The sequence below is a fragment of the Dermacentor albipictus genome, chromosome 1, assembly GCF_038994185.2.
Source record: "Dermacentor albipictus isolate Rhodes 1998 colony chromosome 1, USDA_Dalb.pri_finalv2, whole genome shotgun sequence".
In the NCBI taxonomy this organism is placed as follows: domain Eukaryota; kingdom Metazoa; phylum Arthropoda; class Arachnida; order Ixodida; family Ixodidae; genus Dermacentor; species Dermacentor albipictus.
This window is the reverse complement of record NC_091821.1, coordinates 365,131,617-365,253,803: the sequence shown is the minus strand read 5'-3', so window position 1 is coordinate 365,253,803 and position 122,187 is coordinate 365,131,617. Positions and strand designations below refer to the sequence as shown.

At 46.0% G+C, this 122,187-nt stretch overlaps 3 protein-coding genes across 9 annotated transcripts; all 3 read left to right on the top strand.

The window, feature by feature from the left end:
- Positions 1-7,745: 7,745 nt before the first annotated feature.
- On the top strand, positions 7,746-32,878 carry LOC135906972 (arylsulfatase B-like). 6 transcript variants are annotated; one of them, XM_065438621.1, is made up of 11 exons: positions 7,746-8,018; positions 8,197-8,298; positions 10,257-10,360; positions 13,555-13,714; positions 14,330-14,442; positions 18,937-19,047; positions 19,785-19,910; positions 20,789-20,915; positions 26,952-27,245; positions 31,337-31,773; positions 32,453-32,878. In XM_065438621.1, the coding sequence occupies exons 3-11, from the start codon at positions 10,259-10,261 to the stop codon at positions 32,588-32,590; spliced, it is 1,608 nt and encodes a 535-aa protein (XP_065294693.1). In that variant the 5' UTR covers positions 7,746-8,018; positions 8,197-8,298; positions 10,257-10,258; the 3' UTR covers positions 32,591-32,878. The 6 variants fall into 6 exon arrangements, with proteins under 6 accessions (XP_065294693.1, XP_065294688.1, XP_065294692.1 ...); XM_065438616.1 differs by having other exon boundaries at positions 10,252-10,360; XM_065438620.1 differs by having other exon boundaries at positions 7,746-8,021.
- Positions 32,879-38,326: 5,448 nt separating this feature from the next.
- LOC135906984 (arylsulfatase B-like) lies at positions 38,327-64,317 on the top strand. Of its 2 annotated transcripts, none has more exons than XM_070531858.1 (10): positions 38,327-38,529; positions 45,347-45,455; positions 47,960-48,119; positions 49,762-49,874; positions 50,707-50,817; positions 56,853-56,978; positions 57,141-57,267; positions 61,235-61,528; positions 62,505-62,941; positions 64,064-64,317. In XM_070531858.1, the coding sequence occupies exons 1-10, from the start codon at positions 38,495-38,497 to the stop codon at positions 64,190-64,192; spliced, it is 1,641 nt and encodes a 546-aa protein (XP_070387959.1). In that variant the 5' UTR covers positions 38,327-38,494; the 3' UTR covers positions 64,193-64,317. The 2 variants fall into 2 exon arrangements, with proteins under 2 accessions (XP_070387959.1, XP_070387960.1); XM_070531859.1 differs by lacking the exon at positions 38,327-38,529 and adding an exon at positions 38,802-39,007.
- A 17,329-nt stretch (positions 64,318-81,646) lies between these two features.
- On the top strand, positions 81,647-115,971 carry LOC135906974 (arylsulfatase B-like). The gene is made up of 10 exons (XM_065438622.2): positions 81,647-81,928; positions 88,127-88,286; positions 89,768-89,880; positions 93,635-93,745; positions 94,473-94,595; positions 101,017-101,143; positions 106,192-106,485; positions 107,488-107,737; positions 109,523-109,709; positions 112,920-115,971. The coding sequence occupies exons 1-10, from the start codon at positions 81,779-81,781 to the stop codon at positions 113,046-113,048; spliced, it is 1,644 nt and encodes a 547-aa protein (XP_065294694.1). The 5' UTR covers positions 81,647-81,778; the 3' UTR covers positions 113,049-115,971.
- Positions 115,972-122,187: the final 6,216 nt, after the last annotated feature.

Sequence of the window (122,187 nt, the reverse complement as noted above, 5' to 3'; positions counted from 1 at the left end):
GCAATAGCTGTGGTAGCATCCCCCAGCCCCTGCTTTAAACCGACGTGATCGTATTCTCGAGTCTTACGGCTGACGACGTCGTCAAGGCCACCAAGGCAATAATTTTCGTCAGCTCTAGTGTGTGTTTTAAAAGAAACGAGACTCGTTGAAAAACTATAGATTGCGTGAACTGATCCATTCTTCTTGTTGCTTCTCTAGTTTTTTTTTTATCTTTTCTGCCTTTACTCCATCCCCCTGTGCAGAGTTGCCAGCCGGGCAATTCATCTGGTTGACCTCTCTGCCTTTCACCTCCTGTTTCCTTTCCTTCCTCCAGTGGTGCGAACGACGTTGCACCCCTGTCATCACCGGCATCGGTTAGTTATGATAATAAGGAAAAAATGTAGAGAAAATGCGTAACTGTAGCATACTGGCCCTGGACTTCTACGTATCTCGGAAAGTAGGCAGCGTGATATAGAAGTCACGAACTAACCTCACGTGAGTGAAGACGGTGAAACACGGCTGGGGATTCAGGATGAGTGGCTGAGTGGTAGCCATTGGCAGCAAAAATTTATTCTTTGCAGGTGGGCAACGAATAAATATGTATAGAAGAAATATATTTGTATCCCTAACTTATACACATGGTGTGGGTGTTAAAACGTACCAGCAGAGGTGCGTATATTAAAAGAGTAGTAGAGTGAAAGAGAACAGAGGTTATCAAAACACATGCCCGGGTTTCAGGAGAAGAAAAAGAAAAAAAATTGTATGTTTCCAATTAGGCGAATGCAGCCCTTGCACATGTACTTTACAGCGTACCTTATTGCACGTCCCGCATTATTATCTTGCTTACGACTGCTTCATAGGCTCTGTCATACGTAATAAAGAAACAAATATAACACGAGGTACAGCCATCATATAATACTGCATGGCACAACAGTATACTATTCCGTGGCACGACAGCGTAACCATTTGGAGATCGAATATCATTTCTGAATAAGCCGCATCCTTTTATTTACATTTACTCTCACGAACATAAGTATACGTCTTTGACACCTCACTGAATCTGTGGCAGAGAATATAATGCACCTTCCCAAAGTACTTTCAACACACAAATCCGAAACCACATAGCAGATCGTGCGACGTACTTCTGCGAAGCTTAGCAGATCCTTCCTACATATCTGTCAGCAAACACCATAACGAGAATCAATCCCAAGATGCTTGGCTGAGTTGAATCAAATATATCCATCACTGCAAAAGCAGGTTTCATGATTCATATGGTAAGAATTATTATCGGACACCTGAGACAGCTATCGGGCCCAAAAGCAATTTTAAGGAAAGCGAACGTACGCGTCCTTCTTGTAACTTATACGAATGCAGATCCCCAATAATGCGAACTTCAATGGCTCATACCTACTACGTGCAAATAGGAGCGCAGCCAGGTGGGTGCACAGGATGCTGCAATGATGGTTGCAAAAGCTAAGATGTAAAAGTTGCCGCTGTTAATGGTCGCAGTGACGTTCTCCTGCGGTGGCCTGTGTAGATTGTTTTCGCATTTTAAATTATGTTGTGGGTATTTTCCTCAACAAATGCGAAATATGTGATTATCTACATGTCAACCACTATGATGTTTGCAGACGGAGCGAATAAAATTAGAAAAGATCAGCACGGTGACCCCTGTCGCTGGCAGCTGTTAGGTTCGGCGTATTCGTCCTTGCTGTGATCAGCCGTTTATTCTGCGAAACCATTCGCTCATGGAGGACGCGACAATGGTGAACGAGCCGATGACCTCGTCAAAGCCATCTCCAACTGCGGTGATTCGTGGTAAACAGTTTGACTAAGCCAGGAAAGGTTCGGGCAATTGGCAAAGGGACATTCCTTCACGTCACCTGACATCAGCCGAGAATGAATCCCATCCTGCCACGTCCGTGCGGCAGACCGGTCATTGTGCGTTCCTCTATCGCTGTTGTACACAGTGATGCGTGTTTTTTGGGGGGGTGAAGCTGTTGTCAGAGAAAAAGGACTACTAACCTCCGTATTGGGGGGGTTTATGTCTGTCCTCCATCTCCTGACGGCGGACTTGAGGAAGGCGACGGGAGCAAGACGACGGAGCGGTGAAAAGAGAAGACGGACGCTTGGTGAAGGAATCTCCAGCACTAACTTGAACGTAATCACGTTACCTTCAGTATTCATCATCATTCCTCTTCATCCTCGATGTAACGCACAGCCCCAGATTCCCTCACTCCTCCACGGTGAACGAACATCTCACATCTTCAGAACCCCAGGTCGCAGCACAGTAGAGCGGTGGCCGGGGTCATTGCGGTACCGACGTGAAACACCATTGCACCGTCTCAACTTTGACATTGAAATGCTAAATGATTCCGCATTCCTACCAGAAGGCGCGCCTTTCAGTGACGGTAAATTGTTAGACTTCGGCTTGTCAACAAGACAGCGAAGGGTTTCCCAGGACTTAAGCGAGAGACGCCAGGATTTGGAGTGGCTTTAGCTTCTGGAGTGCTTGGGCCATTGACCTCTCCCCGGTCGTCAGTGAAACACTGGGTCTGGTATGCTTGATTCCTCCTTTCCAGGATCATCTTAGGGGCGGCGCGTGGGCTCTATGTATTTCTCCTTCGCGGAAGTGGTGCGCTGCATCGATGAGAAACCCAGGACTGGTTGAGTGGGGCATTACCCTTTTCTCTAGCGAGTGATCTCGGGAAGGTGGAGTGGCTTTAAGAGAGATATTCATGGTGTGGAGGCTTCTCGCTCAGAACGATGCAGTAGCTCTGACATGTAGCTTCTGCGTGTTATGGTGTACTCTGCTCCTGCCAGTACGAGTATTGCCTTTCTCTGTAGACAGGCTTGCCTCTCCTTTGTAAATAAACCCCCTGTTTTGTGCCTTCAACCTCTTGACCTCATACTCAACAGAAAGAAGCAACCTTTGTCGAGAAGGTATGGACGACGGCGTAGGACCGCCAAGCTTCCATGGCAGGCACCGGTATCGTAGGTCAGCTACCCGTTTCGAGACGCTCCGGCGGCGTAAGCTAGAGTGTGAACCTCAGTGCCCAGGGGTCCAAGGGTCAGGGTTCACCGGTGCTCTGGTCCTCTCGCTGTTATGCATTTTTTACGTTTTTGACATTTTCGCGAGAGTCGTTTCATCAAGGATGAGCAAGAAGACACTCCCGCTCCCAAAACGTCAGTCGTCTGCTTCATCGCTCATTTTTGGACGACGTGCCTTTGGAAGCTCCGCCCAGCGCTATTTTTCGGAGATCTCAGTGCTGAAAGTCGTGGACTCTGACAGCAAGTTGACCCTAACCATGGGCCGCCGTGTGAAGAAGATGCGCCTTATGTCGACTGAGACGACTTCATGAAATCAGAGTGGGGAGGAATCATTCATGGTACCTTATGTGCCGCTCTCGACGTCAGACAGCATGAAGTCCCTCAGCAGGGAATTTCCAACCAAATAATTTGAAAGTGGGGCCGCTCAGAAAATCAACGAGATCAGGATCAACGCTCACAAGAACATCCTGACGAGAGATGCGTAAAATTCAGCAATACTGGAGCAGTTAAAGAACATTCCGCAGTTAAGCTCAATCCCCTTCCGCTCCTTTATTACTTACGGAAAGAAGACAGCGACTGGCGCGATTTCCGATGTGGACCTTGAACTCAAATAGGCAGACCTCAACAGACTTTTGAGGCCATCGGTGCGCATTCTTGAGATTCACCGTTTGGGGAACTCTCGATGCATCAACTTAATATTTGCTTATTCGACATTACCAGCGTCTGTCAAAGCGGACTACGTGATACACCGTGTAGGACCGTTCTTTCCGAGGCCTCTTCATTGCCGGAAATGTCTAAGGATAGTACAGGGAGCACTGTTTGTAGAAGTGAAGTAACGTGCTCCCGTAGCGGCGGAGAGCACAATACCGCCGAATTTGACGCGTCTTCATTTAAATGTCCCAACTATACTGGCTCTCACCAAACTACTTCGAAGGAATGCCCGAAGATGGAACAATAAGCACATTTAGCGCCAGCGAACAAGGACACGAGGAAGACGACACCACAATCCTGTCCTTGTTCGCTGGCGCTAAATATTCTTTCCAAGTCAGTTTACCAACACGCCCAACAAATGACAATGGAACAAGAAGCTCGTATTCTTCAAAAAATCGCAATATTCACGTAATTACCTATCTTCACGTAAATATGCTGCTCAATCGGGTTGCCAAAGTCGCCAACGCTCGCGAAAGAAGCGCCACAAAGCCATTTCAGAAGAACTGCATAGTGGGGCGCAGGCTCCACGACCACCTCTGCCTCGGCGTGCATCGAGGACAGTAACCGCGCCTACAGCGAATTCAAGGTCAGTGTGAGCGCGCGGCGAATATTTGCCTCCACCGGCTGATACAGACACTGAATGGCCTTTGCTGCCCTCTAGACCTGGGGCCATGACAGCGGGACCTAGTGGTCCTTCGCGTTTTAAAGTCAAGAATGATAGGGCCTACGAAACCGGACACACAGCGGGAAAACAAGGAGATGGACAGAAATGAGAAGGAACACATTCAGAAAATGCTTAAGCACCTGGCAGAGTCAATGCACGCGATTCTCTGTGGTCTCCAGAATCTGGCCCCTAAAAGCGATCTGCAGGTGCTTGCCGTACTGGAGCCGCTTATAGCAGCTCTTTACATGCTGAAAGGGTTTTGCTTGGCACCTTTGCTGCTCACGCAGGGGAGGCACTTCCCATACAAGCCATTCGAATCTTGGGCCGCTTACTAGAATGAACCCACGGTGTCGTCTGGTGCCCCGGGCACGAAGTCCTGTGGGGCAACCAAGAGGCGGACTGCGCAGCTCGAGGTCTCACTAGCCAGCGGCAGACCGCACCGTCCTTCAGCCTCGGACAGACCGACTAGCGACCCACAAGTTATTCACCACAAGTCAACAAAATACTGCAGGACTAACGTCTCGAAAGAACACAATGCGCTCCCACACACAAAGCTCTCAATTAACTCCAGGCTAGGGACTGGCGCCGCCTGCATACAAACACATACTCATACTTGTCCCGCCTACACGCCATCTCCCCAGACATACGTCCCGGACATGTACCTTCTGTTGCAACCATACAGCGACACCCATGAACATAACACACGAATGCACCAACCGTCCGGGCGACACAGTCTTGCCACGAGTCACAGCACACACACTCACTATGTGGTCTTGCGAGGCAAGACTCCCTGAACTTGATCTGGGAAGTCAACTGGTGGCCCTCGACCAGGCCAGGCGAGCAGCGATCACCAGTGGAGCCCTGTCAGAGGGAACCAACCAGGAATAAACCGCGCAAAGATTTCTCTAATATTAATGTTTCACGAACACTACCACCACCACCAACACCCCAGCTTCGTCCGAGCGCGCTTATCTGAAGGTTTATTTTAACTATTGACTACAGACAAGATATTGAACCCCGCAGTGGTTTTCTCGCATGACATTTCTGTAAGTTTATCATCAGAATGTTGAACTTGCTCTCACCATTGTAGATCCCTCTTTCTACGTCATCATCATCCCCTATCACACTTTTATATCGTCGTTCACCCTCCCCTTGGGCAGAGTAGGAGGCTAGAGCGCGCTAGCTCAGGCCGACCTCTCTGCCTTCTTTCAAATAGATTCCTCTCCCTCTCTCTCTACCTCTCTCTCTGCGCGACGCCAGACTCTAAGATCACGACTCGAAAATCCAATGCAGCTTAAACAGGACGTTAAATGTTTTGCAACTAAGTTTACGCTACACTACCAGCGCTTGTTATTTCATTTCTCCAAGTGAGCTCTGGACAGATGTGACACGCGTTGGCGGCGGTATGGCGCAAACATTCCGGAAGATTACGTGTACAATCGTGTTTACCAAATTCCAGTGTCATAGTTTTGGTATAAAAACTATTTAAAAACATGACAATGCCTGCGAATTATGCCCAGCCATCCTGAACTAAGAGAGAGAGGGAGTGGGTCATAATGCATTAGTAGCAAAAGGTTATGCGTAACTTGCAGTAAATGTAAACAGCCAGTGCCTCGCAAAAGAAAGCACAAAAGAATATTGACGAACTAGTTCTGCGGAAACCCGCAAGGAGGAAAGAAGTAATTATTAAAGGAATATCGGACATCCACCCGTTCGTAGCAATGACAACAAAGGAAATCCGTACGGGTTCCTCGAAAGAAAGCCTTGCAGTTCAAGAAAAATTCATCCTGGTCCAGGACTCGAACACGGGACCATCACCTTTCCGAGGTGGCCACTTGCTACGAACGGGTCAATGTCCGAGTTCCTCTTTATTAAAAGAAGATTATGATATAGACGGCGCATTCCTTGGGGCCCTCACCGCATCAGACTTGATCATACGGCAGCGCGAGGACGCCGAAATACGCCCTCCCATCGATCGCCTAGAAGGCAAGAATGCTACAATCCCACGACATATTTCTCGCAGTCTCTCGACCTTCTGCCTGCGAAAGGGTGTTCTCTACAAGAAAAACTCGAGTGCCAGCGACAAAGAGTATCTATTGGTAATACTTGCCGCCCTTCGTGATGACATTCTCCTAGCCTGTCATGATGAGCCCACGTCTGGACACTTGGGATTTTCACGCACTCTTGCACGAGTACGCCAGACGTACTACTGGCCCAGACTTTCTACCACGGTGAAGCGTTACGTGCAAAGCTGCCGTGAGTGTCAGCGCAGGAAGTCGCCGTCTTTGAAGCCCGGGGGGTTACTCGAACCCATCGCACCACCTAGCGCGCCGTTTGATCAAATCGGCATGGATCTTCTGGTACCCTTTCCCTTGTCAGCCAGCGGAAACAAGTGGATTATAGTCGCCACGGACTATCTAACACGCTACGCCGAGACGAAAGCTGTACAACGTGCCACGGCCTACGAAGTTGCCCAGTTCTTTATCGAGCACATAGTCTTCAGACATGGTGCCCCCTCACATGTCATCACCGACAGAGGCACTGCCTTTACAGCCCAACTTATAGAGGACATATTCGAGCTGAGCTGCACGCAGCATCGCAAGGCGACTGCCTATCATCCACAGACCAACGGACTGACGGAACGGCTAAACAAAACCATTGCTGACATGCTGTCTATGTATGTGGACGTCCAGCATAAGAGATGGGATCAAGTCCTGCCGTACGTTACATTCGCGTACAACACCGCCATTCAGGAAGCCGCACACTTCACACCGTTCCGTCTTGTCTACGGGCGCGAGGTCCAGACCACGCTAGACGCTATGCTCCCGCACGACACCGACGCATCACTTACTGCCGACGCCGAGCAACTTACTCAACACGCAGAGGAAGCACGTCAACTCGCGCGCATACACATCGCGAAGCAGCAGAGTACAGACGCACGACGCTACAACCTTCGACATCGGCACGTCGAGTACCAGCCAGGTGACCAAGTCTGGGTGTGGACTCCAGTCCGTCGCCAGGGGTTGTCTGAGAAGCTCCTTAGTAGATACTTTGGACCCTACAAAGTGATACGCCGCGTTAGTGAAGTGAACAATGAAGTCATTCCCCATGGTTCCGCGTCGCCTCGGCGTCGACAGCACCGCTCAGAGATAGTGCATGTTATTCGCCTCAAGCCGTATTTCGCGCGTTAAGGCGACGCCAATTCAATATCATACAAATTCCACACTTCCTCCTTTTAGTTTAGTAAGCATCGGGTCGATGCCTTTCTTTTGGCGGGGGAGTAATGTCGCTAGGTGTCACGAGCCAGCATTGAAAGAAAGAAGTTGGGACTGGAACACGCGCTCAGCAAGAGACGGGCGCTGAAGTAGAAGAGGTAGAAGCTGAGGACGCCGGCTTAAATTAGAAGTTAAACTAAAACTAAATTAAACTAAATTAAATTAAATTAAGCTAGAAGTTGCCGCTGCCTCACCTCTTGTGTGTTCCACTCGGAGCTCGGGCGGAGTGCTTCTCGTTGTCCTTCAAGGTCGCAACGCAGCTGCGAACGCGCCCTGGGACAAGCCCCGTGGACTCGTTCGGTTCTCCGGCCCGGTGTGCCCAAGCTGGATCCTGCTTGGTGGTTTGGCTGAGTTTTGGGTGGATTAGACCTAGTTATCTCACTTATCTAATTTTTGTAAGACTTATTTCGTGATTGAATCAGCACTGATGTCTAAATACTCTCCTGGGCGAGGGACCAGCCCTTGGTCAGCCTCCCTTTCTCCTGACGATTTGCCTTTGCAATCTTTCTTCCGCAGCGGTGTTAGCAGCATCCCTGTCGCGCTGGTGCCCTCGAACGGAGGATTCATCCGGCTGAACAACCCACAAGCTGTTCAGGCCGAATCGCAATCGAAGAACAGGTATGCGCAGAAAATCCCTCTTGATGGTATATAAAATGTACGTTCGTCCGGTGTTAGAATTTGGGTGTGTTTTATTCTCAGGTGTTCCATCATACAAGCTTCGGCCGCTAGTTTTGTTAGAACGAGAGGCACTACGTCTGTGCTTAGGCCTTCCAAAATACGTTGCAAATGCCGTATTATACATGGAAGCAAGAATCCCACCCATATCATGCCGATTTCACCTTCTGACCGTTCAGACCTTCTTAAGGCTATATGAATCACCATTAAACCGTCCTCAAATTATTTTCATCTCCGATCCAGAATTATTTTTTCCTGTTCATTGGCCCAGGTTTCATAGACCACAGATTATATTTGTGCAAACATTACTAGACCCACTAAATGTACAAATTCGTGATGTGCTTCCTAATAATACGCATTCAAATTACCCAGAGATCAGGTTCGACGACATTTTCCTGAACCACGCGAAACTACTCCCTTACGGCATCTTAAATGCCATGTTGCAAGACCACCTAAGCACCCTAGCAACAAACATCATCATTGCAACAGATGCCTCACAGTGCGAGGAAAAAGCTGGCATTGGAATATTTTGTCCTGCGCTCGACTGGTCTTTTTCTTTAAGATTGCCTGATTTTGTGCCTATTTTTCTGGTCGAGTTGTTAGCAGTAATCCTAGCTTTACGTAAATTAGACCCAATGATTACAACGGCTGCTATTCTTACTGACTCCCTTTCTGTATGCTCTTGCCTTACCGCTACTAATGAGTTACCCATGCTAAAACTCTTCCACTTACTAGTTCCTGCCCATGTGCTATGTATTCATTTGATTTGGGTGCCTGGTCATAAAGGTTTGTTTTTTAATGAAACTGCCGATTCACTGGCACATGCATCACTAGCCGGCCCTGTTCTTCCTATTCTACCAGTGACAGCACGGATCACGGCGGCAAGATTTCGGATGAGATCAATTAGATCAGCCTTATCAAACCCACATTTGACAGCTTCTCCAGAGTATAAACACCTGGCATTTCCCTGGCATAGCGATTCTTGTTATACAAAGATGCTTGAGGTCTGCCTCACCAAATTACGCTTGCCGCATTCCCTCCCTAAATTTCTATTTACACAGGTCGGGTTTGGTTCCCTCTCCCCTTTGTTCTTTTTGTGAGGAGGAGGAGACGATACAGCACTTTCTTCTATCTTGTCGCCACTTTGCTGCGTTAAGAAAAAGATTGTTGGAGATGCCGTTTAGAAGAATTGGCCTGGACTTGACAGAACCTGCACTTCTTTCGTTCGGGGCGTCCACTTTGGGTTTCAGCCACAGGGATGCATGCTTCGATGTCCAAACATTCCTTACAAAATCTAAACGAATGCCCTGCTAAATTCTATTTTTTATTATTACTTTTAAATGAATTATTTCTCATTCAACATGACCTTTCTGATTTTATTTTAGCCGGTTATTCAACCCTATTCAATGCTATTCCCATAGATATTAGGAAATTTATGCTATATATTATTTTGGAATAATCCATCCATTTCTTGGCCAATCCCCCATCGTGGGTAGGAGCCACACGTGCCACAGGCTACAACAACAACAACAACAACAACATAAATTATTGCACGCCATCTTGTACAACCGTCTCCCTCGCCGACGCCGGGTACATCGTCCATTGTCTTTTCGTGACAATATAATGAAATTCCGCGTAACGTTAGCGCGCTCTTCATCTGTGGCAGCTCTGCTTACCTTGACAGTTATGCATATTTTGAAGCCAGCGGGAGTCTCTTTCAGGCTGCATGCATGCTCGCCATTCCAATCCAGATCGCCTCTTCGGGGCACCGCGAATACTTTAGAGATCAGAAACTCGCCGATTGCATGACTGAATGAGCGAAAACAATTTAGATCAACTTGAATAATCCACGGGCAAAGGCGTGCGTACTAACGTAATCCTTTTTCTTTTTTCCAGCGTAGCAATGGCCGGCATTCCTTGCTTAGCACTGCTGCTCTTACTAATGCCAGTGGCGCGATGCGCCAAACGACCACCTCACGTCGTGTTCATTTTAGCAGACGACCTGGTAAGTTGACTGTTTTAAATTGTGTTGCATGTTACTTGTGTCTGGGGCGTCGAAAGCCCACTATGTTCAGACGTCGCGCATAGAGAATCAGTGTCATTTCTTTACACCTAAAGCTACAGGAATGAGAGATAGACACGCACACGCACATGCACTCAACCTTTAATTATATGCTGGAGATGTTAGCCTGGCTGTTCGCCTGACATGCTACTCCTACTACCTTGCGGGAACGAGTGGTACGCGTGCACCAAATATTATGACACGGTTCAAATGTTTTTCTTCAAGAAACACGGAAAGTGACGTGGACACATGCTACAAAGCCTTTTTTGTTTGCTGTCGAGATGCTCTAAAGAAAAACTATTTCACCTGCAAATCGAAACAAGAAAAGCGTTACTGCGCTATGTGCTTATTTGAGATGCTTTATTTTAGAGCCTAGATAATGGAGGACTATTTCTCAGATTCAGACTGCTTGATAGCCTTCTTTTCTTAGTATAATTTTTCACTTTTTCGGGTAAGCATTAGCTATGTTTAAACGAACTAAGTGTCTATAAAGAAAGCCTGGCAAGTATTGAACTTTCTCTTTCAGAAATAAACAGCATTGCTTGCAGTCACCGCCCCGATTATTATAGCTAATAATGCTGACTCGATTATTATAGCTAATAATGCTAACTGTAAGCAACAACATATGTACCCGGAAAAACGAGAAAAGAACCCACGGTACTTAATGCATAAGAGTAAAAAGTTGGGGTAGTTGGTTATTCCGAGAAAGAACAGCGCCACGACAAGACCAAAGAAAGAGAGAAAGAAAACAGCACGCCTGTATTCTTTTAACTATCTTCGGTCCTATTGATGCGCTCTTTGTTTTTTTAATTTAGTCTAATGCTTTATTTAAGGACAATTAGTTCATGTAAACACAGCTAATGCCCACAGATGTGACACCAATGTGGAACGAGCCCACCCTTCGGCAGTGCACCATTGCTCGCAAAGTAAGGCGGCTCGGGTTGTTATCAGTGCATTCGTTGGCTTGTTTCAAATCCCCGTTTAAGTCACTGACATACACTTCGCTTCGCCTTGTCCTAGAAACCAAACTTTTTCGTTCAGAGGTTTTCTCGCACTTCGATTTGCATCTTTTCTGCAGTCAGGTATGACATAGGCACCTAGCTATGTAAATCCAGTCAATCCAACGCACATGTTGGAATCCATGTGAAGAAAAGCTTGAGCTAAGTGGTTAAATAAGGGCTTTACAACTAACCACGATTTATACACTTTTAGGAACTATTACGTGTAATGTAATAGAATGTTTGTGCTTATCTATCACCAAGGTCGTAATTTATTGTCATGTGCTTTCTGTGTTTATGCACTAAGTCGCGCACAAGTTTACAGAAATACAAACTCCAAGTCATGCAGATGCAGAGTGTGAGAAGTATACTCAGCGTTGTCTCAATTACGAAGGCAATGTATGATGCTTGTCGAGGGAAGAATGGTGATGACAGGTGCATGCAGAGAAAGGAACGGCACTTATCACGCAAAATTTGGGGATTCTGTAACTTTTGTGCCACAGGGGGATGTACTGAACATGGAGAAGTGGCCAAAAACATGCACACCTAGCTTGTACAAACCGAATGGCCGAATTACTTAAGATAGAGTAAACAAAAATCACTGTATGTCTAATTCAGCATACCATGATCAGTGCGATACAAAGATGCCTGCGAGATTCATGTTCCTTGTTTTATGTAGGAAGTCATTTTTTTTCTTGTTGCGCGGAATAGAGTACCGCGTACTTGGTCAGCGTACGAGTGTTATATCAGCCTGTTCACGGGTACATTCATTTGCAATCGACGAATGTCCACCTTCTATATATATATATATATATATATATATATATATATATATATATATATATATATATATATATATATATATATATATATATATATATATATTCTGACGTAGCAACCGTCCCAATAACACCTAGCAGACAGGCAGCCACGCCAAGCACGACAAAGTAGGCAAAGAAAGCTCTGCTTTAAGCCGGAATAGTAGAACAGACTGCGTTAGTGCCTAATCTATTGGCGGCTAAACATCGCTGCGAGGTTCAGAGGGAACATGCACTGAGCGGTGGCTAAATGGTAATCTCGAATAGGCCTAGAATAAAATTCGAGGTAACTTCAATATCTAACCCTTGCAGTTCGTGAATTCTGTAACTTTCGAAGAAAACAATCAGACAGGAATTGATGTTCGACCTTGCTGGTAGCATCGTAACATGTATAAAGCGGGTGAAAAGACTGGGACGAAGAAGGAAACAACTGAAGCACTATAATAATCAGCCTTTGAATGTATTCCACTGCAGGCATTTTTCTCAATGTTATTCCTAATTCTGGGTTCTAACGCTTTGGCGAGATTCCTATAATTAGTTTGTTCAAGCGGCCTTTTCATATGTAATTTGTTATATTGGAATGGATAGTCTTATTCAACCTATAAGTGCTACCATTCTCTGTGGTTTTAGACATTAGAAAAACAGAGGATCTGTAATGAAAGCTCACTTGCCTACGGTGGCCGTTACTCGCTCAATGTTTCACAGAGTAGCATTGCTCACTTCGTTGAATCAATGAGCCCGACTAGAGTTTAGAAGGCTTTGAAACTGTAGTATTGATATACAGGGCACCTAAATTGAGTACTTCATTCAATGTGATACATGTTACAGGTGCCATTCAGATGTTAAGATTCATCTCGCTATAGTGACTTCCTGTTTAGAATAATCATCATTGCGTCATTCCAATGACAAAGTGAAACAGTTGACTGCAGGGGTAATCCTCGACGCGGATTGTGAAGAGGAGCAAGGCTCTGCGGGATTCACATCTGTTTACGAAGCAGCCATGAACCAACGCCAAACTCCAACTGGATGTGGCGTGCGTGCACGTTGACTAACGGGGCTGGCTATTCGGGCTTTTATTTAACGTTTCTTGCGCCATACAGGAGAAGCTTCATTTAAGAGCCCTTTTATTTCCTGAACTAGATATTATTTGCTACGGCGTCATTGCTGTAGATCTTACTCCAGAGATTCCATAAATATCGGAAGACACATAATAAGGGCCTCTACGTAGCCAGGAATATATTGCGAACGGTTATATCGCGCCCTTCAGAATATGAGCAGCCCTTATCTTCTGACTCCTAAATGACATCGGTGCTGATCGCAGGGATGGGACGACGTCAGTTTTCATGGGTCCTCTCAGATCCCCACGCCAAACCTGGATGCCTTGGCTGCAGACGGCATCATACTCAACAACTACTACGCACAGCCATCCTGCACGCCGTCGAGGTCGGCCCTGCTCACTGGACTTTATGCCATACGAACAGGTGACGTTACTATAGTAAAAGAAAATGCAAGGAAACGTACATGTATACATGTACACGCATGCTTGTTTGTACATGTACATGCGCTTAGCTATGCGTGAGGGCGGGACAAGTGACATTGAGATTTCATAGAGGATTATTATGGAGCAATCATTCGCCACAGCCGGTTTTTGCCTGTCATGATAACCAAGGAAAAGGCATTGCTCTACGTGGATAGGGTTTCTCGCGCTGCGATAGCGTTGTTATCGCTTGACATGTAACGGTCGGACTCAGAGAGGGTCCAAATTATTTTGTGGATGCGAAACGCATGCACACATTCTTACGCTGCTAGGTGCCTAAATGATGACTGGAAAAAAATAAACATGCTTTTCATCCTTGATTACTGGACCGGGGACGCGAGGGACGCATATATTATCGAGTTCTGAACATTCATATTATCGTATTCTGAACACAATACAATTGTCAACGTCACGATGTGTTCATTTTTTCTGTTTATCCGCTTGCGGTCCAACTGACTAACCGGAATTAAAGAGTGTGAAGTAAAACGTTCAGTAAACTTCTCAAAACTAACATGCTGAGTAGTCATTCATTCATGATCAGTTTACCCGTACCATGCAGGGTTGCAAGGACTCGCGATTGGCGTAGCCGATCCATGGGGTTTACCTTTGGACGTGCGCCTAATGCCCCAGTATCTCAGAGACATCGAATACGAAACCCACCTCGTTGGAAAGGTAGGTTTCTTTAAAAAAAGGGATAAGTAACACTCTTTCTCGACGACACCATTTTATTGCTTCTTGTATGCTGCATCTACATTTGATCATGCCTTACTCAAACACAAACTCGCAATTCTCTGCCCGCCATGCGAACTCAACCAGGAGCATTCTCTGTGTATTTTAGCCTATAATCTCTAAAAATAAATAAATAAATAAGTAAGTTACATGCAGGTGTGTTTGTGTCACCTCGACGGGGTCTACAGTTTAGCGAAAACTACAGTTTCTAGCAAGCTACGATTCAAGTCTAAGGTTTCCGTCGCCAGGTGACTTATTCGTTACGCCATCATTCATCTGATATTGTTGATTGCGATGTAGCACTGACTCATTATGCTCCTACAATGCCAATTTAAAAGGTTCGCGCTGCAATATTCTCCTTATTTTCAGACATAATCGATAATTTGCGTAGGTGTAGTCACCGCTGTCAGTTCCGGTGTTGTCCCATTCATTGAACCTGAGGCAAGGCAGTCAGCGTAGGTGTAAGCTGCAGCCAGGTGCGAACGAAGGGAATCCATACGAAATCCTTTCGCGATAGCAATGAGAAATAGCACATCTCAATTTTCCTCAACCATATTTGTTCTATGGAAGTTGGAAGTGCGGTGAAAATAATGAAAGGGGGAAAGTGGGGCATCTCCCTTAAGGCAGCACGAAGCTAGTAAGGAAATCCCGTACGGATACCAAGTACAGGAACATTCAAGCTCTATAAAACTGCCTTGCGATGTATGGTTTCAGACCGCCATCTGCGCCGTTCCGGGAAGTTCATTCAACTAAATGAGCTAAACAGGAAGCTATCACAAATGACTACGTTTTCAAGCTACTTTAAACCAAAATCAAATGTTTATCTCAATCATGTGACCGGTATTGATGCCAAGTGAAATGCCAGCTGGTCAAGATAAATGACCGCCTCAGTGTGGCCTGGTTCGCCACTGATGTAACACGGCATCACCTCAGACGCGGAAACAGAGTTTCAGTGTCAGTAGCAATTTAATAGCTAGCTGTGTATGGAGTACAGATTGCGCTCTTAATATGTGCGTCGTCAGAAGTGCGAGGGTTCAACACATCTGCCACTGTTACGACAAGCTGAAGGCGAGGTGGATCAGAAGTGCATCCCAGGGGGTACGTGGAGATGATGCCAATGGTCTGTTGCTAGCTCAGACTTGGGCGCAACTTGTAGGTTCTGTTTCCATTATCTTAATATGTATATGCCTTCCTTATTGAAATAGACGACGCGAGCTTCGACTGGCCAGCAGGCTAGCTAGCGCCTTCTAACGGCGCGAAGCGACCAGAACACCTAGAGCAGCGCGTGCACACCAAGTTCACTCGAAGTGCAAGTTTCGTCTGCTAGGTTCTTCCTACACACAGGACGCAGCCCTTGGCGCGATTGATTTGGCGCACGCACAGCAGGAGCTTGTGGCACCGGCTTGTGTCCTTTCTTTTGCTTTTTTTAACGTGTGCTCTTGCAGTGCACATGTACAGGGGAAAAACACGGCCCAAGCACTCCATACAGATGGTTAGCCAGCGAAGCTGAAACGTGCGGCCCCGGTGTTTATCACTGGGCAATGCCTCCTTTACTAGATGCCTGCCGCGTGACCCGAGAAGCTGGTTCCTGCCCCTCTCCTCTTTACTCTTCCCCACCCGGGTTAACCCGGGTTAACCCGGGTCGGCTGCGAGCGCTAGCTGCGGTGGCCGCTGAAAACCTAAATCATGTAGCCCAGCCTCCGAGATTTTAGCGGCGTCTGTTGCAATCCCGGAGGCAGAACCCACAATCTCTCGTCAAGCGATTGGTCGAGCGCGCGCCAGCCTAGTAATCGTCATTTCCTCCGCAACAGGAAGTGGGTCGGCTGCGAGCGCCGTCTCTCTGCGACTACCCTGAACTACGGGAACCTCCGCTTCAATGGGAAGACTAGCGACGCGGCAGGCATCTAATAAAGGAGGCATTGCACTGGGTTAATCCTGATGGTTCAATAAACGACGGCTTGTTAGGCTGCCGGATCCTCGGTATGCAGTTGGCGCTTGCGCTCGGCTGCACGAACCTGCTCTTGTGGCCGGGTTGCAGCATCGGCACGGCGTAGACGACCTTGTTCCCGGTTCTGCCCGCGGCGTAGCTTATCGAAAGTTGCCTGCTCCACAGGTACATATGACGTGTGGCCTACTGGTGTAGCCAATCGGCACCACTCTTTCTTTTTTTCGCGCAGGCACATGGCTATGGGCAGGAGTAGTTTTTGGCGTAGAAGCGACAGACGGACGGACGAATCGGCTAGCCATATAAAGCTTCGCTCTAATAAGAAACGTTTAAAGCTGAAAGGTAACTGTATCATAGGCAAGAAATAACAACGCAAGAGTGCATTATCAAAAGGAGATCTAGCTTCAAACGTGGCGCAAGCTTCCACTGTGTTAATCGTGACAGGGGTGGTGTCATCCTTGTAGGATGAGCGAAGCAGACGAACATGAGCTAACCGGCCGGCCAATCGACGCTCGTGCAGTACTGTTAAAAAATCGGTTGACTGTACCTTCAACCAGAAGCAATCTTCCACACCCTATATGTGTCGAACCGATATGCGCTGTCATTGAGAGACTACACAATCGCCCTTTATGAGAACGAAAAGATCGCTACCATTTGCCTCAAAATAACTCCTCACAGAACACTACATTTGCGGTGCTAAATTTTCTAACATCTACAGGTCAATATAATAGACCTTAAGAACGCCGCCTAGCGCTGTAGAGAGAAAGAGAAAAACGAAGAGGGAGGGGAAAGGGGAAGAATATGTAAGGATCGAAAAGAAAATAGAGTACCTCATTCACAGTCGCAGACGAAGCACCGCTGTTACAAGCGTTGGTACGATCCAGTATTCTTAACAAAGTGCAGTAGGGCCATTGTGGCCTTTTGGCACGCAAGAATGCATAGGCCATGATCCAAGAATATTTTCTTCCGAGAGCGCTCTATTATCTTACAGGCTAAGTTTAACTTGCAGAGTACGTCGTTGGGTCAAGCGCTGTAGAATGTACACATTCTACTTTGAGCTCCTTTCTCTTTCTCTCCTCTTGTTCCCTTTATCTTCTATTGCGATAGCAATTATATGGACACTCAAGGCGCATCTCCGTCATCACTGTCGTCACCGCTGAGATGTTCTGTATGTATTCCAAGTGCGATAACATCGTGGCCGTGCGCCGTACGCTGTGGGTGCCACTGCAAGGTTGCGAGAGCGAGCCGACAATGATGGCTGAATCTCGCAAGCGCATGGGAGGAAGTGGGGAGGAAACGCGCACTCTTCCATCGCGTGCAAGGAACCAGGGTTTGGAGGGGAGCGTTCTACACCTGCAGTGGCTACGTGTCGCGGCTGAGCGCAGCTCCATGGGCCCTTTCTTGAAAGCTATCTGCACTGGGTACAGAGTCTATAGGCACGCCGAAGGTTCATAGCTTAGTGTGCGCTGTGTTCTTCCCGCTTCGTTCGCGTCGAAACGACAGGAAGCACGAAATTGAATTTGCTCGCCGCTGCATCCGCTTTTCCTAACGCCAGCCTTTTGACACTGACTGTCCGCAGTCATCGAGTGAGATGTGTTCATGCTTGCGTGCGAGCGTGAGTGCATGTTTGTTAAGTTACCTAGTGAGCGAATGTTTACACGTTTATATGGCTGATAAAACTACTATCGTTACTTTGTACAGCTCTGTAATAATACGCTATCGTAATCGGTGCTTCGCCTTTCGGGCGAAACTGCAACTCCTTTTCTGTAAGTCATATCGTCCCCCGTCAGTCCAGGTACATTAATTTATCGAGGAGAAAGGTCGTTAACCGAGGGACCCGTTTTTATTAGTCATATCATAAGAAGCCAACAAACACTGACACCAAGGACAACATAAGGGAATTTACTTGTGCTTAATATTAAAATGAAATAAAGAAACGATAAATTAATCGAAATGAAAGTGGATGAAGAAACAACTTGCCGCATGTGGGGAACGATTCCATGCCAAAATTGTGGCATCGTTCCCCACCTGCGGCAAGTTGTTTATTCATCCACTTTCATTTCCATTAATTCATCGTTTCTTTATTTCATTTATTAAGCACATGTAATTTCCCCTATGTTGTCCTTGGGGTCAGTGTTTCTTGGCTTCTTATGATATATAGGTACATTACTGGTAACATGATGTACTGTACATGTACTCGGGCAGTGGACAGGTGCCGCCTGTGCATCCAGCTCTACGAAAGCACTTTTAACTTTTCTGCGAGACACTTGTCTCAGCGAGACATTTCATTTCCGTATGTTGGATGCTGCGCGTTTTGTGTGTGACATCTACCTGTCCAATTTCCTGCGTGCATCATATCATGTATCATTGCATGCACCTGCAGCAACAGGTTAGACGTGCCGCCAAGCAAGCATCTCTAGTTTCTATCAAAGAGAGCTCTCCCCCATCCCCCACCCCCTTTTGTTCTCTACATATACACTTTATTTACGTAGTGGGACGTCGGCTACTACAAGACAAGTCTTACTCCGACATGCCGGGGCTTCGACAGTTTTTACGGCTATTACAATGGAGAAGAGGACTACTACAGGCACAGCACAACCTATGTACGTGGACTTTTGCACGTGATACGTGTTCTACGACAGAGCATTTTCACTTCTAGTTAAAATAATATGGACACTTCTGTTGTCGCAGCGCATGTACTGATACGCATCTAATAATTTCGAACTCAAAAGAAAGGAAAATTGCATCAAATAATATTCGAAACTCAGTCGAAGACGGTACATAGAGTGCCACCGATTCTTTATTTGTAAAATTTGTCCTAAGGTTAACTATATCAAGACAATGTCCTGCGTCCGAAATGCTCCCCACTCTTGCGTCTGCAGCTGATGTTGGCCATCAACTTTAGACAAGCCCTGTGGCAAAGCCAGTTCGCGGAAGTGAACATAAAAGACTGAAGTTACGAAGTGGCTAAACGTTGAAGGCTGTGAATGATGGACTTGTGGAATGTATTTCATGAGCCGATTTTGAAGTATCAGCATGAAGTCAGCCAGAATAGTTGTGTGTAGTTTCATTTTCCCCTTGCAAGGTAGCAACCCAGACGTGCGTCTATTACCCTCCCTGCCTTTCTTTCTTTTCTGTCTCATTCCGTCATTATGTCTCATGACAACCCAGAAAAATAAGAAAGAACACAGGCAAAATGTTGTACATTTTCTCCCCTTCGGTGCATAGCACGCTAGAGCATGTTTATTATATTTTGCCAAGCGTCATGGAGGATGCTTCTTTCTAATAGGTTAAGCTGTGTAATATATGCAAGTTGCAGCGGTCTCTGCATTTATTCCAGGAAAACCACACGGGTCTCGACTTCTGGCTCAACATGGAACCATTGTTCTCTGAAAATGGTTCATATTCCACGACATTGTACACGAAAAGAGCGCAGTACCTCATCAGCAACAGGAATAAGTCAAAGGTGGGCAGATGTGACCTCATGGCCGTATCGCAGAACAAAGGTAATTAAGGACAGGAAAAACTAAGAATGCTATGTCGCATAGCTCGGAACTTCTAGTGGCGGCTGTATATGATACGATGATACGCCCTTAAATTGTTATTGTTAGTCCGTATACATCTTTTCTGCCTGCTTCAACCCATTTATATATGCCTCTCTACCGTCATATCTCTTTACCTCCCCATTCCCCCAGTGTAGGTTAGCAAACCGGTTTTTCCCTTTTCGCTAACCTCCCGACCTTTCCCCCTTCTCTCTCTCTCTCTCTCTCTAAGGCATTTATCATCAAACGAGATACAATTTCCGCCCTTGGGCGTAACGATGCGGGTAGACAGTCATTTAGCGGTTACATAAAGACGGTCTACCAGAACAAGAAGGAAGATAATTTAAAAGGTATTTGTTACGTTGTATTTCTCCTGAGTTACTATTGTATAAGCGTGTTTTGATATCGAATAATATAATGACGAAATTATGCATGTATAATTTCGTTGAAGGATGCGACCCCATCATTTGAGTGGCTCTCGTATATATTCAATTCTAATAGGTTGCATTTATGCATGAGCGTATTAAAATTAAGCTTCACTTAATGCTTCACCTCTATAGCCCTTCTTTTTCTTGTTCCCCCGTTCGCTCGCTCTTTATGAGCGTGATGAGTTACCAGTTAGCTCAAGGAAAATATTTTGCAGCATTTAAACATATAACGTAGCACTAATTATTCTGTCTGTGCCGCTAATCAATGACCACTCATTAAAAAAACGAGTCTTCAAGAACAGTCGACTTGCAACCACTGACTTATCGAATGCGCCTTCAAAAACTTCACGCAGTTATTGTTCTTCTTTCCGCAGCCGTTCTTTCTCCTGCTGAGTCACCAGTCACCGCACGGCGCCGGAGAGCCTGAACCGCTTCAGGCACCGCAGGAGAACGTGGACAAGTTTCCCTACATTGGAGAAAAGAACAGAACAATCTACGCAGGTGAGAGTGCACCGTTCAGTTCGAAATTATTTCGTCCACAACCTAAACCCTGCCATCGTACATGTTGGCTTTGGTCAGACGCCGTCAAGCCTCATCGATTCATGCAAGGTTCACGGTCAAACACCTCTGTTAAATTCGTTCTTGTTTCATAATGTTTCGTACGCGTTTGTCAAGTCCCCCGCCAGGACAGAGGACAGTCGCGGTACGCGTTCTTCGCCCCCGCTGTGTGGGACATGACGAAAGACCACGCCGCGTCTCGTACAGTTATGAGTTCCTTGTCCGCTCAAAACGTGCACTCTATAGGACTCTACCCGCCGCGGTGGCTCGGTGGCAACAACTTTGAGCAGCTCAGCGTGATGTCCCGGCTTCGCTCCCCAGTTGGAGGCGATGGAGGCGAAATGGAGGCGAAATGCACCAGATATAGGCGAAATGCAAGAGGCTTTCGCAGTCATTTAATTACAGGTTAAAGATTCTCACGTAGTAAAAAGCAACAATACGGAGGCCTCCAACACGCTATTCCTCAAAGCCGCTGTGTTGCTTTGGGACATTAAACCTTGCAGTGAATCGGTACGTGTATAATATCGGGAAATGGCTAATTAGACCCACCTTAACCATTGGTACCACAATCTACAAATATTACTTCCTACTTTTACGTTCCAATTCACGTAGCCTGCCTTTGAGTGGTCGAATATTCAGCTAGCTCTCACTGCAACATCCTTTCAGACCCCTAACACTCGTCGGGACGAGAAAGAACTATGATTGTTATATGAGTAAGACAGCATTCTAATCAACAATTACGATAGTTATCGCTCTTTACCAGCGCTGTAAATAAATAAAGCCGTGCCTCCCAAGAAGCGTCTTAAATAGGGTTTTCTTCTTTTACTGTATTTTATCGTATTACCAAGTGAATGTAACACAGGCACTTCTCATCCGCCGTGGTGGCTTAGTGACTAAGGTGTTGCGCTGTTAGACCCGAGAGCGCGGGTGAGAATCCCAGCCGCGGCGGCCGCATTTCGATGGGCGCGAAATGCAATAACGCCAACGTACCATGCATTGGTTGCACGTTGAATAACCTTTCAGTAGATGTTGTACACTGTTTCGAAATTGTTCACTGCATCGTGCCTCAAAATCAAGTGGTGGTTTTCGCTCGTAAAACCCGGCCCAGAAATAAACTCCAGACACTTTAATAGAAATATTGTACTTGCATTCACTACTTACGGATTAGCTGTACCAATGTCTTGGGCACTTTTCGAAAATGTTCTTCATATGTTGGCAAATTCGTCGCACCACTTTAGTGTAACAGAAAGTACAGCACAGCAAACTCAAATGCATCTAATGCGATAGGCATTCTTTGAGAACTTCCCGCACTTATAAGGGTCTATGTTTCTGCATATCTTTCTGTCATGCTGGGTCTCTAACCGTTTTCCCGTCAAGTTGGGTGGCTGGTTAGTCCGTGATCTACTAGTATACCATTGTGCTACTGTGCTGTGGGCAATTGGTTCTAAACTAACTGTCGTATAACAACTTGAGTCACTGTGAAATGTGCCGCTCACCAGTGAACCTCCCTGACGCTAACTCGGGTCTCCGGTGCCGGGCAGAATCAAATCCATCATATATATATATATATATATTACCACAAACCCCACGCAGGCACTTCGTGGCAGCGGCCACTAGCTGCTGCAGCGTGTCCTGAGGGAAACGCGAGAGAATAGTCCTGCTGCATGCACGCCTCATACATGACGCTTCTCTGTGGTGGCAATATGGTGTGTTGATACAGTGTTTCAATTCTAGTCGCATTAACGTCCACAGTCATCGTGAGATGAATGTCGATGAGGTTCTGCCGATGATTTATTTCCAGAGCCGCCATGGTGGCTTAGCGGCTATGGTGTTGCGCTGCTAAGCACGAGGCCGCAAGAACAAATGCCGGCCGTGGCGGCCGCATTTCGGTGGGGGCGAAATGCAAAAAAAAAAAAAAAATCGCCCGTGTCTCGTGCATTGGGGGCACATTAAACATCCCCTGGTGGCCAGAATTATTCTGGAGCTTCCCACCATGGAGTGCCTGTGCCTTACAATGAATTCGTGGTTTTGGCACGTGAAACGGCAGGAATCAAATAAATTTCTTTTCAAGCTGCAGAGCAGAATAAACAAGGGCACAAGATTACAACAACGCACTCCTCAGGCGCAGACTAAGTAACAATCACAGGTGAAGGAGATTGCCCTCCTGTTTCAGGCAACAAGACGCTAATGTTGTACAAGAACGTTTAAATGAAACCAATAAAGTAGGGTGGAGTCGGCACGTGAGGCCGAAATTCGGTCCTCGGATTCATGTACACACTGGAGTATCAGCCAGAGTGAGCGTCGTCGCGAGCTCAATTAACACGTGTTCACTCGCCGAACGCGTTTTCAAGATGCATGTAAATGTAGTCAGGTCGGGCCGGGTCAGCTCGACGTCTTACCCAATCCGCTCACCTCTAGTTCATGTAAACAAAACTTATGAGGCGTAAATGTAAATGAGAGAGAGATAACGAGATGTGAGTATATGCTTCAATGGCCTGCACTGAGGGATGTGAAATGGCGAATAGAATACAGAGAAAGGACCACATGACCTTCTGAGGTACAGCATGTGCCTGATAATATCAAGGAAAAGAACACACGTAAGTGTAGGTAGAGATGTGCAGAGGCCAGCGCTTCAAACGCTTGTCAGCAGAGAAATGCCGCAAGACCTATAGCCATGCGGTACTATTGTAAGTGAGGACTCGTTAGTCTGGTATTCTAATAACTGCTACAAATGATCCGCGATTGTTATTCACACTGCCGAACAAAACAGGTGCTGCTACACATCGAAGAAAACCTGAGGACTATGCACAGTAAGCGAGCAATTGCCCTTCGTAAAGTTGTGACTGGAGTTGTGACTCCGACCACAACTTTGTAGCTCGAGTAATAAAAATTGTTGAAGGTTCTAAAGCGCGCAGTCCGAAAAAGCAGACACAAGTCAAATATGCCCAAGCTTTCATGCTGTTGCATATACCGGAATTAGATAGAAGTTTTAGGACACCGTAAACACTAAAATATAAAGAAATCTAATATACCATGTGTCCCAACCAATATTAGCTAAGCTCTTGAATGAAGAAAAGAATTGAAAAAAGGAACACGTTGCTAGGTACAGTTATAAAACCTACAATGTTCGGCCATGGCCTGGCGGTCTATCGACCCATCCCCGTAGGTCTTAAGATTGGCTGTTGCACCGTATTGTTTTTTTTTTTCAGTCCTAGTTTCTTGTTGAACATCTTGGCTACCGTTAGCTGGGACATCCTATGAAGCACGGCGTTTACTATAGCACTTACTTTTTGTCTTCTTTTTTTTTGAACAAGTTTTGTTCCTAAGACCTTTGACAGGTAATGCTATTCGGCCTTCTCAGGCGACTTCTTCAATAGGTGGCAAAAGCCTGCATGATAAATCGTAATATTCAGGACGCTAAATAAATATTCACTCATTAAATTTTTATTCACCTTCTGGAATATGTTGTGATTGCGAAATTGTCAAGTTTGTTTATCAGGAATCATAAGGCGAGCACCACCTTCAAGATATCTTTCCTTAAAATTCGCTACATTCACGTTCCAGTTGACAATTTCACAAATGTGCCCATCAGAAGTTTGGGACATTCTTAATTGTAACGTCAATGTATCTTAAGTAGACTTCGAAGAAAGATGTATTGGTAAGTTGTAAGACCCTATGATCTCTGACCAGAAGACATGGGTTTATTGCTCTTCTGCTTCAATTTCTCGATTGTAACATACGACGTCAAGTGAATAGGCAAATAACTAAGAAATGTTTTAAATAGGCTAACAGCTAGGACGTAGCAACTTGTAACAGAAGCACTGCCCGCCTCTTGAGCCGATCCAGCTGAGCAAGTGCAATTATGCTATATGTTACAATACGATTTTAAAAGCTGTTCAAATGACAAAAAGAATAATAAAGCAAGCACTCCGCACATGCGATATTGGAACGCACGCATTATTCTGGTGCTTTCTCTGCGAGTAATTTGATATGGAAAGTATTTTGTATCTTACTAACAATCTGTTGTGTTCATGCTAAACCACTACATGCAGCTAAATTCGTTATTACCACAGATAAACTTCTTGTGGCACTAGTACAGGGGAAAGAAGGCAAGCAACGTGTAATACAGAAATTGGTAGTCCCAAGTTGGACCCATGTTACGTATCTTAACTTTAATTCCACCCCATAGAAGATGTAGGGGAGCATGCCCTGCTGGTGAGCAGCACCATCCGTGTAAACCAATTGGCCACTCCAGAATCCGTTATTTGTGCTGGCAACAGTGTTCAAATAAACAAAGAAGGCTACGTCATCTAGGTTGACGGTTGCTCTTTCGCTTGGTGTTATGCTCAAGTTTCTCTTTTGTAGTTTAGAACGCAGGTGTTTCGTCGAAGCCGAAAAAGTTATTGCATGCCTACAGTCTTAGTGTCTTCTTTTGATTCACCTCAAGGATTTCAGTGACAAAACAGTGGAAATCATGACGCTGCGTGCGCAAACGTACGGCATGCCTACAGTCTTTTTTAATCACAAGGACCCTTTCAAAGGAGCCGGAGGTTAAAAAAAGTCACAGTTTCGCCCGAAAAGCGAAGTATTAATGCGAGAGCAAACTAGTAGACAGCCATAATAAGCATGGATAGTAGTTCTATTAGCCGCACCAGCTTGTAAACACTCGATTATTAACTAAATTTAACAAGCATGGTGCCATCACGCACAGGCAAACATATACACATCACATCTGATGACGGCGAACATTCGATGTCAAAACGCTGACGTGAGGAAGCGTGGCAGCAGCAGCGAGCGAAGTGACTTTTGGGCTGCCTATCACTTCAGCGCAAACTGAGCGGCAAGAACAGCGCACACACAAAGCTATGAGCCGTCGGCCCACCTAAACTCTACCCCCAAAGCAGATCGCTTTCAACATAAAGCCCGCGCATATTGGCTTATATTATTGGCTTTACATTAAAAAGAGGCGCGCGATTAGCCAACAACACTTAGATAGTAGGAGGCCTGATTACTCCAATCCATGACGTCATGCTACCTGCCCCAAAATTTCCATTGACAAGGCTGGCGTGATGAAATCGGTGACGTCAAAATCATTGTTGCCTACTCGAGTGGATCCCCATTAGATTCTATGGCAGTCGGGCCAGGTAACATGATGCCATTGATCCTAGTGAAAAGGCCTTGTGCTATCTAGGTAGTGCTGGATTAGCTGCGCCAGTAGTGACATCGTTGCTCTACGTCACAGGGGAAACGCGAAACAGCCACATCAAGAAGCTGCGTCGATTCATCGTCTGCTCCAAGCAATCGAAAGCAGTGTAAAACGCTGCCTGACTACTTGGCGCGGTAACACATGTACAGCAGCCACGCTCCCGTGGCTTTCCCTTCACAGCCACAGAAAGTTGTCAGCGAGTATAGCGTGCCTATGTTTACAAGTTCATACGGTCGATAGAACTACTATCCTTACTACGTATAACTGTGCACTAATTTCCTATCAAAATCGACGCTACGCCTTTCGGACGAAACTGCGGCTTTTCTTCTTATGAGCAATGCCACTTGAATTAATGCAAATGCATGACTTTAACAGTTGTAGCTGAATTTAGCTGTATAGCCAGTGTCTGAAATCAAACTAATGGCGCTGTGTTCAGGCTGCATGTTCCAAATCTGGAATGAGTGCCATTGGCAGTCGCTTCTAAACTTGTTGCTATACATACCAAACAAACTGTGAACTACCCGCGCTAAATGGTCATGGCGCGACCAGAAGGAGCACGTAGGGTGAAACCCTCAAGAATGTCATTGCTAGGTGCCACCGCGGAGTTAACTGATTGACAATGATGACATTGTTAATTGACAAGAGGTTTGCATGATGGATGTTCGGGACTTAACGTTTTACGGAAGGCCAAATTTTCAAGCTGCCTTCACTGATCGTAGACGATATATTGTCATTACCGCCAACGCGGTGATGTGTTCCTTATATCTGTGCAGGAATGGTGGACGCGCTGGACCAGTCTGTAGGCGAAGTGTTCAAAGCTCTCAGTGATGCTGACATGCTGGACAACACCATCCTGATCTTCTCCAGCGACAACGGCGGACAACCTTGGGGTATCCACACGACCCGTAGCTTCAACTGGCCCCTGCGCGGATCCAAGGGCACGGTCTGGGAAGGAGGAACCAGAGTCCCTGCTTTCGTCTGGAGTCCCCTCCTGGTGAACACTCGGAGGGTGTCCGACCAACTCATGCACATCACGGACTGGGTACCCACGCTGTACTCAATCGGAGGTTGGTTCAATACTCACTATAGTTCATATTCCTCAGAAGAATAACAGAAAGCGCAACAGAATATGAGAATCTGTAATTGCGTGGAACAGCAATTATTTAGATTGAACTTGTGTGAAAGTAGAAGAGGCTGCATGATAGCGCTGGTAATATAGCGGTCAATCTGCAAACGATGATGCTATGGCTGCGCTCGGCAAAATAGTTTCGTGCACACAACAGACGGCGGGAAATTAACAGGGACGCAGCCAATTTCACGCTGCCTGTTACTGTGGAATCGTACTAATTTATAGTTTGGTCAAACTACTCGTATCTTACTCCGATAGCAGCAGGCCCTCAGCGGAAACCGCAATCTAATCAATAATAGATTCTTCTTCTCGATGCCGCCGTACAGCGCCATCTTCATCCACTATATTCACCTGCGTGTTCACTCAACGTCCCTACTGTGACCCCAGAAATACATCCACAGATGCCACAAGCCTGAAATGCTAAGTGGCGCACAAAGCCACAAACCGATAAGCGTGGATGTTGCGCAGCAGCTGAGTGGTTAATACCTCAATCACCACACTGCACATCACCGCAAGACATGGCATGAGTTGATCCTCAGCAGTGGTGGTACAGGAAGTTTCAGTTTTTCTTGACCGTTGGCTGAAGGCTTAAGCTGAGCATGGTGAAGAGGCCAGGACTGATCGTGCAGCGGGAAAGAGCAGCGCAATAGGCACCAAGCTGTCAGATGCACAAGTAACGGTAGCCTGTTACGCTGGCAACGCCTTCAAGAAGCAATGTACAGCTGCCACGCTAATCAAGCTCTGCATCCCACGCCGAAGCAGCTATTTCATTCTACTGAGCGAGAAACAATTATGAGCCATCTTTGTGCCCCAGATTCCTGCTTTCTTTTCTTTTCTGCTTTCATTCGGGAGGATTTGTCGCAAAGCATAACGAATAAAATAAAGTTGAATAAAAGCTTCTAACTCTGCATCGTCTAAGAACTGCATCAGAGTGTTCGTGAAATTATTGGCCAACCAATGGTCGCAGTTTTCAGGCAGGTCTTCCTTTAGTCCAGCCTTTCATTAAATTCATAATTCTGCTCGCCCGCGTCCCAACACACATCCAAAAACTAGGTGTCGAGCATCTGGCATTATCACAGGAGCCGAGCACTTGGAGCACTTTCCTTGGTCGCCTTTTGTCGATCCCCTAGCGCAGCTGATCGATGGTTTAAGGGCCACTCCAGCCCGAGGCCTCCGAAGAGATACTTCCTGCTCTCTGGTAAGGTGATGGAGGGTAAACAGAGAAACCGGGAAATAAAGGCGCGTATGTCCTGTCCAAAGCCAGATTTCAATGCTTTGTGGAGAGCGGGGAACCGATGGAAGGGACAGAGTTGTCTCAGATGAAGTATTTGATCGAGCTAGTTTACCTAACTATTCCTGCTTTCGATTTGTATAGTTGATATCCCCCCCTGCAGGTAGTTGGATGATTACACATAGTTTTAACCAACTACACTATTTATTGTCTAACTACGTACCTTGTGAGCATAATTAGCATTCTCGTTGCAGCTAAATAAAATGTTTCTACGCAGCACTGCATGGTCGGCGTATGTAGCCGTGCATGTTTAAAGAACCAATTGTCACTACATGATGTGGCGGCTCTCAAACTTTAAACAGGGTACACAGAGGCTGTATACATGCTTTATTACATGGTATTGGTATGAAATGACACAACTCCATTGTATGGACAGCGAGTTTCCTCGGTCATCGAGTGAGGTGTGTTCATCTTGCTTCTGCGCGCGTGAGACCACTCTTGTTCATTTACGTAGTATGCGTATGATTACAAGTTTATACCGCCCTTAAGACTTCTATCCTTACTTCGTATAGCTAGCTGTCCACTAATTTGCTATCGTAGTCGATTCTTCGCCTTTCGCGTTGGTCTGCGGCGTTTTTTAGATGTCTCACAGTTGTAAGAAAAAACTGTCAGATTTTCGTGTGAAAATTGTGGCGTTTGTCTCCAGTTAACCATCCTGCCTATCGCATTTCTCTTCTCTTTTTGTATGTTGCATGGACACCTTAATGTTAGCTGTGTTATTTCTATTTTGCAAGATGCCCATATTTACAGTGACGCTTCTTTCTGCATAGATATTGCCTGTAAAAGCAGCTATATGTGTAAAAATGTGTTCGTACGCGATTACTACTGCATTCAAGCCCGCCAAGGGCCCCACCTCAGAAGCATTTTTGTGATTACTCGTGATTACGTTTTGCTCAAAGATAATGAATTCAATTTCATAAATTAGAAACACTAAACAATTGCAGCTGATCCAGTTTCACAATGATCATTGTCGGTGATGCGATGAGCATACAATCAATGTTGCTACACACCGTACTGCTAGCCACGTTTGCTTAAATCTGGAGTGGTCATTCTAAGACTTCTGCTGCTTCGCCTATATGCGATGTACACTGTCCCCGGTATCAGTCTACGTTGGTATGGCACCCGCTTGCCGAGGTTGCCCATGAGCATGACGACAAACGACGACTGTGTGATTATGACACAGTGACAACGATGGAATGACCAAGAAATGACATCAAATAAAGTGCAAAGGCTTTTTTAGGAGCTTTCCATGCCAAAATTACCATTTCATTATGAAGAACGCCATAGTGGAGCACTCTGGACTGATTTTGACCACAGGGCGATCTTAAACGTGCCCCAATGCACGGGACACCAGCGTCTTTGGATTTAGTGCCCACGGAAGTGCGGCCGCCAAGGCAGGGATTTGATCCCGGGGCATCGTGCTTAGTGGCGCAACACCACAGCCGCTAAGCCACTGAGGCAGGGTTGAAAGACAAAGTTGCATGACGACGGTGGCATGATGTCACTGACAGAGGGATTCTGAAATGATGACGATGGTATAACTATGAATGCGTCACAAAGATGGCGCGAGCACACTGGAACGGTGACGAGTGTATGAAGATAACCAGAGGACGAAGCTGGACTGACAGCGATGGCATGGTGCCGAGGACGTGACGATTATGGCATGATCACAGATGCGTGACATTGACTGTCTGACAACGATGCAACGACGGCTATGGTATGACAACGGTGAGGTAATCACGACTGAATGACCGCAGCAAGATTACGCTTGAATGAAGGAGTCGGAAGACGTCGATGGAACGACGAAGGCAATATGACGACGATGACTTGACAACGATGGGCTTATTTTTACGAAGTGATGACGATGATGAACCGACAGCCTGACGACGGCCGCACGTAGACGATGGTATGATGTGTCGGCCTGACAACAATGGCGTGAAGACAACGGCATGACATGAGTGGGATGACAAAGTTGGAATAATGGCGATCGAATGACCCCGGCGGCATTATAACCACGGTATGACAACTGCATGGCGAGACAGTATGACCACAATACAATGACCACGATGGCACCACAGTGGTATGAAGACAATGACTACGAATGTGTGTCGACGATGGCGTAATGACCACTGTGCCTCAAAGACCGCATGACGACGATGATGTGGCGATGACGGCATGACGAGAGTCGAGTGACAATGATGCAATGATCACTACGCGATCCTGACCGGGCACGAGGTCCTATCGTCCCAAGCTATTAGAGAACATGTGCCACTGAGTTGGCGTAGAAGCTGTGATGATTATGTTATGACGATAGAAAATAAAACTGCCATGAAGACGATAGAACGACCACGACAGCATCACGGCTACGAACGCGTACCTAGTGCCCCAAGTTGTTTTAAGCTTGGCCCACGGACGGACGGACGGACGGACGGACGGACGGACGGACGGACGGACGGACGGACGGACGGACGGACGGACAGACGGACAGACGGCAGACAGACAGACAGACAGACAGACAGACAGACAGACAGACAGACAGACAGACAGACAGACAGACAGACAGACAGACAGACAGACAGACAGACAGACAGACAGACAGAAAACGGCCGAAGTAGGCAAAGAATGCTAATCACATTAAAAAATAAAATGGAAGTAAAATCTTGGTTCAGCTAAGTTTATATTTGTCATCTTTATGTGGCGTGCTAATCTAGCTTTCATTCGGCGCGTGCTTTTTTCAGGAGGCGACGTGGCCGCACTAGGAGAACTGGACGGATTTGATATGTGGCGGTACCTGTCTCAAGGAATAGGCTCGCCTCGAGTCGAAATGCTCTACAACATCGACGACCGCTTTTTGAACAACTCAGCTCTGCGAGTGGGCCGTTACAAGTTGGTGCTTGATGGCACCGGGTTCATGAACGAAAGGTACGCTCGACCAGGCGGCGGCCGTCCGTACGACGACCTCGATAAGTTGCTGACTCAGTCGACAGCTGCCAAAGTGCTCAGAGGCTTCTACAAAAGGGACCGGCTGAAGTTTCCTAAGGATTGGAGAGAAAGAGCAACGTTGAAATGTGGTAATCCAGGCAACGGACAGTTTCACCCGAACGACGCGGTCCACCTCTTCGACATAATCGAAGATCCATGCGAACTGAACAATGTGGCCAGCTCACATCCAGAGGTAAGAACTGATCGCAATTATGCTCGGGTTGGCGAAAAAACTATTGTTTGATAATTGTATATGGCTGCTACATAATAAGATATCTAATGCATAGTTAATATGACTTTATTAAAGTAAGCAAACCAAAAATCAACCAAGCAGCGAACGAACAAACAAGCAGCCAAGAAAGCAAAAAACAAACACGTGTGTCTGATGTATACTAGCCTACTACTGCCATAAATAAATTGCGTCAGTGAGAAAGCAGTGCAAAGACGCAATACGAATAGCCACATCACACCAGTTATTCGTGTTAATGCCACTGGACTTGTAATGGCGTATAATTTCAGTAGAAAGAGCTAAAGCACATTCCATAGCACTCGAATGGCTATTCTAGCACATCAAACGTGTTGGTAAAGCACCAGCTTAAATGGTATAAAATTACAAACAGTGATAAGGTGCCTGACAAAGGGTGACAAGTTATCCCTGTTGGTAACTTCTATACCAGAGTGTGATACTCTATCTGTCGGCCCCTTCCTGATTTCAGCTTAATGGGTGTCACTGGTGACGGTAGGATTTGGTATTAAAGATGACGAACAAGGCTTGTCGTGATGGGCAGTCGGTTGTGTTATTCAGCGACGGCATGGCTGTGTCTGGATATTTGAGCAGATGCAAACAATACATTTTTTTGCCGTTTAAACAGGTTGTGGAATTCCTCAGGACGCGCATCGCCGCCTACCAAGCCGAGGCAATGCCAGTGCAGTACGAGCCCAAGGATCCCGCTGGCTTTCCGGAGAACCACAATGGAACGTGGGCGCCGTGGGTGCATACATCGTGCTGATAGCATCGATTGTGTTGTCTTTGCACGCAGCGACGATTAGCATAGATTGAAACGTATCTCACGGCGTTCTAACGTGCCCGGGACATTATTGGAAGAATTTGCGGACACAAAACATATTTCAAACAATTAACAAATAACGCCTGTAAATAACGCTTAGCTTTTGACAGACAGCGTGTGCTCCTAGGAGTTTGTTACAAAAAGCCTGCGACGAAATCAGCCTTCCCTATGGTTCTGAGGCGATCTCTAAATTATACGTGAACAAATCGTGAAAACACGTTTCTTTTCCAATGCGAAAATTCGTACAACTTGTATATAGTGGCACTCGCGCTACACCTACCTGTTCTTATATGTAATATTTTAACACCGATGTTTAGCCCTGTTTATGCAATGATAAGGTGAGTATACGATGCCGACAAATGTGGTATACGAAAGAAAACGTATCTTTTTGGGGAAAACCGCAGATAAAGAAGGCAAGAATAAACGATGATTAAATCTCCCTTTGCAGCGTTTGTATGTGTTCCACCTTGCCCAGCGCATCCTGCAAAGGCCGGAGCACTGTGACAGGGAACAGAGAGAGAGAGAGAGAGAAAGAAACGTTTATTATACGAAACAGTGTCCCGGGCGAGGCTCAGTATCCCCCTAAGCTGGGAAGGCTCCTTAGTCCAGGAACCCTCTGGCTTCGACTCCCCTCTTGGCCCTGGTGACGGGTTGTCGCTGGTCTTTCAGGTCCTCGAGGGTGAGCTTGGCCTCCCACGTTTCGCATAGGTGGTTTGCCTCTTGTGCTCGTTTTGCGTCCGTTTCTGGTTGCATTTCGCTGCCTTCTTGCCACGGGCATTCCAGGACACAAAATTTATTTTTAGGTAACGATTACTATACTGTACACACGGGTATTTTTCTGGGTGAATATTTAACCCATGTGGAACACCGTTATGTTTCTCCTTTGTGTCAAGTTGTTATCCTTGTGGAATAAAAATACTTATGCTGTTGAATGTATCGCTTACTGATGTAGCGTGGACCATGAACAGCTCCATAGAAGACAAAGATGCGGGAACTAATTTTGAGGGGGGTTTTCGAGCACGCCCCAAACTGCACCGTTGCGCCTCTGACGAACACGCGCCTCCATTTGCCTATCGGCCTTTAGAGGAGCATGAAAGGGCACGCATGCGCACTGCTATATCTCGACATAAGGTGCTTACGTCGTGAGAGGGAGCAAGAATGCGATTTAGTACAACTTTGCAGGAACTTAAACATTTTGCCCCGCTTCTTAATTTACTGATCTGCAGGTATGTGCGGCATTTCTTTTCATTGTGTGCATATGTATGCGAGTGAGTGGGTGTTACGCATTAGAGCCAGAACCTTCCATGTTGTAGAACACCTCCCTAGTTTCACCTGTGACGGCATGCGCCGGACGCACTCCCCGTGCGCGTGATGCTTGGCGCTGTAAAAGCAGGAAAATGCAATGTCTTTTGAAATACTAAATATGTCGACGCGTGCTTGTACCGCAACCAAGGAGGCGAACGTCAGCCCAGTGTGTGATGTTATTACAGTAACTTTTAAGTGACAAGCAGCTGAACACGACATTTTAGCGACAAGTGACGCGACGACTGGGGAACGACGTTCTAGTCAAGCTATGCGGCATCCATATGGCGGCGACATCGCGAAAAAAAGTAGTGATAAATTTTCAGTACTACTCGAGCAATAGAATCCTGTTCCCTTAACAATAAAGTGCAAACCTGCCACTGCGGAAATGTTTTAACCAGTGTGCTTCATCTGGGGCGGCTGGCAGGAACGTATAAATAAAAAAACCACCGTCCATGCAGTCCATCTAAATGGTTAACGTGCGAACCTGAAACGAGTGGCCCCGGTGTTTATCACTTGGTTAATCCCGATGGTTCATTAAACGACGGCATGGTAGGCTGCCCTATCCTCGATACGCAGTTGCTGCTTGCGCATGGCTGCACGAGCCTGTCCTTGTGCCCCGGCTGCAGCATCGGCATGGCGTTGACGAGCTTGTTCCCGGTTCTGCTCGCGGTGTTGCTGATCGAAAGCTGCCTGCTCCTATGGAATACGTATGACGCGTGGGTTACCCATTTCGAGCCGGAGAGAAATTGTGGCGCACGCGCTCGGCTGCGACGGAAAGCAACGACGCCACTACTGGCTCCGCTAATCCCACACCACCTAGATAACACGAGGCCTTTTCGCTCCGATTCACGACATCATGTTACCTGGCCCGACTGCCATAGAATCTAAAGGGGATGCTCCCGATTACGCAACAGTGATTTTGACCTCACCGCTTTAATCTGGCCAGCCTTGTCAATGGAAATTTCGGTCCAGGTACTGTGACGTCGTGGATCGGAATAAACAAGCCTTGCGCTATCTAGTTGGTGTTGGCTAATCGCGCGCTGGTGAGGCCGTCGTTTTTCGCAGGCGTGCATGATGTCCTTCCTCGGTGCGCACAGTACGCGGCCTACCCATTGCTCGGCCTGAACGCAACTGAGAAAGCGTGCTTATGCAGTGCGCGTCGCCACAGCCAAAGAAACACACCCATTGGCTATATTCAGTGAGCCGTCGTAGTTTTATTTCACTTATCATTATTTAGTTTGTGGGTACAGGTATAGAGAAAGACATTCAACAAGAGCGGACACTCCCATAGAGCCCAGCGGCCGAACTGACTCTAGCGCACCGAGCGGATGTGATTGGCTCCTTCCGGTTTCGGTTCTCGCGCACGCGTTTTGAATGCTAGCTGGCACGTGCTACGCCAGCTGCGCTATATGGCGCGATTTTCTTTATTATTTTTTTTGCTTCTCCTGCTCAATATCGCACTGTCTTAGTGCGGAATCGTTTTAGTTAAAATGATCGCGAACTATCTTTACAAGCCTCCATAGAATCTGTGCCACGTGCAATTTCATAAGGTAGAGGCAAAACGCCTTCTAAATGAGGAATTTTTATTTCGCTCTATATAAATGCTCGTTCCGTGCTTTTTGTGCATTCATCCAACGTCGTGCCACCAGGTAAGCAGCAGTATAGTTCCCGTACGAAGCTCCGCCAGATGGCATCAGCTGAAAAAAAGTAAATTACAACCATGTGTCATTTTGGCATTTAGATCTTATAGCAACACTGCGTGTAGAGGGGAAAGGTGCGAAAGTGGTAAATGGGCGACATTACAAACAAAAGCAATTTGTCTTTACACAGCATGGCGTCTGAAATACCCGACTCATTCCAAGCCGTACTATAAATTATAAAGAAAACATCTGATTTCCAAGCATTCCTTCACTCTCGGGCATTATTCCCTGCACTGTAAACGTACAAATGCAAGGGCCACTGCGCGTGTCCAAAACTTGGCCTCAGCCGACGCGATAGTACACTATATGCATAGAGATGGCCACTGTACAGGCTCTCAGCCAAACCATGCTAGAGGCTCGTAGAATGCCTTCTACTCGCACTCAAGAGAAATGCGTTGGTGCAAAGCTAGTTTTCAGTCGTTCGGAAGACGGAATTTTTGGGGCTCTTGGTTTTTGAGCTCCACGGGCCCTATCTCTTGCGCGTTCGTGTCGACGCAAGAAACACACTGCAGTGTTATCACTCTTGGCAATAACTCGTCGTGTCTTCGTCAAACGCGAGTGCCGAAAGAAGGTATATGTTGCGGGGCCATAGAAAGCGTCACAAACTTGACTCACTAAGGTTCAGTACACGCTGAACTAACTGTAGCAACGGCCGGCTTGCTCTTTTGCTAACTGCGTCACAACCCGAGGCGCGGCGAGCGTGCGTCAAAAGCGTTCAAAAGAGTAACGAAATTACAATAATTTTGAGGGTCAGAGAATGCAAGACGCACTTTTGTCCCAGAAAGCTTCAGTACACCCTAAACTAACTGCGGCACATGGCCGAGCTGCTTTTCGATAACTGGGTCACCACACAGGGCGCGGCCACTGTGCTTGAAAAGTACCCCACAAAGTAACGAAATTAGTCACAATAACGTTTGGGGTCAGAGAAAACGCCAAAACTTTCCCCGTTAAGATTCAGTACACGCGAAACTGCGTCACAAAGCCGGGTGCTGCAAGCGTGCCCAAAAACTACCGAAATAAGTTATAATAATGTTGGGGCTCATAGAAAGCGTCGCAAACATCTCTCAGTACCAGTCACTAACTCAAATTAATTACGCCAGGATCGCCGAACTGTTTTTCCCTAACTGCGTCACAAGTTTTGGTTCCATGCCATAAAAGCAAAAATTGCTTGACAGGCGTCGCAGACTGTCAAACAAAATTTCTCACCTTGCCGTAGTCCAGTAGTGCAGTGGTAGCGTGTCGAAGTGCAGAAGGAACGCAAGAATTCGCTGGGAGCCCAACAAACACGCTACATCCAAAAGAGACGGGTTGTCGAACAGGCGAACTTCGCATGCGCAACCGGCGTCGCTGGCTTCGGTGGCCTGTCTGGCGCATGACGCATGCATCTGTCGCGCCTGGCGTGCCGTTAGCTTGTTGCTAGGTAACGCAAGACAAATTAATCGCAAAGTATAAGTTCATTTGTGCAGATTCTTTTTTTTTTTAGTTTTAGGGGAATGGATGCATGAATTACTTTTTTTAATCAGTCGGTGCACGTGATTAGTGGGCAGCGGGCCGCATCACGTCGGGACAGAGAGGCCATGCCCATCCGCCGCCTCGCGTGCCCGATGGACAGCCCAGAGCTGTGCTTCAAAGTCCGAGCTGCGTAGAGCTCGGTCCCACTCTTCCTTGGTGGTCCTTGCCCCCGGTCCCAGCGGGCAACCCCAGAGCATGTGAGCAAAGCTAGCTATATCCGTACAGTAGCGACACGCACCGTGAGGATGCGCGTCCGGAAAGATTTTGTGCAGGAAGGCCGGATATGGATAGGTGTCCGTCTGAAGCCGCCTGTACGGGACTTCTTGTGCTTTATTGAGTGCTTTGTGCGCTGGCGGTAAAATTCTCTTGACTAACTTATAATGCTGGGTGATATCGTTGTAAGTGACGAGGGGGTCACGCTCGCTCCCCCATCCTGCCGAGAAAGAGTAAGAAATAAAACTAAAACGTTCTCTCTAAGTTAATTTCACATTCTTTTTTTTTTCATGACCAACGGATGGGATTAACAAGCCGTGACCTGTTTCCTGTTGCCAGTTTTCGCCGAGCGTCCCCTATTGTTGAATGTCTTTCTCTGTGTGCATAGAGTTCATTATAGCGCATTCTACGGACGAAGCACAGGGGGTGAGTGGCGAGGGTGCGCTGCAGCTCTGAGGCGAGCGCCGATGACGTACAGGTGGTGAGAGAGAGGGTACACAGGCGATATGCTTTTGCTTTGTATCGAGGCTACGGCATTTTGGGTCAACGTGCACGGCATACGCACTCGGCGATCCGCTGGAAACTAGCGTACCACAGCTCCGCTGTAGAAACGCCGTCATGAATTCCAGCACTGTCAGAATTCAATCATTCATGTGTCTCTTCCTCGCCGCGGTCGCTTAGCAGCTATCGTGTTGCGCTGTCAAGCACGAGGTTGCAAAATAATTCCCGGCTGCGGCGGCCACATATAGGATAGGGGCAAAATGCAAAAACGCTCGTGGCCCTTGCATAGGGGGCGCGTTAAAGACCCCTTGGTGTTCAGAATTAATCCGTAGTCCCCCACTACTGCGTGCCTCATAATCAAATTGCGGTTATGGCACGTAAAACCACAGGATTGAATTCAGCGTGTCTCGTCTATACCAGATTCCTGGCGTTTGACAGACATTCTATACGTACATGACGTGCAGAAGCATTTTTACCTTTGCAGTTGTGTTGCGGCCTCGCTCGGGGCGCCAGAAACTTGCAGGCTTGTCAAATTTCAAGGTTCCACATGGCTTTCGCAGCAACTGTATCATTATTCTATATCGCGACGTAGGGGCCGAAGGTTGGCCTGCTGATTATGAAACACAACAGAATGACTGGCGCTTATAAACGGTGAGTGACCGAAATTATTCTGTGAATTTACTGAAGCTTCAATAGAACAAAAGAAAAAGAAGAAACGCACCTGCTCATACTTATGATGCACCCGTGTCTATGAATTAGGCCATGGAGCATTGTACCAATTTATGTGGGGATGCTCGCACCTGCTTCCATGTGTTGGTTGCCTCTATTGCACACTTGCCTTGCCGACACCACTCATTTCACCTGCCCGTCGGATAGGCGACGGTAAAGTGCCCATCTGTTTGTTTTCCACGTCGCACATGCAAGGAGTTTATGATCCAGCTACGGTGGCGATGCCAGTACACGCTGGTCCACACCAACCATTCAGGTGAAGACAAGCCTACAAATTATACTCGTGTGCGGTAGATATAGCGAGGAGCACGATTCCATTCTTTGTCACGTTTACTTGCGGCTAAGCGTGAGGAAACACTAGGCTGCATTCTCTGGCATAAAACATGCCTTGCTGCAGAAGGTAAGCTGGTGCATATTTCTTACTTTCCTCAGCCTAACCTACCTATTTAGCACACTTTTTGAGATTCTTCAACCAGATGTACAAGGACGCTCACTTTTATGCCGAACGCCTCATTTAAAGAAAGCACTCATAGAAGATCTAGTTTTGAACTATGTGATGAAAATTTCTCTTTAAATAGGCAATATCTCTTTAAAGGGTCATGTCATTAACTGTTTTTCTATAAATAAGAAGTGTCAAATCAATACGGTGAGAATCCTCACGGGAGTGCATCACTCTATTCACAGCACTGATAGTATAAGCAGAGCGTCAGATAATTTTATCGTTGTGTCATAGTGGTATTAGCTGAACTAGATTCGGGATGTTTTCGTCCGCTTTCGTGTCTTTAACTAACTGTAAAGTGACAATAATCATTTCTGGCTCGAACGTGTGAAACCAAGAGTGTTTACTATTCATACAAAGGATATATTGTAAAAAAGAGCGTGAGTCATGATCTTGAGTAAGCAGTGAACTGTGGTTACAGGAAAATATAGAAGGCGTTTCTCTGAAGAATTTAAGCAATATTTAAAAACTACTCCTCCGTACTGCTCGCTTCACGTTAGGAACTATACTACAGCCCCATGGTTCAAGCAATGGTATCTACTAAAGGTTATCTTGTTTCGCTGTTGCCGCGCATGTGTTTGGTGCGTTTTGTGCGCTGTGACAACGCGTCTCTTTCGGTGAGCAGTCGTTTCTCATGTGGGCTGCATGAACATGAAGCATAATCGAAATAAAGAACAGCATCCATTCATCCATCCTTGAGCGTTTATTGTCCATAGGCGTTCATTGCCAGTCAGCATAGCACTGAACCGTTTATTGTGAACGTGAATATTGGGTTCCCAGGCTACACAAGGCATCCTCAGAATATCCTCAAATGGTCTAAGCGTCCTCGTGCGTGACAGGGTATTTTGGCAGAAAAGAGTTTAATGGAGCCGACGAGCCATGGTGCCGATGGTCACGGAGAGCAGCCGGTGGATGCAACTGCTTAGGACGAGCGCGTTAGCGTGATCTATCTCGGCGCTCTTCTTTCTCAGCGGCGCTGGGGCCGACTGTAGCGCCGCTATATACATATATATACGTGATGCAGTGGTGGGGTACATGTAGAGCATCCACCTCACATGCAAAAGGACCGTGGTTCAAATCCCGGTGCCGGGTCATTTTCCACCAGATTAAACAAAATTCCGCGTGTTGATAGAATTGCCTAAACAGGCCTCGAGTGCGGCCTCATCCCGGTGACCAGACCCGGGAACGCACTCCCTCACCAGAGCCGGTTTGGCCACACCCTGGTGCAGTACTTGGCCACAACCTCCTCTATGAATACAACAATCAAACCATAGCCCTCAGTCCCGAGCAGCTGCAAAGCAACTGACCACGGCGGCGGTCAGAACTGTTACGCTGCAGAGGGTGCTAAGAATCTCTGGATCCGGACAGGCCGCCATTGTAATCTGAACCTGGCAACGTTTAACGCTAGAACGTTATCTAGTGAGACGAGTCTAGCAGTCCTATTGGAGGTATTAGCTGGCATAAAATGGGTTATAATAGGGCTCAGTGAGGTTAAGAGGACAAAAGAAGCATATACAGTGCTAAAAAGTAGGCACGTCCTGTGCTACTGTGCTACCAGGGCTTAGCGGAGAGACGAGAAGTAGGAGTGGATTCCTGGTTAATAAAAATATAGCTGATAACATACAGGAATTCTATAGCATTAACTATAGGGTGGCAGGTCTTGTGAAACTTAATAAGAGGTACACATTGAAGGTCGTATAGGTCTACGCGCCGCCTACATCCAGTCAGGATTACCAGCAAGTCGAAAGCTTCTATGAAGACGTGGAATCAGTGATGGGTAAAGTCAAAACAAAATCCACTATACTGATGGGCGACTTCACTGCCAAGGTAGGCAAGAAGCGGGCTGGAGACAAGTCTGTGGGGGAATATGGCATAGGTTCTAGGAATAGCAGGGGAGAGCTATTAGTAGAGTGTGCAGAACGGAATAATTAGCGGATAATGAATAACTTTTTCCACAAGCGGGATAACCGAAAGTGGACGTGGAGGAGCCCGAATGGCGAGACTAGAAATGAAATAGACTTCATACTCTGCGCTAACCCTGCATCATACAAGATGTGGACGTGCTCAGCAAGGTGCGCTGCAGTGACCATAGGATGGTAAGAAATAGAATTAGCATAGACTTGCGGAGGGAACGGAAGAAAGTGGTACATAAGAATCCGATCAATGAGTTAGCGGTAAGAGGCAAAATAGAGGACTTCCGGATCAAGCTACAGAACAGGTATTCGGCCTTAACTCAGGAAGATGACCTTAGTGTTGAAGATATGAACGACAATCTTAAAGGCATCACTAAGGAGTGTGCAATAGAAGTTGATGGTAACTCCGTTAGACAGGATACCAGTAAGCTATCGCAGGAGATGCAAGATCTGATTAAGAAACACGAATGGATGAAAGCCTCTAACCCTACAGCTAGAGTAGAATAGGCGGAACTTTCGAAGCTGATCAACAAGCGTAAGGTAGCTGACATAAGGAACTATACTACGGACGAAATTGAGCATCCTCTCGTGAAAGGAGAAATCCTAAAAGCAGTGAAGAAGAAACTAGAGATAGGCAAGACTCGGATGTAGGCGCTAAGAGACAAAGCCGGCAATATCATTACTAATATGGATAGGATAGTTCAAGTGGCTGCGTTCTATAGAGATTTATGCAGTACCAGTGGCACCCACGACGATGATGGAAGAGGGAATAGTCTAGAGGAATTTGACATCGCACAAGTAACGTCAGAATAAGTAAGGAAAGCTTTGGGAGCTATGCAAGGGGGAAGGCAGCTGGGGAGGATCAGGTAACAGCATATTTGTTGAAGGATGGTGGGTATATTGTTCTAGAAAAACTGGACACCCTGTATACGCAATGTCTCATGACCTCGAGCTTACCGCAATCTCGGAAAAATGCCAACATAATCTTAATCTATAAGAAAGGGGACGCCAAGGACTTGAAAACTTATAGATCAGTCAGCTTATTGTCTGTTGCCTACAGAGTATTTGCTAAGGTAATGAAGTATTGTAATGAAGAAGAAAAGTGGCTCTTGGGCGCAGGCGCTAGCACGGCGGGATCGAAGAAAGAAGAGGAAGTAAGAGTAAAGCAGGCGATAGCAGGAACGGTCTCTTGTCTGCTTCTTTTATTTACGATGACAACATTGATGTATTCAGGTAGCATGTGTGGGTTTATTGTCCAATCACCTTCCCCTAGAAAGCTCGCCGACTTGTGACGCCTGCGGCAGAGAGGATGTTCTACTTCCGCCGCCAAGGTTTGTGAGTGGCGGCACTGGCTAACACCCCCATAGTTACTTCTAGTAGTAAAACATAAGTACACCAAAAAGTGGACAGGATAACGGCGCCGTGGTAGCTCAATTGGTAAGAGCATCACACGTGTAATGCGAAGACGTGGGATTGTTCCTCACTTGTGGCTAGTTGCTTTTTCATCTATTTTCATTTCCATTAGGTTATCATTTCTTTAATTTTATTGGTAAGAACAAGCATATTGCCTTATGTTGTCCTTGGTGTGTTTGTTGGATTCTTATATTATTAGTATAATTGACAATTGAATTGTCAATTAGAAATAAAACGAATGGGCACCTGCCTGTCCACTGCTTGGCGAGCACGTGAAAGCCGATCATGAAGGAAGTAAAGATTTTGTGCCCCTGTCGAGATAGCCGAGCGAGAGAGCTACTCGAGGCGTACCATATTAGAAAGAAGGGACAAGACTGTGTCAGTGACACCTCAGTTTATTTACACAACAGTGAAATGAGGTTTATTGACGAGCGTATGTAGGTCGCGTTTTGCATATATAAGGTTTTTTTTTTCTTTTACCTGGTCTTTTTCGCGCACGCGCAGTGGTGTATGTAGGGGGTGTACTTATATGTGGTCGTTGTAGAATAAACATTAGTTGCAATTAGTCTGCACCCGTCCTTGTCCCATGCTGTCTCTGTGGTCCATTTGTTCGCGCAGTTAAACAGTGTTCGCTAATATGCACCAACTCAACCAACAACTTCTTCTAAACCCTCTCCATTAGTTACAGTAGTGCGCGTTGCTTTAATATACATTTGAAGAATATTTATGTATGGATAATGTATGCATATAATGTATAACTATGTGCACAACAAATTATCTTAGCAAGCGTTAGTGAATTACGAGCAGCATAGGTCATTATGGAAAAGTATGGTTATCCAAGCAACAATATATTTCACAATGTTGAACTAGCTTAATGCTGTAACCCAGAGATAGTCAGCTTTGCCGGTGGGATGCTTCAGCATACAGCTGCAATGAGAATCGTACCAAGTGGCAGCTGCGTAAAGGTTGCGCAGCTGCTTCCTGTCCATGTCTCGTGACAATATTTATTTGATTTCGTTAATAAATATTGCAAGCCTTTTTCGTGCCTTGGTAGAAGGGTCATAGACACAAAAGATAACAGGCGTTACACGAAAATGCTCTAGGAAAGCAACATAAGCACTACAAACGAAGATATGGTAATTTGCAATATTAAAATAAATCAAGGACTGACATTTTCAAGAATTTCGATGCTAGTTAGAGCTAGTTCGAGTTTAACTTATTAAAAAGGTAGGCTGAAGCATTCAGTTGATGTACGAATATCGAGCCATTGCAAACTTTCTGCTCTACATTTCAAGACCTTCAGACCCCTGGATTCTTGTTTACTTCTTTGGCTCCTGCATGACCATTCATAGGGTTTATATTCGGCATTAGTGCAATCGTTATGACTGTACTTGTTTATCCAGCCGCGTCCAGCACCTATGCCGGCCGTAGGTGTAGTAATGTATATCTGAAAGGTCCTTGGAAATATGGGCCGAATTAATTCACACAACAAACTTCAGACTTCTTGATGCTTAATTATTTTTAATCGTTTTTATTTATTCATTTACTGAGTGGATATTGGTGTTTGTATTCATCGACTAGTAATACATACTTACTTCTGATGACTCATTTCGTGTGTCTTATAGAGATTTACAATACCTTTACATTCCGGAAATATTGTTAAGCTTTGTGGACTTGCGTTACCTTAGTTCGCAATAATAAATTTTACATTTCAGCTATTGTGAATCTCTTCTTCGCAACGAGATGCATGTTCGCACCATCACATTTTGACATGTAGCTGATATATATACAACAGTCGGTTAGCAGTGAAATAATCAATTTAATTTAAAAAATCACCACCCAAGCACTCGGTACAGATCGTTAACCAGTGAAGCTGAAACGTGTGGCCCCGGTGTTTATCACTGGGTTAATCCGACGGTTCAGTAAACGACGGCTTGGTAGGCTGCCGGATCCTCCGTACGCAGTTGCTGCTTGCGCTCGGCTGCACCAGCCTGTTCTTGTGCCTAGGCTGCAGCACCAGCACAGCGTAGACGAGCTAGTTCCCGGTTCTTCTCGCGGCGTTGCTGATTGAAAGCTGCCAGCTCCTAAAGAGTACGTATGACGCGTGGCCTACCCATTTCAGAGCCGGAGAGAAATTGTCGCGCTCGCGCCCGTCAGCGACGGAGAGCAACGACGTCAACATTGGCGCCGCTAATCCAACGCCACATAGAGAGCACAAAGTCTTTTCACTCTGATCCATGACGCCATGTTAACTGGCCCGACTGCCATAGAATCTAATGGATATGCTCCTGAGTAGGCAACAGTAATTTTGACGTCACCGTTTTCATCCCACCAGCCTTGTCAATGGAAATTTCGGGCCAGGTAGCATGACCTCATGGAGATGGGTAAACAGACCTTGTGCTATCTAGGTGGTGCTGGCTAATTGCGTGCCTCTCTTCCTCTCTTATTTCGCGCATGCGCATGGGGTTGCGCCGGAGGAGTTTTCAGCGTACAGGCGACCGACACACGGACGGAGGAATCGGCTAGAGATGTACAGCTTCACTGTAATATTTGTGCATTGGTAAAATGAAATATATATACAGTCGTTGTTCGCTTAAATGCAGGCAGGAACATCCTGAAAACATGCTCGAATAGACAGAATAATGTCCTCAAACTATTCCTAGAAATGTTCTCAATATGTAACTTGGACCGATAAATGAATCCAGGTAGGACCAGTTGAGGAAATTTTACGAAGATGGAACGTCCTGAATCCCATGCCCTGTGGGACTAGCTCAGGACGTATTTGTGTTGTCTGGGTCGATTCAACGAAAATGCATTCTGTGACGCAATGTTACTGAGATTGCCGTCTCGTTACTGTATGATTATTTCTATGGGGCCTATTATTTCCTCCATTTATTACTACTCTTATTCTTAGGTCAGCGAAAACCGGCCTTTTCTACCTCGCACTTGTACCTTTATTACTGCTTTTTGTGCGGTACCAAAGGCAGCCCCCTCACATCATTATCTTCTTGGCGGACGAGCTGGTGAGTGAGTGACAGCTTTTTACATTTAGCATTTTGTACCGGTTTTCCCATGCTTGAGTTTTAAGGGGCATAAAAGTGAACTGTAAGGTGATCTGGGTAATAGCGAAGCTTCAACTCTTACCTTGAGAGGAGGCTTGGTGAGAAAAGAAAAGCAAAACGAAGGATGTTTGGCGAAGCCGTCTGAAGTTTTCCCGCCAGTTTACCGTGATCTTCCAATTTCTGACAACGTTTAATCTGGTGATTATACTTGATGATCGTTCAAAAGCACCACATTGCATTTTAAGTGAAACAACCACTAAGCCTAGCGATATTAGAGCGCTTTTACTGTGTTAGACAATAATACGGAAAAAAAGAAAGCTCTTTTTTTTGGTATTTCATGCCACTATATATATGATCTGGACGATACACTAACATCCTTGCGCTGAGGTTTCAGTGCAGGGTACGAAGTACGAAGTGCGCCATTCCTTTTCCTTAGTATTAACCAACATTTTCCCACCCAACGAAATAATATAAAGCTTTGGGAGCATGTTTCCGCCGTCTGAGTGATTTACTGTTGCTCTTTAGTGTCTCGGAGAATCACAGAATCTCCCTTGGTTCTCTAAAAATTTCAACGTCCAGCAATTTCGAAAGCCTGATGCTTAACTATTAGTGTGAAGCTATTACATATGCTTCACTTGTATTCGATTCCACGTGTACATATATTTCACCATTATGGTGAAGGCAATTTAATATTTATAAAATTTTTCCTATAGCCAGGCACATATGCCATGGTCACTTTAACATACAGCGCGAACGTCACATAATCGAGCCGTCAATACGCTTTGCCCGTACACAACACAACAAAACAGTTAGGCAACCATTCAGTCACCTTAGCATGCATCAATATTCCCTGTTTCCTCATGCTATTTCATTGTGGAATAAATTACCACAAGAAATAGTTAGTGCTAATACCACACAATCGTTTGTTCATCTTGTGAATGGTTTTTCTTTTGATTAATAGCATGCACATAGGGAAAGAAATTAATTAATCATTGTCTGTGTTTTGTAATAAAATTAGGTGAAAATGCTGAATTGAGTGACCTGTTGTGTGCACATGGTTTGTCAGTACTTGTGTTGAGTTGCAAACTACAACTGTTGTTCCTATATCGTATTCATGTTCATATGTCTATATTTCAAAGGCTGATGTTAATGTATATTATATTCTATATATCTTTATTATTGTTCTGTATTCTGTTTTTTGTTATTATTTCTAGCCTTGTTTGTTACTATTGATGTAACCACTCCTGCTTGGGCCCGAATAGGGCCTGCAGTATTTGTAAATAAATAAATAAAAAAAATATTACACCATAAGTTATTAGCCATAAATCTCGTAACTGCTTTAACAACGAATAAGCAAGGTTTCCTTTGGCCAATCGCAGAAAGAACGATATTTAATAACTTCGTCAGCAATTAACTTTGTTGAATTGTACGTAACAAATTACATTTAATTTATTATTATATTGAACTACATTTCTCTAATATTGTAAAATGAAGATGAAAAATCGACTATATAATAAAAATAACTAATTACATTTTAATGTAATTACATTATGGCCCATAGTGCAATTTACAAATCCTAGCGTAGGAGTTCGCAAGGCGGATACACTTGGAACAAATTTTGAAGATGTCACCTGTTTCGAGATATAAATTCCCGAACTTTGCGGAGAAATGCATTGGAGTTCCAGTTAATTTGTTAACAAAACGCCGTTTCATGCACTGAAGCACACAAGTGCTTCAGTGCTCACAAACTAGAATTGTGATATCTGCCACAGGCAACATTTAAAAATTTCTGAAAGTGTTCGCTGAAACACCCTGCATATGCATTGCACGTGTCTTGGAAGTAGTGAACCTGAGGCACCAAAGGATCTGCCTGTCCCGCGTAACTAACAGTCCGTAACGCCTGTTTTCAAATGCGTTTCAAATTATTTCAACATACGAAAGGCCATGTTATACTTTGTCAATAATAGGAACGGTAATTCTGCCTCAAGCACAAGTATATTTAATTTTTCGTGTATTATACAGTGAAATTTCTACAGCTTTGAGTACCTGCAGATAAAAACTGTTGAAAATCGGCGGCGTTTTGTTTTGCCCACAGCTCTGACTCGTCCCTATCTGATTTGGCCGCTTTATTTTTTGTGGCGAAAACCAGTGAACAGGGTTCGCCTTAGTAAACAGCAGAATGGTTTCGTGCCATCGATTCATAAAGTTAGGTTGCCGATGACTGATTCGTTATAGTTACATCGGTAATGTGACAACCTTCGTTGATCAGCTGGAAAGACGATTGTTGCACATTACAACCATTAAATAAATTTCTGGCTTGCGAATGATGCAAGCACATGTTTCGGGCAAATCTGCAAGTCATCGAGTCTCATTCAGCATGCTAACGATATTTAACGCCCTAAAATAAAGCTGGAAAAGACAATGTTTGTACGGTCACACAGTATGGACGTCTGTCGCTGTTGCAGGGATGGGACGACGTAAGCTTTCACGGGTCCTCTCAGATCCCAACGCCAAACATTGACGCACTCGCGGCAGATGGTGTCGTACTGAACAACTACTACGTCCAGCCATTCTGCACTCCTTCAAGGGCTGCCCTCATGACTGGACTTTACCCTATACGTACAGGTGATGCCTCTCTGTCGTAACCACGATAACAAGTACCAGAAGATTATTAGAGAGAGACACGCAAATTGAAGTTCTAGCAAATTTCGCTCGATATCTACACAATATTGTCATTTCGGCAGTGACTGAGACCCAGACTGCTGCCAGATACGTCAGCACAGCAGCGGTCCAGTTTGCGAACGTTCGTTTACGCACAACCGCGTAATAGAAATAAAACAAGCTAGAATACCTTGTTTAATTTCGAATGGTCACTAGTGTGTATCCGAAAAATTCCACCAAATTCCACCGCAATTTTTGGGTGAGCGCCTGCCGCATATAAAAGCCCCGATAACTCCTTGCAAATATTATCGAAACTTCAATGGTAAGCGCCCATTAAAGGCAGCGTCAACTGTTGACCGTAATTCTCCTCGACTCCCTGCAACTTTACCGATCACTGGAAAGCTTCACCAAACTGCAGCGTCTGACGCACACCAAATGTTGAGCTTTTGCTCTTCTGGTCTAAGTTTTCGTGTCGCAGCAACTGGAAACAAATAGAGCCCGTCGAGCACGTGCCTTATTTTATATCCGAGCATCAAGCCATCACTCACGCAACTCACGCCACTATGAAAGCACCTGCATGAACCGGCGTGACGTCAATTTCGCTCTAATTCCCCAGCTGCACCTCTGACATCGACTCACATTCCTCCAGTTCCGCGAGCGCCAACGCTCTATGTCTGTTCACGCAAACCGATAACACGTGTTTTCTAATGAATCCGGCTACATTTTTGTAACTACGACAATATATCAGTTCCAAGCCGCTAGCTATTACTTTTTATTTTTTGCACCGATCGTTCAGAAAGTTCTGAAGCACTCTCAAGTTACCCTGTGGGCATGTTTTGCAATTATTTTATTCTCAGCAACATTTAACGACTTCCATATTTTAAACTGGGAACTCCTACCAGTGACTGCACGTGTATTGATCAATGGGAATACTAATCAGGTACAGGGAACAGGGATAATAATCGTGACATATCCTGTATTGTGTTTTTCGGTTAACAGCTTAGTGATATGCTTGATGACCTCGATGTTTTCATACCGTATGGAAACCGGAAAAACAAAACATCGTTTAATGAAACTTTAGCAGCTGACGCTGCAAAGCAAGACGCAAAACCAGTGCTACCTAGAGTACTCCACTCCTGCTCTGTCGGTGGACACCTATGCTACCCGATGTGTGTCCTGAAGGCTGAGACACACCATCAGCGCCTATCCGCAGCCACTCAGGATCAAACAGACAAGCACGGAAAAAGCAGCGACGTAATGTACAAATAGCTTATCATCGTGGTATTGTTGTAAAGCGGCCACAACGTAACCAAGCAACGCTATGGACGTACATTTTCATAAAGATTAAGCATTAAAATGCGTGTACTAACCTATGCGGACATATCCTCGCCTCGTTTTCTTAGACATTTATGCAACTTTTTTTTTCTGGTGTGGAACTAGTATTTGCTTGACAATTTTAATTCGCACTCGTTTATTTTTTCATTTGTAAGAAGTTCCACGCGGCATTTTCAGTATTTCAGCACCTACTTGTACGCTCGCTGCCGCAATGTGCGCATACAGCGTCATAAATGGGACTGCGGTTTTTTTCTATATCTACGCTACACAGGCATGCAAGGCCGTCCTATTGGTATAGCTGAGCCTTGGGGATTGCCCTTGAACGTGCGGATCATGCCCCAGTACTTCAAGGAACTTGGTTACGAGACCCATTTGATCGGAAAGGTACGCGCCTTGATTGCTCTAGTGATAGGTTTGAAATGTTTTGTCGAAGGTCTAGCTGGCTTTTCCCGGAAAGACTCCCACGCGCTCAAAATTATCTACCTCTCTGGGTCTCTTAAAATTGACCTCTTCCCTCTCTCTTTCCCTCTTTGCGTTAAAAAGGCAGAACCGATCACGAACAGAGCTTTACTTTTTATACTTTTCTTTCATTGTTCAGTGATAAACTACGTGCAATAAGTTTTTGGCGATGTAGACAACAAGGTTGTCCTTGTTGTCTACAACCCGCCGCGTTAATCCAGTAGCTACCCGCCGTGCTTGCTCAGTGGCTATGGTGTTGGGCTGCTGAGCACGAGGTCGCGAGATCGATCCCTGCTGCGGAGGCCGCATTCGTATGGGGGCTGTATGCAGACACACTGGTGAGCCGTGCATCAAGTGCGCGTCAAAGACACCAGGTGGTCAAAGTTACTCCGGAGCCTTCCACAATGTCGCGCCGCTTAATCAGATCGTGGTTTTCGTGTGTAAAATCTCAGAATTTTAAGGATTTCTTTAACACCACAGGGGCGATGAGAAAAACGCTCTGTGGGATGCTCCGAATTAATTTCGGCCTCTCGGTGTTTAATTCCGGCGTAAATATAAGAATGGCAGTGGTGTCACATTGCGATCCCATCAGAATGCGGCCGCGCCACACCGACGATCGACGACGCGACCTCATTCTCAGCAGCGGCACGCCATAGCCATTGAGCCACGCCGGCGAGATGAACCACCAGATAAGCTGAAAAACACAGTATACCTTCTCTATAGTTTCTGCGTATTGATATCAATGCATCATTCGCAGTGGCACTTGGGTTACTACACGAGAGACCATACACCAACATCTCGTGGTTTCGACCGCTTCTACGGCTTCCACAATGGAGAAGAGGACTACTTCACGCACAACGTTACGTGCGTAAGTACACAAGCGCCAGTTGTGTCGTGCGTACGGAAATAATGCTGTAATGCTTATTCGCTTGAGATACAAACGTCCTAATTTTCCATATATAAAGCTCTCTTGGAGGGTCATACTAAACACCGATATCTCAACGCGAAGCCAATCAGCCGTTACTAGATTTGGCAACACAAATTCATTATATCGCAGAGCACTTTCAATGCAATAGCGTTAAGGGCCCCGTATCACAAAAAATTCGCCGTCGGCGTCTAGCCTTGGACGTCGTTCCCGCAGAAATCATTTTAACCACGCGTGGCCAACCACGCAGGCCCTCCATGTAGCGCAAGGAAGTTACTGAACTAAATAAATTTCTCAAGTTAAAATAGGTCAGTAAATCGTAAAATATGGCGTGCACGCGAAGTACAGAAAGGATAGCGTAGGACTGTTTTTGTATATACGAGAAAACAAAGTTCTGTTATGCGGAAATTAAAAAAACACAAGCCCCTTTTCCACTGTTGCTCCCATTTATAGAGAGGTCATGGACTTCGCCGGCGCGCAAATCTCACAGACCCATAAAGCGGCGCGCTCAGTTCTTTACAACAGCTCCAGATGGCGGTAGCCTCCGGCGTATCGCGTCCTACGCAAGAGGCTGCATTTCAACCAGAAAGCTCGCCTTCGTGCATAGCGTTCGCCGCCGGTGTTTCCCGGTAAACGTTACAGTTACGTAAGCTGCAGCAGCCGGGAAGCCTAGAAAGCAGTCAGGGATCGTTGAATTATATCGCGTTCCACTATTAAAAGCGAAGCTTAAGCGTCCTGCCAGTTTTTCGACAACTTGGGAAGTAATAACAGAGTGCTAGACACGCTATGAAACAAAAAGTCAAGGAGGTGAGGTAGCGCTGCATTGTTCCAAAAGGACACACACAAAATAACAAATGACAGTCACACAGACAAGATTATGCTCTAGTTGGCTCATGATTCATGATCAAGGACAAACTAGCCAACCGTTTAATAAACAAACGTTTGTTCATGTTACTTTACTTTCGCAATAATTAGACACAAAAAATATTAAACTCTCTTACACTTTAGTAAGCCTCTTTAGAGCACGTAAGCTCTCGAAGTTTCTCAGGTGACATTTCATATTGCTGCAAGAAAAGAGAAAAACAATATCTACCATTCAAGCTGTAGAAGAACACAGGTTGACATTCTGCTCCGCTCCACAGCCATTAGTAAATAACTTTTGGCTTCAGAATTCAGTGGTGCAGTCATAAACGGATGTGTTTCATAATAATGTGTAGTGTAGAGTACAAAATTTAGTCAATAATACATCCTTATACTTTTCGACTCGCAAATTTGCACTGAAAAAATAGAGATCTGGGGCTCACATCGAAATCACCAGAACATATAATCCATGTAGAACTGGCCCCGGCCAGCTGCAATAGCATATCACCCTAAACAACGCACTCGTCGAACAATGAGCCGACTGTATCTTGACGAAACGCCTATAAACTGGGTGCGACAACACCATTATTTGGGGTTAATTGTGGATGATCGCATCTCTTGGCGTCCTGCCGTTAAATCTGTACGACGCAAATCGCACTCCCTTCTTAAGTATGTGGCCGCCTTGACTGCTCGAGGTGCTGGTTGCGACCAAACAACGGCTCTTCAAGTGTACCAGTCATCTCTACTCTCAGGCATACTGCACGCATTACCAGTTTTGAACATACCACCTAGTTTGATGGCCCAACTGGAGCGAGATCATCGCGTTGCCCTTCGACTAATGCTTGGATTACCTCGTGAGGCGCAATCTATTGCATTACTTACTGAAGCGCATCAGTTACTCCTGAGGCTGCAAGCAGATCAGAGAGCTCTATATCATATTGAGCGTCTGCACCGCGCATCGAATGGTCAATCGCTCCTTGATCGTCTGATTCACCACCCATTATCTCGCATGGGAAAAATGGCGGCATTATTTATGGATATCACTACCATTTCTGAACGTGCTGCTTCAGATACGTCTCCGCCTCCAAATGGTATCACGAAACACGTATTCCCCATTTTCCTCACAATCCCTGACATGCACAAAAAGTCTGAAATGGCTGTTTCGGCAAAATTCCAATTGGCTCAATCTCACTTGTTCGAAAAGTTTCCAGATTATCTTCAAGTTTTCACAGACGCATCTGTACAGAACGACGGTCAAGGCGCGTCTGCAGCTTTTTACTGCCCTTCAACTCAAGTACGACGTATCTTTCAGATACCTCATCCAACTTCGTCAACAACTGCGGAACTAGCAGCAATTAATGTTGCATTGAAATGCGTGCAAGAGGAGTTAATTACATCGAAGGTTGTCATCTTTACGGACTCCCGTGCTGCCCTTAGCAGGTTACAACGCAGTGAGCTTGATTGTCCACTTGTGCGCAGTATTAATGACTGTGCGAGCAAAATTACATCACGTGGGGTATCTCTCGTCGCTAGTGAGAAACTATCATCTCCTTGGCCTGCGGTGTGCGACACTCGAGGAATGTTTATACCCCAGTGGCTGTGCATCTAAACGTGATCAGGCCCATCGCGCCCTACTAACCTTTATAGAACAAACTAACTTAGGTTCACGTTTGCAGCATGAACATTGAACATTCTGTAGTAGCATGACCTTCAGTGACCGGCCCTACTGTGTGTTATCAGTACTGTACCCTAATGCTTCTTCCTTCGAAGATGGGAGGTGGTGAGTTCAAACACCTTACAGTGTATATTGTGAACCGACTAACGGTGAAACGGTGATTACATGCAGCTTTACTTGGCGTCTCATCGTGGAGAACACAATTAGCCGCATAGCGAACTAGCCATGGATGCGGTTGATAATTGTGCAGGCTGTTCGACGCGGCGTCGCTTTAATTCTGGCTGGAGAGTTCTACTTTAGTCTTTAGATTTGTCCTGTTGCAGTGTCCTGTTGCTCTACTTTCCTCTTTCCTTTTTCCTCCCCTCCTTCCTATCTTCTATTTCTGTGTTGCTGTCACCTCCCTTCAGAAGAGTAGGCAGGCGTTGTGGCCCTTCCGGTGGCAGTTGCCAGCCTGCTCCTCGCTTTCCCTTTCCTAATACCTGTGTATGTGTGTATATGTGTTCAAAACAAATAATAATGATATTTGAGACCGAATAATATAAGCATCAAATAGAGCCAGAAGCGAATCGAACAAAATAGACTGTCAAATATTTTTCGAATAATGAAAAACCGTATTCACGATTAAGTTAAAGCGTTGTTTGCGTCCTGGTATTGATAACGTTAGCAAGTTTGTGTCAGCACATTGCACATTATGAAGCATTGTTTATTTTAAGCACAAATGTAGCATTCGTAATAAACAAGCAGAATTATTAGCATGCCCATGAATTTCCGTAGAGCGCGAATAATCACTGAATGGACGTTTAAGTGTGGCTGTCTTAGCGAAGCAGCCTGATCCATTATGCATGTTCTGATGTTTCGTGTTTACACTACGCCCGCAAGGACTAAATCTATCGTACTTTTGTTGCAATTGTATCTTTCATTGAGCAGACTTGACGTTCTGAAATATTCGAGAGGTATTCGAAAAATATTCGTCTTTACGCGTAGTGACTAATCGATTCGCAGACCAAATTGAACAGAGAACTATTCTACTCCTTATTCAAAAGTTTCGAATATTCACACATACGTAACTGATTATTTCACGTTAGAAGCATGTGCTACTGTTACTCATCAGGGCAGCTGACTGACGCTCAACTTGTTCTCTTCGCTCACTTTCGCACGTACGTTGACCTTTCCCGTCGTCCCGTGATCCATTTCGCTCCACACATTTATTCTCCGCAATCTGCGGCATTCTTTCCCGGCAACTCCAATCGTACAATATTTGTACAGTCCGAGCAACACTATGTGTGCGTACTATCTTATGCTTCTCCGAAAATATAGGTGCAAACGCCACCAGGCTAACAGTCTGCGTCGTAAGCGGAAACAGCACAGCCTGATCGTCATGAAATCATCAGAGGAAGTTGGAAGAGGATTTATCGAGCTAGCAAGAAAATACTTTAGACTTGGTATTACAGAGAAGCTTTCTTTGTCTGCCTTCGACTATCCCGCTGCTGCCACGGCAACCACGGTGGCACGACGAAGACGATGTCACGACGACAGCATAACGATCGTGGGATGACGATGCTGGAGTGGCGACGATGGCACGGTGACAACGTGGTGTCGATGCTCGAATGATGCCGACGGTATGACGGCAAAGGAATAACAAAGACGTAATGAGCCACGTGGCGTCGCGACGCTACAATGACGACAATGGCATGATGACAACGAAATGATGAGGATGACGTGCCCGACGTCATTACGACTGCAGGATCACAACGCTTGGAGTGACGACGATGCTACAATGACGACGGCCTGAAGACGACAGCCCGACGACGGTGCATGACGATAACGTGATGTGGATGCTGGAAGGATGTCGATGGTATGATCACGAAGGAAATTGGACCGACCACGGAGGCACGACGGCGGCAAAATGACGACACTGGCATCACGATGACCAAATGACGTCCATGTGACGACGATGGCATGACGACAACGTAGTGCCGATGCTGCAATGATACCGGTGGTATGCGGAAGGAGGGGTGACGATGCTGGTGTCACGATGAAATAACGGAGCTAGAACTACGACAATAGCACGACCACACTGAGTTGACGATGCTAAAATAATTACAATGATATGTCGACAATGGTATGACGATGCTGGAATGACGGCAATTGTATGACGACAAAGGCGTGACGATGACGTCATTACAGGCAGTGGAAACACTACGACGAAAGGACAAGATGAAATGACGGCGACTCTGGGTGCTAATACGACAATGTTGTGATAACGGGGTGGTAGCGACAGAATGACGATGTCGGTAGGAGGACGACGGCTCGAGGATGGCAGCCTGAGGACAACACTATGACAACGCGGGGACAGCGTCACAGTGAACACGACGAAAGCCTGTATGACATGACCACGAATGCATGCTCATCATAGCATTAGGATGATGTAATGACGTCCACAGCATGACAACGACGGCGTGATGGCGTTGAAGCTAACGCCCGCTCTTACATCCATACCGTGCCACTGCGAGCCGTATCTGTATTCATTATATCCGCTATGTCCTTGCACTATGTTCGGCACTGGCCATTTATGCAAGGCTATAGCCAGCAGCCAGCAGGGATGAATATGGTACGACGACGACATGACGTCGACGGCGGGACAACGACGGAACGAGGACAACGTGATGCCGATCCTTGCCAATGCTGGCCGACGTACGCCGCCCAGCGCATTTTCGTACGCCTCAATCACTTTCTCAGAGTACGAGACGTGGGCACGAGGACAATGGGAGGACGGCAGTGGAATCACTGTTCCAGGAAAGCGGTGATAGAGCCACCATGACGAAACGACAACGCCGGAATGATCATAATCAAGGGTATAGCGACAGGGGTGGCCTTTTTTTGTACGAGCTATTGGGTACGAGCTATTTAGATTGCCGCAGGAGAGCCAAGTCTTGCGTTTTATGTTCCCCAGTGCCACAACTGCTGATTCACGTGACGGCTATGTGCGTAATGCGCACCAGCCAACCTGTTGGTTCCCATTCTGAGCGTCCAGCCACAGATACGCTTCCCCGTCTTCTTCCGAAAACGGATCCTTACTGTGAAACTTTAAACATCTTTGAAGATATATTTTGTTGAATTGAAGACGGTATACTTTGGGGTTTTCCGTGCTAGAACCACCATATAATGATGAGGCACGCTGCAGCGGGGAATTACAGATTAGGTTTGCCCTCCTGGCATTCTTTAGGTGGGGCCCAGTGCATGGTACAGGGACGTTTTTGCATTTCGCTCCCACCGAAATGCGGCCGCCACGGCCAGGATTTGACCCTCCTTCCTCGGGCTTAACAGGTTTACGCCAAAACCACTAAGGCGCCCCGGCAGTTTTCTTGCCGATTTTTCTGAAAGCCTTCTGACGCAAGGCGTATGGCGTATATCGACATTTTTCTTGTTCACTCTTCTGCAGCAAAACCAAACCGGTCTCGACTTTTGGCTCAACACGGATCCATTGTGGACGAGTAACGGAACTTACTCTACAACCCTGTTCACACAGCGAGCCAAGGACGTTATTCGGAACAGAAAAAAAGGCAAGGTAACGTTGCTCACACTGTTATTCTTACCGCTAATTGAAGAGGCTAGCATTTTCTTTTGCTACAAGGCCTTTGACTTATTTGTTAAGCTTTACATTTGTAAGGTGCAAAGTGCGCCCTCCTAACATTTTTATCAATTCCAAATTGTTCCCGCCTGTTTCCAGTCGCTCTTTCTTGTCCTGAGCTACCAGGCAGTGCACGGTTCAGGGAGCAGCACACCATTGCAGGCTCCACCGGAGAACATCGAAAAGTTTCCGTACATAGGTGAAACAAGCAGAACAATCTTTGCAGGTAAGGCCCCTTCGCGCTGCCCTTCCGGTTGATGCATCACTGACCTCTATATGTTCTCTTTCTTCGAGATGAGCTTGCAATATTCCGTTAATTACTTAGCGTGAGAACAGTGTTCCTTTCAGCAAGAAAGAACTGTGGCCCTATAGGGTCAAACTAGTTCAATCTGTTTTTATTCGAATCTCTTGAAGTCAATCTGTTTTTATTCGAATCTGTTGACGTCAGTCTTGGGTAACCACTGACGCAAGCATCGGGCGGAGGCGCATCGCGTTGTTTCACTAGCACAATCAAGCGGTCTCTTCGTTTATAGCAAGTCACACTTGGTTCCTTTCAAAGCGAATAACATCGTCGACCTTTGACAGGTTTTTCTTAACTAATTGACTGACAAGCGAGAAGAAGCACGCAGAAGTGGAGAGGGTTTCGGTAGGGCCGAGCTAGCGCAGTGAAAGTACAAAACTGAATGAGGAGGGTGGTGCCCGCTTCTGCGACTGACGCGCTCCTTCTTGCTTAGCTTGCGGTGGTTGGTCGAAAATCGCGGCGACGTGCAAAGGAAACCTAAAAATTTTACTATAACGGGTTCTCAGCGAAGATGAGTTGGCAGAGCGATGTATATGAGCCGAAAGGATGTGACAACGTTATACGTCCACGAAAGAATATTTATTATGAACAAATAAATCCATTCTTCCCAGCAGCTCCTATCAGTTAATGCCAGATCGATCGGCGGGTCGCCTTCTTCCATTCCTTTCGGAACGGGGAATTCTCTGGCTATTCCGAAAAAAGAAATCTGTTGAGTTCGGCACATCAATCATCAATGCGTCCACATAACTTAGATGTGGTGAGCTTTCACGGTTTTGTGGAAGGGGAAGTGGGCGAAGCCCGGAAGCCTGTGACCAATAAGGGAGTGCTAAGGGGCAAAAAAGAAAGGTGTAAAATAAGAAATTATTATTTTTCTTTTAGTTGATTTAATCATGTTTTAATCAACGGGTATGCGTCATATCAGATAAGGAAATTCGCTGTTTTCGTCACGTCGCATAACAGACAGGCGAACTGGGGATGGCCACAAACGATTTCACCATTTGTAGAGATCTGATTGCAGAAAAATAATAGAAACAATTTGGAACAGATTAAAGCGATACTGAACAAAACTTTTACCGCCGGGATTTTTAGCCCAAATGGAAGCTTTGGTGCTGACATTGCTTAACACAACCTTGTTTTCAGGCAGAAACTAGCGGGAAATAATGAAAGTAAGCATTTTTCACAAAATACCGCGTCTAGAGGCCGAGTCGTGAGCTAGAGGAAGTGACATTTCTGTGAAATTGTCTGTGCCGGATAACGGCTCGACCGCCATCGCCCGCGTCTCTCCACCCGTATGGACGGCGCCGTACGGGAGCGAACGACGTCTCAACAGTGCGGTTGCTCTCAACGCATATTTGTTTTCGCAAGCGGAGCTCATGCCCAAGTCTTCAAAATCGCCTTTTGTGTTGTGTGCTGCTGTGTAATGTGATCAGTCAAACACCTGGCAAGACGCGGGAGAATGCCTCTACGCCACTGCGCGAAATGGTATGGGAATAGTATCGTCGGGTGAGACAAGCGGTGCCATACCTTTCCGGTAGAGCCGAAGCATGAAAGGAGATAAATTAGCGCTGCGCGCAAGTCGCAGCCCACATGGCTACTGTCAAAGCGTGACTTTCTATGCTCCGAGCACTTCGAGGACAGTGACTAAATATCGGACGAGTCTTGCTTTGCTGCAGCGCTATAGCGCTCTGGCATGCCAGCGAAAGGGCGCTGACATGACAGGGTACTTCAATACTTTTCATCCGGTCATGAAACTTCCGCATAACGCTATGGGAGAGCTTGATACAGCATCCGCAGTGGCCGCACTACAGCGCTGTCGCAAGTACAAGGTGGACTGGAGCAGACCCCGAATGGACGCCACAGGCACTCTATGCGTACACTCGCTATTGCGCAAGGGTCGACTGCCTGAATCGGCGCGTGAATATTGCCTACACAACATGCAAATCGCCGCCCTGTTTCTGTGCACCTACAGAGCGCGGCTGCTCATTTCTGTTGCTTATGCTGCTGCTGCTGCAAGCCGGCTCACATGACGTCACGGTGGTCGGCGCGCCCCTCCGCGCGTCCCGGCTGCAGCGGCCGAGCGCTCACACTCGTCCAAAAATACAGCCATCTGTTCAAAAATATGTAAAATAAACCTTGCGTATCGGAACAGTAACGATTTCCGAGTAGAATTTCGATGTTTGACTCTTTTTCATATTTTTGTTCACTGTCCCTGTAAAGTGCTTGTGAATGTTCGCCTTGGTTAAACTCATGTCTGCATTCTTTTAGTTTGGCTGAAGTGTATGCTTGCTAGACTTCTCTGGGGTCCACTCTGCGTTTGTGTATCTGTTGCATTGCAATGTTGTGCTGTTGGCTCGCACCCGGGCCGCTTCCGGAGAGCGCCTGCTTTGGGAAAGCGGTGGCCGAATGCTGTTTGGCGAAAAAGGGAGCAGCAGGGGTTCTCGCGCACTGGGTCCGGCGAGCGCCATAAATAGCGTAGCGAGCCGCTGCAGTGACATCTGATGGAGAAGGCAATCATTGGGGAATGTTTGGGTCGGGTCTAGGCGGCGCGGGCGGCTCGGGTGGTTGGGGCGGCGGCCACCGTCAGTGCGAGTTACGCAGCCCGGACATGATCCCGTGGCTCGGGGTGAGAATGTGCGTGGCTGAGAGGTTCCAGTGTAAGCTGAGACTTGAGACACAACGGACCGATCTCGTCAAGCACTCGATCGGGCCAACGGACTGCCACGAGGCCTTTGCTCAGCCGCATTCGTTAATATGAACTCGCTTTCCTTGTTTAACATATACTCAGTGTAGCCGCTAACGTCTATAAATGTCTGTAAATAAATTCAGTTGAATTTATTGACAAACAGCATCTTTAGTCCCGGAATACCGAAGCCGACAACAGTGCAGCGGCTTAGGAAAAGCCGAGAACAAACGAAAAACACCAAGAAAGAAGAACCCGGCGGAGGAAGGAAGACTTTACTGTCCCTTTAAGGTTATAGCTCCTCTGATCTCACAGAGAGTCACCATAATTTTTTCGACAAGAGCGCAGGATTGCGTTATAAATAGGGGTCTGTATAGACAATAATGTTCTTGCGCTAAAGCTGCTCGTAAGAGCAGGCGTTGGACAATTCTGATGTCGGATACATTATAAACGAAGACGGCTGGCCAATGGCAGAATTACCTCACGAGAAAATTAAATGTGTCATGAATTCTGCTTCTGGCTATGTACATTGTGCATCCACATGATTCCTGTTTAGTGGGTGACACGACGCTTTCTTTCTTGCCTAGGCATTTAAATGACACTGTGTCATTGTCAACATAAATATGTCATTGGACCTCCATATGATTCCTGTTGACTAGGTAGCAGTAAGTTTTCTTCCTTGCTTAAATTATTGCACATATCGCTTTTCTATTAGAACGTGCCTGATAATAGTACATGCTTTAACCTTCGGGTAGTCACGTGGTACGAGTCGACAACGATAGAGTGATGTGTGAATATGCCACCGTGTGATGTTAGTTTAATGCTTATTATATCCAAAAAGTTCAGTTTGGCACACGCCTGACGAAGACGAAAGGAACGCGGGAGGGTATATAATCCGAATTTGAGGCAATCTTGCACCGAACATAAAACAAGCTAGCACGGTGCTATTCAACCCGCCGCCCATGCTGACACGAACGGTGCCACAACAACGAGCGAATATCACACAGTGAAGAGAAGGCTAGTATATAAAGTAACGTTCGATTCACGAATAACAGCAACGGGCCCATGGAAACCACATCTGCTGTAGGGCGCAATACGTCAACCAAACTCCTGTCCGCTTTCTTACCCCCGGCGCACTACTTGTGGCTATTCGTATGCAGCTATTTCGCTCGAGATTTAGCGTAAGACAAAGCAGCTATGTTCATTATGCAGGCATGGTGGACGCAATGGACCTATCTGTTGGCGAAGTTTTCCAAGCACTGAGCGAGGCCGGAGTGCTGGACAACACAGTCATCGTTTTCAGCAGCGACAATGGCGGAGCTCCTTTTGGCATGCATTCCAGCCGCAGCTTCAACTGGCCCCTGCGCGGTACGAAGGGCACGCTGTGGGAGGGAGGCACTCGGGCGGCTGCATTTCTCTGGAGTTCGCTGCTTGCCCGGAGACAAAGAGTGTCAAATCTACTAATGCATATTACGGACTGGTTGCCCACCTTGTATTCCGTTGCCGGTTAGTAGAATCACGTCTATCGTTTCTGCATGAATCTAGGTGGCGAAAAAAAAACGCGATCGTTAAATTATGTAGAGGCTTGTTGGGACCTCACTTGCCGCAGTGATATGTCGGTTGATAAGGACCGCTTTATAATCTGCACCAAATTGTGAGAATTGAGAAGCTTCTCTAATTCGAAGAAAAAATGCCACGAGGAAGAACAGACACGTAAAGTTTGAATAACTGATGGTGCTCAATATATACACCAGTGCTAACAAATATGCAAATGCTGCATAGCTAATGGTTCCTTCGACTGCGAAGCAGAGCAAATTTATACTTAATTTTTGGATGGTAAAAGTGAGCATTACGAACAAGATGACATTAAAAATGAGTAAATCGAGCATTGTAAAACTAATCAAGAAGAAAATACTGACGGAGCAGGAGCAAGCAATAAGACGGAAAGGGATGCATTTATTCGCCTTCTTGCATTCTGTATGAATATAAGAAATGGGCACACTTATGACTGCCCGACATCAACCAGGAATATAAAAGGTTCGCGAGGTCGCAACCCGGATCGAACGCCCTGAAACTCGTTGACGGGCAGGCACGATACTCCCAGATACTCCCCTGCGACACACAATGTTCCCATTTTAATATGCAATTTATGAACACAGTATATCATTTTGTTTGTTTTGTGACCATTCTTTTTGTTGCCATGGAATGGAGTTCACTACACTGGCAATGAATGCCTGGTTTCACTAACATAATTTATTCACATTGAAAATTTCAGCTTGGAAAAAAGAAAGCCTCCGTGCCGCGCCGGTATTTCATCCTATCAGGTTGCGTTTCGAAGAGTCTCAAACAGAGCCTTGGACAATAACGTTTACCAATATGATCCCTCCAGGCTAAACCTGGAGCCTTATGCCACTATTATTCTCGCAAGCGTCCATATTCCTTTTGCCTTACCTTAGGCGTGCAGTGTTTTTGTGTTTTTAAGGTGGCAACGTAGCGAAGCTTCCTCAGCTGGACGGACAAAACATGTGGCAGCACCTCTCGAATGCGTGGCGTTCACCACGAGCCGAGGTGCTTTACAACATCGACCCTTCGCTCTCGGCTGGAGCAATTCGCGACTCGAGGTACAAGTTAGTGGTGGACAGCACCGGCTTGTTCAACCAGTGCTACTTGACGGCGGGAGGCAGCCGTCCACGACGTGACCTGGACGACCTGCTCTTCACGTCCAACGTCGTGAAGACGCTCAGATGTATGTACGGAACGGACGGCGGTTTCAGGATTCCTAAAGGGTGGAGGCGACGAGCGACGCTGAACTGTAGGGAACCGTACGAGAGAAACTTTTCGTCGAGCGATTCTGTCTACCTCTTTGACATCGTCAAGGATCCGTGCGAGCTGAATAACTTAGCCAGAGTCCATCCCAATGTGAGTAATCTGCCTCCTTATTACTTTCACTGAAGCAGTTTTTCGATTCTTTGATCGTAATGGAAAAAACACTGACATAGCGCCAAAACGCGTTTCTTTTGTTCAATTCAGTGAAAGACATCAAAGAAAACACAGATTCTTAACGTTTTCGGCCTTATTTTGTTCAGGAAAATGGGTGTTGCACAATGCTACCATTGAGGCCTTCTCGTGTGATGGTTCGAAATCAAATTCTTCATTTCGGCTGGGTGCACTGAGTAGGGTGCTCAAATAGCATCCACGAAACGCAGACCCAGATGCATGTTCAAATACCTTTGCACAGAAAAGAATGTTCCAGAGGCACTATTCACCCAAAGGCACCGGACCGGTTCCACTGCCAGCTGGCACTAACGATTTAAACACACGCCATTATTACATGTTGCGTAAGGATTGGTGGGACGCACAGAAAATGCCTAGAAAATTAAACAGTTCTGGCTTGATCAGTTTACTTTCCTTTATCTATTAATAGACGAATTGCACCATAGCGGTTTCAAAAATTACTACATTTTCCTGCCATAATAGACTCACATTAACACGACAAAATACAAAAGACGGAAATGTTCCCTTTAGAGAACTCAAGCTTTTCCGGATTGTGATAGCATGATTCAAACCAAAGTCTTGTTCCATACCACCTAAAATGCTCTCGAAAAGATTCTCTCAGTCAAAATATAGCAGAGTCACCCACTAAATTATCATGTGACACTGACAAAACTTCCACTGTGCATTAGAGTCAGGCATCCGCATTTATTTTCCAGCGTTATAATTTTCCAGCTTACCAAACAGCGCTCCCATTTACATATTTGCCGATAATTGCAACTCTTCAATTTGTGAGGGGTAACTGCACAAAAATACACAGATTTTTCTGAACTGTACAAACACTTGAAAACGCCAGCTGAACATTTCTGATAGAAAAGCCGCGAAGTCTGGAGCCAATACACGAATAAAAAAACATCAAGATACCATTTTAACGCTCCCAAGACACTACTTATGCAGACCAAGCCTCCTAATACCAGTCGGACGCAATGAATTTTCATATCTCTCATATATGTACGCGACACAATAAGTTATGTATTTTCATTTCAACAGATTGTGGCGAAACTACAGCAGCGCCTCAATGCCTACCAAGCTGTCGCCGTGCCGGCACTACACAAGCCAAAAGACCCGGCTGCTCTTCCGGACAGGCACAATGGAACGTGGGCGCCATGGGTACTGTGAACCCAGAAGTTCTTCATCACCTCATGCTTCGAAACGGTTCCCATTCCTAGGGTGTCAAGGACGGGACAGAAACTACGAATTTTCAACCACTTCCGGTGACAGCTGCCAGCCTGCTCCTTGCTTTCTTTCAAGTACATGTGTGCTTTCAACAACAACAACAACAACGACAACAACAACAACAACAACAACAACAACAACAACAATAATAATAATAATAATAATAATAATAATAATAATAATAATAATAATAATAATAATAATAATAATAATAAATCATTCAGCAGAGTCACTTAAAGCGACATTAAAGGCAAATATTAAGTAAAGCTAAAGTGATAGATTAGTGCTCGACAATCTTTAAGGCCTATATATTATCGCGAACAGAGACTTAGTAATCGAAAATTGAGGTCAATGCAGGGCATGACTAGAAACTCCCCCGGGACATTCAAGTACTTTCCCGATGACGAAAGCACTCCTCAGTTAAATTCTGTCATTAGTCCTCAACCACTCATTAAACCATAATTGTAGTGTATTATAAGACGGGATAAAATGCTACTTGTCCAGTTCGATCTCATTTATAGAAAAAATTACCGTCTCTTCCAATCCGCGAAGATGGGCGAACAACGAAGCTGTGTTAGTTATACTAAGTGTTACTACATGGAAGACAAACTTCGCAAGCAATCTATATTGTAAATCTTTTGTTTCATAATTATTTCACCTCGTTTACGCTTTCGCGTGCTTCGCGTGGTGAGCATGATTGGAAGTGTTTTTTTTTCTTCCTTTTTTGCGAATCTCCAAGTGCGTGCGTGCGTGCGTGCGTGCGTGCGTGCGTGCGTGCGTGCGTGCGTGCGTGCGCGCGCTGTGCCCGCAGTCCGCCGTTGTCGCTTGCGCTCGATGTCTCGAGTTCGCTCGGTGGTGTAGTAAGCACCATCCGCGCGGCATTGCCGCTTGCTATTCTTCAAAATTGCTTCAAAATTAAATGTCTGTCACGTCAGATAATGAATGGCTCATACCCCATTAAGCAATGGCTCATACCGCCATAAACGCGGCCTCGATCCCCCTTATGACGACAGAATGTAAGCTAAATTCTACGCTGGAATGAGTAGTGGCAACGGAGCCAGCTTTGGAAGACGACCACGACGACGAACGCGGGTGCAGTGGCACGAGCGCATTCGCGCGGTAGCGCCGCGGAGCGCCATCGAGGTAGCTGTGAAAGACGACCACGCTCGCGCCATTGCTGGTGACGATTAGTTTCAGCGAACTCCGACAACGACGGCACAGGGTCCGCATAAACAGCTTCGAAAAGAACTGATTGAAAGTACCTTTACAACGACGCGGATGGTCGAAAGGCTTCGTTTTCGCTCGACTCTGCGCAGCCCACGCTTTCGCATTTCAGTACTGGTCGCAGGATGCTGCGCTGGTTTTGCTGGCTCGCGAAACCCGCACAAACTGAAAGTAGCAGAGAATTGAACTTCCATGTGATGTCGCGGAATTCCCGAATGGTCTACGCAACTTGACCGAAAAGTAGCTGCAGCGGTGAATCCACCGCTCTGTTGTGGTGGCTAGAGCGTACCATAGATCTGACTTGGCTCGCTACCGCCCTCTGGCGGGCTCCGTTTTATTCACCGACGGCAGTAAAGGGTGGTGATTGCAACGTCACCACTCCCTCGATATGGTGACGGGAGATTTGGATTGCGAAAAAAGGTATTCGAACCCTTGAGATGCAATTTTCTCGCGAACTGCCTTTTCTTGACCCGAAACAAGCGTCGCTGTTTCTGGTATGGCATTTAAACAGTCCACGTCCACTTAGTACTTGCCTTCAGTGTCCCTTTAGGACTGCTTACGTGTGGGAATGCGAAAACATTATACCATTTGTAGACCTCACAACGGCACGAACGTGCTCATGTTATATGCTCATGACGTGGCGCCACAACCTCTCCATTGGCTGTGCCATGACGTGCCCAATTACATAGGCACTAGGCCACACCTTTAGTCAGCCACATGGATGCGACGTGACATGTGCAACGACGCACACACAGGTACACTTTGGTCAGCCAAAACCGTGGGTTCGCCGTGGCGTAGTCCTTGAGTGCATAGAGGGTAGTATGGATCAAGTAGCGCGTCTTCATATTGACCTCGCCAAAGCCTTTGATAAGGTTCAGCACGATCTTTTGTTCTCACTACTGCAAAATCTTCAGCTAGGGGACGTATTAATTATACGATGGTATAACACTTTGTTATAAACATTGCGTTACAAAGTTAGTTGTCAACCGTACCCTCTCAAATATAATACAGGTACAGTCGTCCATTCATCAGGGTCGTGCGCTCTCGCCTCTACTATTCGCTACATACTTAGAACCGCTTTTCTTAAGCGTGTTTTGCGACTCAAGCATTAAAGGATATAGGTACACAGATGAGGAAATTAAAGTGCTAGCTTATGCGAATTACATTTCCTTTTGCGTCGGCAAGCCAAGTGTTACCTAGACAATAAACATTATCCACAACAATTTTCCCAAAATCCACAAAAAACTAAAATTTTGATAAAGATAGGTGTTTTTGGCTACGCATGCGGGCGCTCAATATGCGAATGAATATTAGCAAATATTCATTGTAATCAGTCTCCGCGGCGATATCTTGATGTACCACTCGATAACTTCCGTAATAGTGGACCTTATTTAACGTCCACGATAACCACTATCCGTCGAAACATGACAACCTAGCAGGGACGTGACCTCTAGATTTTTGCAAGAGCTAAGGCATGCAATGTATTCCTTGCTTCTAAGCTTCTGTATGTTCTGCAGGTCTTGCACTGATCACGTATCCATGTTCAGGCATTTCATAGAATATTTGCATGTTTTGTTTGGCGTTCATGATGGGAAGCTATAAGCAGGGACAACCTTTTTCTTCGGCTTGAGAAGGAGGCCTGAGTCTTGTGCATTTGTTTGAACGACAATTGGTAATGAGATTATTTTACCTTAAAAACATCTGTCATCCATTCCTTCTCGAAGTTAATCGAACATGTCTTGCTTCACACTTCTTTTTTTTTCTTTTTGTCACTACAAACTTTGCTCAAGAACTGCCGTTAAGAGGCTACATAAAAGAACTTGTCGACACTATTTCATCTTTAAAAGCCATGTTGTCTCTAAAATATTTGTTTAGCGTTGATCGGGCGTCGTTACACATAGAACTTATACATAACCTTTTCCATGAACCTATGTATCGGAAGCCGTCTTTGTCTGTATTTGGTCAAGGTGTTCTTTGCCGCGTCCGTAGAATGTGTATTACGCCACCAGCGAAAAAAAAAAAATTTTTAAGCTGCACAGGAAAAAAGCCGCTAGGGGGCCGTGGAGAACAGACGCGCTTCACATGGGCTCCCGCTTCTCGTGCCTGTCAACCAGGATCACGGCCAGCGACCAACTTAATTTTGCCAACTGCACAACCGGCAAGACGAGAGAAATCGGCGGGCACTAGCCACCATCAAGTGAGTGTCATATTTACTGATTTCTGCAACGACCGCACAGCCACCTAGCTAAGCCCAACGCCGAACGAGCGGCTGCAACCCCGTGGCGCGTGCTCGCGCCGCTCGAGCGTATCTGCGAGCATAGCACGGGCGCCTGCCCACGCAGCGACGAACTTCCGAGATGAGCGAAGCAGCAGTAGAAGCAATCAACACACCAAGAGAACGGCTGGAAGACACAAACACAATGCAGACGGACCCGACTGAAGTAAACAACACAGAAACTGCCTGGAATTATGACGCAAGCAGCGGAAGAACTATTGAACGCGAGAGCATCTGGATTACGCGGGGCAGAAAAGGCAAGAAGGACGCAGAGCATCAAACGACACAAGAAAGCAACCCAGCCAAGCAACAAACGAATGGAAAGCCACCACCACCGCAACAGCGAAAGCCCCGAATGCCGCCTCTACCAGTCGACGACTACAAGGTCGTATTCCGCCCGCAACCAGGCCTCGAGCTTGCAAAGTGGAACAATGTCGCCATTATGCACGCCATCGGAAGAGCCAGCGGTTTCTCGCAGCAAGACTTCGGCGAAAAAGTGTGCGTTCAAGTGCAAAGAATTGAGAACCTGATTATTGCAAGCACGGCCGACTGGGAAGACGCGAAGAAACTCGAAAATATCAGCACAATACAACTTGGCGGCACTTTCTTCACTGTAAAAGGCAACACGAGAACCCCGGACGATGTATCCAGAGGCGTAATAAGCGGGCTCTTGCCTGGCACGAGTGAAGAAGAACTCAAGGCCAGTCTTCGCGCACCAGCGAGGTACACCGTCCTCCACGCTCGTATGCTCGGGCAATCGTCCGCGGCCGTGATCTTTTTCCAAGGACCGCACGTTCCTTATTACGTCCGCTTCCAGAGTCTCGATTTTCGATGCCGACCCTACCGGAAGTCAGTGCAATACTGCAGAACTTGTGGCAACACGGGACACCGCCAGGATGTCTGCCCGAGACCATTGCCAGCCTTCTGCTCTAAATGTGGCAAAACCGATCAACTACCCGATCACGAGTGCAAACCCGCATGCAAGTTATGTGGAGAAGGGCACGAAACCGCAAGCAAAGATTGCAAGAAAAGACTGAAACCCAACCCGCCGCCATTCAACATACGACAGCAACGCATCGACAGGCTCAAAGTGAGAGACAGTCGCTGGAGCTCAGGCGGCGAACAATTCCCACAATTAGGAAGCTCAACCACCAGCTTGACGGGCAGTGATGGCAGCGTCCCCAAACGAAGTAGATCTAGATCTATACTCCTATCGCCTTCCCGATCACGCTCACGCTCGCACTCGCCGAAACGCGTGAGCTACGCGGATGTGGTAAGCGGATCGAGTGGATCGAGAACCACGAGCAGCTCCAAATTCTTGTCGGCCGAAGCTGCGGCCCTTCAGGCTCTCGAAAATAAGGTGCAAATTCAACAAAACACGTTGCACAATCAAAACAGTCAACTACAAAGCCAACAGGCTCTCATCGACAAGCTTATCCAATGTCAACAGATACAGCAAGACAACATAAACAGGCTTCTACAGAAGTGCGAGGAGCAAAAAGATATCATTGCTAAACTGCAACAGAGATGTACGACAGGCCAAGAGAACATTTCACAGCCGCGACTCTCACTTCCCGACGCAGATGTTCAATCCGTAGTTGACGCAAGATTCCAAATCCTCCAAGAAACTCTCATGAAAAATACCCACGACACAATTGAGAAAATTGTCCAGGCAGCAATAACGAATTTCGCCGCAAGTATAGCCAATAAGGTCACCACGCTAGACGCCAAGGTGGATGGACTCACAGCGCAACAAAACAACTTCATAGCCCACATCAAGAAGACGTACGTAACAAAACAGCACCTCAACACGTCACTAAATGACATTCAGCCCGACAGAAAGCGGCCGCGAGCAAACGACCGAAGTGCCTCTCGTTCAATTTCACCTACCCGCGAGCGCCGGCAGGGAACAGCAACAACCGAAGATGGCGGTCCCTAATCATAGGACTACAAATGCGCTTTCAACTCTCTGCATATGGCAGTGGAACTGTCGTTCCTATCGACCACGGCATGCTACCTTACAAGAATTTGTCAAACAAGACCCACCCGACCTCATAGCGCTGCAAGAAACAAATACACAAAACGTCCGGCTACAAGGGTACAACGCCCACGTACAAACGAAACGCACGGCAATTCTCACCAAGAAGAATCTCACAGTACAGGAATTGGAACCCGTCAATACACCGATCGAACACACCTTAATCGAAATCATACCGGAGAGGAAATCGCTCAAGAGCGTATTCGTAGTCAGTGTGTACAGCCCTCCCAGAGACGCCCTTTCAGACTTCGACCACTTTGTCCGAGAAATTAAGAAGCGCACCGATGGTCACCAAGTCGTTATAGTTGGGGACTTCAACGCCCCACACACGGCCTGGGGATACCAGACCACCACGAAGAAAGGAGCCCGAGTGCACGACACTGCACAACAGCACAGACTCACCATGTGGAATGACCCACTCCAAACAACGAGGATAGGTAATAGTGTCTGCAGAGACACAAACCCCGATGTCACCTTCACGCTAAACGTGCCCTCGGCAGAATGGAGCCGACTCCCAGAAACCCTCGGGAGCGATCACCACATCCTCCAACTAACCGTGGCTCACACTCACAAGCCCGCTAGGCTTGGAACGGCCCGGGTAACGGAGTGGAAGTCATTCAGAGACGTGCTAAATGTCGAGACCACCATCGAGAACATAGATGACTGGCTGGAGAAAGTTCTCGACACGGCAGAACGCCACACGAAAACAATACAGCTGAATGAAGTAGTGCCAGCCGCCGACACGCACTCCTCCACCTCTGGGAAGCCAGAAGAGCCCTCCTCAAGAGGTGGAAGAGACAGAAGCTAAACAAGAAATTAAAGAAGCGAATTGCCCTCCTCACCGAGCAAGCACAGGCATACGCGGAGAGATTACGAAGACAGAACTGGCACGCATTTTGCGACAAACTCCAGGGAACCCTGAGCACAAAGACGACGTGGCATCTCCTGCGCGCCCTTCTCGACAACGGCCCTACGAAGACGCAGCAGCGACAGAACCTCTGTAGGCTCGTGCACAACCACGCCGGATCAGAAGAGAACCTCCTCCTAGAAATTCAGAAGAAGCTGTGCGGCGACCCACCCGTTAATACGACGGCATATGACAAAGTTTACGGTGGCAAACCAAACCCCGACCTTGACCAACCCTTCACGCATGCTGAACTCTCTGCAGCACTATCGACGCTCACAAGAAACACCAGCCCGGGCAAAGATCGGATCATGAACAAGCATCTTCGGAACCTTCCGCAGCAGGCTACCGCAGCCCTGCTCCAGTACTTCAATGAATGCTGGGAGAGAGGAAAGCTACCGGCTGCATGGAAGCACTCGGAGATTACCATGATCCCCAAACCAAATAAACAGCTCATCATCGAGAACTTGCGCCCAATTTCCCTTACCTCGTGCGTAGGGAAACTTTTCGAGCATATGATTCACAACCGGCTAACCTCGTACCTCGAAGACAACGGATATTTTCCAAACACTATGTTCGGTTTCAGGCAGAACCTGTCAACGCAAGATGTCTTTCTTCTACTCAAGGAAGACCTCATCGACCACCTGAGTACCAGAAGCAAATCATCGATTTTAGCCATCGACGTAAAGGGAGCCTTTGACAACGTCAGTCACGAAGCTATCCTCTGCAACCTCGAAGACGTGGGCTGCGGTTCCCGGACATACGACTATGTCAGGAATTTCCTCACGGGCCGCACGGCCACTGTTGGAATATACAACCTGCGCAGCGACAGCTTCCGACTACCGAGCAAAGGCACCCCGCAGGGTTCGGTCATATCGCCGTTGCTCTTCAACGTCGCAATGATCAAACTACCCAGCCTCGTTGACGCAATACCAGACGTAAGACACGCTTTCTATGCAGATGATATCACGTTATGGACAAGGGCCTCAAACACTGGAACACAAGAAACACGCATACAGGAAGCAGTAGATACCATCGAGAGCTACTTGCACAAATGCGGCCTCTGCTGTGCTCCCGAGAAGTCCGAACACCTCGTCCTCAAGTCAAGAACGAGAGGCAGACCACCCGGCTACGATGAACCCGATCCTAACGTCACCCTCAATGGAACGCCCATTCCAAAAGTGGAAACCCTACGAGTTCTAGGGTTACACATACACAAAGACGGGTCCGGGGCGGCCACCCTCCCGCGACTACAGCGAACGCTATCACAGCTCACGCATCTCGTCAGGAGAGTTACAAGCCATAGAAGCGGACTTAAAGAACAGGACACGCTACGCGTGATGCAAGCACTCCTCACCAGTTGAATAACATACGGCACGCCCTACCTCGCGCTGAAGAATGCAGAGGTAGAAAAAATTAACATTCAAATACGGAAAGCCACCAAAATCGCCCTGGGCCTACCATCTACGGCTTCGACTACGAGGCTTCTCAAGATGGGCGTACACAACACCTGGCAAGAGCTAGCTGAAGCTCACAAAGCCAGTCAATTAGAACGACTGAAGCTCACGCCCACCGGAAGATCAGTGCTGCAACGGCTGAGCTACGGTGAAACCTTTATAGCCACCACGGACCGAAAAGAAAAAATTCCTGCAAACCTCCGCGAATCCCTGTGCATAGCCCCAATTCCACGCAACATGCACCCCACGTACCACAAGGAAAGAAGACAAGCCCGAGTGGATGCTCTACGGCGAAGACACAGGCAAGATCCGGACGCCAGGTACACCGACGCAGCCAGATACCCGCAAAGAAACGCTTACGCCCTGAGCGTCGTAGATTCTCAGGGCAGAGAGCTAGCGTCTGCTACAGTCCGTGCACAAAACCCCGAGACTGCAGAAGAGACAGCGATCGCCCTAGCGACTACCACGTGCATGGACGCAGCTGTCATCTTCTCCGATTCTCAAGCAGCCGTCAGAAACTACGCTAAGGGTCGCGTGTCAACACAAGCACTGAAGCTATTGAAGCACCGCAGTACTCCGATCCCCTACACCTGCGTGACATGGGTTCCTGGGCACGAGGGGCTGGAGGGGAATGAAGCGGCACACGCCGCGGCCCGAGGCCACACCTGCCGGGCCAACCCTTCCTACTCTCGAGACGCCCGGCCTGCGCCAGCGGAGGCAGAGACCGTGCCCATCACGTACTCGGGGATCCTCCAACATCACAGGCTGGAACGCAGGGTGTACCCACCACCTCACCCACAGCTCAACAAAGAAGAAAGCACTACACTGAGAAGACTGCAAAGTAATACTTATATCCACGGAATCATCATGCATAGACTGTACCCAACGCTACAAGGATACCACTGCCCAATGTGCGGCGTACCGGACACCTTAGCGCACCTGATCATCGAATGTCCATGGCATCTAGACCAAGACGCGTTGCCTCCACCGAGAGACTGTTGCAACGCCAGGCAAAGCGAAGACCTCATGGAAACGTGGGAGGCCAAGCTAGTCTCCGAGGACCTGGAACAACAACGACGTCTCGTTGCCAGGGCCAAGGAAGCAGCGAAGGCCAGAGGGTTCCTGGAATGAGGAGACCTCCCACCGAGAGTTGAACCAGGGCTTACCCCGGAATACTGTTTCCAAAATAAAAGTTTATTCCTCCTCCTCCTTAAGCTGCACACGTCCACCCTGCCAGTTAAAACGTGGCTTCAGGAAAAGTGATTCCGCTGGCCGTCACGACTGGGACCTTGCGCGCCCGTTCGTTACTTTCGCCTGTAATTCATCTCGCCATGATACCGCAGGCTATTCTCCATTCTTCCTCTTGTTTGGCCGCGATCCTACACTACCTTTCGACACCGTTCTGCCTGGTCGTCTGAATTCCACATGCGAGTACGCCCGTGAAGCCACACTCAAGGCACAAGAAGCACGCCATATTGCCCGACGTCGACTTGTGGAGTCGCAGGACAATCAGCGGCGCTTATATGACGCCCGCCATCGTGACGTCCATTACACACCAAGCGCCCTCGTTCTCGTTTGGTAGCCGTCGCGTCGCGTTGGCCTCTCGGAGAAGTTACTTTCACGCTACTCTGGCCTTTACCGTGTCTTGCGTCAAGTAACTGACGTCACGTACGAAATCACCCCTCTTGAGCCAACAGTGGCTCAGCAACGCTCCGACGGGGTCCACGTCACGCGTCTTAAGTTGTATCATTGGCCCGCCTCCTAACCAGCACCGAGCCGGTGCTTCACCCGCCGGGGGTCATGTGACACGCTGACGAAGAAGATGTTTTAATCCTGGTCGGAAGAAGACGACGCTCTGGACTTGGCGCGCTGTCTACCATGTTGTCAGCTGCTGCAATTATTGTAAATATCTTGTAAATATACGTCTGACTGTTTTCAACCCCGTAACAATATATATTGTACCCTGGAATACTAATTGTAGACATTGCAATCCACCCGAGATAACTGAACACTGCTTTATTCTTTGTCGTGAAGGATTTCACATTTTGGGACACTTCACAAAGACCTATCAAAAAGGACCTTCCTCCCACATATTATAGTATCCGGCTCCTTCCTTTCAAATAGACAACCAGTAATACACCATACAAATTATTTATGTTATTAACACTTTATTCATTGTGGAGAAGCCGAATGATCGACAGACATGCCGAGCCATCTCACTCGACAAGGTCCGTCTTTCGAGAAGAGGCTGCGCAAGTGCGTTATGCGGCTGCTACCTTTGATCCCGTTCTTGAATGGATTTCCCGTCTGGACGCTTCTGTTTGTTTGCCCGAATTTCGAACATTCACTCGATTGCGTAGCATGCGTTCATTTGTTTGTCATGTTTGTCCAAATGTAGTGTAGCAATTTTCGAATCACACGACTCATAATTCCATGCAATAAAGCAAAAAAAAAAAAACGCCGTGGCGTTAGCGAAGCGTGCTCGTGTCGCACCTCGGAGGCCCGGGTTCGATTACCACCTAAACCAAAGTTTACCGAATTTTATTTTTAATGCCATTAATTTATTTTTTTGCAGGACTCCCTGAGAAACTATACGTCAATCCGGGCAATTTTTGACATGTTTTTACTCTTTGCGCCATCGGCCATTTTTTTGGTACCACCTTTCGGTCAGGCCGACGGATAATCGCGTAATGTGGCCTAAACAACAATAATAATCATTGCATTGCTGCTACTTCAGATTGTGATCTGTTCACAATGTCCAAATTTCAACCATGATGACGAGCGTCACACGACACCAAATGGGAACGACAAAAATTTATTGGGTTTATTATTATTATTATTATTATTATTATTATTATTATTATTATTATTATTATTATTATTGGATACTTGCTTACTAGTGCCGTTACAGTACTATTACTGTAGCCTTCGCAGTGCAAGGCATTGAAGAAGGATCGGAAGCACCGTGAAGGGCGTCTTTGATTGCCAATAGGTCCGCTTCGGCTCAACGTATTGAAGTACTTCCTGAGGCAAAGTATTTCTGAATTTAACGTCGAATGCATTTCTCCAATTTGATGAAAAGCGGCTCATGGCTTCAAGAAATGACGAAACCGCCAGCGAAACCAGAATTCAGTCCATCGCTGACAATCAAAACAAAATAATGTGTGAGGGGGCGTATTATAACAGGTTAACCTTACGAGCGCGCCTTTCTGCAAACTGCAAGAGCTGCACTGCATAGCAAATGATAGCGGCGTCAACGCTCCGCCCCCTCTTATTGTGGGCGCTGTAAAAATGCATTTAATAGGAAGTTTAAAGTAAAACATAGTTGTCTTTTCCTTTCTCGCCATGCGTATATAATACCGATTAAGAATATTATTTTCGTTAAATGAATAGAACTGCGTCTCGTTTTCATTATAAAAAAAACGCTTTCTTTTTCTTTCCCAGTGTTTGTTTCCCCCTCACATGCTCGAGCTTCAATCGCTGCTCCCATTAAACACTTTTGCTCATGTCAGTGACAATTTATTCTGAACTGCATTTAGCCCGAAGCTTCGCGACCTATTTGGGTCGACCTTGGTAGCAATGTGGCCGGTTCATTTGAGGTCTGGCGCTGCCATCTACTATCTTGCAGGCACGGCGAGAAGGAATTGCGAAGCAAGCAGCGAGAGAGGTTAGCGAACCGACCGCGGGAGTAACATGCGCTGGAGTTGAGTAGAGACGACCCGCTGAGAAGACGTCAGGGCCCGCGTCACGGTGCCATTTAGTCATGGTGTCCTTCTGCAGGCGACTACATGAAGTTGTTTCTCTCTCTCCGAAAACGTGCACAGCGCGGTTCGTGCGATGTCAGAGGTGGAAGGAAAGACGTGTCTAACTGAAAGGGCGCTGTTTGCATCAACAAGGAAACTTGGACCTTAAGTAAAGCCATGAAACTTAAACTGATTGATATCAACCAGGAAGTGCACGCAGCAGGCCACGACGGTGCTTTGCGCGTGAACGGATACATTTTGGCGAACGTGTACGTAGCTGCACCACAGTTGGACATTGATTTGTGGCACAGACAGTAGCTTCTTTAGACGGGCTACAGGAACTCAAGAACGCAGTTAGTGAAGTGACGCACCAGCAACCACTAAAATTAACAAAGGATTTATGAAACAACGAACCAACTATTAGTACACATGCAGTACGATTGCTTAAATAGACATGCACGGGGATGGCCAGTGGGATAGTCAGCGAGATCAGTGGCTGAAAATTTTAACGCAGCTGTAGACTATTGCTGAAAGGCATCCACAAGATGTGGAACAGCCTGCGGTTATTGGCAATTTTACATAAAAAGGGTGCAACGAGGTCACTGGGTGGAGGAAATGTGGAGGCGTAGACAGGCTCACTTGGCGAAGTACGAAGTGGCAGACGGTGCAAGAAAGACGTAAGGAGCAATTATAGTTTAGTTGCACACGAGAAGAAAGATAGACGTGGCTAGTAGCAGCTCATATACGTTGAGGTTGCGATACCGGAGAGCAAAAAAAAAAAAATAGTGATTGACTGTGTAAGAAGACATCTAACTAAGTTAATGAAATCATGCCAGGTGATAATAGACATGAATGCGCACATAGAAGACCTAGGCAGACATACCGATTACAACGTTTCTCTGGTGTTGGACCTGTGAGACGAAGACTACTTTGCTGTAGTAAGCAGAGGTAACAAATGCCGTTGACCGCTAACATCGCAAAGCAGAAATAGGCAGTCATGTATCGACTATGCCCTAGTTTCAGAAACGGTCGACGAACGACTAGACCAAGTCATGATAGATGAACAAGGAAAAGACAGCTTGCGCAGCAATCGTCTATGCATAACTTTACACTTTCAAAGAAATACTCAAGCAAGATAAAAAGCGAGACCATCCTAGTACCCCAAACCTAATGAAAATTAAAAAGCAAGGATCACGAAAATAATAGAAATGTTAATGCGACCCTTTCTGGCGCGTAAATCTCATGCATGTATGTCAGTCATCCAGGTCGCGATGTCAGAAGTCATGCATAACGCACCCACAGGGACCCAGGTTCGCAGGCGACAACTATGCTTAGCGAAGACACTTTTTTCCCAGCTACCTGCACGATCAAGGCAAGAAAGAAACTTTTTGTACAGTATGCATTTACGAAATGTTTTATGAGAATACTGTACTATAAATGAGTGTGGCACTGGGTTGGGGTAGTTCATAGCCTTCTATGGCGATAGGGTCTGCGCACAAAGTAAGGGGAATGGTGGCAAGAGACGTGACAGACACAAGCGATTGTTTTTGCGTAGTCACGTACCACCGTTCCCTAGATCTTGGGCAAAAGCCTCACTTCATAGAATGATATTAAAGTCTGCGAAAAATGAGACATAACTCCCTGGCCAAAGTACTACCAAGCTTAAACAGACTCGTTATCAAACCCCCGCTTCACTCTCAATTTGTTCCAGAGTTATAAGTCACGACATGGCTGTAGACTACTACCACGTACATGAGTGCTAGCTATGGTGCTTTTAGAAAACTGAGACACTTAGAAGCGTTGGCACGGTTTCAATTTTGCTTCAATGCGGCGTCATTGCAATTTTATTTATTGTCATTTACCGTATTATTAAATTATTTATATTTGTCTACATTTTTTCTTACCTGTTGCTGTAAAACAGTGAAATGAAGTAATCGAGGTACTTTGGGCCACAATCTCTGCACGACAAGTCAGTCATAACAGAACAGCCAATTATAATAGCACTTACGGTCAAAGTGAAGAAACATTTATCGCAGAGCTTCGGATAGCGTGTATGCCTGTGTGTGTGTTTCCGCCACCCAATTGCCTTGTGCTCCTTTTCGTAGAAGAAGACGCCTAATCGACACAAGTTCTGCTTTCAATAAAATATTGTGTCTGGTGTCATTAAAACCCCGACCACATAGATATACATCCACTATATCGACAAGCCAGATCTCTCCTACTGATATCATCTATTCCATGAGATATGAACCAGGAACATAGCAAAGCCCATAGCCAATAAGTGGCAGCATACTACACTGGGTGCACCACATGGGAGAACCACTCTCCCCCCTTCCCCGAAACGCTGATATTACTATGTCGACGTCAGTGCATAGGAGAAAGAATGGGACATCGCCGTATTCCACCACCGCCTCCGCAAAGTACACAGTGATCGCACCTACGACCAATCGCATCATAGCCGAGCTGCAGGGAACCGACACAGCGGCTCAACACTTTCCCCACACACCTGCACACACCTATATCATATTCACTAACCACAATATCACGCGCCGAGAAAATTCCGCAAAAGGTCGTACGCACCCGCACACATTAGGAAACGCTTATCACAGAATTTTCGGCACCCTGGAGAGATCGTCTGGCTGCTGATCCTACAGGAATATCAGGAAATTAACAGACTAATGAGCATAGCTGCGACGCAGAATGCGAATGAGGCTTAGAGTACGCGGCTTCTATAAACCAGGCTTCGAATATTCATTGACTAGACAAACATTTGCCCTGTCACAACACCAAAGATATTCCTAGCACCCGCAATCTTCCTAAAGTTGCATCATGACCTCACGCGCCAACAAGGCGTGTTTATTTATCGGGCCCAGACTGGCATTCACCTCGTCCCTAGCAGTATGCATCTTTTAACTGATCTTCACGGAAAACCCTCCACTAGACCACCACCTGTGCTGGCTCCTTTATTACTCTCGGCCTTTCATGGCACTGCTTCTCCGCATTACTCGCATCAACATCCCTCGCCTTTAAACATGCTGCCAATTGTCTGACCACAGTAATCTCGCACTTAGACCAAAGATATACCTGTGGTTCTCATCTGTGACACCCTTATTAGCGCTGCTTGCGAGGACTTGGAGGTAGGACACCAGAAGCCTAACTGTGCCTACCTATGCCGGCTAACGCACGACGGAGGTGAAGCAGGCTTCAAGCACTCCGCCCGTACTATTAATGATAATAATAAATGAAATAAATGACTGAAGACTTCGATGCATTTTTAGTGTTTGTGCGCCAACAATAACAAAGGTGAGTGTAGGCCGATCCCGGAGATCGTGCAGTACCGGGCCGAACCGCGGTGGAGGCAAAGCAGGCCTCATGCCATTCCGCCTCATATAATAATAAAAATAAATAATAATAAATAAAATAGTAATGTGCATTGTTTCAAGTTTGTGGGTATACTGGAATTGTTTGCGAACAGCACATGGACTCACGAGCAGTAGGCATTGCCATATACGCAAAGGAAAAAAATGTATGTACAGCCATACACCCTGAAATCGCAAGACGACAATTCCACCGACTGTGCGGACGTCTGCTCCGTACAAACGAAAGATGGAATTCTCACATGCCCAGTGTATATATCTTCAGGCACAACTCTGGATTCCTAAGTGTGATATTCAGAAGTTCACGACCACGCACTTTGTATGAGCTAGCCTTGATGCCACATGTCTATATGTGATCATCGTTGGAGATTTCAATGTGGAAACTTCAAAACCAGGCATGAAATAGTTCATTCAGTTTGTGCTAAAAGAGCTTGGTTTGAAGTGCCACACGAATCCATGTCACTCAACTGCTCAACAACGGTGGTGTATGCATTAAACTGTGGCCAAGGTTCTATCTAAGGTTGTAACCTAATCAGTCAGTGCATATCACAGTAAACACAAAACTGTCCTCATTGCCATTACCAACTGATAAAAATAAATACATGTGCCCTTGTTTAACCCTGTCTGATGTGCTACAGCTTCAATGGACATCCACCTTCACAGAGTGGAATGGCTTCTCAACCTTTCTGGAATAACATGATATTCACCCAGTCAGGACCACAAGGAACGTTCCCCTTCCAGAAGCACTGGAATTCAAAGCTGATGTAAGCATTAATTTGTCAGCGATCGAGACAAGCGAGAGAATTTTGGAGTACAGCTGGAAAAAAGCAGGGAAAAGATGGAGCTAGGCTCATTACAGGCATAGATAACTTCACAATATGGAACCAGACGAGCATCTCGTTAACTTCCCTGCCTTTCCTTGTTTATCTTTCTCTTTATCGCAATATAGAGCTAGAGGTTGTAATGACAATAAATAATGCGAAGTTGACGTACTCAAAGTGCTCGACTTCAATAAATGTAAAGTCTGACTAGTTCGAGAATGCTAGGCGGCTATTTGTGGCCACCCTGTTTCACAGGAGATGGGGACTGAGCTAGTGCGCTTTATCGCTCTGTTAAGATCAAGAAAGAAACATGAGGAAAAAAAATACGAAACACGATCGCGACCGGAAAGATATGTGCAATGAAGACACAAGGCAGGGGTTTCCTGAAAACATCGAGCCCAGCCCAGTGTTGTGCAAATGGTGGAGGGCAGGCCTTGTAGCTGTTATTGCCGCCGTTCTGTCACGCCATAATCCATAAGTGTAATCCTGGATAACGTGTGTCTGTCTGTGCTTACCAACGAAAACGTAACCACGCGCTGCTCCTTCACGTAGGCAGGGCTATCGTGAAGCATATGTTGCAGCTATCCAGGCTTCAAGATATCATTCTTGTTTTTTTCATCTCCACCTCCGTTCCCCACATTTAATAACAGCTGCTTGTCTCTAAACTCGGTTTACTGAGAACAAGTGAACTTTGAATGGAAAAATTACGCAGACCACTGGCTTATTCTGTCTCTCGCCGGGCCATCTTCTAATCAGCGCTTCTCTATCCTATTCTGTTTGCCAGGTGCGCCTGGTATCGCCCGTACTTCTGAAGTGTTCCTTTATTGGTTGCGATAAAGTCCCCGCTAGACCTTGTCCACGTGCTTTTGTGATTAGATGCACAAGCACCGCGTCTTGAAGAGGCTTTCTGCATGGAGGTTAAAGAATACGAGCAGTTGACTGTGAACCGTGGCAGAGAAATGCAAGACTCTTCTCAGGGGTAAGTTTCTTGCTGAAAACTGTACGTGTAAACGCATTCAATATAATTTATTTTTATGGGTCCTAATTACTTAAGATAACCCATTTACTGTTTCGGAATAAGCTCTGCACTATTTTACCAGGTGCAATAGACAAGTAACATCTGTTCAATTTTTTTTGCGATAAAATCAAAGATATATGATGAAACTAATAACTCTTCAACGTGGGTTGAAACGTGCCTGACACCTAATGCACCTAAATTGGATTTTCTTTTTTGCCTAACACTTCCAAACAGCTTCTGCAGGAATGTGGCTTTCAATGCTGAAAAATATAACCGTGTGCATGGCGTGTAATTGCTAACTTCCGCCACTACGGCGCACACCTAAGTGCAAATGGGAAGATAAGAACTCAAGCAAATCGGGTTTACATGTCCGATCTTCCAAGTGTCACCGTACGATAGCGGCGCAGCACAGACGCAAAGAGCAAAGTAGAACATTTGTTCACAACTGCCGATCCATTGTGGGGCACATGAGATAAGATAGCTAAGTAAGGCACCTATACTCAGGCTGCTGGCACGGGTGAGCGCAGAGACTGTTAAGGGTTGAGCTTGTGAAGTTCCTGGATCACGACAACTGGTCTCACAACTTTTCTGCCCCAAATATCCGGAAGTGCTTAAAACCCCGTCTTCTTTTGTTTGCTTTATTAACGATTACATACAAGCTAGCGTAGGATAATGTTCCTGCAAGAGCCACAGCCTTACCATTACGCTGCGATCCGGAGAACGCTTTCTACAGTACTCGCCCTCGCATTGTTATGTGTAGAGTTCTTGCCTGCAGTCTGCTCTCCTCGGCCACATATCATCTTCATTTTGGCGGACGACATGGCAAGTATCTGATTTGCAATACGCATCTCGTGTTCTAGCTGTTCCTGGAGAAACAAAGCATCCCATTAATGGACAGCGCACATAAAAACGAGGAAGAACACGGGACAAGCGCTGAATATAGGACACAAAGCGCTTGCCCTGCATTCTTCTCGTGTTTGGTTTTTAAGTGCACCGCCCAAGAATATATAGGTTCCAACTCGCCCGCTTTTCAATCCTTCAACAAGTATACCCTGCAGGAAAAGTCACTAATGAGTACGTATAGTCCCTCTCCAGTTCAAGTTATGACTTGTGCGAATGATTTAACTTTGTTAAAAGAAAGAGAACTTGGAAGGTAACTGAAAAAGTCGCTGTGGTGGCGTAGCGGCCATGGCGTGGCTAAAACGAAAGACACCGAAAATATTCGCTAGAATGTGAGAGGTTATTTGTGATAAATTTGGAAGAAAATAAAGCACCAGCATCAGAAAGATCCAGAAAACTTCTAACATTTCAAAAGAAAGTACAAGAAAATCGGTAAGAAAACGATAGTAGGGAACGAAGAAATCCCAATACAGCAGATCAAAAGCTGCATCTAAAGAACGTTGCACAGCTTACTATAGTAACATCTACCAAGTGGTTAAAATAAAGAAAATTCAAATTTGGCTCCATGAAAGCCGGATGATTCTAATCTATAAGCGCAAAAACAATAATACGCGCTCTTTTAGACCAGTTAGAGCAAAATCGGCGATATGGCCACGTACTTATTAATCTTTCTCCGGTGACCGCTTTTCACCGGCTAACGAATGTGAAACATCATCAATCGGTGCAGGCCGCACCTGCATGTATCAGAACATTCTCTATACTTCTGGCCGATTCCACCTTTTCTGTTTTTTTGCCGTACCTTTTGTAATGAGACTGCATGTGTGACACGGATAGTGTTTTGCATACGAGGATTCGTGCGCGAACCAGCGCTTCCGCTGGAAATTTCCATGTGTCAAGTACAAATATCCGTTGCGTCTGACCCGCAGATCCGAGTTCAACGAGCGACGAATGTGCTCGCACTTATTATTGTTCTGACTGTTACCTTTTTAATGGGTCCCGGTGGGCTCAATAAACAGTTGATTCCGTTACTTATTGTGCACTACTGTGGTTCTTCACCGTCACTGCAACATGTCAGTTTACAGAAAAGCAATGTAACCCATAAAATTAGAGCTGGTAAAGTGGGTGAATAAAATGATATGTTTTAGGGTCTATAGAATGAATTCACTCCAGGCTTACATTTAGAGGATGATATCTTGAAGCGTATGGAAATTTCATTGAGTGAAAATAAATGAATAACGAACGAGAGGATTATGGTGTCAGTGTTATCACCGTATATAAATCGCTTGGGGAGACGAGAAATGAGGAAAACTATTTGAAATTCAGCGATAATTGATGCTACTATACCCTCTCCCTTTGTTGCTGTTGACAATTTGCGTTAAGAGAATAGGAGCACCACTCAAAAATGGTACGTGAAGTTTTTATTTGTCTTACAACCGTAACGGGCAGCTGATGGAAGAGAGTACCCATGGGCTGATGCAAGCGTGTGACATTCCAACAGGCAATGCAGGGGATTCACGGCTACTTGCAAATGCATTCGGTAATGAAGTGACATATCTAGGCTTTAACTTTAGCGCGGGGAAATTGGAAATTATTATGCTTATTGAAGAGACATATAGTAACGTGATATCAGTTCAACAGCAAGTCATGCCCATAGTTAGGCAATATAAGCACCTGCCGGGATATACAAAACAGGAAAAGGACATGCACGCACATCCACCAAGAAAATTTAAGGATGCCGAGGATTGTAGCTATAATGAAACAGCATTTCGGTGCAACAATAAATATTAAGTGGTGCGAAATAATTAGGCAAATGGTAGGGATGCCTAACGTTCGCAAATGTCATTCTGTGCAAAAAATCAGAGATAACAATAACAGTAAATGGGGAAGAGAAATGCGGCCATAATGAAACACACAGCGATATCGGGATACAATAGGTACAAGGTGCTCCGGGTTATGTGGAAAGGTGTAACGGCTCCGGGACTTAGATTTGGGAATGCGGTCGTTTGCTTGAAATCAGGGATACAATCAGGACTTGATGGCACCCCAAGGTCAGTGGGACGCCTCGCATTGGGCGCTCACGGGAAAACACAAATGAAGCTGCGCAGGGTGATATGGGTTGGACAAGTTTTGAAATAAGGAAAGCTCACAGTAAAATGAATTATGAAGAACGACTGAGGCAAACGGGCTGGTAGAGCGTTCAGGCATTTGTACAGGAATAATATTGATTCACTGTGGATTGAAAGAACTAGGAAGCTTACCAGCAAGTATGCGGCCTGTATGGGGAGCAATACAGCAGCAAAGAACGTCAAGTGAAAAGTCAGAGAGGCTGAGATAATCTCATGAGTGGCGGCAATGGAAAGAAGCCTACGATGAGTAACTACTTAACAGGAAAAAGGAAATCAGGGCCGGTATTTTGTAGCGATGCCTTTTCCGATGCTATGCTTTTTCAGGCTTTTCGCGCTTCGCCAGTGGTCAGAGCGACGGTCTGCCCACATTATCAAGGGGATCAGGCGGCCGTGTGTGGTGGATGATAAGAATAGCATAGAATAAGGCATAAGGCAGCGCTACAAAATAGCAGCCCAGGGGCGCTATAACGTAAAACTATTCCAAACTTTTCTATTCCAGTTCTGCAATCAGCCCTCCGCGATTGGTCAAATACTTTTTTGGACCACCCCCACTCGACCGGTCTGTCACGTGACGTCACAGAAACCGCGATAGCTCCCCATCTTATATGACGTGTGCGCACTGATTATGCATGATTTGACCGAACAAAAGCAAACTAGTTATTTCTGATTCGACGCCTTTTCGCCATTAGCCCTCGGCTATTGGTCAAAACATTTCGGGCTACACCCACTTCACCTGCCTATCATGCGACGTCACAAAATCGCAAAAACTCACCGCGTCAAAGTGATGTGTACGCGTTAAAGATGCATTATTATACCGAACAAAATTGAATTTTCTTCTGAATAGCCGCAGGCTGTCCCGTTCCGAAAGGAATAAATGGTGGCTGCCACCGATCGACGTACTGGCTACTCGCACCTGCCGGAGAGCATGGGTTTAATTGCGTACAATAAAACTTTTTGCGTGGCCGGCTAACGTTTTCGAGCACTTTCGGCACGTTTACGACCTCGTTCTACCAACTCTTCTTTATTGATGATCCGTTTTAGCGTCATTTTTAAGCTTCCGCAGCATGCCGCCGCTATTTTCGACCAGCCACCGCAATCTACGTGAGGAAAAGCGGGCCAATCGCAGACGCCGGCACCACCCCCATCATCCGGTTATCGATATTCAGTGCACTGGCTCGGCGCCATCGAATTCCTCTCCACTTTAGCGTGCTCTTCACGACTTGGGAGCCAATTAGATAAGACAAGTAGATCAGTGTAGGCAATGGTGTTTGTTTTTTTCAAGCAAACAAAAGTATAGTCTCCTGTGAACGAGGATAGCATTTGATCGGTCTCTTCACACAACGCTGCGGGTGAACGCCCGATGCTTGAGTCGGCGGATACGCAAGGTTGGCATCAAGAGATGGGGATAAAAACATATAGGATTCGTTTTACGCTATAGGGCCCCAGGAAAGAAACAATTTATGATAACTCAAAGGGAAGCTCACTACTTTTCGAAGCGAGATCACTATGCCTTAGAACACGCACTTATAAAGCGAGATAAAGCTAGGGAAACGATGGAGCATGTTTTATTCGATTGTGAAGATATCTTCCCAGTGGTCGATTTAGGAATCACTGGCCTCCTTGAAGTCCTTGGGTTCAGTGAGAGCAGGGAGAAAGTAAACATGTCTGCAATAGAGAATCGTAAGAAGCGATTGGAAGATTGGGGGAAGAAAAGTATGGAAAATACAAATAACGGAGGCGTACAAAAACAATGTTCTTAACAGGGGCTCAGAAACTTTGGTTATGGGAATATTTCTTCGGGCTTATTTTTTTTTAACATACGTATGACATTAGGAAATAAAATAACAACCGCTTGGTGGAGCAACCCACCACTCCGTTCCAAAGGGGACGCTCATAACATCCATCCATACATCCATCCATCCTTTCATCAGGGCACACGCAAGAGGCCGTGTTTCTGCCAGAAAGGCCATCTTCGTGCATAGCGTTCGGGCTGTGAGCATTTCCCGGTAAACATTACGGTTAGATACGCTTCAGTTGCTCGGAAGTGTGAGAAGCAGACTGGGATCTTTGAATGCTATCGCGTTCCCCTCTTAAAGGCGAACCTTAAGCTTCCTCCAATTTTTATTTACTTCAGCAATGTAAAAATGCTTCTGCTTCGTCACCAAGGCCTAACTGCAATCTTTCGGTAACTTATCTATGCGTACCATATTGAAATAGAAGAAATCTGTGGCTGCAAAGATTGCGCTCATTCTAAATGTCTACCTGGTCCTAGTTCTTACCAGGGAGTACAGCTTGTAGATTGACATTTAACGCTGCGAACCACACCCATGCTAATGGGTTTGGAAGCGTGCCCACGCTCCCTTGAACGTGGCCAAGTGAAACGGCTAGTAACTGACCACCTCTGTCGTGCAGTTGACAACGTAAGAACTGCGTCTTACGAAATAACAGCTGAACTGCTAAAAATAATCAGTAATAGGGCGCAGGGGCCTTGAAATAGCGCCAAGGTTTTTCAAGTGGTGCCGGCAGATGTCGTTTTACAGTGAATACACATAAAGAAAGCGACATGTGTGTCTTCTCATCCTATACATTCGTTATACTATATGTAAGGTGCACTGAGAGACAAAGTGCTCCACATTCGAAGATAGAGAGCAAGGGAGTCAGACCTCGTTTAGACGACATACAACAATAAAGCACCGAAAGTGGTAATGTCCCGAATGAAGTCTGGAAACACGACCGAAAATGAGATAACCCAACTTTATTGAGCGTTATTTTGAGCGCACTAAGCTTTTTTACCTTATCTCCTCCGGAATAATTTTTTTCAAGTAAAGGCACGTTGCGGCTGCTGGGTTTTGCGTTACATGTGACAAATGTTTAGAAATCTCACAGAATAATAACAGTGATAAAGTGCTTTTGCCAAGAAACGCTTCCAAATCCACGCTTTGACATGAAGTTATGCAGTGTACGGTTGGTGAATTTCTTAAACACGAGTTCTTGACATTTTATCACGAAGTACTGGCACTCGTTTCATCATTCTGCCCAACAAGGGAATCTGCTCTCTCAACGACTGCACACCATCGCATGAAGTTGTACGCTCTAAGCGCCAGCTCTGTGAAGAAGATCTGTCGTGCGTTTCCCCCAACATAGCATGCACAATTTAATATGTATGCCCTTAATCTACAGTGGCTGTCTCGCTCAAATCCACCTTCGGCGAGAGCAGCTGTGGACGGTCGCCTGGCTATGCTCCCATAGCCTCGACTTTTCCCCGCCAAATTATATGTGCCAGAAAGTAACAGGCGCGCATTGCACAAAAACAGTAGAGATATGCTGAAGATACCATCATCATCTTCGATATGACACCTTCATCTTGAAACCCTGTCTCTGTCCATTACCCCAACCCTGTGCAGAGTAGCAGGTCATTCGTATCGCTCAGGCCGACTTCACCTTTCTCCTACCAAATTTTCTCTCTTCCTCTTCATTGTATGCTCAAGTATTGACTACTGTGCAGCAGGAATGTGGAAAAGGTAGAGGCTAATCGCAAAACTGCCTGCAATAGGGGGCTTGCGTTTGACATCTTGTCTTTAATGAAAAAGAAATAACGTGCTTTGTGGACAATTTTAATCGATGCATCGCGTTCAGCAGTCACACTTGGTTATGCACTGGCACATGCGCAAATTTTATTGTAATATCTTCGCAGAAAAATAGGCTGATACCCAAAACAGCGGCTGAGCAGTGCGTTGCACTCTATCGTGGACACTCTGTTGTACCGGAGGGTGAATTGAGTGCTGTTGAGTCTGGAAGTAGCACCTCATTGCTCTCGCGCTATTCCTTGCAGTGTCCACTGCCTTCTATCATGGTCTGTCTCTTCTGCAGGTCCTTAGAGTTGAACATTTCCAGACTTCTAATGAAGCGTTCCATGCAATGCGTCCACAGTTGAAAATAAATGTTCTTGTTGAATACGTCAGTGTTGACAGATTGCCATTGTAACACCACGCAGGGCTGGAATGACGTCAGCTTCCATGGATCAAACCAAATTCCAACGCCCAACCTCGACGTTCTTGCTTCAGAGGGCATTATTCTTGACAACTATTACACCATGCAACTGTGCACACCTTCAAGGTCTGCGCTGCTTTCTGGATTGTACCCAATCAGGACTGGTGAGGACCCATGATTGTTCAATTCAACTCGCATTTCCGGGAACTCACTGCTAGTAGCTGTGCAGTTTTTGTAGATGAAGGTTAACGGTGGCTGTGTTTGGTAGCGGTAGAGCAGTAGACACATAACAGCGTATTTGATATCTTATACTAAGGTCATTTATTGACCCTATAGTGAGAGTACCAAAGAGTTCGATTACGGCAACGCAAAAAACATGTAACGAAAGCCTCTATCACGAAACATCACAGTGTCATGGGAGAAAAATATTGCCGTACTGCTTTGCTCTCATGGATCACGACACAGTCTCCCCATTTATCCCATAATGCACTGATAGACGTTGAGCACAAGCAGACGGGTTCTAAACCATGAGTTTATTTATATAGCCTTTTAAATTGGGCGTTCCATAACATCAACTGGGTCTGATTCATTGGCGGTGGTTCAACGCTATTCCTGCGATGAGAACAGCTGGCGTGCCTCTTATTTGGCACTTAAGTGAAACCTTCTTTTTATCAGCCCAGCTAACAAAAGAAATGGAAATGCCTACATTGCACCTGTACAAAAACAGGCAGTGAATAAGCCATATCGCGACCGCTGTTCGATAGGTTTTAGCAAGCTCACAGACATGACAGAAGCAAAAAGGCATGATTAGGAACAATATAGTACGTTCAAATAAAGCAAGAAAGGAATACCACCCACTCTTCGCGCATAGCGTGAGTGATGATGGAGCTCGGGGATTAACTACAGCTCTGCACGTATGCGACACCGTGCGTCTTCTCTTGCTTCTAGCTGAAACCTGCATGGAGGATCTCTGGGCACGCGAAGACTTGTCGGGCCCGCTCACGCAATGCTACCCAACCAAGCTTGACATTGCGGTCAAACTTAATTGCATTGTAAGGTCAACAGCACCACGAGGCCGTAATGCACTAGAGCCGTGGTACCTGAAACGTGACGCTTGTCTGCGAAGGACGTCGAGGCTTCGGAAATGAGGAAGCACATAGTTTGCACGGAGTGCTTCAGTGTAAGCGTTGTATCTGCGATTGCGGCAGTTTTTCGTTGTTATAGCCTGTTGTGAGAAGTGTAACTCATTCTAAATACGCTGTCCGCAGGTTTACAGACGCTGAGTCCCAGGATTCAAGGGCCAAGTTTAGAACGCCACGTGGACCATATTTTGCCAGTGTTACAGAAAATTTGCTCCGACTTCTTTTTTTTCCTTTTTGACAATACACCACGATGTCTAAATCTATCGTGTTACTTCGCTGTATTTTCTTATGGTACAAAACTGGAGACAATTCACATCAAACGAGCTTGCTATTCTTTGCTTAAAAATAAAAGAAATATGTGTTGCCATCTGAATTATAAATTATGGCTGCAGCTGCGTTCAACAAAAAAAAGAAAGAAATGTTTTGCATTAGTTCGAACGTTAACCATTATTGTATGTATAAAACAGGCCTTTTCTTCACGAGATTATTTTTATTTCTCGCAGGAATGCAATCGGGCATCATCGGAAACTCGGAGCCGTGGGGACTTCCACTCAATTTGAAGCTTATCCCTGAACATTTCAAAGACTTGGGCTACACAGTGCATATGATCGGTAAAGTAAGATCATTAAGCAAATTGATCTGAGTAGCGTAATTGACGGTAAGAAGAACATAGTGGCGCATGTTTCTTTTTTGTCTGTTTATGCGCTAAATATTGTGAATACCATAGTAAACGCGTATTATCTGAGGGACTGGTGGGGATACATTTTCCGCAAATAATGAAAGAACGCAAAGCAAACTGCGTTACGCAAGCATTTTGGGTGCGCTGAAGGCGTAATACGATGATCGCTGAACTAGGCTAGGCTTAAGCTTTCAAACACATTGATTCTCATTTTTTAGCTGACGTCGAATAGCACACCAATCAGCTAAAGTTGAGGAGCTTTGTTGTGGTCTCGTTGAACAACCTGGTTACAATACACACACGAACTTCTGTGACATATATATATGTAACATATATATAACATAACATAATATATATATATATATATATATGTAAAATTTTCCGGAGTCCTCCACTACGGCGTGCCTCATATTCAGAAAGTGGTTTTGGCACCTAAAACCCCATATATATATATATATATATATATATATATATATGTAATTTATAGCTTAACATCCCAAGAGGCCATTTCTGAAGCACCATACACCACGGCGGCTTAGTGAATGCAGCGTTCATCTGCTGAACATATGGCTGAGAGTACGGTCCTAGGCTGCTGCTACTGCTTTCCGATGGATGTGGAATGCACAAAAGCTCGTGTATCGTGCTTCTGGGGCATGTTAGAGAAATGCAGATAGCCAAATAATTCAGAGTTCTGCACTAGGCATCTCTGATAGTAAGTGCGTAAGTAAGTAACTGAATCACTTAATCAACCGAACAAGTTCCCACGCAATATGAAAAATCACAAGAATTACATAGCAGGGGGGATACAAGCACCGATCATCTCAAGAAGCAATTTAGGTTTCGCACACGTATATCGACGGTAAGCTCACGTTCTTTTCTTACACATTATTTTTGTGACTGACAAGTGCGCCCTCGCGCCAACATCCCCAATCCTCTGCGGAAGTTTCACAAACGTCTCCGGCGTCTGTCTTTGCAGTATTGTCATGCATTTGGCACGCACTCCCTTCTTTAAATTTTGCGTCTAGCTCCACCTCTTACAGTGTTCAATTAGCGGGCAATTTAAGACACTCCATTTGTTGAAACCAGTTGAGCATGTTCAACCATGGGACAAACACAAAAGCCGTGAAATAACTTTGGCTTTCGTGAAAGTTACATTTCCGGGAAAATAAAAACACAAGCAGAAAATGAAATAACCAAGGCCGGTCAGGTCTATTGCATAAATCAAATCTGTTCTTATTAAGTCCTCTGTGGTAGTGCAGGTTGCATTATAAGGCAGGTGTGCCCTCCACGACCATTGTAAAGGAGACGCGCTTAGTAAACACAGCAGTGTACTTTGAAAATTAAGGCGACACACAGACGCAAGTCGCCCTTTGAGAGTCATTTCTTGTCGTTCGCAGATCCTCTATGAGGCATATGTACAATATTATTCTCCAGCAACCCCACCTAAAAGTGTCAGAAAAGAATGGTCTCTTTTTTGTTTCACTGCGCACCACTGGTTAAAAATGAAAAAAGAATATGATAACAGGTCCGGAATAACATAGCGAATTTATTCCATTTGCTGTGGCTCGAGCCACGCACGTTGTCAACGGCATCAACGAGCTGTGAACGGTGGATGGTAAGAAAAAAATAGGAGTGTAAGAAATTGTTGCGTTGTACCAGGCCAGTTGTATGCCCTAAATGCAGCCACTGTTCTACCGATGGTTTCCCGTGAAGGAGTCTAAGGCAAATCAAACAACTCGGCTATGCCAGTTTATTTGCGTTCTACGAATGTACATTGAACAACACTGAAATCGCTGCTGACGTCATTGCCACAAGAGGCAGGGGCCGAATGCGCAAAGCTTTTCGTTCATAAGCGCTCTTTACGATTGGCCGGCTGCTTTTCCTAATAGAGAGTTTTAGAATAGTTTAGGCCCAAAGTTCGGAGCCCCAAGGGAAAGTTTGCGACCCCCAAGAGGTTTGCGGATGGTAGCGTTGGGGCATGCAGGAGTGAAGAAGTTTTAGAATAGGGCTTTGCGTTTGCTAGGCGCTACTAATTCTTTGCTACTAATAAAATAGCCTCTAAATTGTAACTAAACGCGAAAACATGAAAGTCAAAATCGCTCTTATCGTAAAATGGTATATTTTATTTCATTATTTCTAATAGCTTTTCTTTGACGCCGTAGTGGCGCTGTCAGCACAACATGCTATCCGCAAACACAAAGCCCTCTTCTAAAATTCTTCACTCCTGCGTGCCCCAACGCTAACACCCGCAAAGCTCTTTTGGGGCCCCTATTCTAAAGCCCTCTAGTGAAATAGCGTGCCCGACGCGAAACCCAAACGTAGTTTGGGTCTGGCGCATGCACAGCGGCTTCGACGCTATTTCTTTGGGGCTCCAAACGTTTCGATTTACCGAGTTTACCTCACATGCTCTGGCGATGTCCCGCGTTACACAGCGATAAAAACAACACTTCTTCACGTTGGGATGCGGTCCTACACAGCCCCAACCTCGAAGAACAGTTATGGGCTGTCCAACGGGCCCGCGACGCGGCGGAGAGACTCGGCCTCTCTGTCCCGACGTGGGAGTGGCCCGCTGCGCGCTAGTGCGCGCCCTAAAGGACCCTAATAAAGTTTTTCATCCATCCATCCATCCAAACGTTTCGGGCCCCTATTCTAAGTTCTCAAATATGTCCAACGTCGTGATCGGTTGGCAACTGCTCTTACTAACAGTTCTAGCGCAAGAGTTTTTCTGTGTAAATAGGGGCCCAAATTATTGGATGGCCAGTAGTCCCTTACATCCCTATAAAATATGGGACGCCGAACACACTTTAATCTCTGGATTTAACCTGTGAACCTTTAGCTGAGAAATTCTCTGTATACTTGCTAGGCAGGGTGTTTCTGAGAAGTCTATCAGCAATTTTTGATGATCGCATGTGGCAGATAACACAATTATACTTCTTCAGCTGGATTACTCAAAGGGGCAGACAAATCAAGATACATGATTGATCAACTACTTGCAATTTACTCAGTGAGCTTTTAAATAATTACCTTACGGCCCATTTCGCGCTTTACAAATAATAACAGGTGAGACCACAAGGCATATCTACTCGAATATAATTATGTGGGCGAAACCATTTTTGAGATATGCGCCATCACATTTGAGGTAAATATGCTGTCATTCCACTTATTTTTTTAATAACGTTTTCTGCATTGAAGCACAAAAGATTACTGGACCGCCAATGTATTTCTTCGCAAAGTTTGGCAATTATTATATCGAAACCCATGCCATTCAGAGAATTCGTTCCAAGTGGATCCATCGCCTTGCGAACCCCACTCCCCCTCCCGGCCACAAATTGCAAAAAGAAATATGTGCATGAAGTGATCGTTAAATAACTTCATTAGTGAATTTTAGTAATTACTCAATTGTGCATTTTGATTTCTCGTGAAAATAATCTCTGCCTCTTTGAGTAATCCTGCCCAAAGACTAGAATTGTGCTACTTGCCGCAGCTGAGCTTCAAAAATTCCTAAATATCTTCGCAGAAACACATTATGTAGGCTCATTTCACAAGTGGATGAGTTCAATATAAGATAACGCGATGCTTCCGGTTGTGTTTGTTGTTGCTGTTGTTTCGCTAAAGACTAGGTTACACACCTATTGTGCGTAACTGCCCAGCCTTCTCAACGCAATCTCATTTAGTTCCTTTTTTTTTCCAGTGGCACGTTGGTTTCTTTAAAACCGACTATACGCCTTTGAGACGTGGATTTGACAGTTTCTACGGTTATTACACCGGTAAAGCGGACTACTACGACCATACGTCTGGCCTCGTGAGTATAGACGATACCGTACTTCCCAAAACGCAAAAGCATAAAAAACTTTCTTCCAAAGCTCAGGCGCAGAGATGCTACTCCTATCAGGCAATTTCTGCAGTAAGTGCACCCTACGTCTCCAAGGCAAGAACTAATTCGCGCCAGTAAAGCATAAAATATTATTTTATACGTCTGAAAACAAAAACAAGAGCTGGAGAAGCCAGCAAAATCTTATGAAATAAAAGGTAGAAGGGCGTAGCCTGTTACAACGCAGCGCCGGAAGCCGATTCTCGTAACTTCACGCATGGCCATGGAGAGGGTCGTAAAAGTGACTGCATGTTATTTGCAATGCAAATGAAGAGGTACGGTTGCGGTCACAACTTCATCGTTTGCGTCGCTGAACATCAGAATGCTACTTGCTTGCCAGCTCTTTCTTTCTTTCTTTCTTTCTTTCTTTCTTTCTTTCTTTCTTTCTTTCTTTCTTTCTTTCTTTCTTTCTTTCTTTCTTTCTTTCTTTCTTTCTTTCTTTCTTTCTTTCTTTTTTGGTGCGTGCTTTTGCCATAAGTATGCATACTGACCAAATGCGACGAAACCTAAAATACCATAAGAGGATTTTTTTTCCATGAAGAAATACTTTTTTTGGTGGTCTCCGGCACATGCGAGCAAACGCTGCATCAGAGTTCAATGCAGAAGCAGCCATTAACATAAACAACGAGTACATGGCGTATTGCACTTTGTATTGCAGGACCACGTCGGTCTCGACCTGAGGGACAACGAGGCACCGGACTGGGGAGAAAACGGGACTTACATTACTCACTTGTTCACTGAGAAGTTTATTTCACTAATTGAGAAACACGACAAATCTAAGGTAAGCATGTCAATCATGGGTACAGGCCTGCTTATGGTATACTGATTATGCAATGCGTAAGTTCGCTGACTTGCTGACAGTTGGGTTATTCGATTTAGTTGGTGGTACCGATAACTGCTTTACTGCTGTTATGCATTCATTCCATTTCTTGTTGCCTTTTGGCACATTGAACACTATCGTTTTAAACAGCCCTGTATTGCGCTGCCCGCACACATTCGTAATTTTCTATAGTTATTATGTGAAAATAATGAAATTATTGATACTTGCTTAAAATTATTTTTGAATCAGTCCATCATGGCAGACCCTTCTGTCATCCTATGAACCATGCAATCCGTTCAACTAATCTCCGATCATTCAGCCAGCGTAAATGAACGGACAAGGATGGGTCATTTCTTTCAGTCATTCATTCAGGCAACAAGGTTACCTGAGCCCATAGATATTCACAAAATCCGTCTTACGTAAGCTTCATCCGCCATTAGACATTGGCGAGAAGGCTGTCTCGTTATCTCGCCCTTTAGTAGCTAATAAGGTGGGTTCTCGACCGCCATCTTATGGAGAAACGCTAGGATAGTTTTGTGAAAGTGATCGCGTAAGTGCATGATTACTAATCGTATGATACCAGAGGGCCTCCTAATGAGGTTTAATAGCTTTTTGTGTGAGAGGTGAAATGAAAGTGGCCAGCCGATAGGCTATTACCTTCGTATTCGGAATGAGTGCGCAGAACACCGCTAATCTGCATTACACACTATTTCACTCCGCTCCTCTTGAAGCTTGAGAACAAAATAAGGGACTCAATTTGGGAATATGTAAATAAAAACAGCTGCCGGCTTAGATATATGTCTGTAGCGGGCAGTTGCCCCTACATCCTAAAGAGAAACACACGGGTGACGAGGTTCAAATGGAAGTGAAGAGGCCCAAGTATTCAACGCCCCTATCGACTCCTTTACCGAAAAGGCATGTTCCCAGTTTTGTTTACCTAACCCCCCGGACTTTGCGCGGCTGCTGAGACTGGATCAGTCGGTATGTCCCTAGACACACACGCATACGCGCACTTTCTTGATGTCCTTGACCGATGCAGCCTCTCCAGCCAGGGAGCCCCAACAAAAAGATGGCATAAACACTTACAGCGAAATTCTCATTTATTATAGAATTGGAAGGAAAACACTGCCAAAGGCGCATATGAAACTAAGTAAGCAAGAAAAGATAACATGGAGGCAACTCCAAGCGGGGGTGATCTGCAACCCCTACATTCTGAAGAGATGGCACAATAACACTGATATCATGAATTGCAAACACTGAGGTGCAAAGGCGGACATGATCCACATAATATGGACATGTCCTAGATACAATAAACCAGGTAGGGATAGACAATCCTGGGAGACTTTAATGACCAGCTCGAAGGAAGATAATCAAAGGGAAGTCATCCGCATGGCCCTGGACACCGCTGAGCTCCAAAGAGCATCAGCCAGCCGCAAAGGGAGGAGCAAGCCGAGGAGACAGGAAGACTCTTGACTCTTCGGGGCTCTTTTGCGGCTGCAAATAAACGTTATTTCTCTCTCTCTCTCTCTCTCTCTCTCTATCTATCTATCTATCTATCTATCTATCTATCTATCTATCTATCTATCTATCTATCTATCTATCTATCTATCTATCTATCTATCTATCTATCTATCTATCTATCTATCTATCTATCTATCTATCTATCTCTAGCTCGCTCGCTCGCTCTCTCTCTTGACACATAAAAACCCATACGTGCGTTTGTGAATAAGTGTATGGGCGCGTGCACGAGTGTGCGCGTGTGTGTGTGCTTTGTGCGTGCGTACGTGCGGACTGCGAGTGCCTGTGTTGTGCGTGCACAACACAGGCACTCGTTAAGAACGGCCACACAGGCACATTGTTAAGAACGGCCAGCTCAGGTGCAAGTTTTGCCAGCAAGGTGCGAGAGCGGCGTCGACTTTTCCTAGAAAGCCACCGCAGCCATCTAGCCACACGGCGTCACTAAGTCTACTGTGTGCGAAGGAAAATGCACCGCGTCCGCCACTCGGCGACGCGGGATATCCGAGATGAGTTCGACAAACCAGGCTTTGTGACTAAACACGCCTCCGCCGACCCGGTCTGCCGTGAGCAAGGGAGGTCCCGAGGAAACGTCTTCGGAGGCCCCTTCCCACGCGCCTTTCAAGACGCAAGGCAACGGAGAACCGGCGGCCGCGCTGCGGGGATCAGCTGGGGGAATAAGATGCGCCTTTCCTGACCTAAGCGCCGAATTCTGCGAAGACCGTCTTGACCTCGGTTGGGGCCCTGAACCTGTCCGGAAGTGTGTGTGTGTGTGTAAGGGCCGATTTACGCTCGAGCCGCCCATCGCCACAAGCCGCACCACACGCTTGCCGTCGCGTGAAAAATTTCACGTATCCAGCACATGTGCACAAATTACCATTTACACTGTGTGCACAGTGCATACCTTACACACTGTAAACCGAAATTTGTGCACAGGTGTTTGATACGCGCAATTTTTCACGCGACCGCAAGCGTGCGGTGCGGCATGCGGCGATGGGCGGCTCGAGCGTAAATCGGCTCTAAGCCCTCCTGCAGAGAGGCGGCTCGTCTACTGGTCGAACGTTTCCCTTACCTAGGGATCGAGGGAGGATCGAGTGTTTATAAACCGCTGTTGTGCGGCTGCTCAGTGTACTTTCTCTCGCAGTCATGCCAGACTCATGAACTGCAACGTCCTTATGTAGATACTGTAAATAAACCCATATTCCTCGTTCTCGATGAGAAGCAGTCCTTCCCTTCAACAACGCCCTCAGCGTGGATAAGTTGGACGACGGCATGGGCCAGCTACCAATTCATGTCCGACTCCAATCTTGACAACTGGTTACGAGCGGTGGGATTGACCTCCCAATCCTCACAGCATGCGGACTGTGCCTGCATGTGCGTGTACAGACTACATCAGCGCGCATGCGTGTTTGTCTGTGCGTGCGCGTGGGGGGGGTGGGGGCAATGAGGCATGTACGTCTGGGCTGCGGGACGTGCGTGCTTCGGTCCCCGCCCCCGGTCACCCACCGGCTTTATAAACGGATACAAGTGGCTCCTCGGTTGGGCATCTGGCCTTCCAGATGCGCGTTGCTTAGAAAGCGCTGCACAAACCAGTATGCTTGCTGTGCGAGAAGTAAGACAAAGAAAGCACCACACAATCACACCACACCAAATCACCTTCACTCCTGTGACATCGATACGTCGACATCTCGCAATTTGCATCCGCATGAACGGCTGTTTGCATATCAACACGGCTTGTGTTGTTTAATACAACACGGCATATGAACACGGCTTGTGGCTTGTTTAATACAGCTTTTTCAGTCTCTACGTATATAGGTGACCACCTCTGCCATGGGTTACAGTGTTTTCGTTACAGCATTGAAGTACATTTAAAGACACCAACCTTTTGTTTCGCGTAACCTTTTAATGTTTAGTTAACGATTTAGGCTGTCAAAATTATTCTATTTAGCAAGAAAATGCTTGATCTACGACAAACACATGCATGCCAGAAACGACCTCGCCGAAAACGGTTGCACCCCGCACAATTCGACAGTGATTGGGACAGTTTGCCAATTTTTTTTTCGCACACTGCCAGCTATCCTTAAGGTGCAATCTGTGGGGATGCGCGACTCTCACGCGTCCCCTGATATGTAGCTTTCCCCGCATTTCTCGCGTCTCCTGTAATCCGTCTCCTGTGAATTTACTCGAATGTCTCCGCGTAGCTTAGTGCCGCCGGCGGTCGGTCGGGTTGCAGTGCGTTACGAGAGATGGCGCAAGTGTGGCGCTACTAGCGCCACCTAAAGGCGGGATTGGTCGGGGGCGACAGGGAGTAGGCTCTTCCTCTTTGGCTGGGGATCAGCAAGCGGCGTGGACGTTCCGCGCGTGCGCTGATCCAGGTTTCCGCGAGACCGTCTTGCGAGGCCTAGGCCGGAATGAACGAACACGATCGTTCGAACGCGCCACCGTTCGCGTGACCGTACGCGCGAACGACCAGGCGTTAGTGTCCAACATGGGGCGAACATATTCGCTCGCTATCCGGTCGCGGCGCGTCGGACTTCCTAGATTTGTAGGGTGTTCATCGGCATGTTCTATCGATAATTATTCGCTTGGCCATACATTGGTGTATAGAAGGTGCAATAAATGTCTTTATGATCATCTGCGTTACTGAATTGTCGTTCCTTTGTCTCAAGAGCACGGGTGATGCCAGCACAAATCACAGGCGATCAGAGGGGTGTACCGGAACATTGTGCCCGTTAATATGCCAGTGAATATGAAACAAAAAAGGGCAGCCCACTTCAGCAATTTTTCTTTGCTTTGAACCTATCTGCAGGAACAGCATCATTCGCCCACAGCGAATACTAGTATCAATGTTCTTTCGCGGCTTTTCCCTCAAATAACTGCACTCACACACTACGGGAAACAGGGTGTAAGAATTTTTTTTGAAGTTTGATTTACTCGAATGATTATTAATTAGAGATTTGAAAGGCACCAACACCGTGAAGAGATCAGAGGCCGCAAAGCGTGTTTCTTCTTGTGCGAAAAAATATACGTAACATTATTTGTTATTTTTTTTGCGACCTCAAACATATGTAATTAAAAAGTTAAATTGGCATTACTGTTCATGCAGGATTTGCGTAACGTAGCTCGGCACGGCCTAATGTCTCAGGGGAGATTAAAATGCGAAAGGTGGCACATGATTACTGAACTCGATCATATCTCCACGTCATGACATTTCCAATGAGCGAGTATTGGGCCACCATCGTAATGCTGACTCTTAAAACTTAGATGTGAGTTTCGCAATTACGCTATTTTATTATAAGTGTATTTTAAATAAGTGTCCTCCGCACTTCTTTCATTTCCTTCAAGATATTGGAAAGGTTTCTCTAAAGTGGCTGAGAACATGTCTGCTCCTTAGTTCCCGTGCTTTTATTGCCAAGACTGCGTGCTGGCACTCCGGAATAGCTATTGAATAAAAAGCCATGTCGAAGGCGTGACGTACCAACAACTACAGAAGGGTGTTAGGACAACATATTGCTGGAAGAGGGAAGCAGTTATCTAGCAGCATGGGGATGATGGGCGCCATTTTTTTGTGCATGTTTACGGTGGGTTCCCGTTAAGTGCTGTTTAAGGGTGCTTTTGCGAAATGAAACTGTGTAGTTTCTGTGACCGCCCACTGACCGACCTCTTCCTGAAGGAGCGGTGCGCGCCATCAAAATGATCTACTGCAGCTTGTCAGATGAAGAAATATTTATAGCAGTGTCATTTATTTTCACAGGTTATCAGATGTCGGTGGACAGGCAACTAAAGCATTGCCCCTTTGCAATGCAGTTTCCAAAGCCATAGCTATCGTACGTTCACCTTCTGTCAGAGAAACAAAAGCACTCTTCGCAAGACCGAATCTAACTCCAGGGTGCCCTATCGGCCTTCTGTTGTATCTGTACAGCGGGAGTCTTTCGACAATGCAGGCTACTTCTCGTCTTCGCCTTCCAAAGAATTCTTACGCCACAGTTTTGTGGGTGCGACATAAAGCAGGCTCATTGTTCAGGGAATTACATCTGTAGAAGCTGCTTTAGTTTTTTCAATCACTGTGCACAGCCTCCTCAACGGGTCACACCCTTTAAACAAAGTTAGCCTTACGTCATCTCTAGAGCGTTATAACTTTTTTTCCTAAAACTGCTGAGCACTGGAATAATCTTGGAGCCTTGATGCATGACTTATTTTTAACCACTTTGTTACCCAAAACCCTATTCATATTTCAGTGCGGATATGTTTTTTGTGAAGATTCTAGATTCGCACTGTGTTTTATTTAAATCTGTTCTGAGTACGGCTATGTCTGGCTTCGTAAAATGGCAGTATTTCTAAATATATAAATAAACATACTTAGCAAATACACCGAATGGCTTCGTCCGTTTGGACAAAGGCTCCAGCTAGGCTTAGCATATCGGTTCAAAAGCGAGAGATGCGTCATACTGTGAAAGCCTTAAATCGAATGGCGAGATATATAAAATATTCGCACGTCCCTTAGATTCTTTTGTGAAGAGTCTCTTCCATAGCTATATCATGTACCACAGCTACTTATATTACACCGGACAGGATAACATAAGCCTGCTCCTTAATTTGCAGTGAAAGTATTATTTGGTATATGTTGTAGCTTCAGTCATATGAGCGACGATGTTGCTTCACACCAGAAATCTCAAAAATAGATAGTGAGAGCAGAGCTCTTTAATTAAGCAATATGGTGTTTTCAAATGAAATGCTGATGATTGGAAGCAACCTGGTAGGTGTTCGCGATTCCTATAGGGCGACTTCTTTCTAAAGCAATAGGACCACTCAGTGTGGCGTTTCCCCAATACTTACTAACAACGTTCTGTCATTTGATTTCTTCCAGCCATTCTTTGGATACTTATGCCACATGGCCCCACACGTAGGCCGAAATCAGGATCCTTTTCAAGCGCCGGAAGAGAATGTGAGACAATTTTCTTACATAGGTGACAAAGACAGGAGCCGCTACGCAGGTAAGCGAGAAAGCAAAATAATACCCAAGAGGAAGCTTTAGCTCGGGTGCTCCTATCTAAATACATGTAATAGGAGAATTCCTTTTTCTCGGCAACCACAGCACCAAATTTGACGAGGTTTGTTGCATTTAAAAGAAAAGTTTAAAATTTAGTGACTGTTGGTTTCGAATTTTTCAGTTAGGTCGTGAATTTTTGTGAGAAATTGGCGAAAATCGAAAATTTTCAATAACGAAACTATCAAGTTTACAACTCTGTAACTCAATAACGAAAAACGATAATACAATTTTATGAATCGCACCCTATAGCACATCTAAAGCGGACAAAATTGATATGTTACACATCAATATAAAAAAATTTAGGAATATGAAAATTCACCTTTTGCAGAACCCTTGTAACCGACATAACAAATTCACGTAAGATCTAAAATGACATAATGAATTTGTTCGCTTTGACTGATCTAATGGAGCCCGTTTGCAGAACCGCGATATCTGTTCTAGATGCAGAGATATGAGTTTGTAAACTTCGTGCTCCTATTTTTTTTTTCAAACTTTCAAATTTTTTAAAATCTTTCAGAAAATTCAGGACCTAAATCGAAATTCCGCTTCCAACAATCACTATAATTTAACTGTCTCTCTCAAATGCAACAAACTTTATTAAAATCAATCCAGGGGTTGTCTCAGAAAAACGTTTTTGCTTTTGACATGCATTTGAATAGGCCGCATTGGCGTTGGGCCCGAGCTAAAGCTTCCTCTTAAGTTCAAGTAGCTTGTAGATATTATTGTTATAAGTCCCAGCAAGAAAGAAGCAAAGGAGGATTTGTAGCTTCAGAAATTTACCTGAACTCAGAACGTCAGCAGTTAAACGCTTAGAGAACAATCAAATTTAAGGAATGATACTGAAAGCCTTAAATCCATTGCAATACTGCCAATATGACGCTGTAACAGACGCTGGGAAACCCGTGGCAGTCCTTTGGTGTCGCAAGTGAACACGAAGTGTCTTTCGGGCGTCCTTCACTAACATTAGCTTTCCCTGTCCCTGTATCGCGGAGCTATTGCGAGACCTGCGACCTACCAAGCTCTAATTCTGTTTCGCTAATATTTACTAGATAGGTTGCGTGACTTGAGAATCTAATAGTCCTGAATCGTGTGTCTTCCATTACCGTATTATTTGGCGTCATGGCAATTTTCCTTGTCATAGATTCGTTTTCTTCTTTCACTTCTGCTGCGTTTCATTGTTGCCATAGATATCTTGAGTGCCTTTGATAAATACCTTTATGCAAAAGAAATTTCACAACTTCCATAGTAACGCTCTCAAGAGCATAACGAAGGAGGTCATTAGAAGTAAGACAAAGGGGTCAGCACTATAAACCAAACTGCAGTATCGAACAGTTTGTGCATGTTCATGCACATTGCCTTTTGGATTTTCCAGCCCATAAATAGCAAATACACATCATGCACAAGGCACCATTAGGTAAAACCATGGATACCGGCCGCATAAAAAACATTAGAAACTTAGAAGACAGAACCAGAGACGTTTAAGCTCCCACAAATGAGCCTTATTCACTACTGGGGCAGCAGAAGTTCACAGGTAATATAAATCTATAAAAAGGTGACGAAGACAGCGCGCATAAGCAATCCGTAGAAAGCCGTCATTTCAGTATGTATGACGAAACCAGGTGAAGGCGTGCCGTCGGATTGCGCTCAGTGCCCATGATGCATGCATCCCGCCAGTATAGGTATCATAATGACACGTGTACGTATTACTTCTCCCGAAGAACGTCTTTCACCGGCTAATGAATGTTCAAAGTTATTGATGGCACCCTGCCAATGGCATCACCATCGTCAACTGGAGCAGTACATGCGACATGAGCACACACTGCGTATACGCCGCCCATCCATAAACAAGAACTGAACTATAATGAACAATCAACACTAAAACAAATAAATAGAGAGTAAGAACGTGTCAATATCGTTAGCCCTAAATTCACCCCCTCCCCTTCCTACGTTTCGCGCAGGGTCACGTCGCTCGCATTAGTAGGAACTGACCATGATCAGACCTGCTGGTGAAGCACAGAAAAAGAGAACATCTGCCGCAGAATTCAAACAGAGAAACGGTTTAATAATGCAGAAACATTAAAAAAAGTTCAGAAAGGTTTAGTGAACACGTAATTCGAACAGAGGACCTCCAGGTCACAAGCGCAATGCTAGCTTATCAACATTTCTCTATAGACAATCTATAAACCGAGAGTAGACAAAAAGAAATGGAAACTTTATCGACTCTCGTCTGTAGACAGTCACGAAGAATGAAGAGAAGAAATTGAGATTGTATCGACTTTCGTCTATAGGTAATCTATAGAGGGGAAATAGACAAAAAGAAACACTTTATCGACTTTCTTCTATAGACAGCCTATATAATTAGAGTAGACAAAAATAAATCAAAACATTATCGACTCTCGTCTATAGACAGTCTATAGACAGAGAAAGGACAAAAGTAAATAAAGACTGTATCGACTTTCGTCTACAGACATTCTATAGAGAAAAATAAACAAACACCTTATGGACTTTTTTCTATAGACCGGCTATAGAACGTCAGTACACAAGAAGAAATAGAAACCTTATGAACTTTCGTCTATAGACTTTGTATCAACAAAATACCAAATCTATAGAAAGCCAAGGTCGTCTATAAAAGGCATATAGACTTTCTATAGACAGTCTAAACTCATCTTTGTAAGGGTGGCGCGGCGCCACGTGAGCCGACCGGCGAGCAGGCTTATTGCGGAGTACTTATTTTCTGTCGCGTAGCGCAGCTCGGCTAAGGCCAAACGAAGCAAAGCAAACCCCCCTCCATTGTGCTGTAGTAGCTAGGGAAAGGCTGATTTTGAGAAGTAAAATTTCCCAGATTTCTCTCGCGCATCGCACGCATGAGCACGATGGTCGGGCGAACACGAGAAAGAAGGTCTCGTGCGACATCACCGAGTAAACGTGCTACGCGAAAGCTGTGCTTTCTAGCACCGTCTGGCGTTGGCCAAGTGCGACACCAGAAGCGTCAGCGGCGAATTGGCACAACCTGTCGTGTTCAGCACAAGTCCGGCTCAACAGATCTTAAAGTAGTACATACAGGTAAACCCATGAACTACGTAATCCAGACGGCAAATTGGACGTACACTTCCGTAATGTTTATCCTAATGAAGCTAATTACATTCATGACGCTCAGCCCATTTAGGAATGCTACCACCTGGCTTTAAAGACTTCAAATAAACTGTAGAAAAAGCCGCAATCGGCTGTACGTCGTCTCTGAAATGCAGCGGTAACTCTCAAAGTATTTTTCATTACTTTTGAAGTGAAACGTCTTTAATGTCGCTCAGGAAGGGGGGGGGGGGGCGCTTGCTAAAACCGCATGTAAAGAAAACATGCAAGAAAACATGCTATAGCATTATTGTTTGTATCATTAATTGCAACCGTAATATCCCCGTTTCTTACTTTGGTATCGTTGTGAAAAGAAAAGAAGCCATTACATGGTCATGGCTGTGTAGCGTGCACAAACAATGCTGTTGCTATGTAACGCATGAAGCAATAGAAGCTGGATTTAGCCTCACGCTGGACGTTTAGAGAGGCATAGCTCAGCAGAACGTGCGTCGATCCGAGCTGGAGGGGTCGCTTTTGCGTGAGCTCACTCAGCCATAGTAGGCATATGCGATCAAACTCAAACCTATACTCATCAGGAGTTATAGCTACGACCTATAGGTGCGCAATTTCGTTTTAATTTTACCCAAACACTCCCCGCACAACAAACGGGAGTCCTACGAATAGGAATCGAGCATGATTGCAAAATTAGACCGTGAAACGCATACTAGAGATAGAGAGACAAATAGGAAGCGGTAACGGAGGTTCATGAATGTTTCGCCCAGTTGGCTACCCCACACGTGGGGAAGGAGAAAGAAAAGTAAGCATTAAGAAGAGAAGGAGATAAAGAGTCATTGCGCACTGTTACGGTTGGCATCTAGCACGCCGTGCAAAAAGGATTTTCGCCCACCATGCCTCATCGAAACGAAGCGTGACTTCCCAATTCGCCATGTTCATTTCGAGTGTCTCCCGGTCTGGCGGAAGCCCAGCAGTACTTACAGGCCGCTTTTGTGAGTGTGTGCGACTTTAGAGGGACCCTTTCCCCAAACTGTCAAACTCTACAGGAGAACTTCCACGAACCAGCAACGCGCAAAAGAGAAGGACAAGCGCCTACAATTCCCGGAGGCTTGGTATAACCAGAGGTTTGGTATAACCAGAAGCTTGATATAACCATAGGCTTGGTATAAGCGGAGGCGGGGCCCTCTTTCCGCGAATCAGACTCTGTGCCTGTCACGGGACGTCGACGGAAGCAAGATCCCTCCCACGATTGTAGAGAGGCTATTTAAGGGACCCCGAAATGTGCCTTTCTGACACTTCATTTTCTTCTCTTCTTCTTTCACCTACCTAGCTATAATACATGTAAATTCCGCACTAGAAATCGTCTCTTCCTTGCTTGGTCGCCATGGTCTACTGGATGCCTGCAGCCCTCCGACAACGCCACGCTACCCAATAGTAACGTCGGTCGAGCTTCGACCGGCAGGCGTCGCTACAACTCGGCAGCAGTACGATACGCTACCCTCGAGTACGCCACAGCGCGCACTCGCAGATGAAAGTTCACTCACATATATGGTCACTCGTGATGAATGTTTACTCACAAGCGCTCATGTAGACCGGTGTCTTGAAAAAGCCCATTAGCACTTTGGTGACCTTGTGCATAATAGAGGCCTTCGGCCAGAATGCCAGCATCTTAGCTCCCGAAAACGGTCTGTCCATACACCGTCTCAGTGCACTACGGCTGAGTCCCTGACTCAGCCTACGAAATGCTCTCAGTTTTATTTGTGTGTGTGTGTGTGTGTGTGTGTGTGTGTGTGTGTGTGTGCGTGCGTGCGTGCGTGCGTGCGTGCGTGCGTGCGTGCGTGCGTGCGTGCGTGCGTGCGTGCGTGCGTGCGTGCGTGTCGATGAGTGACTTGCGTTTGTTTGATTCAGGCATGGTACAGGCATTGGACGAGTCGGTGGGGGTCGTGGTGGACGCCCTCTATAGGGCCGGCATGCTGAATGACACCATCATTGTGTTCAGCTCGGACAACGGTGCAGCTCTCTCTGGCGAAGACTTAAACGGCGGCAGCAGCTGGCCACTCCGTGGATACAAAACCACTCTCTGGGAAGGCGGGATACGCGCCCCGGCATTTATCTGGAGCACGCGACTCAGGAAGCGGCGTCGGGCTTCTCGTCAAATGATGCACATCGTCGACTGGTTGCCCACGCTCTACTCTGCTGCCGGTGAGCGCTCAGCCGAACATGTATAACACATGAGGCGATGTAATTTTGCAAGACTCGTCGACCCTTCTACGTGGATCGTTGACTTGACGAGAGCCAGCTATGTTTATATCAAAACCATAGCAAGACGATGGTGACGTATGCCGCTATTATTTGGCTATTTTATCCTGCCATCCTCGAACCCAGTGGCACGCTTGCCATGATGATCATCGAGATCGGTATTTACAAAACACTTGCCACGTAAGTGTCGTCCATGAGTGGTCATGACCGCGGCGATAGCTTCATTAACAAGCCGATCTATACAAGAAATTCTATGCGCTAAGCGCCAGCCTATGAAGAACTGCTCTTGCGGAGCAGGAGTTTAGTCATTACGGACTTTTTATGCATTAGAATGGAGAATGAAGGGTATGCACTTGAGCAACAAAATAACCAGAACAAAAAAAGCACTGAGAAACACTTTATTTGACACACAAGTTGCAAAATGAGGGGGAAGCAACCATAGTTGTTCCGTGTATTTCTCCACGTCCAAAACAAGTCGCAAGTAGCCAAATTTGGCGCCAGGGACACAGTAACAGTACGTTGGTCGATGGCCATAAAGAAATGCGCCACCTAAAGTGCTTCGTTGCCAGCATCAACGTAGGCAAGCGGTGCAAAAATGATTGCACAAACAAGGTTGCTCACGAACTAGCCAACCTCAGAAAAGGAAAACGCATAAAAACATATTTTCGTGACAAAAAAAGAATGGTGGGAAAGAATACCGCCACTAAATTAATTTATTCTTATGGCTCATATATATAGTTCACTGTAATGCCACAACCTGCAACATAGGCCTCGCACGCACCAGGTAACAGACGCTCTTATGGAATCGCTGCATCGTGCGCCTATCATAAGCTTGATTTTCGTTGTAGGGCCTTCCCGGTTCAGCGTGGTTATCTGCTTGTGGTGTGATGAGCGTGAACTCATGCGAAATGTAACGAAACGCGTCTTTTGTGGTCGCGCTTCCAGGTGGAAGCGTCTCGCGCCTGGGCCCAACGGATGGCGTCGACATGTGGCATGCGCTGTCGGAAGCCACCGCCTGGCCACGCCAGGAGATACTGCACAACATCGACCCGCAGACTGCTGCCATGGCGCTGAGAGTGGGCAGCTACAAGCTATTGGTTCAGACTCCCAGAAACAACAGCAAGGACAACCGCAACCCGGCAAAAGGCGCGGATCGACCACTGGACGACTTGGTGCGGCTACGCGCTGGTTCAAGGTACGCTTTGTTAACTTTTACCGTTAGAACGGCAGTGCATTTAACCGTTAAGCAAAACACATGTACACAGTGCTTTACCTGATTACAAATGAAACTTGTTTCATGAATTACTCCCTTCAATTGCAGCTAATGCTCATTAATTCACTTTTTGATATCACGTCTACAAAGCTGGCTTTTGTCGTTCCCGCGAGATGAAGCACCCTTTTTTTTCCTATACGTGACGAGGTCATTCTATATTTTAGGAGGTTTCTAGTTTGAAAACATTGAGATATTCATAAATGCGCTTCTTATTATCTGTGCTTTTCTCATGAACATTAAAAATAACTAGTTCCGAAAATCTTTACCATACACTCACCAAATACTAGCAAGCACTGAAAAGAGATATCAAAGATTTCTAGATTTGACGTGATAAAATGCGATTTCAAGAAATCTGAAGAAATTTATGTCATATCTATGGCTGTCACCTCGGCAGCTTGGTCTACAATGCAGAAGACTGTCATATGCGGGGAGAGGGGGGGGGGAGGCTCCCGTCGAAACTGTACTGTTCTAAGGAACAGTCAAAAATTTAAAAATGAAATACTAAAGGTTTGTTTAACACTGTGTATATCTTTCTGTAGAACATATAAACTGCAATTTTCTTTTGGCACTGATATCCAGTGAACAGGATGTTGAAGGGGTGTACTACCACCGCTTCTCCGTTCTTAGCCTGGCATGCCTAATAATCTAATTGCTCACCAAAATACAAAACGCAAGACTGCCATTTTATTGGGCACGTCAGACTTAATATCCAACTTGCTAGTATCATGCTGAAAAATCTGTATGATTGGATGTATTTTTCTTATTTTCCTCACAATATGTTTTCTTCTTTCTGGTAGCACTAAATAAGCGTAAAACAAGTAAAATGTCCAGTTGATTTCAGATAGATCAGGACAGCTGGAGCAAATTATCATAGTGACAATGCACATGACTAGTGTCGGGGCGTCGTTTGTGAGCGCTGTGATCGCCAGTAATTATCTCGTGCAACCCTTCCATACCACCTTTTGCATCACCTTCACAGTGGTGCTCACATAAATATGCAACGCGAGTACCGGAATAGCGTAATAAGGCTTCATTTGTGTGAAGAAAGGAAGCACATGCTATTAGACGTATTTACAGTTTTTATTGCTGCCATAAGCCAACATTTTCTGCTCCAGGTCTCAAATAATGGAATGAAATCTAAAAACGAACAAAGACAGCCTGCGGACAAAAGTTTATATGATGCCAACAGTTTTCTTCAAGAGTGTCAATTCTTTTTCTCATTGTTATCGATAAAAAATTATTGCTAAGATAGGTTAGTTCTCCAAGCCTCGGTGGTCATTGAATGCAGATATACGAGTGCGTGAGCACGAGGTGGCATAACTTCAGTTGGCGCAGTCAATGCTTTATGCCACTTAGTTTTTCTTGCAGCCTGACTTTCTATAGCTTTACTAGTTTTGCCATCTGCGTTAAACAGGAGACCAATAAATGCTGGCCTTTAAGAGCAGACGCAATGAAGCTGCAATCGTTCACTACCAATACAAAGACGGAAAGAAAGAGAAAAGCAAGAGGCAGGGAGGTTAACCTGAATAACGTCTGGTAGGCTACCCTACACCGGGATAATGGGAAAGGGGAAAACAAGAAGAAAATTAGCGGTGAGTTCGGTGACGCGTGTGGGCTAATAGTAATTGTACTTATAGACGTTCACACAAGCCCATCGTCCTCAAGAAGCACAAAAATGCCTTCACCGCTTTGTGGGCCCAACCGCAGGGCTGCAAAGGTGTTAAGGCCACTTTACGGTCCCCTCCGCCACGAAACTGACAGGAACTGGACGCGGGAGGCGACAGTGTACTGCGGGCCTGCTGCCGGCGTGACACCACCGGGGAAATCTCCCTACCTGTTCGACATTGAGCGGGACCCCTGCGAGACTCGCAACCTGGCCGCATCACACAAAAGGGTGAGTGCTTTATGACAAGGTGTTTTTGAGCACAATCAAGTGAGGAAACAAGAAATAAAATGTTTCCGCGGGCTTGCTACGGCTCAGAAACGTCTGTTTAGGCAGTGCGAAACCGGGACCATCCGCACCCACTTCTAAAGCAACCTGCCTAGGCCTTTTCAGATAAAAATTTAGGTATTTAGTGAAAAAATGATACCGCACGTACACGCCACAAAATAACGAGCAAGCAATGACAAGATTCACTGTGTGGTTCATGAATATCATGGGTGTTTAACTTTCAGTAAAGCTGTTGAGGTTGCCAATTTGGCAAACAGCGGCAGGTGTAGGTTAGTCAATATTTCGGTACGCCCTCTTGTACCACCATTTATAATATTCGTCGAAGGCTAAATATCCCTGGAAGTTTATATGTTCGGTGTTCTTGTTTTCTCAAGACACAAGCGTATTTGGCTTGAAAATAATGAAACCCGCGTGTGGGCACCCTGTCGCTGTCCCTTTCGAGTAAGGACGTCGCCCGTCCGACTACCAAAGAGATGCTAGCAAGAATAACTATTTGGTTACAATACCTCTAGAACGTCTTACTTTCTGCGTCTGTCATTGAGTTCATTGTGCTTCTACAACCAATTTTCCATAAACTTGTATGTGGCGGCACTCCTGCTTTAAGCGAGGATGTCCAGGTATGTAGCTGTAACATCAAGACAGAATGAAAAGACTGGTAGGGACTTCAATGAGCGTGGACAGTTCCACGAGTTTTACATTTCCGGGACTGTCTCACCCAGCATAGGCGGAGGTATTCGGGCCTTGGGGAAAGCATCAAATAGCTCAACTTTCCTACTCAGGTTTAAAAAATGTCACACACATTTGTTTGGAAATACTGCTGCCGGTAGGCGACCTTTCCCAAGTTTGTCCTGTATGGCGCATTTTTTTCCGCGCGAAAGAGGGCTCACGTGCTGACCCGTATGTGGTGGGCGTTCTGGTGAGCGTTTAAACGAGTTAATATTACAATGCAACCATAGTTTCACTGCAAATTTATGATGTGGTCACAAAAAAATGTGCAAAGTATTACATCAAACAGCAGTCTCTTCAAAATGCGTGACACCTTGTGCACAAGTCCTGCGCGTAGTATAAATGTCTCCTGATCGCCTGTCATCATCATCAACACCATCATCATCAGCCTGTTTTATGTCCACTACAGTACGAAGCCCGCTACCTGCGATCTCCAATTACCCCTGTCCTGCGCCAACCGATTCCAACTAGCGCCCCCGATTTTCCTAATTTCGTCGCTCCACCTAGTCTTCTGTCGTCCTCGATTGCGTTTTCCTTCTCTTGGCACCCATTCTGCAACCCTAATGGTCCACCCATTATCTAACCGGTGCATTGCATGACCTGCCCAGCTCCATATTTTCTCTTGATGTTAATTAGAATATTGTCTATAGCCGTTTGCTCTCTCATCCAAACCGCTCTCTTTCTGTCTCTTAACGTTACGCCTAGAAATCTTCGTTCCATCGCTCTTTGCGCGGCCCTTTACTTGTTCTCAAGCTTCTTTGTCAGTCTCCGAGGCTCTGCCCCATATGTCAGAACTGGTAAAATGCACTGGTTGTACACCTTCCTTTTCAATGATAATGGTAAGCTTCAAGTCATGAGCTGACAATCTCTGCCGTATGCGATCCAACCCATTTTTTATTCTTCTGTGAATTTCCATCTCATGATCAGGGTTCCTTGTAATTAATTGGCCTAGGTAAACGTACGCCTTCACAGACTCAAGAAGCCGACTAGCGATCCTGAACTCGTGTTCCTTAGTGCGGCTATTTCTGATTCTCTTTGTCTTCTGCCATATTAACCTTCAATCCCACTCTTACACTCTTTGTTAGAGTTCTCAATCATTTGTTGTAACTCGTCTGCATTGTTGCTGAATAGAACAATGTCATCGGCGAACCGAAGGTTGCTGAGATATCCGCTGTCGATCTTCCCTCCGAAAATCATGTCTCACGCCGAAAATCATGTCTTGCCCAATCTCTTAAAACCTTTCAAGCTACCACTTCACGGCCGTGGCATGCAGCTCCGGACATTGACACTGCACTCGCCTGTAGCGGGTCAGCACTTTTTTCTTGAAACTGACCAAAGCAATACTGCGCCTGTTGTATGTTATTCTATAGGTCGGTAGAAGTGCGGGAATCTATGGTTCCTCTTCCTAACTGTGCCTACTGCTCTATTCTCAATGCAGCTCCCTTTCCATGGATATTTGAAAAAAAAACGAGGGTCCCTGTTTTCTCCTGTTTTGACTGAGCACATGTGGTGAGCGAGTTGGTTGTACATGATTACAACGAAGGCGCCAAATAAAACAACGGACGAAGAAAGGCGACACGGGACAACCAAGTAGGCGCGCTAACACTGTTGTTAGTGCGCCTACGTGGTTGTCCCGTGTCGCCTTCCTTCGTCTATCGTTTTATTTGGCGCCTTCGTTGTAATCCTCTTTTGAGCTCAACTCACAGCTTGGTGCTCGTGTAACCAGTTCTCCCAGTAATATTCACTTTCTTTTATATTCTGACGGTCCAGCATCTCCTGGAAACATCCGCGAAGGCGCCTATTAGTATATCGTTCCTAGTACGAATTTCCAAGTTGCGACAAAAGCACCTGGCAATAATGAACCTTATTTTCTATTTTACAGGAATTGCTGCCACATGCCGCACTAGGCTAAAGAACAAATGTTGTTCTTCTATTGCGGTCATGTGACATAATAGGAAAATTTTAGTTGGGTGAGACGAAGACAGCCTCCACAATTGCTGAAGTTGCGGCGCAACGGCCTTTCTTGTTTTGGGTTACGACGGACAAACGGACAGACTGACAGCGTTTAAGACTGCTGGCTGCCTACAGGGCGACAGTCGTGGCCCAGCGGGATATAGGGCGCCCGGCTGAGCTGCGGGACGTACGTGGTTCGAGCCACGCCGCCAGCCACCGACTAATTGATACGACGGGTATAAATAGCTTTAGGCTTTTTAGAGGTGTGCTGCCTGGAAGAGTTTTCACACAAACAGCTACGTTTAAGTTTTCAAGAACGTAAATAGACAAACAATAAACTCTCAGGAAACGTCTGTGCCTAGGATTTTCCCACGTTCAGGCCATATAGCCTGTATAAGGAAGTATAGAATCATGGCTCCCATGTCACGTCGTGTAAATTCCACGATAACTTTTCGTTCTCTTTTCTCCTGTCAGGTGCTGCGCTCTCTCTACAAGAAGCTGAGCGCCTACATGCAGCAAATGGTACCTCCACGGACACAACCGGTGGACCCACGTTCGTATCCGGAGAACTTCGGCGGTGTCTGGTCTCCCTGGCTTGATTAGAAACTCGGTCAACTATGCGCAACGTTTCGAGATTTCCCACGCGACGACATACCCGGGAGATGCGTAGCGTGACACGTGCTTTTTTTTTTACAATAACCTGCTATACTCATGAAATACCGCCGCCCGCACCAGGAACGAAGACTAGTCAAGGCGAGAACACTGGCGATATGTTCAAACACCAGACGTAGCTCCAACACCAGCTCAACCAGACGTACGCGTTCCAATGCGTCCGCACGCGCCGCACCACGCCTGGGCGCGTACGGCGTCAGGCGCGGAGGCTGTTTCGCGTGTCGGCGCGCGGCGGCGTGGAGACCTACAACCGCTAGGATTTTTGCGCCCGCGCCGGAAGCTGCCGCTCGCGTCAGTAGCATGACGCACCTCACATGACCACGGCAAGCCAACGTCACTTCCGGAACGACTCTTTGGGCAACGTTCAGGCAAGCCCGGGTGGGGTGGCTAGAATGGGAGGTGTCAGCATCGGCTGGGCTGCGCCGCGTATGGCGGTGCGGCATTTTTTCATGACAGCGACAGGTGGCGCACTCGTCGTCTCCGAGATGCCTAGCGTGATGTGTTTGAGCAAACTCTCGGGCTCCAAGCGCGCGTCGTGAAGTCTGTGGTTGAGTTAGCTTCGCCTTCCCCGCTTTTGTTTGCTCGTCATAAGGAGTTCTGAGTAGCCTTCTTGACCCACACCACCGGAAACATTTGGTCGGTATGCAAAGTAAACTGGATGATCTCCTGGATGTGGGCCACCTAAATGAAGTTCACGAAATGGTAAAGGATTGTGATGCGATGCCAGATCATCGCGAAATGGTGAGATTAAATAGCGACTCTCGCATACCCTACTACGTTAGCGGGTATGTTAGCAGGAAAATGCTAATGAGAACAAAGTGCGAAGAGTGTTCTCCAGCTGTTGCTTCAAGCGAAAGACTCGCGCCTGCTTCCGGAAGAGTCGTGCCTTACCAACCACATGGATAGAGGTGGCTTTACCCATCTCAAGCACTAAAAGACTTGGTTGCTGCGATGGAAGATGCCTTCACGCATTGTTTCAGCTTGAACAAGTTGAAAGCTGACAGCATCATGGGCCTTATTTTCTGCCAGTCAATAAATAAGCTGGATGTGGTTGGCTCTGCGCAGCATAGCGTAGAAATCACCAACCAAGTTATACGGCTTTTTGTCATCACGAGGTTGCACGTCCTTGTCGCAGGAGAGAACGCATCGAAGCAAGGGAAGCGAGAAAAAATGAAGTACCTCAAGTTAAGGCGCACAACATAACTGCATAATTGCAAAGTTTATATCAGCAAGACCAACATAAAGCGTTTATAATGTAAAACATGAATTGTTCCCATCACATTGTATGCACAGAAATATCTGCATATCTGAACAGAATTTCCCACCCGACAAATTATTGTTTGCACTGCACCTCGTTCACCGTTTCTGGGTATATAACTCCATTATATATTGGATTTGCGCTCCATTTCGTGTCATATTGTTTGTTTGAGAGCTAACAACCATGTATATAGAGTCGTATGTATTATCTTATTAACAGTAAATATTCTTTTGTTTTTGTAAGGCATTTTTGGCGTTATCTGAGGGGTACTGAATAGGCGAACTTAGTTTTTGCAGGTTTCTAATATTGGAAACCAAATTTCATTTAGCGCTCTCACCATGCTGAGTTTTGACCATTGGTGCCTACAGTTCTACCTTTCACTGCAAAAATTTAAAAAAACTTGAAAAAATCATGTTTCACTCGAGCGGCCCGTTTCAACTGATGAGGCGCGCACCAACTAGTAGACGATTAGGACAAGCGCCTGTAGCTCAAGACACTAATAAAGTCATGTCAAACAAAACTTCATAGGGCACCCCATAATAGTCCCTTGAATTGTAAAAGCGGCACTGGCAAACTGCAAACAACCGCCTACTGCGGAAGCTTTCTCTGTTTGATGCAATTATGAGTTTCACAAGTGTTGCAATGAGCGCGAAGCTACAGCGCGGCGATAAAATGACGAACATTTAGTACATAGTACGTTAGGCCAGCTGCAGTGATAAAGCCGCCTAGCCTTTAAGATGACTTTCCGATGCGCGTTTTGCGCCCCAACAAGCCGCGGAGCGAGAAAGCACTTCACAGCGGAACCAAATAACCGCAGCGTACGGGAGGCATCTCGGAGCCGACAGCAGCGCCGCCGCATCGTCCTGAAAAATGCTGCCTCTCCGGCACTCCGATGCCGACACCTCCATAGAGTTTCCTACAAGAATAAATTTTTTGTAGGAAACTCTATGGACACCTCCCCCTCTAGCCACCATAGCCCGGGCCATAGAGTTTCCTACAAATATTGTAGGAAACTCTATGGCCCGGGCAAGCTGCTTCAGTACCTGGTGATGCTATGCCGATGCTGCTGCAGGTTTCGCCGGGCTCACAATACTCATATTAGGTCACAGTTGAGCTGAATGACCCACAATGAATCGTAAAATACGTTTCTGAAATATAAAAACAAATTTTAAGCTAAAATTATAGTGTTTTCTTGCAATATGTAACACATTGCTTGACGTGGCCGTTAAGCGAAGGCTAGGCTGCCTTGAACATCGCAAGCTAGCAACACTGCGCCGCCGCAACGAGACGCGCGGCTACGCGCGGCAACTCGTGCATCGTTTGGGTGCGCGCCCTCTTCCTCCGTCGGGCGCGACGCGACGTCGAGTCAGCGCGGCGTGTGCGGACGCATTGGAACGCGTACGTCTGGTTGAGCCTTAATGTTGCACGTGTGCTGACGTGTTCCTTCAGCCATCTGTGACACTGTCTCTTCCACGTGGTTCGCGCTGCATTTCAGAGGTATGCAACACCGACTCACCTTCCATTCTGTGTGCCTGAGTATTTCAGTTCATGACAAACGTTTATATTTCTTCGCAATAAAGCTGTCCCCTCTGCATATTTATTTATTTATTTATTTATTTATTTATTCATTCATTTATTTATTTAGTTATTTGCGATATTGTCGCTCCCTACTCAATACCAGCACAAGTGATTTTCTCGAAAGTACTTTTGGCTATAGTCACTGGAAACTAACTTTGGCTCTTATAAGATAAAATTAGGTTTCAAGAGCCTAACATCAGCAAAGCTACGAATATATAAAAAAACGAATAGAGAAATAGAATATCAGAGAAAAATAGAGAGCATGAAAGAGTAAAAGAGAGAAAGAAAGACTAATGGAATTTTGATGCTGGCACTGGTGCAGGAGTACGAAGATGCGGCTGTCGCAAGAAATCTTGACATGTCGTGGTTGGCTTGTCACTTCATTTCGTGTAAACACGTAAAGGAAACAACACTACCGAGTAAGATTCAGAGAAGCATCTTTGTCCGATGGGACTGACTATTTGTCCATTTGCTAGAAAAGAAATAGCCATGTAGGACTCTTACTATGTTTCGATCAGAAAATAAACAAAGAGCGAGGACAAATTCTAAACTGCGTTCTTCATAAGAATAAGTCACAACCAAAGGACGCGTATTTTACAGTCAATGTAACAGTGCTTGGTATCAGCCTGGTAAATGAAACCTTCGGGACTCAAATGCAATGACAGCGAGGCAGCAATGCCAGCACCAAGCTACACTGACAGAATTTGTGTACATCTTTCGGTGATATTAGTAATTCTATGGGCATTGGTGCCTTCGCTCTAGTCTTGCTGACATCAAGACTATCTTGTATGCGTTTCGCTCAAAAAAAAGTTTCCGTTCAGACTTTTTCATTGGTCTGCTCGTTGGCCGGATGTCATAGTTGACTTCTTGCAGCTGATTAGCATTGCTGATTCGTATTTGCGTAATGTTCTGATAAAGCATACGGCAAAGGGCAGATTCTCAAGAAAAATTGATTCGGCGTCCAGAATAATACTGAAGTCGCGCGCGCTCACGTGTAGGCATGCGGTAATATCTTAGCTCGCAGACGCAAAGAAAGCATTTATATGTATATCACCACTGCTGGTTACACCCACCGGTTATAAAAAAGTCATAGTTTCAAAAGCAAAGCCTATTTAGCGGTCATCCTTTGATAGTTAAAACAATCTCTTTTCTTGTTGGCCTTGAGTAGTTCGACGTGCCTCGGATAATTTCAAACATACTTAATCACTCGCATTGAGCAAAAAAAGTCGGCAGCGTACCAGGCGCAATAATACGCCGATGGTATTATTTCTTATTTGCTGTTGGTCATACTGCGTCATCAGATGGCGTTTTTAAAAACACATGTAGCAAAGCGTGTTTTATGCAAGAAAGTTAAATCAGATAAGCTGAAAAAAAAACAGACAGCTAAGCTCGCCTCTGTTATTGAACGGTTCTGGCGTCATTTAAAAAAGCCACACCGTCTTATCTTGCTCGACTAAAGGATGATATATTGTGATGTTCCCTGGGGCGCTATAACGTAAAACTATTCCAAAGTTTTCTATTCCAATTCTGCTATCAGCCCTCCGCGATTGGTCAAAAACTTTTTTCGACCACCCCCCATTTCACCTGTCTGTCACCTGACGTACAAAAACCGCAATACCTCCCCATCTGATATGATGTGTGCACACTGATTATGCATGATTTGACAGAAAAAAGAAAAACAGTTATTTCTGATTCGACCCCTTTTCGACATTAGCCCTCGGCTATTGGTAAAAAGTTTTCGGGCTGCACCCACTTCACCTGCCTGTCACACGACGTCACAAAACTGCACGAACTCACCGCGTCAAAGTGACGTGTACGCGATAAAGATGCATTAATATGCCGAACAAAACTGAATTTTTTTCGGAATAGCCGCAGGCTGCCCCGTTCCGAAAGGAATAAAAGATAGCTGCCGCCGATCGCTGAGACGCTGGCTACTCATACCTGCTGGAGAGCATGGGTGTATTTGCGTACAATAAAACTTCTTGCGTGACCGTGTAACGTTTTTAAGCACTTTCGACACGTTTACTACCTCATTCTAACAACTCTTCTTTGCTGAGGGACAATTTTAGCGTCATTCTTAAGCTTCCGTTGCATTCCGCCGCGATTTTCGACCAGCCACCACAATCTAAGTAAGGGAAAGCCGACCAATCGCAGACGCCGGCACCACCCTCTTCATCCGGTTATCGGTTTTCAGTGCACTAGCTCTGCCCCAGTGAATCCCTCTCCACTTGAGCGTTCTCCTCGCCTCTTGTCAGCCAATTAGATACAACAAGCCGCTCAGTGCAGGCAATGTTATTCGTTTTTCAAGCAAACAAAAGGGACCTCCTATGAACGAGGAGAGCGTTTGATTGGTCTCTTCAGACAACCCTATGGGTGACCGCCCGGTGCTTGCGTCGGTGGTTACGCAAATTTGACGTCAGGAAATTGGAATAGAAACATATTGGAATAGTTTTACGTTATAGGGCCCCTGTACTGCATTTAAGCTACATATTGGTAAAACTAGAATAGCATGTGAGAAACTTTGGCCAAATGGACTTAGCACTGACAATATGGTCATTTGGTAACCACTGTTTCAGTGGCCATGCTCTGACGATTCAAAAGAACGCCTGTGAAGACTCATAATCGAAGCGACATCAAGAGCAACTACAGCTCGAAACGTTTGTGTCCAAATACATGCGATGTGCGTAACGCACTGATTAGGCAGTCTCTCAGTCAACTCAAATAAAGGTGATCTATTTTGATGCGAATTCTCGTCAGCACTGAAAGGTGACTTTCTCCTTAAGTCCTCAAATTTTTGCAATAAGGTAATAAAAAGATACCAAATCATCAATTTCACAATTATTTTACATGACAAAAAATGGTGGTGCTTTCATCATTTAGATATGATTGGCGACATTATGGCGATTAACAATACTTCCTATGAAGAGTGTGTAAATGCGAATGATGCGTTTTGTATGGTTTGATGACTATTATTATTATTATTATTATGATACGACGAGACAGAGAACGAGTTATGACATGTGCACGTTCAGAGCGTTGTTTTAAAGAGCTCGATGTGCACAACTCTGGGCCGTCCAGCGAGCCGAGGAAGCCGCTTCGAGACAAAGTCTCGGAACTGCGTCGGCGGCGGGTACCCAGAGCCATTAAAAAGACGCCGGACTCAAATATAATTGATTTGAAAATAAAGTTTACGCTCTCTCTCGATGTGTTAATTTTCTCTATTCATATCATTTATATTGTAACGCCGCACCAGAGGAGCATGGACACACGTGTAGATGCACTTTAGGAGGAAGTATCCATTGCTCCACTACCACCAGCACTGGTCGAATGCAGGGCACTGTCACGCGCAGTAGAAGTCTCTCGTTCGTTAGTCATGGATACGAAGAGAGGGCAATGGATAAAGAAGCAAGTGGCGTGTTCCAGAACTTCAAAGACTCCGATGCCTCGGACGAATAAATGGTGGAGTACTCCACCACCCCTGGCCATGGGCACGAGGTCCGCTTGGACGGTTATGATGATGATGATTTATTTGTTTCCCGTTGAAACGGGGCGGCGGTGACAAATAGACACCTAGCGTGCATGCTTGAGTTAATCGGGTGTGCTATGCATGCTTTTCATTGTCGCATTTTCGCATACATCTCCTTAATCTGTTTTATCTTACAGAAAATTTGTTTATCTACCTTGCACCGCTGCCTGTGCTTGAAACGGATGCGGTCGTGTCAATATCTTCTCTGTTTTTACAGTGAAGCTGTGTAGCTTCACCTGCTAACAGGTATGTCGGGTTCATAGGCAAAAAGGTCGGGAGGGGGGCGCCGCGTGCGCCACTGGGTTCCTTGCAGCACTACCAGATGGCGCTTGCCTCCGCGAATCCACGAAGGTCAAGCGGAAAGTCAGAGAGGCTGAAGTAATCTCATGGGTGGCGGCGATGGAAAAGAAACCTGCATGAGTAACTACGTTAAAGGAAAAACGAAATCAGGAAAGAAACCATTTATGCTAACACAGAGGGAAGCTCATTACTTCTCGAAACGAGATCGGGATGCCTTAGAACACGCACCTATAAAGCGAGATATAAGAAGGAAGAACAAGCATGTGCTTGCTGCGGTAAAGCTAGGGAAACAAAGGAGCATGTTTTATTAGAATGTGAAGACGTCTACCCAGCGGTCGATTTGGGCACCACTGGCTTCCTTGAAGCCCTTGGGTTCATCGAGAGCAGTGGAAAAGTAAACATGTCCGCAGTAGGCATTAGTAAGAGGTGCTTGGAGGATTGGTGGAAGAAAAGTACGGAAACGACAAAGGACAGAGACGTACAGCGCAGTTCGCAGTTGCGCAGTTTGCAATAGGGGATCAGAAAATTTGGGTGTGGTAGTTCATAGTGTTTTGTTTTTTTATTGTTTAACCTAGGTAGGACATTAGGCAGCATAATAGCAAGAGCTTGGTGGCGCAACCCACCACCCCGTTCCAAAGGGGACTCTCAGAACATCCATCCATCCATCCGCGGCAACGGTGGTGCCGGCCGTGCAGGGGTAAGAAAAAAGCCCAGAAAGCTCGCCATCGCACAAAACGGTCACCGCAAGCGTTTCCCGGCAAAGATTACGGTTGTATAAGCTGCAGTTGCAGGGAAGCGGCAATTTTAGCATACGACCCATAAGACGATGCTGGACAATTACTACACATTCGTGCGTAAAAGAAGAACCCGCCAAGCAAATTATTTGTGTTGTGACAGTGCTATGGGAAGGCCACGTATAGTGAGGACTCCTGAAAAGCAGCGTGAATACGAAGCTCGGCGAAAGCGGAGTTAAGTGCCCTTCTGGTCCACTCTTCATAGGCGCACGAAGTAGCGGCGCAAGCCAAGTCACAAGGAGTTTAAACGTCTTTGGATAATAATTAGGTAAATTGCATGTGAATGTTGGTATGTGAATAATTTCAAGTTACGTCGCAATGGGTAATAGTTCTAATTGTCGTTTACAACTTCCCTGTGCAACCACCTTCACAGCGCAGTTTGGAGATCAATTTTTTTTTCACCCGTATACTCTAAATGTTTTCCCTCTGAACATGCTGCGCCGTCTAGCGCCGTGGCTGCGAAGGGCGCCCGCGGCGATGCCCAATATATTCAGACATACCAAGTGACCCAAATTGACATGAAGGAGGTTAATCAAGAGCAGCACATACTGACTGTCACTATACCAGTAACCCATGTTGGTCTGGTGGTTGATTTCGAACACCGTTGCCTCAGCAGAGCAGCTCCATGCTCTACCTATTTTACCATGGACTATCCATTCACCCAAGTTGGTATGAAACAGGTTAGGCGCTGACGGACGGACGGACCGACAGACAGACAGACCGGAAACTGGGTGTTTCCAAATAGGTCTAATCGCATTAAAATAACGACACAGTTCCCATTTATGCAAATTACAAACGATAAAATGAAGCATTTAAAAAAATTGCGTGCCATTTTGTCGCAGTGTTAGTTTTATGAAAATCCTGTCCACCCAATAGCGGTATGATCTAGAACGCCGTACTATAATTTAATGCCGATTTTGTCCACGTTATACGAATATAAACCAATATGCCCTCTGTAATGTCTACAGAATTATTTATTTCAGGCGTTACGAAGTTGTAAATGATGTAAAATATAAATGTAAAAGCCCACGCGCTCACGAGACATTCATTTTTCGCCTTAATTAGAACCAAATGTCGTAGGTTCGACTCCCGCCCAAGATCGAGGGTTCGACTCCCACCAAAAGTCGCGGTTTCGACCTTCACGATGTCAAATAGCATCGAAGTTGGAGACATCGCTGGTTTCCTTATATCTTCAAGTGCGTTCACTCCCACCCAAGGTCGTGGCTTCGACCACCTTAATTAACTGTATCTTAATTAAATGTACCTTAAATAAATCCGCCTCAATTAAGACTAAAAAGGTAGTGGTTTCAACTCTCGACCTTCTTGATGTCAATTGGAATCCAACTTAGAGATATGGCCAGTTTGATCATATCTCCAATGGATTGGACTCCCAACAACGGCCGAGAGATCGACTCCGACGAGAGGTCGTGGGTACGAGTGTCTTAATTAACGCCACAAGCCGTGGGTTCGGATCCCACCAAAGGGCGAGGGTTTGAGTATCTTAATCCTGTCTTCACGAACTGCGCCTTAGTGTACTTAGCCGTAGTTAATACCAAAGGTCGTCGGTTCGACCGCCACTAAAGGTCCAGGGTTCCACCCCCAATTTCGGTCCAT

What these genes read in the sequence shown, in the direction of transcription:
- LOC135906972 (XM_065438621.1), top strand. Translation starts at nt 10,259, where the DNA reads ATGGCCGGCATTCCTTGCTTAGCACTGCTGCTCTTACTAATGCCAGTG. An exon ending in AAACCCACCTCGTTGGAAAG is followed by an intron (nt 14,443 to 18,936) that starts GTAGGTTTCTTT and finishes TTATTTACGTAG; the next exon opens with TGGGACGTCGGCTACTACAA. An exon ending in CACGCTGTACTCAATCGGAG is followed by an intron (nt 27,246 to 31,336) that starts GTTGGTTCAATA and finishes TGCTTTTTTCAG; the next exon opens with GAGGCGACGTGGCCGCACTA.
- LOC135906984 (XM_070531858.1), top strand. Translation starts at nt 38,495, where the DNA reads ATGAAACACAACAGAATGACTGGCGCTTATAAACG. An exon ending in AAGCAGAACAATCTTTGCAG is followed by an intron (nt 57,268 to 61,234) that starts GTAAGGCCCCTT and finishes TTCATTATGCAG; the next exon opens with GCATGGTGGACGCAATGGAC. An exon ending in TAGCCAGAGTCCATCCCAAT is followed by an intron (nt 62,942 to 64,063) that starts GTGAGTAATCTG and finishes TCATTTCAACAG; the next exon opens with ATTGTGGCGAAACTACAGCA.
- LOC135906974 (XM_065438622.2), top strand. Translation starts at nt 81,779, where the DNA reads ATGTTCCTGCAAGAGCCACAGCCTTACCATTACGCTGCGATCCGGAGA. An exon ending in ATTGTACCCAATCAGGACTG is followed by an intron (nt 88,287 to 89,767) that starts GTGAGGACCCAT and finishes TATTTCTCGCAG; the next exon opens with GAATGCAATCGGGCATCATC. An exon ending in ACGACCATACGTCTGGCCTC is followed by an intron (nt 93,746 to 94,472) that starts GTGAGTATAGAC and finishes TTTGTATTGCAG; the next exon opens with GACCACGTCGGTCTCGACCT.